Below are 120,322 nucleotides of genomic sequence, written 5' to 3' on the forward strand. Positions count from 1 at the left end.
AAATGGTGTGGCCCTGATCTCCCTGATGAGATGCTGAGGTGCGACACTGAGGGTTTGCTTTAGCTGGGGTGGATTGGGGGGGGGCAGTCCAGGGGAGCCCCTTTCACCAGAAGCCTTTAGGGTGCAATATTTGAGGAGTCCCTTTTGCTAGCTGCAGCTCCGGGTGCAGAACTGGGGGCTCCTTCCATAGATCTATTGAAGAGTACAGTATTAGGGGTTGCCAAGGGGGAGGGTTTTGGGGGTCTCTAGCTGGGAGGGTTTTGGGGGGACTGTAATGGGGTCCCTTTGGATAAGATGGATTATGGGGGAGCCAGTATTGAGGTACCATTTACATGGGTGGCTTGGGGGCAGTGTTGGGGAGAATGAAGGCATATTGGGAGGTCCCTTTAGCTGAATGGATTTGGGGGGCAATATGGGGGCCCATTTAACCAGGTGGATTTGGGGAGGCAATATTGGGGCTCCCCTTGGATGGGTGGACTTGGGGACAGTATTGGGAGGTCTATTAGTTTGGGTGCACTGGTGTGTCCTTGAGTTGTGTGAACTTGGGGGTAGTATTGGGGGTAGTCCCTTTCACCTGCTAGGCTGTATTAGGCCTTTAATTGGGCAGATTTGGGGGGCATGTTGGGAGGTCCCTATAACCTGGTGAATTCGGGAGGGGTCCCTTTAACCTGATGGATTTGGGGTGTGTGTTGGGGATCCCTTTAACGTGGTGGATTCGGGGGGCTGCGTTGGGGGTCCCTTTAACCCGGTGGATTGGGGGGCACATTGGGAGTCCCTTTAACGCGGTGGATTCAGGGTGTGTGTGTTGGGGATCCCTTTAACCCGGTGGATTTGGGGGGGGTGCGTTGGGGATCCCTTTAACCCGGTGGATTGGGGGGCGCGTTGGGGGTCCCTTTAACCCGGTGGATCGGGGGCATTGGGGGTCTCTTTAACCCGATGGATTCAGGGTGTGTGTGTTGGGGGTCCCTTTAACCCGGTGGATTGGGGGGTGCATTGGGGTCCCTTTAACCCGGTGGATCGGGGGGCGCGTTGGGGGTCCCTTTAACCCGGTGGATTGGGGGGCCGCATTGGGGTCCATTTAGCCCGGTGGATCGGGGGGCACGTTGGGGGTCCCTTTAGCCCGGTGGATCGGGGGCCGCGTTGGGGTCCCTTTAACCCGGTGGATCGGGGACCGCGTTGGGGGTCCCTTTAACCCGGTGGATTGGAGGGCGCGTTGGGGGTCCCTTTAACCCGGTGGATCGGGGGGCGCGTTGGGGGGCCCTTTAGCCCGGTGGATCGGGGGGCGCGTTGGGGGGCCCTTTAGCCCGGTGGATTGGGGGCCGCGTTGGGGGGCCCTATAACCCGGTGGATCGGGGGCCGCGTTGGGGGTCCCTTTAACCCGGTGGATCGGGGGGGCCGCATTGGGGTCCCTTTAGCCCGGTGGATCGGGGGGGCCGCATTGGGGTCCCTTTAGCCCGGTGGATCGGGGGGCGCGTTGGGGGTCCTTTTAACCCGGTGGATTTGGGGGATGTGTTGGGGAACCCTTTAACCCAGTGGATCAGGCGGGCGCGTTGGGGGTCCCTTTAACCCGGTGGATCGGGCGGGCGCGTTGGGGGTCCCTTTAGCCCGGTGGATTTGGGGGGGTGCGTTGGGGGTCCCTTTAACCCAGTGGATTTGGGGGGTGCGTTGGGGGTCCTTTTAACCTGGTGGATCGGGGGCGTTGGAGGTCTCTTTAACCCGATGGATTCAGGGTGTGTGTGTTGGGGATCCCTTTAACCCGGTGGATCCGGGGAGCGCGTTGGGGGTCCCTTTAGCCCGGTGGATCGGGGGGTGCGTTGGGGGTCCCTATAGCCGGTGGATCGGGGGGCGCGTTGGGGGTCCCTATAGCCGGTGGATCGGGGGCGCGTTGGGGGTCCCTTTAGCCCGGTGGATCGGGGGGCGCGTTGGGGGTCCCTTTAACCCGGTGGATCAAGGGGGCGCGTTGGGGGTCCCTTTAACCCGATGGATTTGGGGGGGCGCGTTGGGGGTCCCTTTAACCCGTGGATCGGGGGGCGCGTTGGGGTCCTTTTAACCCGGTGGATCGGGGGGCGCGTTGGGGGTCCCTTTAGCCCGGTGGATCGGGGGGCGCGTTGGGGGTCCCTATAGCCCGGTGGATCGGGGGGCGCGTTGGGGGGTCCCTTTAGCCCGGTGGATCGGGGGGCGCGTTGGGGGGTCCCTTTAGCCCGGTGGATCGGGGGGCGCGTTGGGGGGTCCCTTTAGCCCGGTGGATCGGGGGGGGCGCGTTGGGGGTCCCTTTAACGCGGTGGATCGGGGGGCGCGTTGGGGGTCCCTTTAGCCCGGTGGATCGGGGGGCGCGTTGGGGGTCCCTTTAGCCCGGTGGATCGGGGGGGGCGCGTTGGGGGTCCCTTTAACCCGGTGGATTTGGGGGGCGCGTTGGGGGTCCCTTTAGCCCGGTGGATCGGGGGGCGCGTTGGGGGTCCCTTTAACCCGGTGGATCGGGGGGCGCGTTGGGGGTCCCTTTAGCTCGGTGGATTTGGGGGGCGCGTTGGGGGTCCCTTTAACCCGGTGGATCGGGGGGCGCGTTGGGGGGCCCTTTAGCCCGGTGGATCGGGGGGCGCGTTGGGGGTCCCGCTCCCCGGGCGGGTCTCCGGGGCTGCTCCCTGCCCCGGCGCTGCCCCTCGCCCCCCGCCGCCGGCTCCTCCCCGGAATGATGTCAGCCTGCCCGGCTCCGGCCCCCGCCTCCCCCCGGCCGCCCTCCCCGGGGAGGAGGCGGCGGCATGGCCCGGGTCGGCCAGGCCGGCAGGGGACGGGGCCGCCCGCGGGCGCAGAGCGGCGGCTGCCCGGGGGCCGGGCCGGCGGCGGCGGCGGGGCGGCTGGTGCTGCTCCTGGTGCTGCTGCCCGGCGAGGGCCGGAGGAGCCGCAGCGGCAGGAGGCGGAGGGGAAGCGGCCGGCCCAGCGCTCCGGCCCCCCGGCTCCCCCGGGAGCGCCCGCCGCCGAGCGCCGAGCCCGCGGCCCCCGCCTGGATGGTAACCAGCGCCGGCCCCGCTCCGCGCCCGCATCCCGGCTCCCCCCATCCCTCCGCCTCCTCCCCCGGCCCCGCCGCTGGGATTTCCTGCCCTGCTCGGCTTCCCCCGCTGCGCAAACCCTGCCCCTCCCCGCCGCTGATTTGCACTTGGCGGCTGCTCCTCTCGCCAACTTCCCTGGACCTCCCGCCCCCCAGAACCAGCCCTCGCTCCGCTTGGAAACGACGCGCCCAGAGGCGGCTGCCCCGGCTGGAACTGGGTCGCCTGGGCTGTGGCTGGGGGGGGACACTGGCCTGAGCCTGCCCTGGACCCCGAGCCCTGGACCCAGACTCTGAGCTGGGCTCTGGGGAGTCGGACCCCCACCCCCTTCTATAGCCTTTTCTATAAGTTTGGCCAAACTTTTGGTGTCCATTGCTTCAGTGGAGCCTCCATCCCTCCTGTCTCCCCCCGGGAGGTGGCCTGGGGGCGCTGCGGGGCGAGCTGATCCCCCCCTTCCCCTTTCAAAGGCTGTTTTGATGTTCTCCATCCAGGAGGGTCTCCCCAGAGGAGGGCTGACCATGAAAGAAGAACCCTTGACCAGTGGACTGACATCCGTAAGGTCCTGGATGCAAAGCGCTGGGATCCTGGATGCCAACACAGCAGCCCAGAGGTAAGGGACCAGCCTGCCCCAGCCCTGACACTTCACAGCAAAGCAATCTGTCATCCCACTGCTCTGGGCGGGCACACATCTCCTCCCAGAGCCAGACCCCGACCCCCGGGAGCCCATCCTGGACCCGCCAGACCAGCACAAACCTGGCCCACCGCTTTATGCTAGAGGGGGAGTGTGTTTATGTAGGAAAGTTGGGAATTTTATTCTAATTGGCGTCTTTATTGTTTGAGCTGGTTGGTGAGGAAACCGCCAAAGAAGTAAATCCTGAGGCTTCCTAGAAGGAGAATTAACTCAGAGGAATTTCAGAGCCCAATTCTTATTGTTCTGCCTACATTTTATCCTTCTGTCTTCCCTCCCCCCTCAAGTTTGGGAGGTTTAAAATTACCAGCGTTTTGTCGAAGCGCCTTCTGCCTAGTGATGATAAACCATTTAAACCTGTTCTGATACCAAGGAGACCAGAGAGAGAAATGCACTTTTGGGGGTTGTTCTTAAAGCTGTGAAAAGCGTCAGAACTTGCAGAAATATAAATGCTTTCAGATGTATCTCTCAGCAGAATCATAAAGGATTTCGATTGGAAATGACAAGGGAGATCAGCTAACATTATTAAAAACAATCGGGGTTGTATTTCCTTTCCCCAGGCAGTTGGAAAGTGTTTTGAAATTAACACTTCTGGCTGAAATGGCAAAACTATGTTGCAAAGATAGCTGAGGATCTCCAAGATGCAGGAAAAATTGTTCCTTTTTCCCCCCACTCCTCCTTTGCCTAACACCCACAGTTTTGAAACTTCAGATCCATGACTCTAATTGTCAGGGAAAGTTCTCAGGACTGGTGGATGTGTGGGGACTGGTTTGGTTTGGTTTTTTAATTGGTGACTTTATTGATGTTCCATACCAGGATCGTGGATTTTAATGTGGAAATTTAGAAGCGTGGCAGGCGTTACTTTTCAGGTTTCTAATGCACAAATAGACACCTCTCTTTGTTGTGTAGGATGGCTACAGCTACCTACAGTGGACCTGACTTCATCCCCTTTAGATTGTTTCTGTACGTTGCTAAATAGGACTATGTGAATCCTATGTCTTTGTGCTTGGAGGACATAGATGTTTGCTTCTTTTGATTTAAATTGTTTTTTTTATTGATCCTTGAATGTTACCAAAGCTTTGATTTCTGCTCTCCTTTAACAATTACTTTAGTTCAGTTACGCAGAGGGGAAATTGAGATTATGAAAATAATGTGCATTAGATAATCTGTAAAGTGTGTGTGTGTGTATAGATAGATAGATAGATAGATGTAATATGATTTAGCATCTCGGTTGTCTTTCCAACTCACTGTCCAGCTGGGTTTTCACAGAAGGAGAGGTGCTGGAGCGCTTGATTTTAGGCAAAATTCCCTAGCCGGGTATTTTCCTAACAAGAGGCAGTGAACTTGACCAAACCTTGATGTAAGCCCTGATCTTAATGTAGCCTTCTTCCCTGCAGCGTGCCGCACAGCAGCTCCTTGGGTGTAGTGTATTTCCCTCTTGCTATTCTGGACTTGGAAACTCACCTCAAACTGTCAAACAAAACTGAAATATCCAGGGTAGAATTGCGGAGGAGACGGTACAAGACCTCTTAGTTCCTGTCTGGTCTATCCCCAAGCTGCCTGTTCCGTTTTCTCTGTTTCCTAATTCTGAGTCTAGGCGAGTTTTAAGCATCAGAAGCAAGCAGGCTGAGCAGGACTTTATTCAATGTATTTGGGACTGGTGTTTGTGTGGCGGTCCCTGAGAAATTGGAAAGGGTTATTTTAAAACCGTGTGATCGTAACCATACAAAAGTCATATCTATTTATCCATCCCCAAATACCCCTGTATCTATCGATCTATCTTATCATAGAATATCAGTGTTGGAACTGACCTCAGGAGGTATCTAGTCCAACCCCCTGCTCAAAGCAGGACCAATCCCCAACTAAATCATCCCAGCCAGGGCTTTGTCAAGCCTGACCTTAAAAACCTCCAAGGAAGGAGATTCCACCACCTCTCTAGGTAACCCATTCCAGTGCTCAACTTAACCTAGTACATTTTTCAGATCCACCTATCGTCTTCCATCCCCGAAGGTTACACTGAGGCACTCACCAGACAAAGCAGGGCAGATTGGCAGGAATTCTGCCCCGTCTCTCTGAAGCACCCCCCAGGTCAGGGCCGGCTCCAGGCACCAGCTTAACAAGCAGGTGCTTGGGGCGGCCAAGGGAGAGGGGCGGCACCTGCGGCAATTCGGGGGCGGCAGGTCCCTCACTCCCTCTAGGAGCGAAGGACCTGCTGCTGAACTGCCGCCGTCGATCGCAGCGTTTTTTTTTTTTCCCCAATTGCCGCCGCCGATCGCGATCGCGGCTTTTTTTTTCCTTCTTCCAATTGCTGCCGCAAATCGCGGCTTTTTTTTTTTTTTTTTTTTTCACTTGGGTCGGCAGAAAGGCTGGAGCCGGCCTTGCCCCAGGTTGTGCCTGGCACCCAGCCACGAGGGCTGTGTGCGGGGCACGGAGGAGAGGGGCGCTCACCGCTGACTCGGGCTACGTTTCTGTAGCTAGCGCCAGGCCCTGCCTCTCCTCAGTGCTATTGGTATTCTGCCCATAGGGATCAGCATCCCCGTCTTCCACTCCTGGGCTTGGTGGGGCCGGTCCCCAGAAACGTCTTTTAGGCCAGGCAGCCTTGATGGCTGAGGGAATAACCCCCTGCAACCAGGCACAGCAGCGGCCCTTGGAGCCCCACGCCCAGCTCGGAGGCTGGGCTCTGCCCCGTTAGCACTCAGACAGCGCTTTGCAAACACTGAGCAATTAACCCTCCCAGCCCCCTGCCAGGGAGGGGAGGGGCGAAACTTGGATTGAAAAATAAATACATAACGCAGGGCAGAACGGCGTAGGATGAAAGGGGAGATTTATTTCCCCCCTCACACTGGTTGCAATAACAGGCAGAACCAGACAGATGTTCACAGGGAAACTGACAAATTCCAAGATTCTTCCCCCCCTTTTCGGGGCGCCCATATTGCCTAACCCAACAAAAATTACGCTTAATAAAAGATTTCCAGCCTGGCCTTGTAGCCAAACCCTCCCGCGATCCTGCGAGAGCTCAGGTTGAATTCTGAGGTCAGAGTGGGGAGAAGGTTTGCACTTAGAGAGGTTTCCTGCAGTACCGAATGTGTGTTGGCTTTTGTTCCAGGGATTAACTCTGGTGTCCAAATTAACGCCCGTGGCTAATAATGCTGGTGGGCTCTGCTTGGGGGCTGGGGCTGGGACAATGGGTGCAGAAACACGCAGCAGTTCTTCAAACTGGCGCTGTTAGAAAGGCACCGAACCCCTTCGTGGGCGCAGGAGGCTGTCCTCAACTTCGCTGCCTTATCCTGATCCCCAGGCATCCTGGCCCAGATCTCCCTTTCAGCAAGGTCAGTGGAGGGACTAGATCAAAGGCAGGAACAATTTGAGCTCCTGGCTAATTGCACCTGATGGGGATTTTTTTCCCTTCCCCAAGTTGTTCACCTCCCCCCCCTCCGCCCCCTTAACTCCAAGGGCTGAGTGATTCCCTCTCCCTGACTGAAGAGCAATTTTACCAGGGCAAAACCACGGTTCCCCCGAGCTGGATTTTCAGCCGAGGGTTTGGATAGAGGCGCTAATTAATCCTTAGGGTTTGGAGGAGCACGCGTGGCCTTTCCAAATGCACCAGCGGGATCCCAGTGCAAGACAATAAGCCATGCACGGAGGGCTGGGGGGAGAGATGAAATGCCCTGGGCCAAACCCTCTGCTAGCGTAAATCAGCAAGGTTCTCTTGACTTCAGTGGAGCTGGTCTGGGTCCGTTCCCGTGGCGCGTTCTCCAGCGGGGACTCTTGGGCAGGTGGCGCTGGGAAGAGGAGGGCAGGGATGTGTCGGAGCCGTGCAGGGAGGGGGGCCGGTGTAGCAGGGGCACTGCGGGATGGGGAAGTGGGCACCGGGCAGGAGTGTGCCAGGAGAGGAGACGGGAGGGGCAGAGCAGGGCTGGGCTGTGCAGGGGAGGGGGAGACACCTGAATTTGTTGCAGTGGAAAAGAACAACATCGCTCTCGTATTAAACAGATTTAGGCCCTTTACTGATTTACACCCGGCGAGGATCTGGCCCTGTCGGGAGTGTTGTGTACCCGGGCGGCAGGGAGCAGCTCCCCCGAGCAGAGCGTCATAGAGCTGGGGGCTGGCTCTAGCCCCCCCCATTCTGCTGCCACCTCTGAGCTGTGCGCCAGGGGCCTGATCCTGCCTTCCTTGTGTGCCCCCAGCTCCCTGCAGCTCTGCTAGGACCCAGGTCAGCCCTCTGGAGAGGCGCCAAAGGCTTCCCGCTCAAGCCCTGGGCGCACGTCTGGGGTGCTGCGGGTTGAATTAACCCCTTGAGCGCTGAAGGAGGGCTGGAGAAAAGGGCCTGCCCTGCCGTTGCCAGGGCCCCCGTCCAGCGCTCTCGCTGGGCTGGTTAACCCGGGCTGGCCCCTGGGCCGACAGCTGAGAGCTGTGCGTGTTGAAAGCGAGGAGACGGCCAGCGCCGGGGAGCAACCGGGCCTGATCTCCAGGGGCAGACCCAGGCCCGCCCAGGAACTAGTCAGGCGGCAGCCCGGGAGCGTGTGTGTCTGGCTGGGCAGTGCCTATCCCAGCCCGCCCCGCGAGAGCCAGGGCAGCTGGGGGCCCGGGTTTCCCTGCGGTCCCCTGTTCCCATCCTCTTGTCTCCCAATGTCTGTACTGACCAGATCCACCCAGCGCCCGCCGCACAGGCATGGCAGGTGTGGCACACACAGGCGTGGCAGGTGTGGCACACACAGGCGTGGCAGGTGTGGCACACACCGGCAGACCCAGGCGGGAATGTGGGCTGCACGCACACACTCGCTCTCTGCCCTCAGACAGCTGCTGGGGGCTGCGGTTTGGGTTTGCTCGGGCGCGTCGCCCGGCTCTTTGTGGGAGTCGCTCCGCTCGGGGGCCGGTTATTAAAAGTAAAGTCACGCAAGTCGCCACCTGCAAAGACCCGTTAGATCCCGTCCCCCCCCCCACTCCCCGGGCCAATGCAGGATCATTCCCTCCCGCGGGCTCCCAGCAGGAGGATAAAATCAGTGGTGACCCGGTGACCCGGTGTGGCCATTTGCAGAGCCGAAGGGCCAGGGCCCAGCTGGTGTAAATCAGTGGATCCATCAACGTCTGCTGATTTGCGCTAGTGGGGGCTCTGGCCCCTCTCTGGAATTAACGAAGGACGAGTCTCGGCAGCGTAATTGCCTGGTGCCCCTTGTTCCTGGAGGGTCCAGGAGTGGAAGCTGATGCTTTCCTGTAACAGACATTCGCTGGGCTCGTTTGCTAGGAAATGCTCTGATTTCCTTTAATAATTAATGGCAGCCGGGCCCGGCACTCAGCGCACCGGGGTCTCCGCAGCGCCGAGACGAGAGAGGCAGCCATTAACCGCGGGGCGGCTGCCTCGGGCGCTCGAAGTTTGTCTGTTTGTTTGTTTCGCTCCTTCCCGGCCGTGGGGAAGGGGCGTGGAGTTAAAGGCGGTCGCGTGATCGCCCCGACGGGCAAGGGAAGGTGGCAGGCCTGGGTGCCAACTGCCGGGAGCTGGGTGCCTCTGCCAGGGGATCGTGACACTTTGCGTCAGACTGGACAGGGCCGGGACACCTCCCGGGGGAGCCGGATGGGGGAGAGCAGGGGGAATGGGCCAGCAGGTCACCGAATCGGCTCCACGGGATGACCTTCCCGAGCCGTCGCTGGGCCGTACACAGCACCGCGGCAGGCTGGGCGGGGTAGGCGTAGTGAGCCCTCCCTTTCCTGCCTTCTGCGCCCACTCGAGAGGGAAGTTCTAGCCCAGCCTTCGCCATGGAGCGGCTCCCCTGCCTTGCTAGCGTGGGCGAGGGGGTTTGTGTCTCCAGCCGCCTCTGCCCAAGCAAAGGGCCCATGGGGGTGGTTTCATTCCAGTCTCTCCTTGGTTAGCGTGGGGAGCGGGCAGCGAGGTGGCTCTGGGAATGGCCAGGAGCCCGGCTGGGCTGTCGAGGACTCTCTGGTTCATTGTGTGGCACGTGATCGGGTTTCTGCCGTGCCGTGGCCCGCTGCACACTCCCGGGCCCCACGGAAGGGTCTGGCTCGGGCAGCGTTTCCCTCCTGCTCCTGCGGCCCTGGCAGCTGCGTGCAGCCCTCGGCCAAACCGGTCCCACCCGGCTGCTAGGTCTAGCTTTTGGCCAGGGCCCTCGATGGATTGTCACCGACGCTCGCCGGGCTGCAGAGGCAGGGAAGGCCCCGATCCGGCAGAGTGACTCCTGCGAGTCACCATGTACGTGGAGCCTTCTGGACTAATGAGGCGGCTCCGGTGACTGTGTCACCCGTGGGCGAGAGCCTGTGCAGGGTCAGTGCTGGAGCCACCCAGTCCCAGCCCCTCTGGTCACGGCTGCCCTAGTTCAGGTGCAAAAGAAAAGGCGAGGCTGGGTTAAAATCCCCCCAAACCAAACAGCAGCACCCTGATCACTGTGCCTGAAACTTACCAGCCCTCCCCGGAGCTTTTGAGCAACTGGACGGAGAGGAGCAGTGGGAGGAAGGGAATCGCGGGGAACGTGGCGCTCGGCAGCGGGGGCTGCGTGGCTGGGGAAGGAGAGGGCTTTTTCAGACCTGTGTTCCCTGTGACTTATTCATGAGAAATGCTGCAGCGGGGTGGGGGGAGATCCAGCTGTCAGCTCCGTTCCGTCAGCCCCTGGCCGCTAAGAGCCGGGCTCGCTGGCTTCCCGGCAGGAACCCAAAAGCAAAGGGGAGGCGCAGCGGCAGCGCCAGCGCGGTTCGGTTACCGTGCGTCGGGCCCGCATGGCGGGTGGCTACGTCGGATTGTAGAGCGCCCGTCCTCGCCCACACGGTGCAGGCGCAGGGCGCGGGGCCGGAGGACAGAGGCTTGAGGCCGGCCACACTTTCCTCTCCGCTCTCTCTGCTCCCCCCGGCCTCTCTCCTGTGGGGAGCCGCAGCTCCCCAGGGTAACGCTCACCTCGTGCAAACGGCCTTGACCCCGAGCCGGGGCGGCCCCAGGGGCCTCGGCGCGTTTGCCGGCTCTCCTTAGCCATCAGGCCAATCGGCTTCCCCAGCTGGCCGGCGAGTGAGCTCGCCCGCTCCTGCCAACCCAGCGCATCCTTCAGTTATTTTCTTCTTCCAACCTGGAGCTTTTTAACCCTCCCCCGCCCAGGTTATAAACCAAGAAACCCAGCCAGGCTCTGAGGTTTCGAGGGGCCCCATATGAATATTGGGCTAATCAGAGGGTGACCAGACAGCAAGTATGAAAAATGGGGACGGGGGTGGGGGGTAATAGGCACCTGTATAACACAAAGCCCCAAATATCTGGACTGTCCCTATAAAATCAGGACATCTGGTCACCCCAGCTAACCGGGATGCTGCCCAGAAGACTCTGTAGTGAACACCCAGGATGCCCCCAGGGCTGGCTGCCCCATAGCACGATGCTGGAGCCCGTCCACACCCGCTGTCGGAGCTGGCCCGGGGGAGGGTTGTCCCAGGGGGGCCTCGCGCGACAAAGGCCGGGGGGATTTCTGAGCAGGGTTTGGCTGGCGGGTTTGCCGTCGGTACTCAGCACGTAGTGGAAAGGCTTTTCCTGGGACGGTTTGTGTGAATTGCTGTCGCTGGGGCTCTAGCTCGGGTACTGTCTGCCCCATCTCCATAGTATCATCCCTCTTTCCTGGCTTCATCCTCACGCACCCCTGGGAGGCAGGGCAGGGCCATTCTCCCCATCGCACCGAGGGGAAACTGAGGCACAGAGCGACTGGCCCACGTTACACAAGGACTCTGGCAGAGCAGGGAATTGAACTCAGGTCTCCCGGGTCCCCAGCCATGGCCATTGCCTCGTGGCTGCCCTCCTCCCCCTTCCTGGAGCCCACGTGCAGGAGACGCTCACACGGGCGTTCGCCAGGAGCACGTTCCCAGCCATGGAGCGCTCGCTTGGGAGCTGTTGCCTCCCCCCTGTGTTGTCAGGGGGCTGCCACGGGACCTACAGGCCTAACTTTGGGCAAAGGGGGACGATCGTTGGCCGAGAGCCGGTCGAGACTCTGCCGCGGAGGATTGGCGAGCGGGCGGGGGGCCGGCTGCCCTCTGCACAGCCAGGGACAGTCCCTAATGAGCCGGGGGCGGGGAGCGCTTGGCCCAGCTCTGGCTATTGGCAGGGGAGCCAGAGAATGACGGCTGGTCACTCCCTCTGGGGCACCTGGCATTGGCCACTGTCGGCAGACAGGATACTGGGCTAGATGGACCTTTGGGCTGAATGAAGCCGCGTCGGTCCCTTCCAGTCCTTGGACGTGGGCCCCTGGGGATCCGGGCCAACCGGGCACCGATGAACTCGGCGGAGTTTTGCCGTTGATTTGAGTGGGAGCAGAATCGGGTTCTCTTCTCCGCCAAGGCTTGAAACCAAAGCCCTGGGGACGGAACGGCTCTGTTCATGGATCCACCCGCCCGCTTGGCCACTTCGCTGCCCGGGTGCTCGTCTCGCCGCGTCCCCTCGAGTTCTAGTCTAGCGACATCCCGGCCCCCCCGGCTCCGGCCACCAGGGACGAGGTTACAAATGGATGCCTGGCCCTCAGCGGAGCCGCAGGCATGTCACCAGAAAGGGGCTTGGGGCGGCTCTGCTGGTGGGAAGGGGGCACGGAGGGGACCTTTGGCTGGGCCCTATGGCAGGAGCCAGGTTTCAGGTTTCCAGGGAGCTGCGTGCCGGGAGAATCAGAGAATATCAGGGTGGGAAGGGACCTCAGGAGGTATCTAGTCCAACCCCCTGCTCAAAGGAGGACCAAGCCCCAGACAGATTTTTGCCCCAGATCCCTAAATGGCCCCCTCAAGGATTGAACTCCCAACCCTGGGTTTAGCAGACCAATGCTCAAACCACTGAGCTATCCCTCCCGCGATGGCACGGCCCGGAGGCTGGAGACACGCACTGCCCCTGGGTGTCCGAGGGGCTCGCGCAGGAGCTGGCCCTGGCGGAGGGCCGGGTAGATGTGCCGAAAGAGACGGGCAGGGAGCTGGGTGCCCCTCCAGGAGGCAGTGGGGACGCCCTGTTGGCCCCGCCTGGAAATGCTGCTCGGTGGTCACGGGTGAGCTGAGTTTGGGGGGGCTCTGCCCAGCTCCTAGCGCCAGCAGCTCCACAGCAGGGGGGCGAGAGCTGCCTAGACCTTGGGGAGCGGCTCCCCCTGCCCCCCGAGGGGGCTCCCTCAGCGTGTCTGTGCCCCAGGGCTTTCCTGGCTCCATAGCCCCCCCAGCCCCCCGAATCGGTCTCCGAGGGGAGTGCTATGGAGCAGAGGAGAGGGGGCTGGGGGTAGAGAGGACGGCAGCCTTGGGTCCCGCCCAGCCCACCTCTGCATGGCCCCGGGCCTGGGACTAGACGCAGAGCTGCTGAGAGCACGCGGGACTGACAGACAGACACGGGGTGCCCGGCCCTCGGCGGGGAGGCGGGTGGCAGTCTGCTGACCCCTGGATGGGCAGGCGAGCCCGGGCATCGCAGGAGTGGGCTGACCGGGGGGAGGAGGCTGAGGTGAGCCTGGGTCCGGACGTGACCCCAGGGCTGGCTGCCCCATAGCACGATGTCCGCACCCCGCTGTTGGAGCTGGCCCGGGGGAGTGGAGGTGGAAGGTTTTCCCAGGGCGGCGTGGGGGTGTGTGTATACACACACGTCAGGTTGTGTAGCTCTTTGTGTGTGTTTTGGGGGGGGAAGGGGAGAGATCAGGACTCCTGGGTTCTGTTCCCAGTTCTGCCGCTGATTTGCTGTGGGGCCTCAGCTGAGTCCCGCCCCCTCGCCTTGCCTCAGTGTCCCTGTCTGTACAAGGGGGACGATGTGCCTGGCTGGGGGGACGGGGGAAGGGCTGTGCGAATTCACTCACGGCTGCCTGTAAAGCAGTCTAAGCCCCCCGGATGGAAGGAGCCGGAGGCGGGCACTGGACAGTCAATATGGCCCTCCTGCCAGCTCCGTATGGGGGAAATACCCCTGGCAGGGGGCAGAGGGGGCTGCCCGGGGGCAGGCTGTGCCCCTGAGAGACCCCACACCCCCCAGAGGGGGCCGGGGCAGCCGGAGCATGGAGCCCTGGGTGTCCAGGGGGCAGGCCCAGCGCTGGCAGCTTTCCCCCAGGCTGTGCGGTGCGTTCTGCCCCCAATGCCCCCCCAGCTCACTGCACACAGGGGCCCTGTGGGCTGGTTTCTGTCGCTGCTGAGCATGGCTGGATCGCAGCGGGTCCCCCTGGCCCCACGGCGCCCCACAAGCCAGGGGTTGGTTCTCAGTGGCTCCGTGCCGGGGCTATGGGGGCCATGCGCCTTCGCACTCCTCGCCCTCTGGTGATCGGGGGTCCCCCCACCTGTGCTCTGCCGCCCCCCCCACCCGCGGGGGAGTCTCTAGGGTCAGCTCCAGAGACGGTCTCTTGCCAGTGGGGCCGACAGGGGCTGGGCCTCCCTGGGGTGTGTAACATTCTCAGACCAGGCCCAACAGGCCGGGGCGCGAGGGGCCCAAGCCGTGGGCTCGATGAAACGGGGCGTGAGGAAGCCGCCTCCCTGGGGACCCCTGGGTCACGACGGTGCCTTTTTTCTAGATATATGTCGAAGGAGTCAAAACTGTGCGGGTTCCTCTTGGGAGGGCGAGGGTGGGTCTGTGGGGGGCAGCCCCAGAATCGCTCCAATTCCGGGGTCCGGGGGGCAGCTGCAGAGTGGGGTGGGGGGAGCCCGGGGCTGCGGGTCGGGATTGAGGAGCGTCAGCCGAGCAGTGCGGTAGCCCCCTCCCGTCCCTCCCGTGGGGCGCGGTCACGCCAAGGCTGGGGGCGTACCGCACTGCCGGGACTCGCCGGGCGTGCCGGGGCCAGGGCCGGTCACAGGCTCAGAGATCCCAGGGAGCGTGCGCCTTTGGCCCTTCGGTGAGCCGGGCTTCCCCGGCCGTCTCCGGGCAGCGTCAGCTCTCAGGGCCCTGGGCTGAGGCCTCGCGCGTGGGGGTGTTCACAGGCTGCCGCCAAAGGGCTTTTCAACATGGCCCGTTGTGTGGTGCTCTGTGGTGGAGAAAGGCAGCTGGGGGTCTCCTTGGTTTTTATCTGCGAGATATGAGGGATGTGGGCTGGGATGTGGGCTGGGCTGTCCCCGGGCTCGGGCGGAGGAGGAGCTCTCCGGGCAGTTCATGGCAAACCCGCGTCAAAGGGCTGCAGGGCGGGGTGTTTAGCAAAGAGGCTCTTTCTCCCCAGGGTGCGCCAAGCATTGGAGTTCAATAGGTGGGAACCAAACCCACCGGCCTCTTCAAGAGCCCGACTAGAATCCGCTTCCTCGGAACAACCCGGCCGACGTGCGCGTCATCCCCGGCTCGCCAGAGCGGAGCTCGTGCGAAACACAAGCTGGGGAAAGGGGCTGTTGGAAGAAACCTTCCAGCCTCTCTTCACCCATCACAAAGGAGCAAAACGAGACACAAACGCCCGCTCGTTGTTACTCGCTCTCCCAGGCGTGTGGTCGCAGACAGTGGGGGGGTGTTTGAGGGGGAGGGGGGCTAGCGATTTGGGACCTGCGTGTCCTTGCTCAGGTGTGCTGTGATCTGGTACATCACGGATTGCAGCGCGAGTCTCGTGGTATTTGGTGCGTTTCTCAGAGCCCCAGCTCCTGGAGTCACGTGATGGGTTTAGAGGAAAGCTCAGATTCACTTGCAAAGTCCGTTTCTGCCCTGCCTGGTTGTGGGGAGACTTGGAGACGTGACCCCACGCAGGCAGAGAGAGGTCAGGGGTGCGGGGGGGGCAGGTTTGATTTTTTTAAAATCACAAAACGTTTTGATTGTGACAACCTGTGGCCGCGCAGCTCTTACTTCTCTGCTCGCCAAGGCTGCCTGGAAACTGGTGGCAGCAGCTGGAGTAGGACTGGGCTCCTCCAGCTTTCAGAGGCACCGGAGCTGCAGGAGAATCTCCGTTACCAGTATAGGGCCCATGACACACAGCCAGCCGTTCTGATCCCATCCGGTGGAGGCAGGGGGGCCCACACCAGCCGGCTCATGACTAGTGTGTGCACCGTGGCAGCGTCCGGTCAGTGGTGTGGGTGTTTCAGGAAGTGCCCAGATGGAGGGCACAGACCCAGCCAAGGTGCGGGGGGTGGAGCTGTGACCTGATGGGCTGTCCGGAGATGGGCTCCTCCAGATGAATGGGGGGTTGATGGGTGGCGAGTCAGAGGGATCCCTAGGCTGGGGGTGCTGCATGGGAGCCCCAACATGGACGTTTAGGGGCTCTCACTGGTTCTCTAGCTTCCCCACCCGCAGGGGGGCCAGGGCAGCCCCAACCCTGCTGCGAAGGGTGATGGGCTGGTTCCTCCCCTGCCCTGTGTGCGCGGGGGCCAGGCCGGGATCCGTCGGGCCGGGGGGGATCTGGGCCAGGAATTGAATGTTGTGAAAGGGAGGGGTTGGGTAACGCTGGCTAGAGTCAGGGGTGAGTTGGGCAAGCTCCCCACACACAGTCCAGCCACTCCCGACCCGCAGTCCCCTGCTAGCCCAGCCCTGGGATCCCACCCCCCACCCCCAGCTCTGCTGGTGCCCCTCACTTCCGACCCGCAGCCCCCCCGGATTTCTGCAAAGTGTGTGTTGATTTTCTGATAGGTCTAAGCCACCGGAGTCGGTTGCATATGGTGAGCTGACCCAGAGATGTGCAGCAGGTGGGGCAGGGCGCATTCTCCTTGGGGAGCTGAGGCTGGCTGCAGAGGGGGAGCCCTGGGGCTGCCCCATTGACATCAATGGCAAACTCTCACTGGTGTCCAAGGGACGGGCTCTGCCCCTCGGTTATGCAGAGAGGGGTCCCTGGGGGAGCTGGGCACCCTCGCACCCAGGGCCCTGAGGGCTCCCCGCACCCTGTCTGTCCTTCTGTCCAGTCACCGGGGCATCTAGGCTCTGTGGACAGTGGGCTCTGCCCTAGAGGAGCGACACCCTCACCCGGGCACAGCCTGGCAGGCCCCTGCCCGGGGGGATTGCCAGGGTGTCAGCTTGGGCCGGCTGGGATCTGGCCTCGGGGAAGCAGGGGAGGGTGAAGGCGGGGGAGGATTCCTGGTGCACTTGGCAGAACAGCCAACAGGTGGCGATGTTTTATCGGCTGTGCTCGTGGGTGTTTGGGGCTGGCACGAGGGGCTGGCACGAGGGGCCTGGAGCCTGATGCCCCCTCGTTGTCCCCCCCCTCCCGCCTGGGTGATGGCCGGTCCAGCTGCCCCCCGGCTCTGCCCTGGGGGGACCCCGCTCTGGGGCGAGGGGAGTTCGGGTGGCCGCCCCCCCAGGCTGGGTCCGGTTGGTGCCGGCGCTCCCAGCGAGGAGCGCGGTTGAGACCCCCGAACTCATGGCACGTGGGGTCACCAGCAGCCATTAGCCAGGGGCGGCTCCCGGTCTCGAACCGGCAAATGCGGCACCGGCCGGGGCAACGGGACACAGCCCCCAGGGAGAGCAGGCGCCACTGCCCCAAACCGCCCAGGGAGCTCCCTGCTGTCGGCAGAGGGGCCAGGCCAGCCCCACTTCCCTGCAGTGTCCCCGGGCCTGGGCATCCCGGGTCTCTGCGCACGCGGGCCCAGCCGAGGCTGAATTGCCGGCTCCCTGCAGGGGGGCAGGTCTCTCCGACAGGCCTGTCCCTGCTGTGTGGGGCAGGGGGAGTTTGCCCCACGCCCACCCTCCCGCAGGCCGCACTATTGCAGCGGGGGAGGGGGGGGTGTCAGGAGACAGGGCCTGGCAGGCGGCCGCACGGGTAGGCCTGGGGGGCTCTGGATCTTTGTGTGCTGAGTTATCCGGGGGCGGGGCTGCTCTTTGGGGCAGAGACGGGGGAGGGGGGGAGCATCTCTCCAGAGCCAGCTGCACAGGGGTCTCCTCAGGCTGTGCCTTTAAACAACACCCGCCCCCGCCCCCCCCGGCCCGTGCACCACACGGGACAGTTACGGCTCTGTCGCTCGGGCTCCGAGCCGGCTGACATGAAACCGCCCCGCCTCACGGCCCTGTCCCCATCCCCGAATGGGAGACGGGGCCAGGAAAGCAAACGGCCGCGTAACTCCCCGGCCAGCTTGTGTGGGGGGGACTCGCTCACAGCCAGCACCCGTCCCGCAGCCTGAGGGCGGCCGCTCTTCGATCACGAGGCGGGAGGAATTATTCCTGATCTATTTATTTCCCTTGGCATCGTCCCCTGACCCGCTGTGTGCGCCGCAGGCCTAGATCCAGGGCCAGATCCTGCTCTCAGTCACACCCAGACCTAGCCCGGGTAACTGAGGGCAGTGTTTGCCCCGCTGTGTATGACGTGGGCACACAGGATCGCCGTAGGGTGACAGCCTGGGGGGCCCAGTCGTGGTTGGACGTATCCCTGGGGGGGTTCATCACATGACATCCTCTTTAAATCAAGATGAATCTTTCATCCCTGGAGACTCCCGGCCCGTCCTGGCGGTTGGGCCCCCTGGCAGAGCCGGCTCAGATGCAGGCCACGTGGGAACCCCTGGCCGGGGGCGAATGCAGCAGTCAGGGGGTTGTCGTGGGTCTGGCACTATTTGGGGGTTTGCTCGGAGCTCCTGCTCCCGGAGGCAGGGTTACCAGGGAACCCAGCTTCTGTTTTCCGAGCCCTCAGCGCTGTGTGACCCCAGCACGACCTCCAGCCTCCCAAACCGGAAGGCAGAGAAAACCGGCAGGGAGTTTTGAACACTGCGGGTTTCCCCCGTTCGTGCAGGTAGGCCAGGCCGACCCCTGTGCGCGCCGCCGGGAGGGACTGACGCCCAGGCCCCTCTGCTAGACGAATCTTCTCCGCTCCCTGCCCTAAGCTGTGTGCTGCTAAACAGCTGCCACGCCCTGTTTCAGAGGTGGCTGCATTTTGGTGGTGATTTGTGGGAGTTAAAGGCTGCAAAGCATTCTGGGATCTGCCGGGGTGTGAGGCGTTGTCTGACGGGCAGACGTGGTGGTGGCCAAGCAGCGGCTGAAAGCGTCGCGGTACCAGCCGGGGCTTGGTAAACGGCGTGGAATTACTCAGTCATTTCCAGCTGCCAGGTGTCTAGGCACAAACCAACCCCTTCATGCAGTTCACACCAAGGGACCCAGCCCCGCCCAGGGGCAAAGCCGTGCGGGCGTCTCCTCCCAGGGCCCGTTGGCCTGAGCCATGTTCCACTCAAGCGGTGCCGCGAAAGGGGAGAGCGGGGGGGGGGGGTCTGTGCAGCGCCCGGCGTGACGGGGGTCTGTGCAGTGCCTGTCAGTCTGCACCCACGTCTGCCTGGCCCAAGGTGTCCGTGCCACGACCAGGTGGCCACATGCCCTGCACCAGCTACCACAGAGCCACTCCGGTGCCCTCCCAGCCCTGTCTTTGGTGCTCTTGTGACGGGTTCCCCTGGGCTGCCACCTGGAACTGGGGTACCACTGAGCCTCCTGACCCACCAGCCTGGGCTCCCTTTACACTGTGCTGCTGTGACGAGGTGCCACACCCAGTCTGCACTTTCACCAGCATTCGCACAGGTAGGGACACGCCCAGCTGCAGTTACACGCAGGCTCTCTGACCGCCAGCCCCCCAGCCTAGGCCCCAGAGCAGCACCGTCCTGCCCCGGTCAAATGTGGCCAGTCTATGGGATTAATACCTGGTCCACCTCTCCCTCAATGTGAAGAGAACAACGCCCACTTGCGGTAACCACGCCGAGATTTTCCCCAAGCTCCTTAGTCAAATGCACACTGGTTCGGATTAAAACATAAAATAAGTTTCTTAACTACAAAAGGATGGATTTTAGGTGAGTAGAAGTGACAGCAAACAGAGCAGGTTACCAAGCAAACAAACAAAACTGCAAACTGAGCTTAACACACCAGACAGGTAGAGATGAATTCGCAGGTTCTCACCCTGAGTGATAGTTCTCACCCCACTCCCAGCCTGGCAGAGGCTTAAGACACAGGCTACCTTGGCTTTGGGGCGTGGGTTTCCCAGCTTTTCATACACAGGTTACAAATCCCTCTAGCCCGGGACCAGCACCTCCCCCAGTTCAGTCCTTGCCTCCGGGGGGTTTCCAGGTGTGTGGTTGTCGGGAGAGTGACGTCCCCTCATGTGCATTTCCTCAGTGGGCCATGAACATTGTTTGGCCTTTTTACGGTTGTACCTGAAAGGCGTTCCCGTAACACGTACGAAGCCAAACTCCGTAACCTCACACCCCACGAGAGCACAGCCCACCCAGCGAGATCTGTCTGTCTAGCAGAGCAAGACGTTTAGACCGACACCTCACACGGCAGACTTTGTACAACACATCTGAATTACATGGCAGTGGTGCCGGGTGTCACAGCTCTGGGGGTTGGTGCTCTCCTGGGAAAGCCAGGGCTGCCAAGCCGTGGGGCAGGATGTGCCGCGTCTAGCCGGGCAGGGGGAGCTCAGTCATCGTTCTGGCATTTTCGACGCACCTCAGCAGCGGCCACTGGGCTCTCCTGGGCTCTCCCCCACCCTGGTGCTGGACGCAGGCTTGTAGCAGGGGGCTATGGTGGTCTCTGGGGGCCCATTCACTCAGGGGTTGGGGGGGAGAAGCCTCTGTGACCACCAGAGCCTTGGCCCCGCTGCGTCATACTCACCAGCCGCGCATGGGTTAAGTCAGGCCTTGGCCGCACTAGGTGCTGCACAGAGCACGGGGCAGACCCAGCCCCTGCACCTCCCGCCTTGTGGCCAGGGTCTGTGTGGGCCCGATGGGCGCGGGGGGGTGTGACGTTATTGATATAATCTGGGACCATATAGATCATTGTTGCAACCAAGGTCCTGTGGTGGCACTCTCAGTTGGGTTCCGCCAGAACCACATTGTCACAGTGGCGTAGTCGTGCTTGGATCCACAGAACCAGGTCAATTAAGCTTTGGATCAGAACCCCACGTTATCCAAATTTGAATTTTGGGATTGAGAGTTTGGTTGGTTAAAGAGCAGTTGTAATGGGTGAGCAAAGAGCATATGAGAGCCTTGACAAAAAAGCCCTGAAAGATTTGTGTTCAGAAAAGGGGATAAGCTTTAGAAAGAAAGCTACAAATCAAGAACTGAGAGATCTGTTAATGGCCAGTGATCAGAAGGCAGAAGCAATTGAAAAGCAAAAGGCAGCAAGTAAACTTCAACTTGAACATGAACAAAGACTGGCAGAAATTCGATTGCAGGAACTAGAAGCTGAGGCAAAAGTGCAAAGATTTCAGCTCCAAGTCAGAAAAGCAAGGGAAGAAAAGCAGAAATTGTATCCTCTTGAAAGTCCGGTTTATAACAATGTTGGTATGTTGTATAACTCTGAGCAGTTGTCTGGGTGTAACCAAATGTACCCCAATTCTGCCACCTTTTATGTAAATGCTTTTACTGTGTGTTCAGTAAAGGGTGACTCCATAACTGGTGCCAATGCTCTGTATGGGAGTGGTAATGAAAGATTCACAGAGAATGTAAAAGTCAATGGTAAAAGCTGTGTAGGGCAAATTATGGCTTCTAACATCACTCTGGTTAAAGCAGATCTTGTCAAAGAGGAAGATTATTTACCAAATCAGAGTGTGAATGTTGTAGTCCTCTATGAGTTTACTGTCCGTGTGCCTTTAGCCAGAATCCACCTTGAATGGAATGGTGCTAAGCATGAGGTTATAGCTGGTGTAAGGAAGTTATTGCCTAAGGATCTTTTGATTGGGGAAAATGTTAAAGCTTTGTTCAGTCCAGGTGGTCAGTCACAGGACAGGAATGATCTTAAACCTGTGTCTATGGTGGGCAATGATTTGCCTGGGGAGGGTTGCTCCAAAGGTTTGTCTGAGAAGAGCTATTTGTCGGTAAATGAAGTTTCTGAATGTCGGTCTAGTGTCTCAGAAGTGAATCTGGAGTTAAATCAAGAGCAGCAAAATCTTATTGGGCAGGAAAATGTTTCTCTGGAGCAGACTAAAGAGGATGGTCAGGTGGAAGCCCTAACTGAGGAAGGAAAGGGTGAATTTTTGATGGGTGATGCATTGGTGGCTAGTACAGCTTGTAAAAGTGAACCTGAAAAGGGTAACTGTGATTTGCTGGCAGTGGCTCAGTGTAGTAAGAAGAGCAGTTTATCTGCTGGGAGTGGCAAGGTGCCTGGTAAGGAAGCTGTCCCACTCTCCCAGTCTTTGTCTGTAATCAGCCCTGTGTGCTGGGACAAAGGAGAGGAAGGCAGGAAAAGTTTGGAGGAGCCTGGGCAGCCTTGTGAGCTGGTGGCTTTGTCTAGTCAGCAGTTTGGGAAGGCAGGGATAGTGGAAGATGAATGTCCCTACACCTTACCTGTTTCCTGTGTGGAGAATAGTGACAGTGAAGGAAATGTGCCTGTGTCTGTCAGGGGTATTGACTTGCCTATGGAGGAAGCTACCTCAGTCTCCAAGCAGTTGTCTGTGAACAGCCCTGTGTGCTGGGACAAGGGAAATGAAATCCCGAGCTATGTGTCTGGTAAAGGTGTCTCCAGCTCTTCTTTGTCTGTGGAGCAGACAGAAGGTGCCTTTCGGCCTGTAATGGTTGAGGTTAGTGCAGTTGTCTCAAAGTTGGTTCTGAATTCAACTAAAGCCCAGGAAGGGAATGGTCCTAAGTCTGTGTCTGCTGGGGAGAATGGCACTGTAACTAAGTTGCATACAGTTAGTGTCTTAGCAAAATCCCAGAGACCAGACAATTCTGGTGCTTGTATTTTGCCTATTGCTGGTGTGTGGTTGGTAAAGGGTGTAGCAACACTGTCTAATCAGGGTAATACCCTAGCCGGGGAACGCGGAGAGCATGCAGGTGATTTGGTTGTGTTACCTACTGATGGTGTGGAAACTTGTAGCAAGAAGGAAAGGATTCCTAAACTTGTGTGTGGCAAAGGAAAGGAAAATGTTTCTAACCTTTCATCTAGGAAGTCTATGGGTTTGCCTGAAAGGGGATTGTGTAGAAATCTGCCTGATGGGCCAAAGGAGATCCTGGATGTAAGTAAGACCCAGAAAAAGTCTGTTGTTGCTCAGGAAAGTGTTCCTTTAGAGCAAGCCCTAGGTGAAGAGGGTAAGGGCAGAATTTCTGTGAGGGGTGATTTGCTGCTTAAAAAAGCTCCTGGGGAAAGGAATCCTCATGGTAATTTGTGCAAGCAGTTCCCTGCAAATGAAGGGTGTGAGAGTAATTTAATCAAGGAAGTTTCAGTTCCTAACAGCCAGAAATTTTCTGTTGTGAATGGATCCACTGACTTTCCTTTCGAAAGATCCAGTGTGGGTAGCTTTGAGAAGGTCTCAGATGGAGTAAGAGCTGTTAAGAAAGTTGAGCAGCCCTATAACCAAGTGGCTGTGTGTGGCCAGCTTGTTGGGAAGACAATGGTGTTGGAACAGGAATGTCTCCATTCTAATTCTTTAAGTGAGCAGTCTGTGCTTCAGGGTCTGAGGACAGATTTGGTTACTGGTGTTTCAAAGCAGAACAGTTTTATGGCTAAATGCTTGAGGATGCAGGGGAGAGCAAGCAAACTCTCACCCTCAGACTCTTTGGATTTGTGTGGTATCTCTTTAAGACAGAGTCCAGCCTTGGAAATGATAACAGTTAAGGATATGAAAACTGGTGGACTGGCTTCTGTCTGTGGTAATGCAAATTACTTGTCTGGCTGGGAGGGGAAGGACTTGCTAATAGCTGTTAGCACAGAGAGCCCACCCCATCAGCCAGTAAATTCTGTTAAGCAAGAAAAATCAGGGTGTGATCCTGCAGGACAAGGAGGAAAGAGAACACTGAATTTTGCAAAGGAAAGCCACAGGTTAACCCTAAGATGCCCAAACTCCAATGGTATTGAGCCAAAGGTGTGGCATGACAACCATGATTGTAGATGGACACTTGCAATGGATTTGTTGTTAATGCTAATGGTAATTTTGTAACTAATGTGTTGCTATTACCAAGAACTGTAAGAATGTACAATGTTCCTAATCTGTTGGAAAATCCCTTGAACATGTTAAAAGGAATACATGAGAACACACTTTATGTTAAAAGGCCTTGCTATACTAATGTTTCACAGTTGATGCCTGTAAACAGTATTGGAACTTTTCACAGGAGAAAAGACATTCCAGACCTAATGTACTGTATGAGAAGGGAAACTAAGGCACACTACCATAATGCCTTCATGGCTAAATGCCAAGATTCCTGTACTATGAACATCATTAATATCTGCATTTATTTGATGTTAATTGGGTTCCAAACATTTGCCCGAGCTTGTATGGATAAAGTAGCTGTTTTCTTTAGCTCTTGGCAAGGTCACATGAGACATACAGGAACCATGCTGCAAGAGCAGATCCAATCCACTATTGTTCTAACCAAGTTTTACCTTGTTTGTAAAGAGGTTCAATCATGTTGTTGAACACAATTTTGATAAACCATTTCTGTTGTTCTTTAGCCAGCTAAGCCGTAGTGCCTAACCCCGATACTAGACATAGTGAGATAAACCCAAGGATGGGGAGCTCTTGGGATGCAGTCAGTGATGTTTGTGTCATCCCTTCCTGCATCAATTTTGCGTTGGGGGTGTGACGTTATTGATATAATCTGGGACCATATAGATCATTGTTGCAACCAAGGTCCTGTGGTGGCACTCTCAGTTGGGTTCCGCCAGAACCACATTGTCACAGGGGGTGAGGCGGACGACGGAGCCTGGGCTGTGCGCGGGGGGAGGAGGGCCCAGCAGATGGGGAGACCCGCTCGGTGGGACTGTGGGTGTCTGGGAGTAGTGTGACACCGGCTGTAACATGGTGCCTGGGCACCCTGGGGAGGGGGCCGTCCAGGGTGTTTCTCTGCAGCCGGCGGGCCAAGGCAGAGCAGGGAGCTGGGGGACAGCCAGGGGGACGGGGTCTGGGCAGGTGGGGCCTGTGAGGGGCAGAGCAGGGAGCTGGGGGACAGCCAGGGGGACGGGGCCTGCGAGGGGGAGCCCAGGGGTCCCGGGGGGAGCCAGGCGGGAGAGACTGGCGGAGCCCATGGCAGGGACACCGGGCGCTGGGAGCGAGGGGTGGGCACGGCTGGGGGGCCCTGCGGGCGTCTGGCATTCAGCAGTCTGCGCTCTCCCTTGCAGTGGGGTGGGCCTGGCCCGCGCCCATTTCGAGAAGCAGCCGCCCTCCAACCTGCGGAAATCCAACTTCTTCCACTTCGTGCTGGCCATGTACGACCGGCAGGGGCAGCCCGTGGAGATCGAGCGCACCTCCTTCATCGACTTCGTGGAGAAGGACAGGGTGAGAGCCTGGCCCGCCCCGGGGACAGCCCCGCCCCCTCCCTGTGCCCACCCCCTTCTTCGTGGCCAGGTTCGCCTCCTCCCTGTGCCTCCCCCCCACCCAGTGGCCTGCCCCACCCCCATTAGGGTTGCCAGGCATCTGGTTTTTGACCGGAACGCCCGGTCGAAAAGGGACCCTGGCGACTCCGGTCAGCACTGCCGATCGGGCTGTTAAAAGTCCAGGCAGTGGGGCTAAGGCAGCTCCCTGGCTCCGCGTGGCTCCTGGAAGCAGCGACATGTCCCCCCTCCAGCTCCTAGGCGTAGGGACAGCTAGGGGGCTCCGTGCGCTGCCCCCACCCCAAGCGCCGGCTCTGCAGCTCCCATTGGAACTGCAGGCGGGGGCGGCGCCTGCAAACCTGGCAGCTCATGGAGCCGCCTGGCCGCGCCTCTGCGTAGGAGCTGGAGGGGGGACATGTCGCTGCTTCCGGGAGCTGCTTGAGGTAAGCGCCTCCCCTCCCCCTCCCCCTCCCCCTGCGTCCCAGCCCTGATCCACCTCCCACCCTCCGAACCCCTCGGTCCCAGCCTGGAGCCCCCTCCTGCAGCCCAAACCCCTCATCCCCAGCCCCACCCCTGAGCCTGCACCCCCAGCCGGAGCCCTCGCCCCCTCCTGCACCCCAAACCCCTGAGCCAGCCCAGTGAAAATGAGCAAATGAATTGGGGGGGGGGTAGAATGAGCGGGGGCGGGGCCTCAGTGGAGGGGCAGGACCCCAGAGGCGGGGCAGGAGGCGGGGCAAGGGTGTTTGGTTTTATGCGATCAGAAAGTTGGCAACCCTAGACCCCGCCCTGTGCCTCACTCCTGCCCCATGGCCCACCCCACTCCCACCCCTGCCTTATGCCCCGCCCCCTCCCCATGGCCAGCCTCGCCCCCTCCCTGCAACCTTGTCCCCTCCCTCCTGTGCTCCCCCCGTGGCCAGCCCCTCCCCCTCCCTGCCCCCTCCACATGGCCCTAGAGCGAGTGGGGACGTGGCACCAGGGGGGCGGGGGCTGCGGGTCGGGATTGAGGGGCATCGGCAGAGCCGTGGGTGGGGAGCGGTGCCTGGGCTGGAGCTGTTCTGTTCCCCGTCTGGCCAGGGCCCCTCAGCCCGGCCCCGCTCAGCCCGGCCCCGCTCGGGCCGAGACCCCCCCAAACTCACGTCCCGGGTGGGGGACCCCGGGCAGCCGGCAGATCCTCAGTCCATCCCACCCCGCCCGTCTGCGTGGTGGAGGAGACCGCCCCAGCTCGGCAGAGGGGGCAGAGTGCCGTGTCCCAGGTCTCCCGGGGGGCTCGGCTCCCAGCCACCGGCCACCGGCCGACCTGCTGTCTCCCTCCCCAGGAGCAGAACGGAGAGAAAACCAACAACGGCATTCACTACCGCCTGCAGCTGCTGTACAGCAACGGTAAGGGGGGGCCGGGGGGCCGGGGGGCCGGGGCCGGGGGGCCGGGGCCGGGGGGACAGGGGCCGGGGGGCCAGGGGCCGGGGCCGGGGGGCCGGGGGGCCGGGGGGCCGGGGCCGGGGGGCCGGGGGGCCGGGGGGCCGGGGCCGGGGGGCCGGGGGGCCGGGGGGCCAGGGGCCGGGGGGCCGGGGCCGGGGGGACAGGGGCCGGGGGGCCGGGGGGCCAGGGGCCGGGGGGACAGGGGCCGGGGGGCCGGGGCCGGGGGGACAGGGGCCGGGGGGCCGGGGCCGGGGGGACAGGGCTGCGTTGCAGGGGGCAGGGGCTATGGGTCAGGGGTCTGCTGGGGCAGGGGCTATACGGGCGGGGGCTGCAGGGCCAGGGGCAGGGGCCCGGTGGCTGGGGCCGGGGGGCTGCGGGGCTGGAGAGCAGGGGGGCTGCAGGGGCAGGGGGCCGGTGGCAGGGGCTGGGGGCCGGGGGGCTGCGGGGCTGGAGAGCAGGGGGGCTGCAGGGCCGGTGGCAGGGGCCGGGGGGCTGCCGGGCCAGGGGCTGGAGAGCAGGGGGCTGTGGGATCAGGAGGTTTGGGGGCTGGGGGCCGGGGCCTCAGCACCATGTATGGCCCCCAGGACTGACTCCCTGCCCCAGCCCAGCGCCTGCAGCCCTGTCACCCTCTCACGTCCATCCTGCGTCCAGCAGGGGCCGGGTGGGTCTCCTGCCTTCCCATCGATGTGCCGAGCTGCACGTTCTCAGGGGAGGGTCCTGGAGTACGTGGGGGCTGCGGGTCAGGAGTGAGGGGCACCGGCAGAGCTGGGGGAGCCCAGGGCAGGGCTAGCAGGGGCTGCGGGTCGGGAGTGAGGGGCACTGGCAGAGCTGGGGGAGCCCAGCACTGGGCTAACGGGGGGCTGTGGGTCGGGAGTGAGGGGATCGATGGAGCTTCACAGCCAGGTGAGACTGTCTCCTCTCCCCCCCGCAGGGCTGCGGACGGAGCAGGATCTCTACGTGCGGCTCATCGACTCCATGTCCAAGCAGGTAACACTGCCAGCTGGGGACAGTGCAGGGGGAGGCCTGGTCCGGGGCTGGGGGTTCAGACCGGGTCACCCCTCCACCACTCCCAGGAACTCCTGTGCCTCTGAGGTGCCCCCAGCCCCAGCCTGGCCTGGCCTGCATCTCAGGCCTTCTTCTGCCCCCAGGGCTTCCCCAGGAACACCCGTGTCCTTCCCCACGGCCCCCTGGGCGCGAGCGGCCCCATGGCTCCGGTGCACCCAGCCCTGCCCCCGTCCAGACCCGCCCAAAGGTGCCCCCTTCCCTGGCACCCTCCGTGCCACGCCCCTGGAGCAGACAACCCTGAGCCTGGGCTCTCCGCTGGGCTGCCTGCGGCTGGCCCTGCCCGTCAGTCGCCCTCCCTGGGCAGGGGCTGTCCGTGCCCTGTACAGCGCCGAGCGCGCTGCGGGCCCAGCACAGCCACTGGGGGTCATGGCAAAGTGAGCGAGGACAGGTCCAGGGGTTCCCTCACCCGTCCCCAGCTCGCGCCTCCCCTCAGCCTGGGGCTGGGTTGGCTTCACGCAGCCCTGCGTCCCTCCAGCGGTGCCACCCCGGCTCCCCATGGATAGGCCAGCTCTGCGCTGCCCCGAGGGGTGGGAAGGGCAGCGAGAGGGGGTGGGGGAGCAGAGCGAGGGGGAGCGAAGTCGCCTGGGGGTGAGAGGGCCCCACAGCCGGGCCGAGCATCGGGCAGGGAGCCGGGCTGGGCTCAGCACAGGAAGGACGCGGAGCTGGCGGGCAGCAGAGATCGCCCCCGGCGGGTGCCCAGGGCCTGTAGGGCTGCAGAGTGAGGGGAGGCCCTGGGGACGAGGTCCTGGAGCGACGGGCTCCAGCGGAGGATGGGCTGGCCGGCCCATGCAGCCCCGTGGCCGGGCAGCTCCCAGTTTGCTCCGTTCCCTCGGGGACTCTGAGACGTTCGGTCCCAGGTTCCCGGCCTGCGAGGGTCCAAGACGCCTGCCTGGCCGGTGCCCATTGTGATCAGAGACCCCCCCGGGCCGCGCGCTGGCAGATCCCCTCACCCAGCGCTCTCTCCCACCAGGCCATCATCTACGAGGGGCAGGACAAAAACCCCGAGATGTGCCGCGTGCTGCTGACCCACGAGATCATGTGCAGGTAGGTGCCGGGCTCTGCCTCGGGGCCGGCGGGGCAGCGAGAACGCGCAGGGGCCACGTCCCCGCCCGGCTCCCGTCCAGCCACCTGGCGGCTGCAGGAGTCGGCCTGCGGGCACGGCATGCACTGCGCACGCGGCCAGTGGGGGGCACTGCCAGCACGGCCGCCGATTCTGCCTGGGCTCTCACGCCTCGCCCAGCGTCAGCCGCCCTCCTCTCTCCGTGCCCCCGGGCCCCCGCAGCCAGGCTGGGCAGGAACGCAGGGCACTTTCCGAGGGCGGCGGAGGCAGAGCCGTGGCCGGGTTGTTTGGTGCATTGGTGGGAGGAAGGGGGCAACTGGGGGGCATCCGTGCCCGACACACGGACGGAGCCCGAGCTGGCCCGCCCGGAGCGCCGCCCTGGAGCGCCGGAGACCCGTGTCTCCCAGCCGGCTGCACACAGGTGGGCGGAGGGGGGGTGGGCAGCGAGCCAGCGGGGCCGGGAGCGTCTCCCCCCAGCTGCGTCTCCGCCGGGGTCCCTGGTGCCCCATTAGAGCTGCCTTGTTTATGAGCCTCGTGCTCGGTGTTTGTGGGAATTAGCGGCTGTGTCAGCGCCGGCTTTCCCGGCTAATTGATCTCCAGGCACCTCACTAATGATCTTGGGGCTCAGGGACTAGTGGGGTCCCGGGGGGGGGGGAGGGTGCGTACCCAGCCTCGGCTTTGTTTGTGTAACTGAGCCGCCCAGGGGCTCCCCTGCCTGCCCGGGGCCCGGCCTCAGCCAGCCTGACCATGGCCCAGCTGCGACTGGGGCCGGGCCGGGGGTGGGGGGCAGAGCCTCCCCGGCAGGGCCAGCGCTTCGAACCCACCTGGCTGGCAGCGAGCGAGCACCAGCGACCCCCCCCCCCACCTACCCAGGGCTCGGGGAGTGGAGCTAGAGGGGCGCAGGGGGAGCCGGGGGGCTGAGCGCCCCCAGCAGACGAGCCTCTCGATTGGTGCTTCGCCCCCAGGCTCACAGCAGGGCCTCGTCCCCTGTGTGATTAACCCCCAGCCCCAGAGCACCCCCAGAGCTGTGCGGGGGCCATGACAGCCGCTCCCACCCAGGGAACAGCACTCCCGGCCTCCAGGGCGCCCCCCAGCTCTCTGGGGCTTCCCACAGGGGTCTTGGGGGGCTCCTAGCCTGGGCCATCCTGTCCCCCTGTCCCCATCAGCCGTCCCTGGGGGTGGGAGGGGCGCCAGGCCGAGGGTGCTGGGTTCTCCTCCCCCACTTACCCTGACTTCTCTCCCCCTCGCCCGGCCCAGCCGCTGCTGTGACAAGAAGAGCTGCGGGAACCGCAACGAGACGCCCTCCGACCCCGTCATCATCGACAGGTGAGCGGGCCCCGCGCCCCGTCCCCTGCGCCAGGCCGTGGGACCCCCCCAGACTCTCCTGGAGTCCTGTCCCGCGCCCCGTCCCCTGCGCCAGGCCGTGGGACCCCCCCAGACTGTCCTGGGGTCCTGTCCCCGCGCCCCGTCCCCTGCGCCAGGCCGTGGGCCCCCCCCCAGACTGTCCTGGGGTCCTGTCCCGCACCCCGTCCCCTGTGCCAGGCCGTGGGACCCCCCCAGACTGTCCTGGGGTCCTGTCCCCGCGCCCCGTCCCCTGCGCCAGGCCGTGGGCCCCCCCCAGACTGTCCTGGGGTCCTGTCCCGCACCCCGTCCCCTGTGCCAGGCCGTGGGACCCCCCCCCGACTGTCCTGGGGTCCTGTCCTGTGCCCTGTCCCTGTGCCAGGCCGTGGGACCCCCCCCAGACAGTCCTGGAGTCCTGTCCCCACGCCTCATCCCCTGCGCCAGGCTGTGGGACCCCCCCAGACTGTCCTGGGGTCCTGTCCCCTGCGCCAGGCCGTGGGACCCCCACCCAGGCTGTCCTGGGGTCCTGTCCCGCGCCCCGTCCCCTATGCCAGGATGTGGGACCCCCCCCCGACCATCCTGGGGTCCTGTCCCCACGCCCCGTCCCCTGTGCCATGCTGTGGGACCCCCCCACCCCCGATCGTCGTGGGGTCCTGTCCCGCGCCCCATCCCCTGTGCCAGGCTGTGGGACCCCCCCAGACTGTCCTGGCCCTGTGGGCTGGATCCCCGTCAGGTGGGGCTCAGTGCCCGGGCCCAACCCCAGCAGCTGAGCACCCCCAGCACTGCCAGGGGAGCTGGGCACAGGGCTGGGCCCTGAGAGACTGACGGGCACCTGGCTTGGCTGAGGTGGGGGTGGTGCCCAGAGCCCCGTTATCTCCCTCCCCCGCTGCCCTGGGGTGCCCTCGGCTGCATCTCCCTGGTCCCTGGGCTGTGTGTCTGTCTCCTCCCTGGGCTGGGCACCGCGCTGCCTGGCTCCGTTCAGCCCCTCGTCTGCCCCTGCCTGCTGGCATCGTGGCTGGCCGGGTGCAGAAAGGGTGACCGCAGGATGGGGAAATCGGGGTTCCAGCCTGGCTAGCGCCCTGCTCCATGCCGCGGTCCCCCCAGCTGTGCGCTGGGGGTGCTGATGCAGTCCTACACGCCTGGGGCTGGGCAGTGAAAGACGTTAAAGCTGGCGAATGGCCCTTGGGCAGGACAGGCTGGACAGACAGCGCGTCCGTTCTCACCCAGCACACGGCTGGCCTGTGGAACTCACTGCCACAGGAGAGCTCTGCAGGATTCCAGTGGATCGGGCATTGGCATCGATAAGGAGAACACCAGTTACATTGTGGGGGCGGGGCAAGGGAAGGGGATATAACTCCCACTGCTGGGCATGAGCCACCCTCCCACCGCCGGGCCTGGGATGAAACCCCCCTGGGGCGGGTTATTCCCTAATTGGCCATTGTGGGTTTTCTTTGGGTGTCCGATGCTGGTGCTATCAGATAGGACACCGTACTGGACTAGCCAGACTCCGTGTGTGACTGCGCTCTGTTGGATGGAATCTGTGTCATAGGCCCTATACTGCCAATAGCAGCGATTCTCCATTAGCTGCAGTGGCAGGAGAAGCTGAGTTCTGTCCATGCTGTTGCTGTTCAGTGCCTCCAGCATGGGCATCGTGCCAGCTCTGGGGCTGAGTCCTTGGGGCCTGGCTTTGTGTCTCTGTTATTGCTATGTGCTGGGGACGGGGCTCCAGCGTGTGTGACGTGGGGAGGACATTCCCTGACAGCCAGTGCAGAGAGCAGGGGAGAGCTGGCCTGGGAGCACGAGCCAGATCTGTGTTCCCCCGTCCCGGTGTCCCCACTCCCCCGTGCACCGCGTCTCGTCCCCAGCGTGTTCCCCTGGCAGGGCCGGCTCCAGGGTTTTGGCCGCCCCAAGCAGCCAAACAAAACAAACCAAAAAAAGCCGCGATCGCGATCTGCGGCGACAATTCGGCGGGAGGTCCTTCGCTCCGAGTGGGAGTGAGGGACCGTCCGCGGAATTGCCGCCGAACAGCTGGACGTGCCGCCCCTCCCCGGAGTGGCCGCCCCAAGCACCTCCTTGGTAAGCTGGTGCCTGGAGCCGGCCCTGTCCCCTGGAGAAGAGCCGTCCCCTGCCAGCTCCGGTTTCCTGTGTGGGCGGCCGCAGGGCACAGAGCCACGCTGCAGTGATGCTGCATAACGGCCATTTCCCCCGTCCAGGCGGCGAGTCCTGGGGCTGGTGCCTCCTGGCAGCACCCAGATACCTGCGCGCCCCGACTGGGAGTGGGGCGGGGGCGGGAAGAGGTGGGGACACGGGGGAAGAGGCCCGGGTCACAGAGCCCCTTCCTGCATTCAGACCCCCGATGGCTCGGGGCACACAAACCGGACCTGGCGAACCTTACGCTGGGTTTGAACATTGACCAGGGCGCCAGTGACCAGAAGCTGTTCTCAGCCGGTGGCTGTGTTTGGCCCCAGTGCCAGACGAGTTCGGTGGGCCTCTGCCCTGGGGGTTGGTGCTTTCAACAGAATCCAAGGTCTCGCTCGGCCGCAGAGTGCCCTCTCTGATGGCATGTCCCAGAAAATCCCTCCACTCCCGCTTGTTGGGACGGTGCATTGGGGCTGAGGGGCACGGCCGAGCTGGGGGGTGCAGGGCAGGGCTGGGTCAGCAGGAAGGATTGAGGGGCAGTGGGGGAGCACTTGCCATCTGTCCCCCTCTGCTCCCTGCCTCCCCGGAATAAGCAGGGCTGTAAATTCCCCCATTCAAACCGTCTCACCGCAAAGCCCCCCCAAGCCTCAGGCTCCCCTGGGGATCCTGTAAGCGGGTCGGGAAACCTCGGGGATCTGGGGAGCGAACACCTCTTTTGTTGGTGGGCCGAGCTCTGCGGCGCCGGCGCCAGCCCCGGTTTGGAGGCTCCGGCCCGGGTTCTTTGTATGTGTCCCAGCGGGGCTGGGTCTGCGCACGCCCCGGCTCGGGGCCCGAAGCTGGTCCATAAATCAGGCAAACAAGGGAGCCTCTGTCCCCGTCACAAACTACTAGCATCAGCTGCCTCCGTGGTGGCTAACGGGCCGAATTCCCGGTCTCGTCGCTGCTGGTAGCAAATTAAGCCGTGCTTTGTAAATCGCCCTGGCCTCTCGCTGCCCCCACACAAGGCGATGGCTCCTGCCCGCGTCAGCGCCCGCGGGGGGCTGGCTGGCTGGTCGAGGGGTCCGTGGGCTAGGGATTGTGCTGGGGACCCCAGGAATCAGAGGTGGCCGGGGGTGTTTGGGCCAGGTGAGTTTGCTCAGTTCATGCACTAGATCGGCTCCTGGTCGGGGAGGTCCCTCGGACCCTGCATTGGACGAGATGCCGGGGTAGAGCGAGGTCCCTCCGACCCTGCGCTGACTCAGTTCCCTGCCTGTGTTGTGTCTCTCTCCCACGGGGGGTTTCCCTGGGGAGGTTTGGCTGATGAGGCCTCAGTCTCGTCGCCTGCTTGGAGCCCCTTCCGCAGGGACACAAGCTGCGTACTCGAAAGCAGATCCCCTCCTAACTGCCTCCCTCCCACTCGCTGCTGCGCGACAGCCAGGCAGCCAGACGCGGCAGATGGTGGAAGTGACATTTGCCGTCAGCGCAGCACTTTCACTGCAAATAAAACAAATAAATAATACAAACAACATGGAGCTGCTTCCCTTCGCCAAACGGGGAATGTGTGTCAGCGCCGCTCCCGCTGCTCCGGGACGCGACAGCCGCACCGAACGCGCGACACGCGCCGGGCACACGCCGGGCGGGGCTACGACACGCGTGGACACAGACACACCAATCCAGACACCCCTGTGTCCCTACCCCATCCAGACATAGCCAGGCCCTGCCCATACAAACGTCACACAAACACGCCATGCACACGCCCCGTATGGATACAGATACAGCTGGCACACAAACACACCAGGCCCACACAGATGCAGACATGCCTGGCACAGGCCATTTGCACACACGGCCTGTGCAGATCATACATGCACACATGAACATGTGAACATGCCATGTGCACAAGCTGTCCCTGTGCCGCTCAGCCATGCATGCTCACCACTCAGCTGCGCAGACACACGTGTGTCCATGCCATGAAGACGACGTGCCCACACACAACCATGCCATGCCCATGCAATGTGCCAAAAGCACCCCCACGGAGGTGCAGGCGTGCCATGCACCAGGACGCGCTCATGGAACACGCTATGAACACACAGGCGTGCTGAGATGCACAGGCCAGGCCGTGGTTTTCTGCCAAGGGGTCAGTTGTAGTGGCAGGTTTTGCAAAGCAGAGATTTGACCACTAGGAACGTGGCTGAGGCCCCCGGACTCTTTGCGCGTTAACACCTCCCCCCCCCCCCGCTGGAAGGGTTTGTAGCCGGCTCTGATTCCCTGAGACACCCAACACTCTGACTCCGACTTCTGAGATCTAGATGGTCTCTGGGCCTGAACCCCCCAGCTGCACTGAAGGGGGGTCCTTGGAATATTTAGTTTCTTTTGTATAACCCCAGCTGACCCCTGTCAAATGACTGACTGTGATCAAAGAGACTCAAATACGGAACCCCGGAGGAGACAACAGTGCCCGGGCAGCCCTGGCCCGACCGCCCTGGGAATTACTGAGAGTCCCTCAGACGCGCCTGGTTTCAGTCCACGTAACTTTCTGAAGAGTTGAACTTCCAGGCTGAAATTTCCCATGTTTGGATTCTGCCCAGGGGTGAATATTTCTGGAAAATTTGGGTACAAACAGTTTAGCTGTTTTTGAGTAAGAATAAAATAACCAAAAAACCCCACAGCAAACAAACCCAAAACACATGCACACTTTCCCCCTTGTCAGAAAACTCCTGCCCCCCCCCCTTTAAAGCCAAAGGGCAAAAGTTAAAAATTGGCTCCCTGGGGAGGAGCGTCCGTGAATGTCTGCTTGCACTGCTACAGACTAGGGACCGAATGGCTAGGTAGCAGTTCTGCTGAAAAGGACCTAGGGGTCACAGTGGACGAGAAGCTGGATATGAGTCAACAGTGTGCTCTTGTTGCCAAGAAGGCTAACGGCATTTTGGGCTGTATAAGTAGGGGCATTGCCAGCAGATCGAGGAACGTGATCGTTCCCCTTTATTCGACATTGGTGAGGCCTCATCTGGAATACTGTGTCCAGTTTTGGGCCCCACACTACAAGAAGGATGTGGAAAAATTGGAAAGAGTCCAGCGGAGGGCAACAAAAATGATTAGGGGTCTGGAGCACATGACTTATGAGGAGAGGCTGAGAGAACTGGGATTGTTTAGTCTCCAGAAGAGAAGAATGAGGGGGGATTTGATAGCAGCCTTCAACTACCTGAAGGGGGGTTCCAAAGAGGATGGAGCTTGGCTGTTCTCAGTGGTGGCAGATGACAGAACAAGGAGCAATGGTCTCAAGTTGCGGTGGGGGAGATCCAGGTTGGATATCAGGAAAAACTATTTCACTAGGAGGGTGGTGAAACACTGGAATGCGTTACCTAGGGAGGTGGTGGAGTCTCCTTCCTTGGAGGTTTTTAAGGCCCGGCTTGACAAAGCCCTGGCTGGGATGATTTAGCTGGGAATTGGTCCTGCTTTGAGCAGGGGGTTGGACTAGATGACCTCTTGAGGTCCCTTCCAACTCTGATATTCTATGATTCTATGTCTGGGTGAAAAGAGGTTTGGATTTACGGAATTAGGATCCATGCAGTGATCTGTTGCACAGCTGGTGATGCTCGTGCTAAAGGAGATTGTGTTGTGCATACATGCTTGGCTAGTTCAGCTGCTGTGGTGTGGGTGTGTAGTGACTGGGACAGGAACCCTGGGTCAGTGACTGTATCCTGGAAGACAAAATCTGCCTGGCTCCGAAGCGAGCCGTGGGAAAGCGATTGTTCCTGAGGACGTCCTAAGCTGCGTCGCTGTTTCGAGAGTGTCTAGCCAGTAGTGACGCGGTCTGGAGTGTTCCTTTTAAACAATCTAGGCAATTCCACCCAGACAAAAACTTTGTGAAGGGAATTTTAAGGATAAACAAGCCAAAGCGATGGGCCGGGTTCTTCCTGGGCTAAAAGAACACCTTACTCTGAGCACCTCCGTTCGCCTGCTGGTGGAGTACGTTGCTACTGAGCATGGGGAAGGGTGCTAGAAAGTTACCCGTGTTTCCTTACCCCTGCCTCTGCGCCCTTAGGTGTCTGCGTTCCAGTGCAGTCCGTAAGCACACGCTCGCTTGCTGGCTGGCAGACAGTACAATAGAACCACCTGCTGAGGGAGCTGCTGATAATCACGTGCAGCGTTTCTCCCGTCCTCTTCTCCTTCCTCGATTTCCCTTTTCGCCGTGGTCTGACCTGGCTTTTGCTTTGCGTTTTTCCCATGCGGCGGTTTCTCCGAGCCTGTATCTGCAGAGCCTGGCGTGACGCGGTTTCTTTTCAGGCAGTAGCAGGTTTTCCTGTGCGGTTCAAGGAGGAGAAGACTTGGCGGGGACGTGATAGGCAGCACGGCCCAGTGGGCAGGGCCGCAGGCGGGTGCCTGGAAGAGCTGGGCTCGGTTCCTGACTCTGCCGGCTGACACCCCTCCTATTGTTTCTGTGTCCTGTCGATGCCGATGGGGCACGGCTTAGGGCAGGGACGGTCTCCCTGCGTGTGCGGCGCCGCCGGGTGCTACTGTTCTGTAAAGACACTGACACGATCCTGGCGCGCAGAACGAGGGGTGAGCCGGGAGCGCTCGGAATACGAACGCCGTCAGTGGAGCCGAAAATCCGTAACTCTAAACTAGCCGCAGGGAAGTGCTCTTCTCCCCGGTGAGCCTGAGCTGGTACGGCTCTGCCCGGAGCGAGCGCTGAGGCCAAGAGTCCGTCAGCAGCCCCGGGTTCTGCGTGTCCCTCGCCTCTGTTTGCCGAAGCTGGGAATGGGCGACAGGGGCTGGATCACTTGATGATTCCCTGTTCTGTTCATTCCCTCTGGGGCACCTGGCACTGGCCACTGTCGGGAGACAGGACACTGGGCTAGATGGGCCATTGGTCTGACCCAGTCTGGCCGTTCTTATGTTCTGTGAGCAAGTGGTTCTGTAATTGTCACCGGTGGCATTTCTTCTGCTGACTCGTTGATCACTGGCCTCTGGTGGAGGCAGGAGACTAGATGGGCCAGTGCTAAGCCCCCAGCCGGCCCAGGCTAGCAGGGTGGGGCTCTCTGCCCCCTCTAGTGGTAGAGCGTGCAGAGAGGTTTGCCCAGCAGGGCTGGCCTGGCGCTCAGGTGGACTTGTAGATCCCTGCAAGCCGCTCACCCAGTCGTTACAGGTGATGGTCCATATGGGGAACTGACCTCTGAGGGACCGTTCCCAGTCTATAAGAGGTCTCTGACCCTCCTGCTGGCTAACGCACCCGGTCCCTTGTGCATCTGCTCCCGGAGCTCCTGGGTTCGATCCCCACAGCTGCCCCAGACGGGGTCACCATTGCATCCCCGCTTCCCCAGGTGCCGCGCGGGGGGCGAGGAGGCGGAGATCCCTGCAGGTAACAGCCGTGTGCTTTGCCTCCCGCTGAGGAGGGGGGACAGTTCCATCCCTGCAAGCTAGGGACTCGCTTTGGGAAGGGTAGAGGGGCCCACCCCCCACCAGAGTCCAGGGTGTCTTCGCAGCACCCTGACTCCCCGGTTCCGCAGCTCTGCGGTAGCCAGGGAATGTGTGCTGGGACCCGGGATGTGGGCACGGGAACTAGGGGTGCGGGGGGCTCTGCTCCCGGCCCTGCGTCTGGGGTCCCATCCGTGGCCCTGACCCCGGTCCCCTTACCCCCGTCTGGGGGGCAGGGGTGCAGACAGGGGTAAGAGGGGCACAAAGTAAAAAGTTTGGAGCCAGTTTCACTGGCTTTCAGCAGCCCCACTATAAAAAGTTTTCCAGTGTCCGTGACCAGGGACGCTCCTGGGACAGGGCCAGTTGGGGGAGAGATGGTCCTGCTGGCCCGTAGTTCCCTAAAACAATCCCGTTCTATGAGCACCGCACCTGTCACCCTGCAGGACCCAGTGAACTGACCTGAGCAGGAGTTATACACAGGCACCGTCACTGGCCTCCGCAATGCGGCCACCTCTGGGGTGGTGGCAGCTGCCGCCCGGCAGTGCCACTCAGCAGTGTCGGAGAGGCAGTGGGGAGGAATCGTGAGTCCAGCGCAGACAGTCGGGAAGTCTGAGGGCAGCAGGCTGCGATGGGCTGGACACCAGGGTTAACACTCCAGCTCTGGAAGGAACGTGCCAGGGGACCCCCGATGGCCCCCCAGTGGCCAGGGCCACACTACCTCTGGCTCCCAGCCGGGAAGAGCTCAAGGTGAGGGGGGAGCCGCGGGAGGGGGGGGAGGATGTGCCGAGCAGAAAAGGGAAGGCTGACAATTAATTTTGTGGGCGCCAGGGTGCATTGTGGGAGAGCGATAGGAGCCCAGCTGTCAGTTTGAGAAATGAGGTGTGATGTGGGGAGCCAGATGTGCCGATGAAGGGAAGGGAGCTCGTTAGCTAATTGCACATGCAAATCACCGCTCCCTGTCCCTTGGCACCAGGACCGATCCGCGCAGCTGGGACCGTGGTGGCCAGGTGAAGGGGAGGGAGCACCCCCATGATTCAGGCATCATGTTCCCAGTAGCTTTCCCCACGCTGGTCCGGCACAGGCAGCACAGGGGGGCACCCGCTGGGCTCACTGCACCCTGGGGTCTGCAGCCAGGGACGGTGCTGGAGCACCTTGCTGAGGGGGTTGGACTGTCAGCGGGCGGGCATTGTCGGGGCGAGGTGTCTCGGTGTGGCTGCAGGAGTCGGTGTATACGGGCGTGTCTGGGTGTGTGATGTTAGCAGGTGTGTGCGAGCGCACCTGGAATCCTCGACATGTGGGACCCTGAGAGATGCTCAGGTCCTGGGGCAGGACCGTGTGCGCCCAGCCCAGCCCCGGCAGGTGTCTGTCCAGCTGCTCTTACAAACCACCCATGCCGGGATTCCTCAGCCGCCCGTAGACACACGCCTGGGCCAGAGCTTAACGAGTTTTCCCAGTATCTGACCTAAAGCTCCCGGCTGCAGATTAAGCCCATTGCTTCCTGTCCTGCCTGCAGTGGACACAGAGAACAAATGATCCCCGTCCCCTTAGAACAGCCCTTAATATCCCCGAGACTGGGAGCAGGCCCCTGCTGGCTTTGCTCAAGACTAAACATCTAGGTCTTTTAACCTCAGAACGGCCAGACTGGGTCAGACCGAAGGTCCATCTTGCCCCGTATCCTGTCCTCTGACCCCGGCGATTCCAGGTGCCCCAGAGGGAATGGACAGAACAGGGCAATTAGCCAGTGATCTGTCCCGTTGCTCGGGCAGTCAGAGGGCGGCTTTTTGAAACCCTTCGCCATTTCGTTGCTCTCCTCTGGACTCTCTCCACTTTATCCACATCTTTCCTAAAGCGTGGCACTCAGACCTGCCACTGGACTCCAGCTGAGGCCCCCCCAGTGCCAAGCAGAGGGGGACACTGACCCCCTGGGGCTGCCGCACGGCACTCCTGGTAGTGCCCCCCAGAATATAGTCGCCGTCTTTGGAACTGCCTCGTGCTCCATGTGTGATGCCCTAGAGCCCCCGGCCCCTCTCCAGCGATACGGCCGCCTGGGCGCTTGGTTTTCCCTCCCCACGTGAAGTACTTCGCACTTGTCTTTCTTTGATTTTCATCCTGTTGATTTCAGACCAATTCCCATGGGGTGTGAGTGTGTTGTGTGGCTGGGTCATTGTGTGCATACGGGTTAGTGCGTGTGTGCTAGCGTCTGTGTGTGTGTCTGTGTGTCTCTGTGTGTGTGTGCAATAACAATCACCTGTCTGTCTCCTTCCCCCCTTTCTCCCTCCGAGGGCTGGAGAATGGGCTGGGAAGAAAGGCCCTTCCCGGCGGCGATGGGGGAGCGCTGATAGCGCGGTGACATTTCTCCGGGTTTTGTCTGCCTCGATAGCATCTGATGTGTCCTGTTGAGGCTGGAGCAGGAGGGACACAGCCTGTCACTCAGCCGGCAGCCAGGGAGCCGGCAGCCGGGAGGAGAGAAAAGGGGCTCCCAGGGCAGCAGACGAGATTAGAAGGAGAAGAATCAAACCCATTACAGCCAGTCCGCACACCCATTGTGTGCACGGCCTTTCATCCTCCCCTCCCCGACCGCCTTCCCCCCTGGAGCCCCAGTGCGGGGCCGCGGAGGGCTGGGGAGGGTGGTTTGGACAGGGAGGTTGTGGGCCCTCCTGGGAGGGCACTCTGGCTGGCTCTGTCGGTCCGTCTACCTGATCCTCTCCTTCCAGCCGCTCTCTGTTGCCCTGGTGTGAATCCAGGGGAGCTGGGTGGAAGCACCGGGGGTAACAGGGATTGGGTCTGAGCCCCCGTCAGCGCAGGTTTGTAGCACGTAGCTAAAGCCAGAAGAGCTGCCCGAGGCAGCAGGAGGACTCCCCTGCGCTGGCCACGGAGCCTGTCCAGGCGGCCTCTTCGGGCCGGCGTGGCCGGAGGGGTCAGTGCCGGGGCGGGGCTCCCGGAGAGGGGAGGGAACGGGCAGTGGCAGACAGGGCCCTGTGCGTTCAGAGCCTGCAGGAGCAGATCCGGCCCCTCTGGGTAGTGTCTGCCCGTCCCTTTAACGGCGAGCGAGGTGCCGGGCACCTTTAAGCCGAAGGCGCCAGCGAGGGGCCGGCTGGGAGCTGTTGTTCCTGCAGGGAGCATTGTGCTGAGAGTGCCAGGAGTCAAATTGGCTTTTCCCAGCCTGTGCAAACATCCCCCGCCTTCCCTGGCCAGGCATTTCATCCCTGCACAAAGGAGCCCAGCGGCTCAGGGCCCTCGCATGGAGGGGGGCCGGGCCGGGCTGTCTGGGGGAATAGGAGGCTGGAGTGACATTGACGGACGGGCCCATTAGATGGCGTGGACGGGGAGCGTGCTCCGGGGAGGCGGCTGGAGACAAGCGGTTAGGTCTGAGGCTGCGGCGGGATATGGCAGCTGCAGTGGCGGCTTGTGCAGGGGTCTCACCCCACGGAGCCGGCAGGTGATAGACCCTGGGTGTGCGACGGGCGGTGCCCGCACCCGGGACACCGCGTCCATCCCTGGGCTGTCCGGTGGGCGGCAGGGCAGAGGAGAGCAAGGCCGGCCTGTGGCCCGGTGCCTGCTCCATCGTTGCTGCCCCAGGGGCATGGTGCTGGGGCCGGTAGCGATGGTGCAGACACAGCCTTAGCCAGGGACAAGAGAGCTGCCCCCTCTGTCCTCTCCTGGCGGCTCCAGCCCACGTGGTGACTCGCGTGGGCACCGGCCCAGGGAGGGCGCTGGGCATGATGAAGTGGGGCCCGGCTCAGAGCGAGGCCAGGGACCCGAGGGCGCGGGTGAGAGTCCCATGAGCCGAGCCAAGCTGAGTTATGCTGCAGGGGCTGGAGTGGGGCGAGAGGCCCTGCCGTCTCCACGTGGGACGCTCGCTGTGACTCGCTATGGGAGTTGAAAAGCCGTCTCCGAGCGGCTGGTCGTGGACGGCGTTGTCGTAGGGGTACTTTGTATTGGGCACCCGCTGGGGCAGAGCCTGCGTCGTCCGCTGGGCTGGGAAATCACCCCATGCATTGTACGGGTTACTGCCATTTGAGTAACGCCAATGAGCAGTAGCTTGTGACTTCCTCCATTCGTGCCACAGATAACCCTCTACAGAGCTGCCCAGCTCCCTGGCCCCGTCACTGCAGGGTCTGAACCCCCCTAGCCTTCGAAATAACCACCTCTCTCTCCCTCCCGAGTGTGCAAGTGAAACAACTTGCTTAGTTCAGGGGGCATCTCTGGTTCATTTGGGTGGGGGTGTGAGAAGGGGGCCTGGGGGTGTGGCTGTGGGCAAGTGTCTGGGGGGATGGGTGTGGGGATGTGTCTGGGTGTGAAGAATTTATTGAAGAAATGAATGAGCCATTTGGGTCTTCACAGGCTGTGGCCTCTTCTCTCTAGTGGCAGGGAGTTCCACAGTCAAGGCCGATATGTCTTTTGCCTCCACTACTCCCCTTGGCAGACTGTTCCAGAACTCCACTCCTCTGATGGTTAGAAATCTTCGTCTAATTTCAAGTCTAAAATTCCTGATGGCCAGTTTATATCCATTTGTTCTTGTGTCCACATTGGTACTGAGCTTAAATAATTCCTCTCCTTCCCTGGTATTTATCCCTCTGATATATTTATAAAGAGCAATCATATCTCCCCTCAGCCTTCTTTTGGTTCGGCTAAACAAGCCAAACTCTTTGAGTCTCCTTTCGTAAGACAGGTTTTCCATTCCTCGGATCATCCTAGTAGCCCTTCTCTGTACCTGTTCCAGTTTGAAATCATCCTTCTTAAACATGGTAGACAGAACTGCACACAATATTCCAGATGAGGTCTCACCAGTGCCTTGTATAACGGTACTAACACCTCCTTATCTCTACTGGAAATACCTCGCCTGATGCATCCCAAGACCGCATTAGCTTTTTTAACGGCCATATCACATTAGCGGCTCATAGTCATCCTGTGATCAACCAGGACTCTGAGGTCCTTCTCCTCCTCTGTTACTTCCAACTGATGCGTCCCCAGCTTATAACAATAATTCTTGTTATTAATCCCTAAATGCATGACCTTGCACTTTTCACTATTAAATTTCATCCTATTACTATTACTCCAGTTTACAAGGTCATCCAGATCTTCCTGTATGATATCCCGGTCCTTCTCTGTATTGTCAATACCTCCCAGCTTCGTGTCATCCGCAAACTTTATTAGCACATTCCCACTTTTTGTGCCAAGGTCAGTAATGAAAAGATTAAATAAGATTGGTCCCAAAACCGATCCCTGAGGAACTCCACAAGTAACCTCCCTTCAGCCTGACAGTTCACCTTTCAGTATGACCTGTTGTAGTCGCCGCTTTAACCAGTTCCTTATCTACCTTTCAATTTTCATATTGATCCCCATCTTTTCCAATTTAGCTAATAAGTCCGCATGTGGAACCGTATCAAATGCCTTACTGAAATCGAGGTAAATTAGATCCACTGCGTTTCCTTTGTCTAAAAAATCTGTTACCTTCTCAAAGAAGGAGGTCAGGTTGGTTTGCACGATCTACCTTTTGAAAAAACATGTTGTATTTTGTCCCAATTACCATTGATCTCAATGTCCTGAACTACTTTCTCCTTCAAAATTTTTTCCAAGACCTTGCATACTACAGATATCAAACTAACAGGCCTGTAGTTACCCGGATCACTTTTTTTCCCTTTCTTAAAAATAGGAATTATGTTAGCAATTCTCCAGTTGTACGGTACAATCTCTGAGTTTACAGATTCATTAAAAATTCTTGCTAATGGGCTTGCAATTTCATGTGCCAGTTCCTTTAATATTCTTGGATGAAGATTATCTGGGCCCCCCGATTTAGTCCCATTAAGCTGTTCGAGTTTGGCTTCTACCTCGGATGTGGTAATAGCTACCTCCATAGCCTCATTCCCATTTGTCATCCTACCATTATCCCTAAGCTCCTCATTAGCCTCATTAAAGCCTGAAGCAAAGTATTTGTTTAGATATTGGGCCATGCCTAGATTATCCTTAACCTCCACTCCATCCTCAGTGTTTAGTGGTCCCACTTCTTCCTTCTTATTTATATGGCTATAGAACCTTTTACTATTGGTTTTAATTCCCTTTGCAAGGTCCAACTCTACATGGCTTTTGGCCTTTCTCACTTTATCCCTACATGTTCTGTAGAGACAGGTCCCTCTCTGGGCCCTCCCAGAGCTGCCTGCACAGACAGGAAAACACTCCGGCGTGGCAGTGGGGTGAAGCGATCCCAGGTGACGAGGAGAAAGGCAGTGGCGGTTACACGCATTGAAAACGTAACCTAGCAGATCCAGTCTTTGTCCACGACGGTTTCTCTCACCCCCAGGCTCCTTTCCAGCTTTCACCGGCCTGGCCAGGACCCGTCCCAGAGAACAAGTCGCTTAGTTCCAGTGTTGGCCAAGGTGGAGGGTAAAGACGGAGTCTCTCTGTCCCTCGTATCCCAGGGTCCAGGCACGGGACGTGGTGCTGGTGCTGTGGGTAGGGGTGAAGCGTCAGACACTCCGGAGTGGTGTCCTCGGTTCCTAGAACAGCTGCTCCTATGGCCTTTCCCAGGCTGGAAGATCAGAATGTCACGCTCCCGGCCCTGTCTGGTGTACGGCCCTCGGGTGCCAGGGCTCCCGGCCCTGTCTGGTGTACGGCCCTGGGGTGCCAGGGCCCCGTCCCCGTCTGGTGTACGGCCCTGGGGTGCCAGGGCTCCCGGCCCTGTCTGGTGTACGGCCCTGGGGTGCCAGGGCTCCCGGCCCTGTCTGGTGTACGGCCCTCGGGTGCCAGGGCCCCGTCCCCGTCTGGTGTACGGCCCTGGGGTGCCAGGGCTCCCGGCCCTGTCTGGTGTACGGCCCTGGGGTGCCAGGGCCCCGTCCCCGTCTGGTGTACGGCCCTCGGGTGCCAGGGCTCCCGGCCCTGTCTGGTGTACGGCCCTGGGGTGCCAGGGCCCTGTCCCCGTCTGGTGTACGGCCCTCGGGTGCCAGGGCCCCGTCCCCGTCTGGTGTACGGCCCTCGGGTGCCAGGGCCTCAGCCTGGGTCCCAGTGAGGCCCCGTGTGCCCAGGACAGGAAGCACCAGCCCTGGCACTGACGGGCCCCGTTGTCAGTAGCCGCGGCCTGAGGCCAAGGACTGAATGACCTGAGGAGACTGAGGCGCTCTCGTGCCCCTGCAGGGCAGGGCTGGTGGGTGGCTCGGGGCGTGGCTGGGCATGCGTCTCCCTGTCCCGCTCACCGTGCTGGCCTCCAGCCTCCAGCACTGTCCATCCTAAACCTCCCATCAGCCCAGCCTGGGGGCAGGCTGCCTGGGAGACCCTCTGAACACCGGCTAGCTTTATCCAGGCGATCCCCGCCCGGCGGCCCAGGGGAGCCGCCTCATGCCGCTGTCATTGCAGGTGGCTGCCGGGTGACCTGAGCCCCAGGTGAGCCATTGCTTTCCCGGCTTGGACCCGTGCAAACGAGACATGGGCCAGCTGGGGGAGGAGATGGAGTTGAGCGCCTGCCCACCACAGCCTCCATGGGAAGATGCTCCCAGCTGACCGGAACCAGATTTCCGACTCCCACCCCCCTTCCCTCTTTGTTCTGAGTCAAGTGGATGCTGGCGGGTCTCTGGACACCATGACACACAATAACAGCAGCAGCGTCTTCTGCGAAGGGGAGGTCCTGCAGGGGGACTCAGGAGTTCAGCGTTGGATTCCCAGTTCCCTTGTCACCATGCTGCAGTTCCCGGTGTCCGGCGGGGTCCTGGCCGCCCAGGACGCGGGAAGAGAAAAGTTCAAATGGCTCTGAAGTGCTTGGTACCATGGCAATGGGAGCCGTCGAAGCGCGGGATAGACGGATCTGCACCTTCATCCTGGAGGAAGGACGCTGGTGGTGGATGAGCCGCATCCATAAACCCTCTCCAGGAACGTCCACGCCGACAGCCAAGTTTCGTGTTCTCGGCCCGTGAGCCCTGGGGTGATGGCATCTGAACCTCACTGGTGTTCCTGGGACAAGAGCTACCGAGAGCCTGCTCACGCTGGCTGGGCTTGCACGCTGTAACCAGTCCGGGAGCAGAGACATGACCATGTGGTTGTCTGGCCAGTCACAAAGAACCGGTGCAACTCAGAGCTGGAAGACTAGACGTGCCCACGAGAATCCTTGTAGTGAAGAAAACCATTCGAAAAGATGAGTCTGATGAGGAATCAATGAGAGGGAATTGCACCTTGTCCATAGGCATAGCAGGACCGCAGGATCCTCAGGGATCACACCTCGCAGCCACCAGTGAAATGCAGCCACTGCTGGGCTGGAACGTGCTATGAAACCGCCTCGAACAGGAAAGGAAGAATCCCAAGAAGACAGGAGCTGGGTTTTGGCCAAGACATGGGTTGATATCCCTGCTCGTGGGATCTGTCAGGGCACAAAGTGGTTGGTGGGGTAGTCGTTTCCAGCACAACGTCCACCAAACCCCTTCCGGCCTTAGGGACATCACTGTGGCTGTATGCCACTGGTGGTCCCATGGGAGAGGCTCTGGGATCCCTGATGTATTCTCTTGGCCTTTCGCCTTCCCACCGGAGCAGAGACAAAACCCTCTGCTCTCCCTGGGGGACGCCATCCCATTTCCCCCCACGCGCCATCTCCCGCCCTCACTCCGCCATCACCACCTCTCCCTCTCCCTCCGGACACTGCTTCCAAGGCATTGTTGACTGGGGACATTTGGGTCTCTCCTGACAGACAAGAGACTCTGTATTGTCTCCTGCGTTGAAGATGCCGGGTTCCCTTCGGGGCAGGCCAGGGCAGGGGGAGCCGCCTGACCCATCTCTTGTTTTGCGTCAGACTCTCTCTTCCCGGGTCCAGATTTCTCGGCAATGTCACTGCATCATTACCAGTTCCTCCCCCCGCCCCCCATCTCCATCTGGCAGTTCTGGCTTCTCCCCCTTCTCCACCAGCTTCTTCATCTCTGCGCCATCCTCCTCCTCTTCCCCTCTCCTGGCGAAGGAGCGTTGGGTCTGGGGCCAGAGGGGCTCAGTGCATGGGGCCGGGGTTTCCTGGGGGAGACGGGCGCCTCTGGCAGATCTGTAGGGGTCAGGGTCTCGGACCTCTAGGAAGGCCTAACAGCGAAGCAAACTGCCCTTAGGGGTCGTCCCCCCAACACCCGCTGTGTAGCCTAAGGGGCCTTTCCTCCACCCTCACCAGGGCTGTTCCCCCCCAGCAACACTCCCTGTCCCCAGACCGCTGTGCCCAGAGCCCTGCTGGGGGGGGGGGGCAGCTGAAGGAGCCAAGGCCACGTGCCGCTGGGCTCGCCACGAGGGGGCTCCGACAGCAGCCAAGGCCAAGCCCTGGGTTCCAGGCGAGAGCCGGGAAGGGCCGAGTCTGGTTCAGTTCTGCTCTGCGGGCCCCACTCCGGCTGCACAGGCCCAGCCCAGCAGTAATGCCCCTGTAGGCGAGGGGCCCGGCGGTGATTCCCCCATAAGCGATGGGCCCGGCCCAGCAGCGATTCCCCCATAGTTCGAGGGGCCCGGCGGTGAATCCCCTGTAAGTGAGGGGCCCGGCCCGGCCCAGCGGTGATTCTCATGCGAACCAGATGGGGAAATGTTCCGGCTGCAAGGAGCTCTCCTGGCTCTGCCTGTGCCCACACGTATTCTTTGCCCGGCTCCAGCCCCTGCGGCCGGGCGGGAAGGACGCTCCATGGCCAAAGGGCTGGCGCAGCCCTCGGTCTCGCACTGCTAGGCCTTCCCCGGGAGGCTACGGCGTTCCCCAGCAGGGTAGGGCTCCGGGACTCCTCCGGCCACTGGCCCTTCCAGGGTGTCTGACTCGCTGCCCCTTGGGAGGCTGGGGCGTTTCAGTTCCTTGCTCCTCTTCCCGGCCGCATGCCTCCCTCTTTCATGCCCCTGGCGCCCCCACCGGTGCTCAGGGCCCTGTGGGGCAGGGATCCCTGTGGGGCCCCTCCTGTTGGGCAGACCCCCCGCCCCCTGTTTGGTGGTAACGCTGTGGAGAAGGACCATGTAAACCACTAACCTGGAGCTTGTGAGCGTGGGGCTGTATGCTTGGGGCAGCCGAAAGGTGAGATGCTGAGCGAAAGGGCGTTTCCCTAAAAGGTCCCTTCAAATAAAGCCAGGCCCCTTATTTTTCACGTGGGTCTCCCTTCCTTCCATCCAGCATCGGTGGTCATCTCTCCTTCCAGCCTCCTCTCTCTCCCCGCCCCTCTCCGTCCCTCCCCCTCCGAGAGCAACCTCGGCCTTGCTCAGGTCAGCTGGGGGGCAAGGATCTCCCCAGCCCCCCCCTTCCTCCAGCCTCCCTTCCCCTTTCCGCCCTGCTCCCGCGTTCCCTGATGCCCAGCCCCACTGGTTTAGAGAGCCCGATAAGTGCCCTATCAACATGTTAATCAAATTACTTAGGAGCTAAAATTGACGCTTTTCATTAATTATACAAGATTATTCTAATTGCAAATTCAAATTTATGCGCTCGGAACAGAAGGTGTTCGGCAGCGTTGCTGGGAATTTGCATATTAAATGGGGAGTGTTGTGCATTATAGATGCTAATGTATGCACATTGTCTTTATTTTTAACTCCCGGGCCCATATGCGCGGCTGCCGCTTAAGGAGGTGAAGAAGTCCGATGTGGTTTTATTATTATTTTTTCCCCCTCTCCTCTTAGTCAAAGTCGGCGGTGCCGGCGGGGGGTGGGAGCAGCCATGTGGGGGTTCACTGGGGGATCAGAGCTCACTTGCTTGCTGTCAATCTTGGATCCTTCCCGGGATAGGGAGGGGGAATAGTGTCCCCCTCACCGCATTTCCACGTTCCTTCCTTTCTTTGATTACCACCTGGGACGATGGCTGGGCCTCCTAGAAACGGGATCCTTACTTAGGTGCCCTTCTCCCTTTCTGTCGCTCTGTCTTCCACATTCTCGCGCTCTTGGAGGTTATCTCCTGGACCAATTAGCCTCAAAGACTGGGTTATTTCTTTAATTTGAACGGGAGACACAACGAGAGAGATTTTCTCTCTTTCGTTCTTTTGATTCCCCGAGACAGTTTTGTATTTTCAGTGCATTTAGTTGGACTGATGGACTTTTCCCGGGGAGGAATCGCCCGCTTGCCTGGACCCTGCCTCCCACTGGCGGGGGGAGAGCCACACACGCAGGGCGAGACAGTCCTGATTGAATGCAGGAGGGTGGTTGCAACTCGGGGAGATGCCATGTGTGTAAATGTTGAGACTGTCTTAGAGGTGCTGTCCAGGCCGGGGGCAGAGCTGAGCCGTTCTAGTGTGGGCACGGAGGAGCTCCAGCACATGTTTTCGTGTGGGTGCTACAGGTTCTGGAGCGTCTCCTATGGGGTTCTAGAGCAGCAGTGTGTGCTAAGGTCTCTAGATCATGGTTCTAAAGCTGCGGCATGCGGCAAGGGTTCTAGAGCATGGTTCTAGAACAGCGGTGCACCCTGCGGGGTCTGGAGATGGTTCTAGATCAGCAGCATGTGCTCAGGGTTCTAGACCACTCTCTCCAGGAGGCAGATTGCCATTCTCTGGGGCTGGAGGTGTAGGCCACCTGCTCTTTGCTCTGGGTTTGTCTGAGCTCAGTCTGCGAGGGAACGTTCTTTGGCACAATGTCCTGGCTCAGCAGATGGGGCAGTCCCTTGCTGTACAACTCTGCTGTGGCCGGGTCTGGATTAGTGCCTCCGGCCGGGTCAGGACGCCACTTGACCAGGGAGATATTGAGAAATGCTGGGGAGTTCTGAGAAGAGTCACGGACAAGCTCGGGGGGCTGGAGGGATGGAGTTGTTTGGCTAAGCAATGACTAAGGAGGGACTTGAGAATTGTCTGCCAGAGCCTAATGGGCGGTAGCCCCGGGGGAGAGCTCCGGGGGCAGCAAAGAGGCTCGGGCAGGTGTTCTTTGTATTGTGCTGGGTCCCATTGTGCTGAGCATGGCGCAGAGCTATGCAGAGACGTGGTCCGTGCCACGCAGCTCTCATGGGCTAATTAAAACCAGACCCAGTGGGCCAGCCCCTTAGCTGGTGTCGATGGGTGTGGCTGACGTTCCCACTTGCTGGCGGATCGGCCCAGCGGGGGGTGGGAGGGGCAGTGTCACAGACCGCAAAGGGATGGGGAAGGGAGGCTGGGTGGGGCATGCAGGTCTGTCTGCTGCTGATTAATTATTCTTTGTCCAGTGGTAGTGCCTAGGAGCCGGCATCCCAGAGCGGGGCCAGGCACCGGACAGACAGCGCAAAGAGAGAGTCCCTGCCCACAGGCCAGGAACCCACCGGAGGGTCCAGCTGGATGGGGGGATACGAGGGAAGGAGGAGCCGATGCTGGGCACCATGCGCACAGCTTGGTGGTTCCAAGGCATTTCAGAGTGGGGGCTTGGGGGTTTTAAACAGACTAGATAGGGACCGGCAGCCCCCGCCCAGGCTATGCTGCCCTGCCATTATCACAGCAGCTGGGGGGCTCAGCCCAGGGCTCCCCACACTGAGGGAGGTTGAGAACAGATGTTGGGGTCCTGGCCACCCTGCCCTTCCCAGCTGGCTAAATGGGGGGCTCGATCCTGGCTAACCAGGAGGGGTCACGGGGGGAAAGGGTGACACCCCAGACTTTGGGAGCGGTGTAGAGCAGCAGAGGGGAGTGGTGTGGTCAGAGTCGTGGGCCAGCAAGACGGCTGGAGCATGCTGAATGCCTGGAACCTCCTGCAGCCCCGAAGCCAGGTATGCGGAGGCCCCAAGTACCCCAGTGGTGAGAACCGAGCAGCTCTGCCAGCCCCCGCTGGATGGCCCTGTAGAGAGCGGCCGCGCCTGAGCGCTCCGGTGTGGGGGCACGCAGGGCATTGGTGGGACGCTGCTCACGGCAGAGTCTCCCTCTCTCCGCGCTCCGTCCAGCGCTGAGCACGCGCGACAAATAGTAACAACTGCGGGTGCCTGCAAGCGACGCCCTCCGCGTAGCGCCCCCAGGGAATCCGGCAGGCCCCGGGGTCGGGGTCGGGGACATGGCAGGGATGGGGTGCGCGCGATGGGGGTACGGGATCCTGGGTTTGTGGGGAGAGATGGATGTGGGGCGTGGGAGGGCGAGGGCCGTAGGGTGCAGTGTGTAGAGATGGGGACTGTAATTAAAGTGCTGGTGGTGGAGTCCTGCTCCTGGCTGCCTTCTGTTTCCTTTCCATCCCCAGCGAGCTCTGGGCCATGGGGCAAAGGGCAGGGAGGGCGGCTCTGGGACTTAAGCACACCCCTGTGTCTGGGGTCCTGGCAGACGTTGCCGGGGAAGGTGCGAGAGCCCCACAGGAGCAGATGTGGGATAATCTGCCCCCTGCATTCATAGACAGGCTGGGCTGGAAGGGATCTCGGGAGGTTTACTAGGCAGAGGCAGGGCCAGGCACACCTAGACCAGCCCTGACAAGTGTTTGTCCAACCTGTTCCTAAACAGCTCCCGTGACGGGGATCCCACAACCCCCCTTGGACGCCTGCTCCAGAGCTTCACTCCCCCGAGAGTCTGACGGCTTTTCCCAATCCCTGCCCGAAATCTCCCTGGCTGCAGGTTAAGCCCAATGGATCCCCGTCCCCGTCCCCTTTATCACAGCCCTGCACAGCTGTCATCAGGTCCCCTTTAGGTGTCTTTCCTCCAGACTAAACCTGCCCCGTGGTTTTAACTTTCCCTCTCCGGTCAGGTTTTCGGAATCTTTTCTCCGTTTTGTTGCTCTTCTCTGGACCCTCCGATTTATCCTCCTCTTTCCTAAGTGTGGGGCCCAGAACTGGCCGCCGTGCTCCAGCTGGGGCTCCACCAGTGCTGAGAAGGGCGGGACAGTCATCTTCCTGGAATATTAGCCCTTCTGGGGACTGCTTCCCCTTGGCTCTTATTCGGTTTGTGCTCCGCGGCAGCCCCCAGAGCCTTGTCAGCAGCGCTGCCGCTAGCCAGCGAGGCCCCAGTTTGTAGCCGGGCATTTGATTTTCCCTTCCCCACGGAAGTACCTGTGCACTTGTCTTGGTAGAATTTCACCTTGTTGATTTCAGACCAGTTCTCTAATTTGTCAGGGTCCTTTTGAATCCTCATCCTGTCCTCCAAAGTGCTTGTAACCCCTCCCAGCTTGGCGTCCGCCACAGATCTGATACACATCCCCTCTACTCCCTTGTCCAAGTCATTGCTGATCAGTACCAGGCGCGGGACTGAGCCCGGCAGGATCCCACCAGATGTGCCCTCCCAGTTTGACAGCAAACCGTTGACCGCTCCTCTTTCATCCACTTCACAGTCATTCAATCTAAAGCACGTTGCCCTAATTTCCTTAGGAGAATGTCCTGTGGGACTGTGCCAAGAGGGCTGAAATCAGGATGTATCATGTCTGCTGGTCCCCCCAGTCCACTGACCCAGTAACCTGCCAGAGAAGAAATTAGGCCGCTTTGGCGTGATTTGTTCTTGACAAAGCCGTACTAGCTCTTCCTGATTGCTCAATAATTTGTCCCAGTATCTTGCCAGGTATCAGAGTTAGTCTGTGACGTCCCGGTTCTCTTTTTCCCCTGTTGTAAAGATGGTTTGCCCATCTCCAGTTCTCTGGGACCTCACCCGTCCTGCCTGAGTTCTCGAAGACCATCTCCAACGCTTCCGAGATGGCTTCACCTAGTTCCCGAAGCACCCTTGGGTGGCTTTCCGCAGGCCCTGCCGACGTGACTCCATCACACTTGAGCACATGCAGAGCTCGGGTAGCTAAGGTTGGCCGAGGCCCTGAAGCAGGAGGTGTAATATCCCTTCCGGAACTTGGGGGGCTAGTTGAGATCACCCGGGATGTTCTTGTCATCCACGGGAAAGTCCAGCCCCTCTTTGGCTCTTGTCTCCCGAGAGGAGAGTGGGGAAAGCTGGAGGCCGGCGGACGACCTGGAGTCGTTCCTGTGGGGCAGGCTCCTTCCTTTCCCGTCGTCGTTCACATGAGCGGTGATCCCTTGGGGTGTCCCTCGGCCCCAGCCCCCCTGCGATCCTTCGGGGGAGCGTCGCCATCCCAGGGGGCTGCGGGGCCTTGGCACAGACGGGGAGAGGAGTGGGGGTAGTGAGGCCTTGGAGAACCGGCTGCGTTTGCTTTGGGAGCGGGGGGCAGGGGGGGGGAGCTGGCAGAATGACGGGGAATAGGGCTGGGAAAGGCCCGTGTGGTCCCATCTCCTTCAGCTCCTGGGGCCACTGCAGGTGGGTTCATTCTCCCGGGCTGCGTCCTGTCTACTCTGCCATGTCCCAGGGGCCGTCGTCCATTCACAGCCCGACAGACCCCCCTCCTGCGGCCACCGGCCAGCTCTCCCAGAGCACCCCGGCCTGCTCGCTGTGCGCCCAGGCCTGCCAGGAACGGCTACGGTGAGGTGGGTGGACCGGACACTGCCCAGGGAGGGTCGGGCACCCAGGGGAGCAGCCTGCCAGCGAGGGCTCCTGGGCAAGCACCCACAGCAAGCGGGGAACGTGCTGGGGGCAGTTACCTGTGTGGGGGGGTTACTTTACTGAGAGCCTTTCCCTGTGTCCAGCCCTGGCTGCCAGGACAGGGGTGGGGCCAGCTCCCCCCACATGCCCTGGCAACGGGCCCCTAGGACAGGGGCTGCATCCCCAGGGCCTGTCCCGCTGATGGGGGGCGGGGGCAGGAGGTACCCGTGGTCTTTGAGGTGCAGCCACCCGTCCCATTGGGAGCCAAACTGAGACCCCCCACTCGTCCCCTCAGGTGAGAGGCCCCGTCCCCTGAGCCATCCAGTCCCCCCGACCTCTGCTAAGGCGAGCCTGGTGCAGCCAGCATGGGGCGCTCGCGGGGCCCAGGGGTCCCTGTACCTGGGGGGGGGCTCAGTACAGGGCTGGCACCGGGCCAGGGAACAGCTGTGACCTGGCCCCCACTGCCCCTCTGATGCCGCCTGGCTCCTGCGAGTGCCCCAGAGACGCCCCGCGTCTCCGGCTCGCCGCAGTGACCCCAGCTCCTCTCTGCCCCCCCGCTGCACTCCACTCTCGCTGCTCAATCAGCAGCTAATGGGGCTGCTGCTAAGTGGGTTCCTTCCCGCTGCGGCTCCTCTCGGCTGAGCCAACCCCCCCGCCCCTATCAGCTGCCTTCCCCTCACCTCCTTCCCCCATCTGCCCCTCCGCCAGCCCCCTTCCTGCACCGTCCTTCACGGCCCCCTGGCCGCATCCCCCTTCCTCTCCTCAACCCCCTTCCCCCATCTGCCCCTCCGCCAGCCCCCCTTCCTGCACCGTCCTTCACGGCCCCCTGGCCGCATCCCCCTTCCCCTCCTCAACCCCCTTCCCCCATCTGCCCCTCCGCCAGCCCCCCTTCCTGCACCGTCCTTCACGGCCCCCTGGCCGCATCCCCCTTCCCCTCCTCAACCCCCTTCCCCCATCTGCCCCTCCGCCAGCCCCCCTTCCTGCACCGTCCTTCACGGCCCCCTGGCCGCATCCCCCTTCCTCTCCTCAACCCCCTTCCCCCATCTGCCCCTCCGCCAGCCCCCCTTCGTGCACCGTCCTTCACGGCCCCCTGGCCGCATCCCCGTTCCTCTCCTCAACCCCCTTCCCCCATCTGCCCCTCCGCCAGCCCCCCTTCCTGCACCGTCCTTCACGGCCCCCTGGCCGCATCCCCGTTCCTCTCCTCAACCCCCTTCCCCCATCTGCCCCTCCGCCAGCCCCCTTCCTGCACCGTCCTTCACGGCCCCCTGGCCGCATCCCCCTTCCTCTCCTCAACCCCCTTCCCCCATCTGCCCCTCCGCCAGCCCCCCTTCCTGCACCGTCCTTCACGGCCCCCTGGCCGCATCCCCGTTCCTCTCCTCAACCCCCTTCCCCCATCTGCCCCTCCGCCAGCCCCCTTCCTGCACCGTCCTTCACGGCCCCCTGGCCGCATCCCCGTTCCTCTCCTCAACCCCCTTCCCCCATCTGCCCCTCCGCCAGCCCCCTTTCCTGCACCGTCCTTCATGGCCCCCTGGCCGCATCCCCCTTCCTCTCCTCAACCCCCTTCCCCCATCTGCCCCTCCGCCAGCCCCCCTTCCTGCACCGTCCTTCACGGCCCCCTGGCCGCATCCCCCTTCCTCTCCTCACCTCCTTTCCCCACAGTCTGCTCTGCCCCCTTCCCGGCAGTGGGGCAGGAGCAGGAGGAGGGCTGGGACGGGGGTGGGGGAACAGCTAGGGTTGGAGCAAGGTGGGATTGAGGAGCATTAGCAGAGCTGGGGGGGCAGATGGGCTGGGATAGCAGGGGCTGCGGGTCGGGATTGGGGGGGATTGGTCCCGGGGCGTCCGGCTGTGCGTTGCGGTAGGTCCCGAGGTGTCCGGCTGTGCGTTGCGGTAGGTCCCGGGCATCCGGCTGTGCATGTGGGTAGGTCCCGGGGCGTCCGGCTGTGCATGGCGGTAGGTCCCGGGCATCCGGCTGTGCGTGGCAGTAGGTCCCGGGGCGTCCGGCTGTGCGTGGAGGTAGGTCCCGGGCATCCGGCTGTGCGTGGCAGTAGGTCCCGGGGCGTCCGGCTGTGCATGGCGGTAGGTCCCGGGCATCCGGCTGTGCGTGGCGGTAGGTCCCGGGGCGTCCGGCTGTGCGTGGAGGTAGGTCCCGGGCATCCGGCTGTGCATGTGGGTAGGTCCCGGGGCGTCCGGCTGTGCGTTGCGGTAGGTCCCAGGGTGTCCGGCTGTGCGTGGCAGTAGGTCCCGGGGCGTCCGGCTGTGCGTAGCGGTAGGTCCCGAGGTGTCCGGCTGTGCATGGCGGTAGGTCCCGGGGCGTCCGGCTGTGTGTGGCGGTAGGTCCCGGGCATCCGGCTGTGCGTGGCAGTAGGTCCCGGGGCGTCCGGCTGTGCGTGGCGGTAGGTCCCGGGGCGTCCGGCTGTGTGTGGCGGTAGGTCCCGGGGCATCCGGCTGTGCATGTGGGTAGGTCCCGGGGCGTCCAGCTGTGCATGTGGGTAGGTCCCGGGGCGTCCGACTGTGTGTGGCGGTAGGTCCCGGGCATCCGGCTGTGCATGTGGGTAGGTCCCGGGGCGTCCGGCTGTGCGTGGCAGTAGGTCCCGGGGCGTCCGGCTGTGCATGTGGGTAGGTCCCGGGGCGTCCGGCTGTGCGTGGCGGTAGGTCCCAGGGCGTCCGGCTGTGCATGTGGGTAGGTCCCGGGGCGTCCGGCTGTGCGTGGCGGTAGGTCCCGGGGCGTCTGGCTGTGCGTGTGGGTAGGTCCCGGGGCGTCCGGCTGTGCGTGGCGGTAGGTGCCAGGGCGTCCGGCTGTGCGTGGCGGTAGGTCCCGGGGCGTCCGGCTGTGCGTGGCGGTAGGTGCCAGGGTGTTCCCCTCCTATGCCAGCCCCTGCACGTTCACTGCTGCAGCCCATTAATAATTGACGCGTGATGGCGATTACGGGGCCTGTACAAGTGCCCTGAATATCTCCTCAGGCCGCGATGCTGCTGGGAATGGACGGGGCTCCCTCCTCATCCAGCTTCTGCAGGTGGCTCAACGCAGGCTCTTCCCTGCTGCTGCCTTGACTTCTCCCTGGGGGGCCGGGCTGGGCTGCCCCACACTCCTGGACTCCTCTCCCCTTCTCTGGCCCCCCCCAGCCCCTCTCACCCCCTGCTCTCCAGGCTGCTCCTTCGGGGGGCATCCGACAGCAGCCAAGGGAAATGGCTGGGCCCCCACAGCCCTCGGCAGCGCACCCCCGCTCTCCCCTCCCCCCTGGGCTCCTGGGTCCCCCGGCTCGGGTTCCCTGATCGATCGGCTCTGCAGCAATCAAACCCATTAGCTGCCTGCCGCCAGGGAGGGCTCAGGTGGTGATCGATACCCAGCGCGGCCGGGGAGAAGCCGCTGGCAGGGCCAGCCCGGCGCTCGCCGGCAGAGATGGCTGGAGATGTGTTCGTGGGGGACCGACGGGCCGCGGGCGGGCGCGGCTGCACACGGGAGTTGGGGCGGGGGCGCTGCTGTGGGAGGGGAGTATGTGGTGGTTCGTGCAGCCAGCCGCGGGTTTGCCAGCCCTCGCCACCCCCCCACCGCCATCTGACCAGCCGCCCGAGCTTGCTACCCCCCGGGGGGCGGAGGAGAGACCTGGCCTGGCATCCCGCCTGGCTTGCACGGCCCCCACCAGGAAGCCAGGGCCCTGGGAATGGGGCTGGTTCCCCATGTCACCCCAAGGGCGCTGGCCTGGTCCCAGTCATCTCCCCGGGACATCCCCACCCCACGGCCCAGGGGGAGAGACACCCAGGGCTTGTTGGGGGGGGAGTGGGCTCTGCCCCTGCTCGGTGGGCACGGATCTCCCTAGGGGCCATGTGGGATGGGGCAGGCAGAGTGGGATGGGAGGAGATGTGTTGGGGAGGTGGGATGGGGAGGAAGGGGGGTGAAGCCATAGGCTGGGGGACCAGTAGGACAGCCCCCTCCACACACACACATTAAATATCTGGATTTCTCCTCTTTTCTCTCAGGTTTTTCCTCAAGTTCTTCCTCAAGTGCAACCAGAACTGCCTGAAGAACGCGGGGAACCCCCGGGACATGCGCCGCTTCCAGGTGAACCCCCTTCCCCCGGGACAGGGGCCCCGGCCCAGCAGCTCGGCACTGTATCTCAGGTGCCGGGGCTGGGGCTGGATAGCGGGGGCTTGGTCAGTGTGACAATGCGGTTCTGGGGGAACCCAACTGAGAGTGCCAACTCAGGACAAATTGCTCAAATAGGGCAGTTACAGCCCAAGGCTGGGGTTTTTTCCACCTCTAAGGCAAACCAAACCAGCCAGACTAAGAGGACTTCAGTCTCACCCCACTGGCTAACTGCAAGTCTCACAAGCAATCTCCTTAGACACTCCAGTTTCCCAGTATTACCACCAGTACCACTCGTTATGGGGACAAATGGTTATGAAAACCAATACCCCAGTAAAAGAAAAAGGTTCTCCTGATCCCAAAGGACCAAGCCCCAGACCCAGGTCAATATACAAATCAGATCTTACCCACAAATCACGCTGTTGCCAATCCTTTAGAATCTAAATCTAAAGGTTTATTCATAAAAGGAAAAAGATAGAGATGAGAGTTAGAATTGGTTAAATGGAATCAATTACATACAGTAACGGCAAAGTTCTTGGTTCAGGCTTGCAGCAGCGATGGAATAAACTGCAGGTTCAAATCAAGTCTCTGGAATACATCCCCCGCTGGGATGGGTCCTCAGTCCTTTGTTCAAAGCTTCAGCTTGTAGCAAAGTTCCTCCAGAGGTGTGAAGCAGGATTGAAGACAAGATGGAGATGAGGCATCAGCCTTATATAGTCTTTTCCAGGTGTAAGAACACCTTTGTTCTTACCGTGGAAAATTACAGCAACATGGAGTCTGGAGTCCATGGGCCAGTCCCTGCATACTTTGCTGAGTTACAAGGCGTATCTGCCTTTTCTCAATGGGTCCATTGTATAGCTGATGGTCCTTAATGGGCCATCAAGCAGGCTAGGCAGAGCTAATCTCAGCTTGTCTGGGATGTCACCCAGAAGCATAGCATAAGTTTGCCATACAGACAGTACAGAGCCAATATTCATAACTTCGACTACAAAAGTGATACACACATATAGACAGCATAATCATAACCAGTAAACCATAACCTTGTCCTAGACACCCCATTTGACCCCCTTTATACAAGATTTGGGTGCCACTACAGGACCTTGGTTGCAACAATGATCTATATGGTCCCAGATTATATCAATAACGTCACACCCCCAACGCAAAATTGATGCAGGAAGGGATGTCACAAACATCGCCGACTGCATCCTAAGAGCTCTCCACTCTGGACAATGCATCAGCTACAATATTTTCCTTTCCCCTTATGTGGACTATATCCATTTCATACTCCTGAAGGGCTAAACTCCAACGCAGCAATCTGGAGTTGTTGCCTTTGGCCCTGTGCAGCCAGACCAGAGGGGCATGATCACTCAACACAGTGAATTTTTTATTGTACAAATAGGGCTTAAGTTGCTTGACAGCCCAGACAATGGCATAACATTCCTTTTCAATGGTAGCGTAATTTTGCTCAGTGAGGGACAATTTCTTACTTAGATATGCCACGGGATGTCTCTTCCCTCCTTCCCCCTCTTGCATCAGCACTGCCCCCAGCCCAATATTGGAAGCGTCTGTACATAGTAAAAAAGGCTTTTCAAAATCTGGGCTGGCCAAAATAGGCTCTTTGGCCAAAGCGCTCTTTATGCTTTGAAAACCCTGCTCACAGGCCTCCGTCCACAGCACCCGGTCTGGTTTTTCCTTTTTCGTCAGGTCTGTGATGGGAGCAACAATGTCGCTGAATCCCTGCACAAATCTCCTGTAATAGTTGGCCAGACCAATGAAGGATTGGACCTGCTTTTTAGTTCTAGGGGTTGGCCAGTTTTTAATGGCCTCTACCTTTACAGGCTCTGGGCGCAGTTGCCCATTGCCCACCCTGTGCCCCAGGTAGGTCACCTCAGCAGCTCCCATTCTGCATTTAGAAACCTTAACCGTTAGATTGGCCTCCCTGAGCCGGTGCAGCACAATCCCTATGTGGTTCAGGTGATCTTGCCACGAACTGCTGAATACGGCCAGGTCATCTATATAGGCCCTCGCGAAAGATTCTAATCCCCGTAGGACCTCATTTATAAGTCTCATGAACGTAGCCCCTGAATTTCGCATCCCAAAGGGCAGCACTTTGAACTCATATAAGCCCGATTCCACTATGAAAGCGGATTTTCCTTGTGCCTCGGCATCTAGGGGTATTTGCCAGTACCCCTTAGTCAGGTCCAGGGTGCTTATAAACCTTGCCCCTCCCAGTGTATCCAATAGATCCTCTATTCTGGGTGTGGGGTAAGGGTCAGGCTGGGTGATAGCATTTAGCTTCCTGTAATCCACACAAAACCTCATGGTCTTATCCTTTTTTGGCACCATCACAATGGGAGAGGCCCAGGGGCTCTGGGATCTGGTGATTATTCCCATTGTCAACATGCTCTCCACCTCTTCCTGGATCTGTCTTTGCATCTCTCCCTTGGCCCTGTAAGCTCTGCTAGGGGCTGGGCGGGGACCCACCGTCTGAATGGAGTGTGTCATCCTATCTGTGAGCCCTGGCCTATTGGAGAAAGTTCGCTTATGGTGTTTTAACAGCATCAGCAATTCCTTTCTTTGAGGGGGGGTTAAATCCTCCCCCATCTCAATGCTCTCGAGAGGCGTCTCCTCCTGGCTTTCAGCAACCATGTCAATTAAAGGGGCGGACCCTGCCTCTTCCTCAGCATAACAGATTGTGTTCACATTTACCTCCCTTGCATGGTAGGCCTTCATTCTGTTCACATGTACTGTCTGCACACTTCCCTGGACCTGGGGCTTCCTCACATCATAGGTAACCTCATTAATCCTTTCCACTACCTCCATGGGTCCAGACCAAACATCTTTCATTTTGTTCTTCCTGACAGGATCTAGCACCAACACCATGTCCCCTATTTCAAACGCTCTCTCTTTAGCATCTCTGTCATACCAGGCTTTCTGCGTATCCTGGCTCTCTTTCAGATTCTGCTCAACCAACTTCATCATCTCCTGCAAACTCTCCTTGAATTGAGCCACATACTCGGCCACCGGCTGCTCTGCCTCCTCCACATTACCTTCCCACGAGTCACGAACCAAATCTAGGGGCCCCCGGACCTGCCTCCCATAGAGCAGTTCAAATGGAGCAAATCCTGTAGACTCTTGGGGCACACTCCTGTATGCATACAATAGATATGGCAGCATAACATCCCAGTCATTCTGGCGTCTATCCACATACATCTTCAACATAGATTTCAGGGTTCCATTGAACCTCTCCACTAGACCATTAGTCTGGGGGTGGTAGGGAGCGGCTTTCAGGTGCTTCACCCCACATAACTCCCACAACTGTTTGAAAACCACAGACATAAAGTTAGACCCACGGTCCGACAATATTTCCTTGGGAAAACCCACTCTGCTAAAAATAGAGAACAAGGCCACTGCCACCGTCTCTGCCTCGATATTAGCCAAGGCTACAGCCTCCGGATATCTGGTAGCAAAATCTACCAACACCAGGATGTATTTCTTCCCATTTCTGGAAGGTTTTGGGAGTGGCCCCACAATATCCACAGCTACTCTGGCAAAAGCCTCCCCAATAATGGGCAGAGGCTGGAGGGGCACCTTGCTAGGCCCCCTTAACCCCTTACGCTTCTGGCACAGCTCACAGCTCCTGCAGTAATCTCTCACTGACCCCGAAAGGTGAGGCCAGTAGAAATTCTGCTCTAGCCTGTCACACGTTTTGCCTATACCCAGATGACCTGCAAAGGGACTATCATGAGCCAACTTCAACAAATCATTGCGGTAACTCTCAGGTACCACAAGCTGTTTGTGAGCTGCTGCTTGGGAATTCTTCTTTCCCCTAGGTGGTTCCCTATACAACAGCCCATCCTGCATAAAAAACCTGCCTCTCTCTTCACAGGCTGGGACCTGACTCTGAGCATCATTCCTGGCCCTCTCTAGAGATACATCACTCTGCTGAGCCACAATGAATTCACTCTGGGTTTTGTTTGGATTCAGAGTCATCTCTGATATTTCAGACAAACCCTCACCTGATCCATCTTGAGAGGCACTCTCTGTCTGTTTGCTGCCCCCCTCACTGCCATCGGGCAGGGTATCCGCCCCAGCCCCAAATTCTTTCTGTGACCTGGTCACTACATTCACTTGGCCCGGCGCCCCCAATATGTTATTTCCTACCAACACATCAGCCGGAATCAAATCCCGGACAGCAGCCTTCACATCCCCTTTAAAGCCATCCCACTCCAGGTGGATTCTAGCCATCGGCAGGTCCACAGAGTACTCGGATAACGCCACTACCGTCACATACTCCCCCGGCAGCATGTCCTCCGGCTTCACCAGATGTCCCTTGACTATAGTTACATCCGAGCCAGTGTCTCGCCATCCCGTGCATTCAACATCATTGACCTTTGCCTCCATGATAAACCTCTCACTCCCCTGCCACGCCTCAGTCCTGACATAACTGGTGAGCTTATCACCTCCTCCCATGCCACTGGAGACGATGGGGTTAACATTAGCTACTGCTGTGCTTGCACCTGAACTTAAGGTGGAGCTGTTGTGGCTTGGTTCAGCCTGAGTGCTCAGGGTAATGGAATTGGCATTTATCATGGCATTTGGGGTTGCTGGCTTTGGGCTGCCCTTCAGGGTGGGGCAATCTGGTCTCATGTGGCCCAGCATACCACAGTGATAGCATGTAACCTGTTCCGTCTTGGGATGAGAGTTCCTACCCTCCGGGCCCCCTTGAACTCCTCTAGAAGAGTCAGGGACAGATTTACTTTTAAACCCTTCCCTCCTCTTGAACTGGGGAGAATGGTGATTAGTTTTCCCCGGGATTTTACACCCTTCTCGAGCCCTGTTTTGGGTATGGGCATCCGCAATCTCTGCTGCCCGTAGGACTGACTCAGGGTCCCTGTCACACACAGCTGCTCTCACATGGTCAGGCACAATATCTAAGAACTGTTCCAAAGTTATTAAATCCAGCAATTTTTCAAAACTCCCATGCGCCTTGGCTCCCACAACCCACTTTTTAACAAAACCCATCAGCTTATGAGCACATTCGACAAAAGTACAATCCTTAGGCATTTTAAACTCTCTAAACTTAACTCTGTAAGATTCAGGAGTAACCTTGAATCGCCTTAACACAGAATCTTTAAACCGCCCATAATCTAAGGCTTCTTGTTCCCCCAAGTCATTAAATACCTCCCTGGCTTTTCCAGTCAGTCTGGTCAGCAGGACAGGCATTCGCTGACCCTCAGGGATCTGGTACAGATTGCAGAGGCGTTCAAAGGTAGACAAAAACTCCTCTATATCCTCAGTATCATTGTAAATGGGACACATCCTTTCCCAGTTTTTCTCATGGCGGGGGGGAAGTGGAGTACCAGGTGGGGATGACTTTCTCCGCTCTTCCATTACTTGGAGCTGAAGTCTGGCCGTCTCCTGTTCCATCTTGTGAGTCTCCTGCTCAGCAGCGAGCAGCTCTAGACGTCCCTTACGAGCTCTCTCTTCTCTCTCATCAGCCTCCTTCTTTCTTTGATCGGCTTCTTTCTCTCTCTCAGCAGCCTCTTTCTCTAACTCTGCTATTTTTTGCTTCTCCAGCAATCGAAGATCTGCTAGCTTCTGTTCATGCTCAAATTGCAGTTTACTTGTCGCCCTTTGCACTCTAATTTTTTCTGCCTCTTCTGCAGCCTCAGGTAAGGGCTGTGCTCTTGCCCCCTGATCACTGGCTATTAACAGATTTCTCAGTTCTTGATTTGTAGCTTTCTTTCTAAAGCTTATCCTCTTTTCTGAACACAAATTTTCCAGGGCTTTTTTGCCAAGTCCCTCATATGCTCTTTGCTCAGCCATTGCAGCAGCTCTTTAACCAACCAAAACTCTCAATCCCAAAATTCAAATTTGGATAGCGTGGGGTTCTGACCCAAAGCTTGATTGACCTGGTTCTGTGGATCCAAGCACGACTACGCCACTGTGACAATGCGGTTCTGGGGGAACCCAACTGAGAGTGCCAACTCAGGACAAATTGCTCAAATAGGGCAGTTACAGCCCAAGGCTGGGGTTTTTTCCACCTCTAAGGCAAACCAAACCAGCCAGACTAAGAGGACTTCAGTCTCACCCCACTGGCTAACTGCAAGTCTCACAAGCAATCTCCTAAGACACTCCAGTTTCCCAGTATTACCACCAGTACCACTCGTTATGGGGACAAATGGTTATGAAAACCAATACCCCAGTAAAAGAAAAAGGTTCTCCTGATCCCAAAGGACCAAGCCCCAGACCCAGGTCAATATACAAATCAGATCTTACCCACAAATCACGCTGTTGCCAATCCTTTAGAATCTAAATCTAAAGGTTTATTCATAAAAGGAAAAAGATAGAGATGAGAGTTAGAATTGGTTAAATGGAATCAATTACATACAGTAACGGCAAAGTTCTTGGTTCAGGCTTGCAGCAGCGATGGAATAAACTGCAGGTTCAAATCAAGTCTCTGGAATACATCCCCCGCTGGGATGGGTCCTCAGTCCTTTGTTCAAAGCTTCAGCTTGTAGCAAAGTTCCTCCAGAGGTGTGAAGCAGAATTGAAGACAAGATGGAGATGAGGCATCAGCCTTATATAGTCTTTTCCAGGTGTAAGAACACCTTTGTTCTTACCGTGGAAAATTACAGCAACATGGAGTCTGGAGTCCATGGGCCAGTCCCTGCATACTTTGCTGAGTTACAAGGCGTATCTGCCTTTTCTCAATGGGTCCATTGTATAGCTGATGGTCCTTAATGGGCCATCAAGCAGGCTAGGCAGAGCTAATCTCAGCTTGTCTGGGATGTCACCCAGAAGCATAGCATAAGTTTGCCATACAGACAGTACAGAGCCAATATTCATAACTTCGACTACAAAAGTGATACACACATATAGACAGCATAATCATAACCAGTAAACCATAACCTTGTCCTAGACACCCCATTTGACCCCCTTTATACAAGATTTGGGTGCCACTACAGGACCTTGGTTGCAACAATGATCTATATGGTCCCAGATTATATCAATAACGTCACAGTCAGGCCTCCAGCCAGGCCCCCGCTGCCCGCCCCCTGGGTGGGGGGAAAGGGGGCATCGGGCTGAGAACCCTGCTCCCCCAGGGGATCCCCGCGGTCTGACGTGGCCAGGCCTGTGTCCTCGCTCATTGCAGAGACTGCAGCCAGGCCTGCTCTGGGGATCCCCAGAGAACCAGCATATGTGGGGCTGGGAATGATGGGTCCTCTGCTCTCCGGGCCATAGCCGGCTCCTCTCACCAGCACCAAACCCACCAATAGATCCACGCAGCGACGGCTCCCAGCCTGCACGCGGCCCGGCGGCAGGGAGGGGGTTAAAACCCACCGCCGGACCAGCTGACAAACCCCATCCGGGCCATTCCCTCGTTCCCCGGGCCAGCTGGGACGCTGCGGCCCCGTTACCCCCTGGCCAAGGTGGAGTCCTGGGGTTTGGGGGGCAGGACTTCGGCTCTGATTCTAACCAGGCTCGGAGCAAAGCGAAGCGAGATACAGCGCCCTCTCGCTGGGTCTCCCCCATTGCTGGCTGTGTGCACCGGGCGCAGCCCCAGGGAATGGGCTGGCCGGCTGAGAGCCCCACCGGAGCGGGATTTGGTTCTCCGCTCTCGGGGGGGGGGGGGGGGGGTGTCACCGCCACCTCTGAGCGCCTGAGAGCTGTAGGAGTTTCTGAAGGGCCTAGGGGAGTTGGGAGCGCCCCCCGGAGTGACTCCACTGTCTGATCTCGCTGGATTCTGGCACCGTTGCTCTCCTTGGAGCTGCTTACCTGCCCCCTCGCCCCAGCCCAGACGGAAGCAGCGAAAAGCGGCACCTTCCCCCTTCCATTAGCCCCTCGGCTGGCTCAGTGCAGCAGCTGGTGGGGTGCCCAGCTGCCTGGGGGAGGGGTGGTTTGGGGACGTCTCTGTCTCTGCTGCTCGTGGCGTTACATGGGGTCGGAGGGCAGCACTGCAGTGTTGGAGGCAGAGGCAGTCTCTGCTGTGCCCGGCGGGCCGTCCTCCGGGGTGGGGAGGGGGTTTGTCTGTCTGCCTGTCCCCTCTGAGCCGTGCCAGGGTGATTCTGACATTGGAGACCATGTGAATACCCAGCCTGGCACCATCGCCAGCTCCTGGGGGCATCGGCGGGCCTGCCAGCCCAGGGCACCGCAGAGTCTTGGGAGCCGTGTGTCCGAGGCCCCAGCTGTGCTCCCAAGCTCACCGGACTGAGCTGCGTTGGGCCGGGTGGCTGTGCCCCTCTCCCCCCCCCCCCTCCCCGCAGGAATGGGGCAGTCGGGAAGCTGGATTCTGGAGGGACCAGGGCTTTGGCCAAGGCGTGCTGTGGTTCGTTGGGTAGGATGGGGGCAGTCAATTGTATTGGACACCCTGGGGCAGCTGTTCCTGTTCTACCATCCGCACTGTGTCAGACTGCCAGGGAGCTGTAACCCCAAAGTGTTCGCTGGTATCTCTCGTCCTCCATTCTTCTGCAGTTCTCACATTTCACAGATGGGGAAACTGAGGCATGAACAGTTAAGTGACTTACAGTCACCCACAGTGCAGTGGCAGAGCCAGGGCCCACTGTGCGTAGCGTCACCGTTCCCTGTTGGCTCTCCCAGCCAGAGGGGTACATACCCTCATCACAGCACCCCCCGTTGTATCACAGGGCGAGGGCTCGTTAGCAGGAGAACAGCCCCGCATCTCTCCCAGGTACGCCAGCCCTGCCCCTGCATCGCTTCGCAAGCCCCCTCTGGCCTGCCATGCCCAGCTCCCCCATGGTGCCCGGCGGGTGCAGCTCGGCAGGCGGAGACGGCGGCTCTGGCCCGTCTCCCCAGCTCACACCCAGCGCGGCGCCTTCATTAGGGCCTCTCGGAAAGATATGATAATTGTGACATTTTTACATGATTAACAACCCATCCAATTTGCATAGCGCCGCGGCTCCTGGGAGAGCAGCCAAGCCCGCCACCCCGACGAGCCAGCGAGTAGGTGGGGGCAGGGAGGAGAGCTGGCAGCCAGGCTGGGGGCTGGAGCTGGCCCGGCCCCCTCGGCCCCTGGAACGCTGACCCTGGTGTAACGAAGCGGCCTTCGGCCGGACACTCCTGAGAGTATCAATTCAGGACAAATTGCTTAGAGCAGGGCAGTTACAGCCCAAAGCTGGGGGTCCTTTGCACACCAAACCAGCCAGCCAGAGAGGACTTCGGTCTCACCCACTGGCTAACCACAAGTCTCACAAGCAATTCCCTTAGACACTCCAGTTTCCCAGTATCAGCACCAGTGTCACTCGTTGTGGGGACGAATGGTTATGAAAACCAATACCCCAGTAAAAGAAAAAAGGTTCTGCTGATCCCAAAGGACCAAGCCCCAGACCCAGGTCAATATACAAATCAGATCTTACCCACAAATCACGCTGCTGCCAATCCTTTAGAATCTAAAATCTAAAGGTTTATTCATAAAAGGAAAAGATAGAGATGAGAGCTAGAATCGGTTAAATGGAATCAATTACATACAGTAATGGCAAAAAGCAACAGAGGGTCCTGTGGCACCTTTGAGACTAACAGAAGTACTGGGAGCATAAGCTTGCAGACTTGCATCTGAAGAAGTGAGGTTCTTACCCACGAAAAGCTTATGCTCCCAGTACTTCTGTTAGTCTCAAAGGTGCCACAGGACCCTCTGTTGCTTTTTACAGATTCAGACTAACACAGCTACCCCTCTGAGTAATGGCAAAGTTCTTGGTTCAGGCTTGTAGCAGTGATGGAATAAACTGCAGGTTCAAATCAAGTCTCTGGAACATCCCCAGCTGGGATGGGTCATTAAGTCCTTTGTGTAGAGCTTCTGTTTGTAGCAAAGTCCCTCCAGAGGTAAGAAGCAGGATTGAAGACAAAATGGAGGATCTTCCCAGGGCCTTTTATATTCTCTGCCATGTGGAAGGACCCCTTTGTTTTTACTGTGGAAAATCACAGCAGCAAGGTGGAGTTTGCAGTCACCTGAGCAAGTCACATGTCCATGCATGACTCAGTTCTTTACAGGTAGAGCAGCCACTGCTCACATGCTGCCTTGAAAGTTCCCAGGAAAGCTCCTCGGATGTGGATTGGAGTCTGCCAAGGTCTATTGTCAATTAAGAGTTTCATAATTGGGCACTTATTCTGAAAATTCCTTCCTCAAGAAGCTGACCAAATGCTTCACTGGAGCTACTTAGAATCAAACACATTGAGATACAAGTACATAGATAATATTCATACTTCAAATACAGAAATGATACACACATACAGACAGCATCATCCTAACCAGCAAACTACAACCTTTTCAAAGACACCTCACTTGACCTCCCTTGTACAAGATTTGGTGCCACTGGAGGACTTTGGTTGTAACAGTGATCTATACGGTCCCAGTTCATGTCCATAACGTCCAGGCTGGCTCCGCAGGGCGCATGGCAGCAGGGGGTTGCCGCGGCTCAGGGTTCAGGCCTGAGAAGCTCCCGTTCCCCAGAACCCCAGAACCTCCCTTCTCAGCTTTCCCACAATGCACCAGTGGGTGACATGGGCCATCGCCTAAGTAGCGTCAGACCCTGGTACTTAGCCCCCAGTAATGGCACACCTCCCCCCCTCCCCGCCCGAGAGGGCTGGGCCACGGCTGGCATTCAGGGGCCGTGCAGTGCCTGGGACTGCCCCATTGGGGGGCGGGTTCGACCGACGCTGCGATGCAATGGGCTGCCCCATTGGGGGGCGGTTCTAAGGACTGTGGTGGGATGGGCTGTCCCGTTTGGGGGGGTTTCCAAGGACAATATGGTGCAATGGGCTGTCCCGTTTGGGGGGGGGTTCCAAGGACAATATGGTGAGATGGGCTGTCCCATTTTGGGGGGTTTCCAAGGACTCTGTGGTGGGATGGGCTGTCCCGTTTGGGGGGGTTTCCAAGGACAATATGGTGAGATGGGCTGTCCCATTTGGGGGGGTTTCCAAGGCCAATATGGTGAGATGGGCTTTCCCGTTTGGGGGGGTTTCCAAGGACTCTGTGGTGGGATGGGCTGTCCCGTTTGGGGGGGTTTCCAAGGACAATATGGTGAGATGGGCTGTCCCGTTTGGGGGGTTTCCAAGGACTCTGTGGTGGGATGGGCTGTCCCGTTTGGGGGGGTTTCCAAGGACAATATGGTGAGATGGACTGCCCCGTTTAGGGGGTTTCCAAGGACTCTGTGGTGGGATGGGCTGTCCCATTTTGGGGGGGACTCTACCCCTGCCCTGATCAGCCTGTGCCCTGTAGTTTGTACTCTCGGGGTACAGGCAATGTACCAAACTGGGGATGGGTCCCTGAGAGCTGCCGCGGGGGCCCCGTGCCGCCCAGTGCACCAGGATGCCGGGGTCTCTGTCTGGCCTGGCTCTCCTGCCGCGCGGCTGGCGTAACGCTGAGATGTTCTTGGCTCCCAGGTGGTGGTGTCAACGACGGTGAACGTGGACGGGCATGTCCTGGCGGTGTCCGATAACATGTTCGTCCACAACAACTCGAAGCACGGGCGCCGGGCGCGACGGCTGGACCCCTCCGAAGGTGAGCGCCCCCCGAGCTCTGCCGGAGCATCCAGCTGTAATGATGCGGTTCTGGCGGGACCCAACTGAGAGTGCCAACTCAGGACAAATTGCTCAAACAGGGCAGTTACAGCCCAAGGCTGGGGTTTCTCCACCTCTAAGGCAAACCAAACCAGCCAGAATAGGAGGACTTCGGTCTCACCCCACTGGCTAACCGCAAGTCACACCAGCAATTCCCTTAGACGCTCCAGTTTCCCAGTATCACCACCAGTGCCACTTGTTATGGGGATGAATAGTTATGAAAACCAATACCCCAGTAAAAGAGAAAAGGTTCTCCCGATCTCAAAGGACCAAGCCCCAGACCCAGGTCAATATACAAATCAGATCTTACCCACAAATCACGCTGCTGCCAATCCTTTAGAATCTAAAATCTAAAGGTTTATTCATAAAAGGAAAAAGATAGAGATGAGAGTTAGAATTGGTTAAATGGAATCAATTACATACAGTAATGGCAAAGTTCTTGGTTCAGGCTTGCAGCGGCGATGGAATAAACTGCAGGTTCAAATCAAGTCTCTGGAATACATCCCCCGCTGGGATGGGTCCTCAGTCCTTTGTTCAAAGCTTCAGTTTGTAGCAAAGTCCCTCCAGAGGTAAGAAGCAGGATTGAAGACAAGATGGAGGAGCTGCAGCAGCTTTTTATATTCTCTTGCCATGTGGTCTTTCTTTGCTCCAAAGACAAGCTGTCCAGCACACGGCCTGGAAAAACCTTCTGTCCATGGGCCAGTCCCTGCCTTGCTAGTTACAAGGCATATCTGCCTTCTCTCCATGGGTCCATTGTATAGCTGATGGTCCTTAATAGGCCATCAAGCAGGCTAGGCAGAGCTCACACCAACTTGTCTAGGATGTTTCCAGAAGTATAGCACAAGTTTGAAATACCGACAGTCTAGAGCCAATACTTATAGCTTCAAATACAAAAATGCTCTATGCACCCAGATAGCGTAATCATAACCAGCCAACCATCACCTTGTCTTAAAAAGTGACAGAGTCCTGTGGCACCTTATAGACTAACAGACGTATTGAAGCACAAGCTTAGACATCTTATTTGGCGCCCTTTATACAAGATCTGGTGCCACTAAAGGGCCTTGGTTGCAACAATGATCTATATGGTCCCAGTTCATGTCCATAACGTCACACCAGCCCTCTGCTGCACACCGGGAGCGGGGGGCTCAGAACGAGCAGCCGCTTTGGGACATTGCAGGGGGTGGCCCCAGCTAAGCGTGCAGGGGGTCTCCGGGCATGGAGTGGCGGAGCCCTGAAACGGCCTCAGAGAGCAGCTCCAAGCGCACCCCATGGGCAATGGAGCAGCCATGCCAGAGCACGTGGGGTCCCGCCCTGCCCAGCCCAGGCCCCGAGAGACACAACCCGCCCAGCAGTCCCGTGAATGCTCCCCTCGCACGGGCCTCCTCAGCATTGCACAGCCGTGAGCTCCATTTCCCCTTGTGATCACAAGGCCTGAGCCAGAAACCAGCACCCCACCCCAAAATAAAAGCAACGCGAGCCCTCCCCAAGACCCGGCCCCTGCACACTCCCCATGGGCGGCTGGGCCCGGGCAAGGCCCGTCCCCCGGAAGCAGCCAGCCGGCTCTGCGGGCACGATGCCCTGCATTGCAGAGGATCCGACAGACGCCATGCGCCCTAGAAACGGCCTGGCACCAAATCCCACAGCGCTGCCCTGTGAACGACCCTGTCAGCTCCCTGAGGGCTTGCTGCTCCCTGCCCCAAACCTGCCACGGCCCAGCTGCCCACAGGCGCGATGCCGAAAACGGGGCAGCCCCAAGTTCCCGGCTAGCGGCCAGCACGTCTCACCGCGGGCTCCGCTGGAGCAGGGCAACGTGCCCTGTTGATGGCAGTTGCCCAGCGCAGGCTGCTCTGGGACAGATGGGGGGGACCTGTACATCACCCCAAACACACCGCTCCCTGTACAGCACTCACTGTCAGCGCTGCTGGCCCCGGGGGGGTGCTCTGGGCACCTGGTAACACTGAGTGCCCCCAGAACCCCAGGCCCAGACCCACAGGACACCCCAAGCCCAGGACACCCCAGGCGCAGGCCTGCAGGACACCCTCGCACCCTCCCTCCCAGCCTGCCAGGGCTGGTACCAGGAGCCCAGCGCATGCTCCCTGACGCTGGCCCTTGCACAGGTCCCTGGGGAAGTGTGTGTCCGTCCCCGTCCCACCACCGAACCTCCACTCGCCCGCCGGGCCCTGGGACCTCTCCCCGCTGCAGCTGCTGTGACACCCCACAAGTCCACCCTCTGTTCATTCCCCACCCTACCCCCACTGGCATTTGGGGGCCAGGCCCCCCAGCCGGGCTACATTACGGCCTCTGTGGAACTGCAGGTCCCAGCTGGCAAACCCCCGGCCTCGGCGTCTGTGTCTCCCCCAGCGCTGACCCCCCGGGCCCGGCAGGCGAGACCCTCTCTGGGGCCGGGAGTGCCCAGCGGCCCCGCGCAGAGCCCCACTCTAGAGCTCCCCCCAGCCCCAGCCCCGGGGGAAGCTTTGCCGTTCCCACAGGGAACTGGTGTCCCAGCCCTGCTGCCCTCAGGAAGTCCATCTGCCCCCCTCCCTCCCTCCATCCCCCTACACACCCTCCATCCTTCCACCCCCATCACACCCCTTCCTCCATCCCTCCATCCATCCCTCCCCATACACTCCCCTCCCTCCATCCATCCCTCCCCATACACACCCCTCCATCCGTCTTTCCATCCACCCCTCCCTCCATCCGTCCCACTACACACTCTCCATCCTTCCACCCCCATATACACCCCTCCATCCATCCATCCATCCATCTCTCCCCATTCTCATCCCTCCATCACACCCCTCTGTCCATCCAGCCCCATACACACCCTTCCTCCGTCCTTCCGTCCCTCCATCCATCTGCCCCCATACACACCCCTCCGCCTGTCCTTCCACCTCTGCATCCATCCGTCCCCATTCTCCCCCCTCCCTCTGTCCTTCGATCCCCATTCACACCCCTCCTATCTATCTATCTATCTATCTATCTATCTATCTATCTATCTATCTATCTCCCATCCTATCCCTGCTCTCTCCTCACTTGCTTTCTCCTCCTCCACGTCCCGGCTCTCCCCGTGATGACGCCCTGTCTCTCCCTCCCCGCCTGCAGCAGCCACCCCCTGCATCAAGGCCATCAGCCCCAGCGAAGGGTGGACGACGGGCGGCGCCACTGTCATCGTCATCGGCGACAACTTCTTTGACGGGCTGCAGGTCGTCTTTGGCACCATGCTGGTGTGGAGCGAGGTGGGCGAGCGCGGGGCCCCCTTCCCCCGGTGCCTCTCCGCCCCCCGCGCCTCTGTCCAGCCTGAGGCCTCCCACCACTGCGCCAGGCAGGGCCCCTTCGGGCTGGGCCAGGGGTAGCTGTGGGTCAAGGCCAAGGGGCCCGGCCTTGTGTTGTGCAGCACCCTGAGGTGTGGAGCCAGGCTCCCTTCAGAGCTCCGGCCCCACCCGATCCCTCCCGCCCATCTCCCAGCGCCAGGCCACTCCTGGCCCAGGGCTCAGCCCCTGCCCCGGCGGGAGCCCCGGCCCAGCCTGGCCTTGGGAGCTGGGTGAGGGCAGAGGGCCTGGCGATGGGCTCCCCATGACGGGGGGCTGTGATGGGGCCTCCTCGTGCCCCTGGCTGGCCAGCGACGGGTCCTTGCACTGGCTAGTCTGTGAGCTTGAGAGGCCGGGGGAGCCGGCTGGGCTCAGCCCTGGGGGCGCAGGGTGAGAAGAGTGACTCTGCACCTGAATCAGGGCCTTAATCACCCCCCCATTGCCCCCCGGTCATCATCTGCCCCCCCCCACTGCCCATGGGCTCATCCCCCCTCTCTCCTGCCCCTTGCAGCTAATCACCCCTCACGCCATCCGGGTGCAGACGCCGCCCCGCCACATCCCCGGCGTGGTGGAGGTGACGCTCTCCTACAAGTCGAAGCAGTTCTGCAAGGGAGCGCCTGGCCGATTCGTCTACACAGGTGAGGGGCACGGCCGGGCCGGGCAGGGCACTCCCAGCCACGCTCACCTGCTCCGCCATCGCTCGGCCACGGTGGCGGGAGGGACGAGTGACGTGCCCAGGGCCAGAGAGCGAGTGGGTGGCAGAGGTGGGAGTGGAACCTGCTGGTGTAACTGCTAGGCAGCACTGCCTCTCCCCGCCCTGGGGGATTCTGGGAGTTACTGGGGGTCTGGGTGGCCAGGGACTGGTGGGTGATCAGTCTCCCCCGAGGCCTCGAGCCCATTGGATGGCCAGGAAATCATCCTTGGTGGCCGTTGTTTCATTGGCCTGCTCTTGGGATGCCATTTCCTCCTCCCCCATGGTGGGAGGCCTGTGGGGGGCAGCTCTGGGCTGGCATGCTGTGTCCTGCCCAGACTGTTCCCCGCCAATGGCCCACAGACCGGGCCCCTGCTCTGACGGGCGCCCCAGCCTGGGCATGGAGGGGCGGGACAGCAAGGACCTGCCTCCCCTGAGCCCGTGGGAATGCAGGAGTGGGAGGGGGGCCGCCGTCCGGGCCCTGGTGAGCTCTGAATCACCCCCCATCCCAGGCTAGGCCCAGAGGGGCTTGGGGGGGACAGTGAGGGGGCAGATTCATAGATTCATAGATTCTAGGACTGGAAGGGACCTCGAGAGGTCATCAAATCCAGTCCCCTGCCCGCATGGCAGGACCAAATACTGTCTAGACCATCCCTGTTAGACATTTATCTAACCTACTCTTAAATATCTCCAGAGATGGAGATTCCACAACCTCCCTAGGCAATTTATTCCAGTGTTTAACCACCCTGACAGTTAGGAACTTTTTCCTAATGTCCAACCTAGACCTCCCTTGCTGCAGTTTAAACCCATTGCTTCTGGTTCTATCCTTAGAGGCTAAGGTGAACAAGTTTTCTCCCTCCTCCTTATGACACCCTTTTAGATACCTGACTCATATTTAGCTTGTGGTCCACTATAACCCCTAGTTCCCTTTCTGCCGTACTCCTTCCTAGACAGTCTCTTCCCATTCTGTATGTGTGAAACTGATTTTTCCTTCCTAAGTGGAGCACTTTGCATTTGTCTTTGTTAAACTTCATCCTGTTTACCTCAGACCATTTCTCCAATTTGTCCAGATCATTTTGAATTATGACCCTGTCCTCCAAAGCAGTTGCAATCCCTCCCAGTTTGGTATCATCTGCAAACTTAATAAGCGTACTTTCTATGCCAATATCTAAGTCGTTGATTGAAGATATTGAACAGAGCCGGTCCCAAAACAGACCCCTGCGGTACCCCACTCGTTATGCCTTTCCAGCAGGATTGGGAACCATTAATAACAACTCTCTGAGTACAGTTATCCAGCCAGTTATGCACCCACCTTATAGTAGCCCCATCTAAATTGTATTTGCCTAGTTTATCGATAAGAATATCATGCGAGACCGTATCAAATGCCTTACTAAAGTCTAGGTATACCACATCCACAGCTTCACCCTTATCCACAAGACTCGTTATCCTATCAAAGAAAGCTATCAGATTGGTTTGACATGATTTGTTCTTCACAAATCCATGCTGGCTATTCCCTATCACCTTACCACCTTCCAAGTGTTTGCAGATGATTTCCTTAATTACTTGCTCCATTATCTTCCCTGGCACAAAAGTTAAACTAACTGGTCTGTAGTTTCCTGGGTTGTTTTTATTTCCCTTTTTATAGATGGGCACTATATTTGCCCTTTTCCAGTCTTCTGGAATCTCTCCCGTCTCCCATGATTTTCCAAAGATAATAGCTAGAGGCTCAGATACCTCCTCTATTAGCTCCTTGAGTATTCTAGGATGCATTTCATCAGGCCCGGGTGACTTGCAGGCATCTAACTTTTCTAAGTGATTTTTAACTTGTTCTTTTTTTATTTTATCTGCTAAACCTACCCCCTTCCCATTAGCATTCACTAGGTTAGGCATTCCTTCAGACTTCTCGGTGAAGACCGAAACAAAGAAGTCATTAAACATCTCTGCCATTTCCAAGTTTCCCGTTACTGTTTCTCCCTCTTCACTAAGCAGTGGGCCTACCCTGTCTTTGGTCTTCCTCTTGCTTCTAATGTATTGATAAAAAGTCTTCTTGTTTCCCTTTATTCCCGTAGCTAGTTTGAGCTCATTTTGTGCCTTTGCCTTTCTAATCTTGCCCCTGCATTCCTGTGTTGTTTGCCTATATTCATTCTTTGTAATCTGTCCTAGTTTCCATTTTTTATATGACTCCTTTTTATATTTAGATGGCTAGAGGGTTGTGTGTATGGGGCGAGGCGGAGGGGTAAATGGAGGTAGGTAGGTAGGGGTACATGGGGGTAGATTATAGAGGGTTGGTTTGGTGATAGGATGGGTAGGTAGGTCGGAGGGTAGATGGATGGAGGGAGGGGAGGAGGGTCGGTGGTGCGGGAGATGCAGGCGGGGGACGGGTAGGTGCGGGGGTAGATGGATGGAGGGAGGGTCGGAGGGTCGGTGGGGGTGAGATGCAGGCGGGGGACGGGTAGGTGGGAGGTAGATGGATGGAGGGAGGGTCGGTGGGGGGGGGGATGCAGGCGGGGGACGGGTAGGTGGGGGGTAGATGGATGGAGGGAGGGGAGGAGGGTTGGTGGGGGGTAGATGCAGGCGGGGGACGGATAGGTGGGGGGTAGATGGATGGAGGGAGGGGAGGAGGGTCGGTGGCGGGGAGATGCAGGCGGGGGATGGGTAGGTGGGGGGTAGATGGATGGAGGGAGGGGAGGAGGGTCGGTGGCGGGGAGATGCAGGCGGGGGACGGATAGGTGGAGGGTAGATGGATGGAGGGAGGGGAGGAGGGTCGGTGGGGGGGAGATGCAGGGGGGGGACGGGTGGGGGGGTAGATGGATGGAGGGAGGGTCAGAGGGTCGGTGGGGGGAGATGCAGGCGGGGGACGGGTAGGTGGGGGGTAGATGGATGGAGGAAGGGGAGGAGGGTCGGTGGGGGGAGATGCAGGCGGGGGACGGGTAGGTGGGGGGTAGATGGATGGAGGGAGGGTCGGAGGGTCGGTGGGGGGGAGATGCAGGCAGGGGATGGGTAGGTGGGGGGTAGATGGATGGGGGGAGTGTCGGAGGGTCGGTGGGGGGGAGATGCAGGTGGGGGACGGGTAGGTGGGGGGTAGATGGAGGGAGGGTCGGAGGGTCGGTGGGGGGGAGATGCAGGCGGGGGACGGGTAGGTGGGGGGTAGATGGATGGAGGGAGGGTTGGTGGGGGGGAGATGCAGGCGGGGGACGGGTAGGTGGGGGGGTAGATGGATGGAGGGAGGGGAAGAGGGTCGGTGGGGGGGAGATGCAGGCGGGGGACGGGTAGGTGGGGGGTAGATGGATGGAGGGAGGGTTGGTGGGGGGGAGATGCAGGCGGGGGACGGGTAGGTGGGGGGGTAGATGGATGGAGGGAGGGGAGGAGGGTCGGTGGGGGGGAGATGCAGGTGGGGGACGGGTAGGTGGGGGGTAGATGGATGGAGGGAGGGTCGGTGGGGGGGGGATGCAGGTGGGGTACGGGTAGTAGGGGGGGTAGATGGATGGAGGGAGGGGAGGAGGGTCAGTGGCGGGGAGATGCAGGCGGGGGACGGGTAGGTGGGGGGTAGATGGATGGAGGGAGGGTTGGTGGGGGGGATGCAGGCGGGGGACGGGTAGGTGGGGGGTAGATGGATGGAGGGAGGGTCGGAGGGTCGGTGGGGGGGAGATGCAGGCGGGGGACGGGTAGGTGGGGGGTAGATGGATGGAGGGAGGGTTGGTGGGGGGGAGATGCAGGCGGGGGACATGCAGGCGGGGGACGGGTAGGTGGGGGGAAGATGGATGGAGGGGGGGAGGAGGGTTGGTGGGGGGGAGATGCAGGCGGGGGACGGGTAGGTGGGGGTAGATGGATGGAGGGAGGGTCGTGGGGGGGGATGCAGGCGGGGGACGGGTAGGTGGGGGAGTAGATGGATGGAGGGAGGGTCGAAGGGTCGGTGGGGGGGAGATGCAGGCGGGGGATGGGTAGGTGGGGGGGTAGATGGATGGAGGGAGGGTCGGAGGGTCGGTGGGGGGGAGATGCAGGTGGGGGACGGGTAGGTGGGGGGTAGATGGATGGAGGGAGGGTCGGTGGGGGGGAGATGCAGGCGGGGGACGGGTAGGTGGGGGGGTAAATGGATGGAGGGGGGGAGGAGGGTCGGTGGCGGGGAGATGCAGGCGGGGGACGGGTAGGTGGGGGGTAGATGGATGGAGGGAGGGTCGCTGGGGGGGAGATGCAGGCGGGGGATGGGTAGGTGGGGGGTAGATGGATGGAGGGAGGGTCGGAGGGTCGGTGGCGGGGAGATGCAGGCGGGGGACGGGTAGGTGGGGGGGGTAGATGGATGGAGGGAGGGTCGGAGGGTCGGTGGCGGGGAGATGCAGGCGGGGGACGGGTAGGTGGGGGGTAGATGGATGGAGGGAGGGTCGGAGGGTCGGTGGGGGGGAGATGCAGGCGGGGGACGGGTAGGTGGGGGGTAGATGGATGGAGGGAGGGTTGGTGGGGGGGAGATGCAGGCGGGGGACGGGTAGGTGGGGGGGTAGATGGATGGAGGGGGGGAGGAGGGTCGGTGGGGGGGAGATGCAGGCGGGGGATGGGTAGGTGGGGGGGTAGATGGATGGAGGGAGGGGAGGAGGGTCGGTGGCGGGGAGATGCAGGCGGGGGACGGGTAGGTGGGGGGTAGATGGATGGAGGGAGGGTCGCTGGGGGGGAGATGCAGGCGGGGGATGGGTAGGTGGGGGGTAGATGGATGGAGGGAGGGTCGGAGGGTCGGTGGCGGGGAGATGCAGGCGGGGGACGGGTAGGTGGGGGGGTAGATGGATGGAGGGAGGGTCGGAGGGTCGGTGGCGGGGAGATGCAGGCGGGGGACGGGTAGGTGGGGGGTAGATGGATGGAGGGAGGGTCGGAGGGTCGGTGGGGGGGAGATGCAGGCGGGGGACGGGTAGGTGGGGGGTAGATGGATGGAGGGAGGGTTGGTGGGGGGGAGATGCAGGCGGGGGACGGGTAGGTGGGGGGGTAGATGGATGGAGGGGGGGAGGAGGGTCGGTGGGGGGGAGATGCAGGCGGGGGATGGGTAGGTGGGGGGGTAGATGGATGGAGGGAGGGGAGGAGGGTCGGTGGCGGGGAGATGCAGGCGGGGGACGGGTAGGTGGGGGGTAGATGGATGGAGGGAGGGTCGCTGGGGGGGAGATGTAGGCGGGGGATGGGTAGGTGGGGGGGTAGATGGATGGAGGGAGGGTCGGAGGGTCGGTGGCGGGGAGATGCAGGCGGGGGACGGGTAGGTGGGGGGTAGATGGATGGAGGGAGGGGAGGAGGGTCGGTGGCGGGGAGATGCAGGCGGGGGACGGGTAGATGGGGGGTAGATGGATGGAGGGAGGGTCGCTGGGGGGGAGATGCAGGCGGGGGACGGGTAGGTGGGGGGTAGATGGATGGAGGGAGGGGAGGAGGGTTGGTGGGGGGTAGATGCAGGCGGGGGACGGATAGGTGGGGGGTAGATGGATGGAGGGAGGGGAGGAGGGTCGGTGGCGGGGAGATGCAGGCGGGGGATGGGTAGGTGGGGGGTAGATGGATGGAGGGAGGGGAGGAGGGTCGGTGGCGGGGAGATGCAGGCGGGGGACGGATAGGTGGAGGGTAGATGGATGGAGGGAGGGGAGGAGGGTCGGTGGGGGGGAGATGCAGGGGGGGGACGGGTGGGGGGGTAGATGGATGGAGGGAGGGTCAGAGGGTCGGTGGGGGGAGATGCAGGCGGGGGACGGGTAGGTGGGGGGTAGATGGATGGAGGAAGGGGAGGAGGGTCGGTGGGGGGAGATGCAGGCGGGGGACGGGTAGGTGGGGGGTAGATGGATGGAGGGAGGGTCGGAGGGTCGGTGGGGGGGAGATGCAGGCAGGGGATGGGTAGGTGGGGGGTAGATGGATGGGGGGAGTGTCGGAGGGTCGGTGGGGGGGAGATGCAGGTGGGGGACGGGTAGGTGGGGGGTAGATGGAGGGAGGGTCGGAGGGTCGGTGGGGGGGAGATGCAGGCGGGGGACGGGTAGGTGGGGGGTAGATGGATGGAGGGAGGGTTGGTGGGGGGGAGATGCAGGCGGGGGACGGGTAGGTGGGGGGGGTAGATGGATGGAGGGAGGGGAAGAGGGTCGGTGGGGGGGAGATGCAGGCGGGGGACGGGTAGGTGGGGGGTAGATGGATGGAGGGAGGGTTGGTGGGGGGGAGATGCAGGCGGGGGACGGGTAGGTGGGGGGGTAGATGGATGGAGGGAGGGGAGGAGGGTCGGTGGGGGGGAGATGCAGGTGGGGGACGGGTAGGTGGGGGGTAGATGGATGGAGGGAGGGTCGGTGGGGGGGGGATGCAGGTGGGGTACGGGTAGTAGGGGGGGTAGATGGATGGAGGGAGGGGAGGAGGGTCAGTGGCGGGGAGATGCAGGCGGGGGACGGGTAGGTGGGGGGTAGATGGATGGAGGGAGGGTTGGTGGGGGGGATGCAGGCGGGGGACGGGTAGGTGGGGGGTAGATGGATGGAGGGAGGGTCGGAGGGTCGGTGGGGGGGAGATGCAGGCGGGGGACGGGTAGGTGGGGGGTAGATGGATGGAGGGAGGGTTGGTGGGGGGAGATGCAGGCGGGGGACATGCAGGCGGGGGACGGGTAGGTGGGGGGAAGATGGATGGAGGGGGGGAGGAGGGTTGGTGGGGGGGAGATGCAGGCGGGGGACGGGTAGGTGGGGGTAGATGGATGGAGGGAGGGTCGTGGGGGGGGATGCAGGCGGGGGACGGGTAGGTGGGGGAGTAGATGGATGGAGGGAGGGTCGAAGGGTCGGTGGGGGGGAGATGCAGGCGGGGGATGGGTAGGTGGGGGGGTAGATGGATGGAGGGAGGGTCGGAGGGTCGGTGGGGGGGAGATGCAGGTGGGGGACGGGTAGGTGGGGGGTAGATGGATGGAGGGAGGGTCGGTGGGGGGGAGATGCAGGCGGGGGACGGGTAGGTGGGGGGGTAAATGGATGGAGGGGGGGAGGAGGGTCGGTGGCGGGGAGATGCAGGCGGGGGACGGGTAGGTGGGGGGTAGATGGATGGAGGGAGGGTCGCTGGGGGGGAGATGCAGGCGGGGGATGGGTAGGTGGGGGGTAGATGGATGGAGGGAGGGTCGGAGGGTCGGTGGCGGGGAGATGCAGGCGGGGGACGGGTAGGTGGGGGGGGTAGATGGATGGAGGGAGGGTCGGAGGGTCGGTGGCGGGAGATGCAGGCGGGGGACGGGTAGGTGGGGGGTAGATGGATGGAGGGGAGGTCGGAGGGTCGGTGGGGGGGAGATGCAGGCGGGCGGACGGGTAGGTGGGGGGTAGATGGATGGAGGGAGGGTTTGGTGGGGGGGAGATGCAGGCGGGGGACGGGTAGGTGGGGGGGTAGATGGATGGGAGGGGGGGAGGAGGGTCGGTGGGGGGGAGATGCAGGCGGGGGATGGGTAGGTGGGGGGGTAGATGGATGGAGGGAGGGGAGGAGGGTCGGTGGCGGGGAGATGCAGGCGGGGGACGGGTAGGTGGGGGGTAGATGGATGGAGGGAGGGTCGCTGGGGGGGGAGATGCAGGCGGGGGATGGGTAGGTGGGGGGGTAGATGGATGGAGGGAGGGGTCGGAGGGTCGGTGGCGGGGAGATGCAGGCGGGGGACGGGTAGGTGGGGGGGGTAGATTGGAGGGAGGGTCGGAGGGTCGGTGGCGGGGAGATGCAGGCGGGGGACGGGTAGGTGGGGGGTAGATGGATGGAGGGAGGGACGGAGGGTCGGTGGGGGGGAGATGCAGGCGGGGGACGGGTAGGTGGGGGGTAGATGGATGGAGGGAGGGTTGGTGGGGGGGAGATGCAGGCGGGGGACGGGTAGGTGGGGGGGTAGATGGATGGAGGGGGGGAGGAGGGTCGGTGGGGGGGAGATGCAGGCGGGGGATGGGTAGGTGGGGGGGTAGATGGATGGAGGGAGGGGAGGAGGGTCGGTGGCGGGGAGATGCAGGCGGGGGACGGGTAGGTGGGGGGTAGATGGATGGAGGGAGGGTCGCTGGGGGGGAGATATAGGCGGGGGATGGGTAGGTGGGGGGGGTAGATGGATGGAGGGAGGGTCGGAGGGTCGGTGGCGGGGAGATGCAGGCGGGGGACGGGTAGGTGGGGGGTAGATGGATGGAGGGAGGGGAGGAGGGTCGGTGGCGGGGAGATGCAGGCGGGGGACGGGTAGATGGGGGGTAGATGGATGGAGGGAGGGTCGCTGGGGGGGAGATGCAGGCGGGGGACGGGTAGGTGGGGGGTAGATGGATGGAGGGAGGGGAGGAGGGTTGGTGGGGGGTAGATGCAGGCGGGGGACGGATAGGTGGGGGGTAGATGGATGGAGGGAGGGGAGGAGGGTCGGTGGCGGGGAGATGCAGGCGGGGGATGGGTAGGTGGGGGGTAGATGGATGGAGGGAGGGGAGGAGGGTCGGTGGCGGGGAGATGCAGGCGGGGGACGGATAGGTGGAGGGTAGATGGATGGAGGGAGGGGGAGGAGGGTCGGTGGGGGGGAGATGCAGGGGGGGGACGGGTGGGGGGGTAGATGGATGGAGGGAGGGTCAGAGGGTCGGTGGGGGGAGATGCAGGCGGGGGACGGGTAGGTGGGGGGTAGATGGATGGAGGAAGGGGAGGAGGGTCGGTGGGGGGAGATGCAGGCGGGGGACGGGTAGGTGGGGGGTAGATGGATGGAGGGAGGGTCGGAGGGTCGGTGGGGGGAGATGCAGGCCGGGGAACGGATAGGTGGGGGGTAGATGGATGGAGGGAGGGTCGGAGGGTCGGTGGGGGGAGATGCAGGCCGGGGACGGATAGGTGGGGGGGTAGATGGATGGAGGGAGGGGAGGAGGGTCGGTGGGGGGGAGATGCAGGGGGGGGATGGGTGGGGGGGTAGATGGATGGAGGGAGGGTCGGAGGGTCGGTGGGGGGAGATGCAGGCCGGGAACGGATAGGTGGGGGGTAGATGGATGGAGGGAGGGGAGGAGGGTCGGTGGGGGGTAGATGCAGGAGGGGGACAGATGGGGAGAGACAGGAGGGCAGAGAGCCGATGCTCCGGGTTGCTCCCTTTCGTAGGTCACTAGTCTGGGCTCCCCGACTCCCCCTCCCGCTCCCCCTGCCTGCTGTGCGGGGGTCCGAGGGGACCGGGGGGGGTGCCCGGCGCTCAGCCTCCCTTTCCAGATCAGGCCTGTTGTGTGCGTGTTGATCCGGCTGAGGCGCTGGGAGGGGGGCGGGGGGGGTTGGTGATTGATTTGGCCCCTGCTCCGCTGGCCAGGTCCCAATTTCCAGCATCTCTGGCTTTGCCCAGCCATGAAAGATTGAGATGGTGTGTGTGTGGAGGGGGGGATCAATACATGTGTGTTCCTGGGAGGGGCATTGCTGTGTGTGACACCTCGTCTGTGTGAGACCCTGTGTGTGTGACATGACACTGCGTGTGTGTTAGACCTGTGTGTGTAGCACCCCGTGTCTGAGACCCTGCGTGTGTGACATGACACCGTGTGTGTGTTAGACCTGTGTGTGTAGCACCGTGTCTGAGACACTGCGTGTGTGACATGACACCGTGGGTGTAATACCTCGGGTGACCAGACAGCAAGTGTGAAAAATCGGGACGGGGTGGGGGGTAATAGGAGCCTATAGAAGATAAAGCCCTGAATATAGGGACTGTCACTATAAAATCGGGACATCTGCTCATCCTGGTAATACTGCATGTGTGTGAGACCCTGTGTGTGATGCTGTGTGTGAGGCAGTGTGTGTATGTCACACCGTGTGTGTGTGTCAGTGATTCTCCCTCCATCCCCATCAGCCCCCCGCTGGCATGTGCTCTGGGGGAGGCCTGGCTGCTGAGCGGTGGCTCCCCCGTCAGGCGGTTTGGGCCCTGGCTGGCCCGGTGCCATGCTCCCCGCTGCGGGGTGGAGCCGCTGGCGGGCGCCCCCAGCACACAGCTCAGAGCGTGGGGTGACGGGGGCGGAGACGGCCTGTCTGGGCCATTGCTGTGGGGCCGGGGCAAGCCTGCCCGTCCCCAAGCCTTCCCCGGGAACCAGCCCGTCCCACCTGGAGTGGCCAGGGGCTCCTACTGCCAGCCTGACCTCCGCACCCAGCCGCCCGCTGTCTGTCTGTCTGTCCCATTGTCCAGCCAGGCTCTGCCCTGGGCCCTGGGCCCTGGGTCTCTGGCCATGCAGCTGCGGGGGTTGGGGGAGAGGCAGGGACATCCTGGCCCCTGGATAGACTCCATGTCATGAACGCGAGGAGGTGGGAGCGGAGCATGTGGCTGGGCCCAGGGGTCACGGACCCATGGGATCGGGGCAATGCCCCACCTTTTAAACAGTCCCGGGGAGCCCCCCTCAGTATGCCAGGCCCCCACTGGGTCCCACTCTTCCTCGCCTGGGCCCCACTTCCTAGATGGAGCCTCCGGGCTCCAGCCCCGTTTCCCGCAGGGAGCTGTGCCCAGCGAGTGGCATGGGGCCAGCCCCCGGGAGAGCCTCGCCCCCTGCACAGAGCAGTGCACCCCCAAGGTTATGCAGTGACACCCGGCTGCATTCGCAGACCGAGCCCGGTTTGTCGGGCACCTGGACGCAGCCCTGAGACGTAGGGGTGAAAGCACCATCTGTCTGTCCTGCCCCCAGCAAAGCACCAGTCGGGGGCAGCGGGTTCACCTCTGGCTCTGGCTCTCTCTGGCCTGTGCCAAGAGCCGGCCCCTTATCCCTGCCGGTCCCCTCCCAGATCGCAGTCCCAGGGCCACTGGGGTCAGCGTTCTGGCCTCGGGGATTGTCCATCGTCATCTCGGGTCCTTGTGGCTTTGGGTCAGACTCGGCCGCTCTTTAGCCTGACAGCTCAGTGACACGCACGCCGCCCTGAGAGCGAATGTCGTCCTTTCCTCCCTCTGGGAGCCAGGCAAGGCTGGGGGGAAACTGAGGCGCACACCGGGGTCATAGAATCATTACAAAACATACCCACTTTGTCACCCCAGGACTCCTGGGTTCTGTGGCCTGGCTCTGTGCCCATGGGTAGGTCAGCCCCCTGTGCCATGCCTCAGTTTCCCCCACGAGGACAGCGCCAGCCCCTCCCCTCAGGCAGGTGGGGTTTAGAGGGAGCCCTGACCTATGGCACCTGACCCTTGCTGTCTCCCTCCCTCCCCAGCACTGAACGAGCCGACCATCGACTACGGGTTCCAGCGGCTGCAGAAGGTGATCCCCCGGCACCCCGGAGACCCCGAGCGCTTACCCAAGGTAGGGCTGCTCCCCCGCAGGGCACGGAGGGTGGACAGCCCCACGGCGGTCAGGTTCCCGTGCCACCAGCCCAGCCGGGTGACTAGTGGGTGGCTCCACAGCACTGCCAGTGAACGGCTGCACGGCTCTGGCCCCATGCTCCCCGTGCCCGGACAGCACGCTGGCACCTGGGCTGAGGCGGCAGGGGAGGGGAATGGCGCGCCATGGCTGAACATCTTCCCTCCTGCTGTCATCCTGCCCTGCCCCCGCCTCCCGAGGGGGAAACTGAGGCGCAAGTGGCAGGGAGGTCCCCACTGCCAGGGCCGCCCGGCTGAGTCTGCTCGCGGGATCGAGGCCACCATCATCAATGGGAATCTGGGTTTTGTTTCCCAAGGTGCTTTCCAAACATACAGACACCCCAGCGCTGCCCGGGAGAGCACAGCCTGACCGACCGGCCCAGGGGGCGCTGTCAGGCTGGCTGGGATCTACAGGCCTGGCACGCCGCACCCCTGAGAGAGCGGGTGCCTTTGGCACCCCTCCTTCCCTGTGCCCCCCTTGGCACCCCTTGCCCCGGACGGGGACAGCGGTTTGCTGGTGCCAGGCCAGGCAGCCGGGATGGGGGCACAGCCAGTGTTGGGCTGCGTGAGAGGTGGGGGCCTTGGGGCGCTGCAGAGAGCCGGGCCCAGACGGGCCTGTGTTCCCCCCACCCGCGCAGTGACACTAATGGCTCCACGCTGGGCCAGGGCCGCCTGATGAAAAGTGACAGGCCGAAGCTGCTGACAAATTGGAGCCATTCATCATGTGGTGACAGGGCCCAGCCGCCCACGCTGCGCTGCGCTCGCTGCTGCCCCTGCGGGGATGGGGGCAGGGACCCCCCGTCCCAGCATACACATGGGGGCCGCAAGGGGGAACCACCTGCCCCAGGGCCCAGACGCAGGATTAGAACCCGAGTCCTCTGCCAGGAGTGGGGGAACAGCACGGCATCCTTTGTCAGATAGAGGCGGGCTCCGCTGGGCAGAGCAGGGGGTGGGCCTCAGGACTCCTGGGTTCCATTCCTGGCTTTGGGAAGGGAGTGGGGTCTAGTGGGTGAGAGCCAGGACTTCTCCCCCAGGCCTGCACTGCTCCCCAGTTTCTCCCCCCAGCTGTGACAGGCGTGCGCGTGTGGGGCATGGGGGAGGGTGCTGATGGGGCGTCCAGGCGTCCAGGGCTGTACCAGGACCACCCACCCCTCCCCGGGTCCCGGCTTAGCACTGGCGGGGGCTGCTGTTCGAAGGGCACTGTGTCCGGGCTGCGGGCCAGATGAGGCCCCCCCACCCCCCCGTGGCTGGGAGGTTTGCTGCCCCCAGCCCGTGCCCATAGCTGAAACACGTGGTGGGCGCGGAGGGGTTGGCTGCATTAGGCCCCGGTGTAGCCAGAGTAGCCAGCCCAGGCCGGGGGCCCGGTGTGCCAGGGGAAGGGCAGTCACAGCCCACTCGCCTGCCCGCACCCCAGCAATCCCAGTGTCAGTGCCGCCCGCGCTGGTGATCAGCCTGAGCGAGCGGGCGGCGGGCGCGGGGCTGCAGCCGGGCCTTCTCCATGGCGGCATTGATCGGACCGAGGTTACAGACGGCCGGCGAGCGCGTAGCTGCGATTGCCCCTGACAACAAGTCAATACTGCGGATCTCGGGGGGGGGGGGGCTGGACGGACGGGCGCTGCCCGCCTCGCCCCCACGCACGCCATTGCCACAGACCGGGGGGGCCCTGGGCGAACAGCTGGGAACCAGGCAGGGGGCCAAGGCCTGGCAGACTCCTTCTCAGTGCCTTTCCCTCCACACACCGGGCTTCTGGGCTGGGGGGTGTATCTGTGTGTGTGTTTGTGCATTGTGTATTGGGGGAGTGTATCGGGGGTGCTGTGTGTGTTGTATATCAGGGGATGTGTGTGTGTGTATGTTGTATACCAGTGTGGGTGAGTGTGTGTTGTATATCGGAGGGTGTCTGTGTATTAGGGGAGGGTGTGTTGTATATCGGTGTGTGTGGTGTGTATCTGAGGGTGTACTGTGTATTGGGGTGTGGGTGTTGCATATCGGGGGTGGGGGGATGTGTGAGTGTGTTGTGTATCGTGATGTGAGTGGGTGTGTTTGTGTTGTGTATCGGGGCAGGTGTGTTGTTGTCACGGAGTATTGGGGAACTCAGGGCCCTGCACCCCCGGCTTCCTGCGATTCACCATGACTCTCAGCCAGCCAGTAAAGCAGAAGGTTTATTTGGATGACAGGAATACAGTCCAAGACAGGTCTTGCAGGCACAGACAACAGGGCCCCCCTCAGTTAGGTCCAGCTTGGGGTCCCAGGGCATGCCAGCCCACCCCCTTGGGGGGTCAGAGCCATCTCTGCCTCCCAGCCATCTCTCCAGCCTCCTTCCAGCCTGCTTCCAGCACTCTGCCTTCAGCCACCCCTCCCACAGCCTTTGTTCAGTTTCCCGGGCCCCGGAGTCATCTGACCTCCAACCCCCTCCTGGGTTCTCATGTTACAAGCTCAGGTATGTTCCCTTGGGCCGGCTCCCATCCCCCGATGCAGACCATCCTAGTCACACTCCCCTGTCAGCATTCCCACACCCCAGCAAGAACAGTCCCAGTTCGTCACATCTCTCCCCCCTTCGAGACCGAACTGAGCAGGGTCACTTTAGCCAGTGACCCGGGGAAGTTCGAACCTACCCCCGTTCCCATGGATGCCCCCGCATCCCTCCAGTTCCTTGGTGAGAATTACACCAGGCCCCTTCCGTTCCACGCCCCCCCTTAGGTCGGGGGTGCTTGATGGCACTCGCAGTTCGCATGTGGGAAGGTTTATGCGGCCTGTGCCCTTTTCCCACCCCCATACCTCTGGGGTTCCAACTGGGCTGTGGTCTTCTCCCAGCGCTCCAGTCTGGAGGTCTGTGCTTTGGGCTCTCTTGGTTTAGAGCCGCCCTTTTAACCTTGGCCACCCTCTGGAAAGGATCCTTTATGCTGGGCAAGGGTCCTAAAGCTCTTTTCCCCTTGTCCCAGGCCTTCCTCCCCCTCTGACAGGGGTCACAGGATCCGCAGTACTGTCGGACAGTAACAAAGACCCCAGGCCAGTAAAAGCTCCGTAGCAGCCTCTGCTGGGTACGCCAGGTTCCCTGGTGCCCTGAGAGGGGAATGTCATGGGCCCGGCACAGCAGCTGGCGGCGATACTTCTGGGGTACCACCAGCTGCCTCCTGATCCCCCCTGACTCCATTTTCCCTGGGGGAGCCCATTCTCGGTACAGGAACCCCTTCTCCCACAGGAACCTTTTCCGGCCACCTCGTTCCATGGTCTGTACCGCATTGAGGTCGGCCAGGTCCCTTATCTTCCGCAAGGAGGGGTCTCTCTGTAACTCGGCCTGGAACTCAGCAGCTGGGACAGGGATGGCCACCTGCTCTTTCTCGCCCGCTGGGTCCGAAGCTGCAGCCTCCCTGAGCCGCGTCCCTGGGCGTTCCCTCCCCACCAGGTTAGGGTCCTGCGCCTCAGGCAAGGCACCCCCCCCAAGGCCAGGGCGCAGGGCCCCTCGCCGGCTCTGACTGCGGGTCACAACCAGTGCCTTTTGGGGGTTGCTTGGCCAGTTCTCCAGGTCCCCCCCCATCAATACCTCAGTGGGCAGATACGGGTGTACCCCCACATCCTTGGGGCCCTCCTTGGCCCCCCACTTCAGGTGTACCCTTGCCACGGGCACTTTGACTGGTGTTCCGCCCACCCCCGTCAGGGTCAGGTAGGAGTTGGGCACCACCTGATCTGGGGCCACCACCTCGGGCCGGGCCAGCGTCACCTCTGCGCCCGTATCCCAGTATCCATTGACCTTCCTCCCATCCACCTCCAGGGGAACAAGGTACTCTCTCCGGAGGGACAGCCCCGCGCCCACCGTATAAACCAAAAACCCTGAGTCTGGGGCATCCAGCCCCCTAGAGGAGCTGGCCTGGGGCCCTTCTCTCTCTTGAGCAGTTGATAAGCTGCCAGCCCCTCTTGCGTGAGAAGCCTGCCCCTCGTCCGTCTGGGCCTCTACCAAGTTAACCCTATGCGGGTTCGGTCTGCTCAGTCTGTCCTTGAGCTTGGGGCACTGGGCCCGAACGTGGCCTCTTCGGCCGCAGTAATAGCAGCTCATGTCCTGTGGGTCCCCTCGAGCCGGTCGGTTGTCCCTGATGCTGGGCATTCCCCGTGGGAGGGGATTCCCCATATTCCCCCTTTGGGAGGTCCCAGGGTGACTCTCTCTCTGCATCACGGCGGGCCTGTTCCTTTGGGGCTCCTCCCTGCCACCCCCTGACCGGCTCTTTACAAACTCATCAGCCAGCTGCCCGGCGTGTCGCGGGTTCTCTGGCTTTCTGTCCACCAACCACAGCCTCAGGTCGGATGGGCACCGCTCATACAGTTGCTCCAGTACCAGCAGTTTAATCAGGTCCTCCTTCGTCTGGGCCCCACCAGCCCACTTGCTGGCGTATCTTTCCATGCGGACGGCTAGTTGCAGATATGAGATCTCAGGGGTTTTATCTTGACTCCGGAACCTTCCCCGGTACATCTCAGGAGTCAGCCCAAACTCACGTAGCAGGGCCTTTTTGAATAGTTCGTAGTCCCCTTTCTCTGCCTCTCCCAGTTGGCGGTACAATGCCACGGATTTGGGGTCCAGTAAGGGGGTAAGGACCCGGAGTCTGTCCGCGGGATCAACCCGGTGCAGCTCGCAGGCCGTCTCAAAGGCCTCCAGGAAGTCATCCATGTCCTCCCCCTCCTTGTATGGGGCCATGATGCACTTATCAAAGCTCCGTGCAGTCCTGGGTTCCCCCTCACTCACCGCAGCCGGGGGTTCGCTGCCCTTCAATCTCGCCAGTTCCAGGTCATGCTGACGCTGTCTCTCATTCTCCTGTCTCTGTCTCTCATTCTCCTCCCGTTCCTGCTGACGCTGTCTCTCTTCACGCTGATGCTGTCTCTCTTCATGCTGTCTCTGTTGTTCACGATCCTCCAGCTCTCTCAGTTTTAGCTCTTTCTCCCATTCCAGCCAATTCCGCTCCCCGGATGCCGAACGTCGCCGGGAGGATCCTCTGCTGGCCGGCGAGCTTCGCCGGGAGGGTCCCCTGCTGGCCGGGGGGGCCACGGTGCCTTCGGTATTTGCTGGGCTCCTCCCCACCCTTCCCCTAGGCATAGGAAGGAGGGGTCTCGGGAAGCCCTCAGCAGCCGGCTGACCACTCCCAGCTGGGACAGACACTGGTGCCTGCGCTGCATTTGCCAGGCTGCTTCCCTGAGACACAGGGATCAGTTCATTCGCGCGATCTTCCGCCTCCAGCTGGGCAATGAGCTGTTCTTTGGTGAGCCTCCCAATGCACAGCCGCCTCTGCTTGCACAGCTCCACCAGGTCGCTCTTAAGCCGCTTGGCATACATCTTCCTGCTGGCCACTCACCGGCCTGTGTGCTCACAGCTCCCCACAGTTCCCAGGGGGACCCCTAGTGTGCCAGCCCTTCTCGAGGTCACCACCTCTCTGCCAGGGTCGAGCTGCAGACTCCTCCGCCCCTGGGACCACTCGCTGCGATCCCCCCGGGGGACCCTGTTACTGCAAAAGTCCTTCTCGCTGGTCACACACTCCCAGGGGTAATAACCGTCTCTCTCCCACTCTTCAGCAGGCCTGGTCCCCGTCAATCCCCCTTCGTTTTACTGCTCCCCAGTCACTTACTGCAGGAAGCGCCGTCCACGGGGTGCAGTAGATCCCACCGCTGCCACCAGTTGTCACGGAGTATTGGGGAACTCAGGGCCCTGCACCCCCGGCTTCCTGCGATTCACCATGACTCTCAGCCAGCCAGTAAAGCAGAAGGTTTATTTGGATGACAGGAATACAGTCCAAGACAGGTCTTGCAGGCACAGACAACAGGGCCCCCCTCAGTTAGGTCCAGCTTGGGGTCCCAGGGCATGCCAGCCCACCCCCTTGGGGGGTCAGAGCCATCTCTGCCTCCCAGCCATCTCTCCAGCCTCCTTCCAGCCTGCTTCCAGCACTCTGCCTTCAGCCACCCCTCCCACAGCCTTTGTTCAGTTTCCCGGGCCCCGGAGTCATCTGACCTCCAACCCCCTCCTGGGTTCTCATGTTACAAGCTCAGGTATGTTCCCTTGGGCCGGCTCCCATCCCCCGATGCAGACCATCCTAGTCACACTCCCCTGTCAGCATTCCCACACCCCAGCAAGAACAGTCCCAGTTCGTCACAGTTGTGTATCGGGATGTGAGTGTGTGTGTTGTGTACCAATGTGAGTGGGTGTGTTGTGTGTCGGGGAAGGGGTGTATCGAGGGTGCTGTGTATTGGGGGGGGTTGTATATCGGGGCACATGTGTTGTGTATCGGGATGTGAGTGGGTGTGTTGTGTACCAGTGTGTGTGTGTGTGTGTGTGTGTGTTGTATATCGGGGATCTTGGGGGGATGTGTGACTGTGTTGTGTATCGGGATGTGAGTGTGTGTGTTGTGTACCAGTGTGTGTGTTGTATATCGGGGATCTTGGGGGGATGTGTGATTGTGTTGTGTATCGGGATGTGAGTGTGTGTGTTGTGTATCAGTGTGGGTGGGTGTGTTGTGTGTATCGGGGGTAAGTGTGTTGTGTCTATGTGTGTGTTGTGTATTGGGGTGTGGGTGCCGTATATCGGGTGGGTGGGTGTGTATCGGGGCACGTGTGTTGTGTATCGGGATGTGAGTGTGTGTGTCGTGTACCAGTGCGTGTGTGTGTGTTGTGTATTGGGGTGTGTGGTGTATCCAGGGGAGGGTGCACCCTCTAGTGGCTGACCCCAGTTATGCCACGGCCCAGGGTCAGGTTGCTGTCCGGTGTCTGCCTTGGCAGAGGCCTGTGGGGCGGGGGTGACGGCAGGCGAGGGGGGGCAGGGACTGGAGAGAGGAGAAAAGGGCCCCCATACCTCCAGCTGTGGCTTTATGGTTGACCCCTGGGGGTAAAATCGCGCCGGATGTGCCCTCTCCTGATCTCCGTCCTCCTCCTCCGGCTCCAGAGAGCGCCCCCAGTGCCCCGCCCTGCCCGTCCCTCACATCACCCCGCCTGTCACCCCCCTTGCGGCCCTGGGACTGGGGAGCCCGGGTGCGTCCGGCTGCCCACTCTGGGCCCGAGGGACCCACGGGTCTGCGCTGCACCTGACACGGGGCTTGTCCCCCCGGGATCGAGTACAAGTGTCCACGCCTGGCGCTCCTCAGGACCGGCTGCTGCACCACCAGCTCCGCCCCGCCCGCCGGGCTACCGCTCGGTGCAGACAGGGCTGCAGGGCTGAGCCGGAAGTGGTGCCGTGGCCCCCGGGCCATGTGGACGCTCGGACTCTAGGGGGAACATGGCCTGTACCGATTGCCCTGGCGTAGGGGAGGAGTGTCCCCACACTGGCTCTGCACCACTCTCACTGAACTAGTCTGAACCTGATTTAAATTAAACCGGTTTGACTTGGGGGTGTAGCCAGGGATCGCCCCCTCTTCAGTGCTTTCAACACCCTGGCGGGGTGATGCCTCGGGCCAAAGGAATTGCGGCGGGGCGGGTGCGGGTCTCTGGCCTGTTCTCCCGGGGGTCAGACTAGGTGAGCACAGTGGGCCCGTCTGGCCCTGGCATTTATGAATCTACGGCTCCGTGGGCCACAGGCCCCCCTGCGCCGGGCACGGCCCAGACACGAAGCGCTGGTCCCTGCCCGAGCTGCTGGCAGTCCGAGGGCCTGATCCCAGCTCCTGGAGCCAGCCGGAGTCTCCCGGGGCCGTTCGGGAAAGCTGCGCCTTGGGCAGTCACCGTGCGGGCGCTGTGATTGGCCCGTGATGGCTGGCTGGCGGGTTGATGACAGGGCGCGCAGCCCATTGGAAGGAGCCGCCCGGAGCAGGGGCCTTGGCTGGCATTTCCTCACTTCAGAGTCTGCAGGCGCTTCGGGGTTCTGCTAACGTCCTCTCGCGAAAACCTGCACTCGCCCAAAGGCGGGCAAGGGGTCCTGATCCAGCCACGGCGAATCAACCAGGGCTGGCCCCGATGCCCCAGTACAGCACTAGGGGGCGCTGTGCTGCAGGGAGGGGCTCAGTAGGGGGCGCTCTCCCCAGTGCCCAGCATGGTGCTAGGGGGCGCTGTGCTGCAGGGAGCCGGGGGGGGGGCTCAGTAGGGGGCGCTCTCCCCAGTGCCCAGCATGGTGCTAGGGGGCGCAGTGCTGCAGGGAGCCGGGGGGGGGCTCAGTAGGGGGCGCTCTCCCCAGTGCCCAGCATGGTGCTAGGGAGCGCTGTGCTGCAGGGAGCGGGGAGGGGCTCAGTAGGGGGCGCTCTCCCCAGTGCCCAGCATGGTGCTAGGGGGCGCTGTGCTGCAGGGAGCAGGGAGGGGCTCAGTAGGGGGCGCTCTCCCCAGTGCCCAGCATGGTGCTAGGGGGCGCAGTGCTGCAGGGAGCGGGGGGGGCTCAGTAGGGGGCGCTCTCCCCAGTGCCCAGCATGGTGCTAGGGGGCGCAGTGCTGCAGGGAGCGGGGGGGGGGCTCAGTAGGGGGCACTCTCCCCTGGCTCGCTGTGCGCCAGAGCCTCTGGTGGTAGCAGGAGAGGGCCACTCACCTGTGGCTTGTCGTTGTCTCCCCGCACACCTCCTTGCTGGGGGCACCCTGGGCACAGCCCTGCCTCTGACCCGCCTGGCTAGGCCCCTGCTGGATGTAGAGCGCCGCTGTGCCCGCTTGCACTCACCTACCCAAGCGGGGCACGGTCACAGGGCTCCTCCAGTCTATGGGCAGCCGGGCTCCTGGCCATGCCCTGATGGGCCCCCTGGCACCGGGAGCCCCGTGTCTCTGGCGGGTGGTTGCCAGGTTCCCTGCAGTGGGGCCAGCTGGTTCTCCTCCTTCTCGGGGTGTGTATTGCTCCAACCAGGGATGCTCTTTGGGCCCCCCCATCCTGGGACCCCTCCCCTTACTCAGGCCTCCTGGGCATGGCCAGTGCCTTAGCCTCACCCCCAGAGATGGGGAGCCGAGCCCAGGAGACAGGGCCCAGCCAGCGCACCGGCAGTGCCCGCTGCAATCCAGTGTACGCCAATGGCTCCCAGGGGCTCACTCCGCCCTCGCCCTAGTGGGACAGCGCAACGTCCCAGCGGGCTGGGGCGCAGGCAGGGAACAAGGGGCAGGCAGCCCCAGCTGTAACCCGGACACCCCCCTCCCTGGGGGAACAGCCCCTTCTTCAACTCTAACGCAGCCTCGAGGAGCGAGAGTCCCCTCCAGGAGCCGCAAGCCCCCACCCCACGTCCAGCCCACACCCCAATCCCTGAGCCCCAGCCACAAGCCAGCGCCCAGGGCAAACAGGGTGTCTTGGATCCATGGAGAGCTCCCCATGCCAGAAGGAGCAGGGGGACAAGAAGCTAGTGTTGGGTTTTGGGGTGAGGTTGTTGATGGGCCCCTTGGGGGGCACGCTAACGCTCTGGGCACTGCGCTGCGGGTCCGGGAGGTGCATGGAGTGGGTGCGACACAGGCAGACCCGCTGCCAGCTCATGCCAAGGTCCCCATGTCTCAACTGAATGCTGACAAATACGTAGCGGGGATCCGCCCGCCCCCCTGTTAGTGCTGGTAAAATAGGATATGGGTGATAAGAATGTTTTTGGTGTTTAGACTTTACTGAACTCTTGTGAGTTGCTGCCTGCGTTAATCTCACGCACTGCATCTGTGGCCCATACTGTCAGGTGCTATTTGAGCGGTTGTATTGTGAGCCTGTCTGACATTGTAACTCACCAGAGAGGAGAGAGACAGTAACTGGTGTGAAGTGCTGGTTTCCAACAGGTGTTACGTCCTGGCCCACAGGGAAGGGCCGGCAACACCAGACGGACTATTGTGGGACATTAACCAGGACAAAAGACATTGGTTGTTCCGCCCTCCTCCCCCCCCCCCCCCCCGAAGATGTGGATTTCTCCCATCAGCTGAGTTTGCAGCTCAGAGCACATGGGGTGGGGGGAGGAATAGAAACCCCTAGCAAGAAGGAACGGGATCTTTATGATGCTTGGACTCTGGGGGTCGAGGTTTCTCGGCATAAGCAAAAGATCCCCAGTGCTTAGCCCGGGTTAGCCCTAAAGGACATAAGGAGCTTGTTTATTATAGAAGATTGTGTTACCTTTTGAAGCTTAAGATTGGCACTTGTGTGTGTGTGTGTTTACCTGCTTTAACCTTGTAAATAATTCTCATTTCCTTTTCCTAGTTCATCGTTAGATAGTTTATTGTGTCTCTGTGTAAGATCTAAGGTGCAACTGACCTGGGGTAAGTGACTGGTCCTTTGGGACGGGAAGTAAGCTGAATAGTGCTGTGATGCTTGGTGAGAGGGACCAGAGATCGGAGCACCCAAGGGACTGGCTGTGACTCCGTGTTGAAGCTGTTATGGTGCCTGAGGAGTTTGCCCTTGATGATTAGTTGGTGAAATCGAAGTACAGAACTCACAGCCCGTGTGGGCTCTGTGCCCTGGCTCCTGGCAACCTGCCCTGAGGTTGGTTCTCACGCTCTGGAACCCTGTAGGGCCGCCTGACCCCCGCGTAGCTGTGGCAGGCGTCACATCCCCCAGATGAGTGACGTTTACAGAGCAGGACCCCAGCGCTGTTAAAAGTGTAAACTTGGTATTGAGAATTGCCCAGGTCACAGAATAGACACAATGAGCGACCCATGGGGGGGGAAAGACCTGGAACAGATCCGTTTGCAGAGGGGAATATCCCATAACAGGAAAACCACAGATCAGGCGCTGAGAGCTTGGACCAGGCCCCCGGGGAAGAAGAGATGGTGAAGCCCAAGGACCCTCCAGCCCCAGATGCGACCGAGGAGCCCCCCACAGGGGAACTGGCCCGACTGCACCCCCCAAGAGCCCAGGAAGAACACGAGCACCAGAGACTGATGGGGGAACTGCGGGTCAGGGAGACCGAAGCAGCCCAGACAGTGGCAGACCCCACCAGAGGCAGACGGGAGCTCCAGCAGTGAACGGAGTTTCTCTAACCAGTGATCACACACACACCCCCAGCACCAGGGAGTGGGAGAAGGTCTGCCTGACTGCACAGAAGAGAGACTGTGTGGGGCACGCAGTGTCCCAGAGGACAAGCACATGCCTGTCCTCTTAACCAGATCATCTGGGAAAGCCAGACAAGCTTGTAACGATCTGGAGCAGGGCGATGCTGAGGTGGACAAGATTTGTAAAGAAAATGTGTTGGAAAGATTGGAGCTCACCCCTGAGCCCTCTTCAGTGACGTATCGAAACACCGGAGTGTTTGACAGGGTCACTCACCTGAATATGTGCACACAATGGGTGATTCTGTGAGACAGTGGATAATGGGGGCAGGGGCCGATGGTGATCATGAAAAATATCATTCTGGGATGTATTAGCGGGACACAAGAAGTCGTTCTTCCGCTCTGCTCTGCGCTGATACGGCCTCAGCTGGAGTATTGTATCCAGTTCTGGGCACCGCATTTCAGGAAGGATGTGGACAAATCAGAGAGTCTAGAGAAGAGCAACAAAAATGATGCAAGGTCTAGAAAACATGAGCTATGAGGGAAGATTGAAAAAATTGGGTTGGTTTAGTCTGGAAAAGAGAAGACTGAGAGGGGACATGATAACTGTTTTCAAATACATAAAGCGTTACAAGGAGGAGGGAGAAACATTGTTCTCATTAACCTCGGAGGACAGGACAAGAAGCAATGGGCTTAAATTGCAGCAAGGGAGGTTTAGGTTGGGCATCAGGAAAAAATTCCTAACTGTCAGGGTGGTTAAGCACTGGAATAAATTGCCTAGAGAGGTTGTGGAATCTCCGTCATTGGTGATTTCTAAGAGCAGGTTGGACAAACCCCTGTCAGGGATGGTCTAGATAATTAGTCCTGCCCTGAGTGCAGGGGACTGGACTAGGTGACCTCTCGAGGTTCCTTCTAGTCCTATGATTCTAGGATTCTATATTCATCAGCAACTTCTGCAGCCTCTAAAACTGGATGGTTTTTGTCGCACATGGCTGCCTTCACCTCCTCCGTAACTACCCCAACAATGGCTCCTTGGCCACCAGATCAAACAGTTTCTCATGATCACCTTCAGCCCTTGCTCCCATTACCCAAGAGTCTATGGGGTTTGCCCCTTTCAATCTCCTTTGGGGAGACAGGTGTGGGGACCCCGGTCTTGGGAGGGTGGTACAGAGGAGACAGGACAGTAGGGGAGTGTGATAGCGAATGTAAAGGCTGTGATGGCCCCGTGCGTCAGAACCTTGAAGGAGGCTCGGGCTGGAGAGGCGTCTTTGGGCACAGGTGACGCCGTGGGGCCAGCACTGATTCCAGTGAGGAAGGACAAGATGCAGGATTGTTGGAGGCACTTTGGGGGCGCCGGAGAGCGTGAATGCGGGCAGGGGATGTAGGGGAGCCCCGTGGCCAGGCAAACGGGACATGTTAGCAGATGGAGAGCATACCCCGAAAGGACAATGAGGGGAACGTGGGAACATTTCCTGCCCCGTGAATAGATTTGATCAGGGAGGGTAAGGGAGAGATGCCTCTGGAGAGCACAGAGATGTGGCAGGGTCTGAGCCCACCCCAAAAGCAGGAGACGTTGCTGGCAGGTATTTTCCAAGCGGCCAGGTTTAACTAACAGAACAGCGCATGCCACTGACACTGCAGGGCCCCCGCTGCCCCTCGAGGAGCGTGCCGGGCCATCGGAGAAATCCGACAGATTCAGGACGAGGTGGAGCATGAAGCCCCTGGGCATCTCCTGTCGGGATGGTTCCTCACAGGGATAAAACCAGGAGATGGGTTTTAGAAGGGTAAAGGCCGGCCTGGCCCTTACCCCACACCGCGGAGAGAGGCCCTGCTAATGCGTGCGCAGTTCATAAGCACTCTGGATTTGACTCGTGGCTATTGGCAAATTCCCTTGAATGCTGTGGCCAGGAAAGGTCAGTTTTCCCAGTGGAATCTGGTCTCTCGGGGGTGGAGGTTCATTAATGCAGGGGGGGGGGGACTGTCCTGCGGGGATCACAGACCTTCTCCAGGGCCTCTGCAGACGGCTTAGCTGTTCTTAACCACCTGAGCCATGTGGGAACTGTATTGCAGAGGGGTAGAGAAGCCAACCTCACTGGCAAGGTGTCTCAATGCAAGCTGCGGGCCACAGAGGTACCTTGCCTAGGACGCAGGATGGGCAGTGGGTTGGTTCACCCCGACCCTTTGAAGGTGGAAGCCATGCGGAGCTGGCCTGCCCCACAAACCAAGCAGCAGGTCTGGCCAGCTATCACCGGAGGTTTGTAAAGGGGTTTAGTGACATTGTGACCCCAGAACAGACCCTACAACAAAGGGGAACCGGAGCAGGAGGCCTGAACCCAGGCCTGGGAGAAAGGTTTTGTCTAAAGAGCCAGTTTCAGCCGGCCCTGATCTCAGCAAACCCTTTGATTCATGCCCCGATGCTGCTAACACTGGGCTTGGCGCAGTGCAGGTGCAGGCTGTGAAAACCTGACCTGCACTGCGCAGAGCTAGGCTGGCATGGAGCGGGGGCGCTGTGCCATCGCTGGAGACGGAAAGCCGCTTCTCTGTCACACAGAAGATGTAAGGTCTGACCAGACCTCTCCCCATTGGGGCCCATTGGAGGCTGCCCTGCTGGAGTGTGGCGCGGCAGGAGTGGCAGAGAGAAATAGCCGTAAGGAGGGGAAAGACGGCGTAGAATAGGGGAACCTCAAAGCCCTGGCTGGGATGATTTAGTTGGGAATTGGTCCTGTTTTGAGCAGGGGGTTGGACTAGATACCTCCTGAGGTCCCTTCCACCCCTGATACTCTATGAACCCTGGGGCACGTTCAGGAGCATCTGTGACACCTGGATGTTGGGGGTCGCGTCAGGCTGCCCTGCCGGGGCTCAGAAGCATGAGAACCAATCTCAGGGCAGGCTGCCAGGAACCAGGGCACAAGCCCCACATTGGTTGGGAGATCTGTGCTCCGATTTCACCAACCAATTACCAAGTGCAAACTCCTCAGGGCCCGTAACAGCCTGACCACGGACGTCCAGCAGACATCCCCTTGGGCGCTCTGGTCTCTCGCCCCCAAAGTCCAAGCCGCATAGAGATACAATTCCCTCTTGTTAGGGGGTTTTATCCCCCTTTCCCCACGTGCTCTGAGCTGCCAACTCAGCCAACTGGAGGAATCCACTTGCACGACTCGTGTTGGGCAGGACACGGCACCTGTTGGAGACCAGCACTTCCCACACTCCTGTCTCTCTCCCGGCTGGTGAGTTACACACTCGCAGTACAAATGCTCACACGGGACTACCTGGGATACAGCTGGGATCAGTGAGATTAATGCAGGCAGCAGCTCATAAACATTCCCTAAAACACCAAACACATTCTCCTCCCCCTCGTGCCCGTTTTCACAACACGAGCACCCAGGGCAGCCAGACTGGTTCCAGCCGGGAATTGGTCACTGTTCAGCTGAGACACGGGGACCTTGGCAGGAGCTGGCACCCGCTCTGCAGCGTCAGAGTGGGGTGATGCTGTCCCAGAGTCCCCGGGCGATGCTCTGGAACTGCTCCCCACAAAGCCAGGCAGGACTTTGGGGAGCCTCCTCTCCCTCGGAGCAGACTGTCCTCAGGGCAAGGAGCTCACACAGCTTCACCTCCTGGGTCTCTCCTGGGAGCATTCAGCATCTGCCCCGCCGTGTGCTTCCCACAGCGAGTCCGCCCAGGCGGGGTCCTGGGGCAGCCAGAGGGTCCTGCACCCCCACTTCGCAGTCAGACGTGACTCTCAGCCAGCCAGTAACACAGAGGTTTATTCGATGACAGGAACATGGTCTAAAACAGAGCTTGTAGGTACAGAGAACGGGACCCCTCGGCCGGGTCCATTATGGGGTTCAGAGAGACAGACACCCCCGTCTGCCCTCACTCCTAGTCCCCAGGTAGCTCCAACTCTCCAGCCCCTTCCAGCCCCTCCTGTCTCTTTCCTGGGCCAGGAGGTCACCTGATCTCTTTGTTCACCTTTAGCTATTTCCTTGCAGGAGGGGAAGGGCCCCGGCCATTTGTTGCCAGGGAGACAGAGTGTCAGTGATTTATGCACACTGGCCTTTCCCCACCACCTAGAGACTTAAGAAATGCATAGGGGAAACTGAGGCACCCACACAGTATTCAGAGGCAACATTAAGAACAGTCCCACTTCGTCACAGATGCCCAGAGGCAAGTGGGGCTGTGGAGGTGGGAATGGGCACGCGCGTGGATTTGGGCAGAGGCAGGGCATGGCTGGGCCATCCGGTCCCAGTGGTGATGGGCACCGTGCACTGCGGAGGTGGGGGTGAGCGGGTGAGGGCCCTGCCAAGCATCTGGCTTTGGGGGTGGCGCTGTGAAGAGGCCGTGGATTAACGCGCCAGGCATGCTGCGGGGGTGACTGGAGAGCTGTCCTGCTGAGTGTTACCAGCCTGCGGAGCCCCTGCTGGCCCCCTCTGAGCCCCCTTTCTCCCCCCAGGAAGTCCTGCTGAAGAGGGCGGCAGACCTGGTGGAGGCCCTGTACGGGATGCCGCACAATAACCAGGTACTGCAGGACTGGCGCCCAGCTGGACTGGCTGGGATGAGGGGGTGGGAGAATGCCCCATCGGCCTGCCCGTCACCAGGGCATCTGACCCCCCTTCCTGGGCATTGCCCAGCCTGTGCTGCCTGACGTGGCCTGGGGACCAAAGCCTGTGACAGCCCCGCGCCGGCACCCAGGCAGGAGACAGGACACGGGTCCTGCCACCGCCCGGCCAGAGCCTGGTGCCTGGGGAGGCTGTGAGCAGTGACAGTCTCCTGCCAGAGGGACGTGTCCTGTCCCCCCTGTGCCCCTCACTCTGCGACTGGCTCCTGCCCCAGAGCGCGAGCTAGGACCCAGAGGGGCCATCTGGCATCAGCGCCTACCTCCCAGACCCCAGGAGTGGGGGTGGGCACCGTCTGGCACCCTGACCCGTGCACAGCCCCACCCCCTCCATGCTCTCCCACCCCCACCCCTTCATTGCCCCGTCCATCCCCCTCCAATCCCTGCCCCTCCCCCCACGCCCCCTCCATGCCCTCCCACCCCTTCACTGCCCCATCCATCCCCCTTAGCTCCCTGCCCCCCACACCTCCTCCATGCCCTCCCACTCCCACCCCTTCACTGCCCGATCAATCCGCCTCTGCTCCCTGCCCCCCACTACCCCTCCATGCCCTCCCACCCCTTCACTGCCCCGTCCATCCCTCTTAGCTCCCGGCCCCCCCACTACCCCTCCATGCCCTCCCACCCCTTCACCGCCCCGTCCACCCCCTCCACTCTCTCCCCCCTCCCTCTCCCCCTACACCCCCTATGCCCTCCCATCCCCCCATTCACTGCCCCATCCATCCCCCTCCACTGTGTGCCCCCCATCTCCCTGCCCCCTCTGTTCCCTGCCCCCCATTCCCCCTCCCCCCATTGGGGAAGGCAGGGGCGGTGGAGCGGGCTGGGCCCAGCCCCACATCTGCTTCACATCAGGAATTCCAGGGCCATTGAGTAAGGAGCTCGGGGAGCTGCCTCCGCCCGCGTGCAGGGGCTGCCACTTCCCCTGGCCCCCGCCCAGCCTCTGCTGCCTGACCCTGGGCGGACGTTGCTCCAGCCCAGACGACCGAACCCCCAGGAGCCCCCGCGGGTCTCAGCTCCCTGCGCCTGGGCTCTGGCTCTGTTAAGCCCCTTTGGTTCCACGCCCGTCCCAGGCCTGCATGACACAAGTTTGGAAGGCCTCAGCCCCCATCCCCCTCTGCCCGGCAGCCGGGGTCACCCGTGCCCCCGGCCAGCAGGAAGGGTCTGACGGGCTGTGGGGGGTGGGCCCCTCAGGCCTGGCTGCCTTGCCCTGGTCACGCCAGGCTTGCCAGGTAGATGCTCCGGGGGTAACGGGCAGTCCCTGTCTCTGCAGGACATCATCCTGAAGCGAGCAGCAGACATCGCCGAGGCCCTGTACAGCGTCCCGCGCACCCCCAGCCAGCTGTCCTCGTTGGCCGGGAACCACGCCCACGCGGGCATGATGGGCGTCAACTCCTTCGGGAGCCAGCTGGCCATCAACATCAGCGACTCGGGCCCGGGCACCGAGCAAGGTGTGTGTGTGTGTGGGGGGGGGGGGGGCAGCGCTCCCCCTGCGGCAAAGCCCCAAGCCGCGGGGCCCCAGTGCTGTGAGTGCCAGGGCAGGGGGCGGGGCAGGTCGGTACCCTCCAAGCGAAGATGTGGAGCAGGCGAATCAGCTTCCTGGGGCATGCGAGCGCCCAGGGGAGAGAGGAGTCTGGCAGCCTGGGGCACCGTGCCGGCAGAGGAGAATGCGCCTGAGTGGCTGTTAAACAGCTGCCGCGCCCTCCCCAGAGGTGGCTGCACTGCAGTGCTGAGGCGCGTGGCCCCTGGGGCTGATGCTTTGTGCAAAGGGCTGTTTGTGTCACACGGGGGGGGGGGCCGGCAGACCAGGCAGCGAGGGGGCAGGTTCTGTGCCGAGTCCGTGGGTGGCCGAGAGCTGCGCGGTGATTCGGGCAGACCGGCCGGTTGTGCTGCTGCTTGGAGCCTGTTAGACTGAGCGGCGCCCGCAGCGAGGCCAGCCCCCGGGAACGGAGGGCACGGTCCAGCCCCCAGGCCATGACGCTGCCTGTTCGGACCAGCCCAGCCCTCGGGGCCACCGGCTGGTCCTGGGGAGCGGGTGGATCCTGCGCTGTGTCCCCCCGGCCCTGCCAGGTGCCCTCGGGGCGGGGGCTCTGGTGCAGGGGGGTGGTCTGACTCTGTGGTGAGCCCGGGTCAGGGAGGGGAGAGGACTGGGCGTGGTCTCAGATGGGCCAGGGGGTCTGGTGCCGTGTCCTGCCCAGGGAGTCCACTCCCATAATGCACCTGGTTGAGGTGGGGGGGGCGTTCCTTCCTCCTCTGTGACCAGGTAGCAGGGTCAGCGGGTGGTGGGGAGCAGCCCCTCCCCCCCCAATCATCCCGCCAACACTGCCCCTTGTCGCCCGCAGGCTACGTCCGCAACACGAGCAGCGTCTCGCCGCGGGGCTACGTGCCCAGCTCCACCCCGCAGCAAAGCGGCTACAACACCATCACATCCAGCATGACCGGCTACGGGGGGGCGGCCATGACCGGCCTCGGGGTGCCCGGCTCCCCCAGCTTCCTCAACGGCTCCACCGCCAACTCCCCCTACGCCAGTGAGTCGCAGAGGGGCCCAGGCGGGCACTGCCACCCTGTGCAGGGGGCACCTCCTGCCGTGCATCCATAGAGGGCTGCATGGGGGGCTCCCTGGGCAAGGGTGACTCCACCAGCGCCCCTTACCCCCCCCCCCGGCTCCGCCCCCGGAGAGTGCAGACGGGCACTGGACCCCCAGGTTGTTCTGTAACCCCATTGGAATGGCTCCCTTCTAGGGGGGGTCCCACGTCTCCAGGGCCCCTTGCCCGATACAGCCCTGCCCCACAGCATCACGGAGCCCCCAGCCCTGCCCCCTGCTGTGCACATGCTCTCAGGGTCTTCCTCGCATGCCGCCACCATGTATCCTGTGCTGGGTGGGGCAGGGTGTGCCCCCCATGACCCCCAGCATTGGGTGGGGCAGGGTGTGTCCCCCCCCCTTGGAGCTTCTGGTGCTGGGTGGGGCAGGGGGCACCCCCCAGAGTCCCCTGCCCTGCCCCCCCAGACCACGTCCTGAACCCGACTGCTCCCCAGGCCCCTGCCAGCCTGTCTGTCTCCTCTGCCCGCTGCAGTCATGCCCTCCAGCCCCCCGCTGGGCGCCTCCTCCATCACCCTCCCGTCCGGCGCCAGCTCCTCCACCCCCGCCGGCGTCTTCTCCTTCTCCCCGGTCAACATGATCTCCGCCGTCAAGCAGAAGAGCGCCTTCGCCCCCGTGGTGCGGCCGCCCACCTCCCCCACCCCCACCTGCACCAGCACCAACGGGAACAGCCTGCAGGGTGAGTCGGCTGCATCCGTGGGCAGCGGGGGCCCGACAGGGCCTTGGCCTGGATTCCCACAGGGGGCTGGGATACCAACGCCCTGGATGGGTGGGCACAGCTAGAAATTCACCGGGGGGCCGCCCCGCCTGCCAACGTGCCGAGCTCCTCTCCCTCCCACTCTGCTCCCAGCCCTGGAGCCAAGCAGGGAGCCAGGCCAGGCCTGGGTCCATCTCTCCCCCTCGCTTTTTGCCTGTGCTTTTTTTGGAAGCATCGAAGTCATTCCCCACTCTCCCGCCCTGCGGCAGCCAGTCCCGCAGGTTAACAGTGGACCGCTCCTGCCTGCTCTAGCATGCATTCCCTTCGGCTCACATGGCGTTCCCGCTGCTCCTGCCTTGGGGCACCTCCTCGCAAGCCCCGGCGCCTTCTCTGGACCAAGGTGTGAGGCCTAACTCTGGCCAGAGATGGGGTGGAGCAGACCCCGCTATGGCTGGGCAGGATCCCAGCAGTGTCCAGGCGGAGTGGATCCCAGCTTGGCCAGGCGGGATCCCTGCAGAGACAGGACGGAGTGGACCCCGCTATGGCTGGGCGGGATCCCAGCAGTGTCCAGGCGGAGTGGATCCCAGCTTGGCCAGGCGGGATCCCTGCAGAGACAGGACGGAGTGGACCCCGCTATGGCTGGGCGGGATCCCAGCAGTGTCCAGGCGGAGTGGATCCCAGCTTGGCCAGGCGGGATCCCAGCAGAGACAGGGCGGAGCGGAGCAGACCCCGCTGTGGCTGGGCAGGGATCTCACGCTGGGCGTGTAATTCCTGGGGGCCGGGCGCAGATTGGCTGGTGGACTGGGGGGGTAAAGTGGCCGTACTGGCTCCAGCTCCCCGCCCTTGGTTGTCTCTCGCCCTTCCTCCCACGTTGACACTTTCCCTCTCTTCTTCCCTCCCTGCTGCGCTGTGCTCGGCTGCCCAGACCAGTCTTTTGAGGACTCCGACAAGTTTCACCCCCCTGCTCGGTCGCTCCAAGGACTGGCCTATTCCTAGACACAGTACGTCTCTCCACTGGCTCCCCTGCCCCTGTGTGAGGAGGGGGGCCGCCCCCCAGGGCTCTGGGTGGGTCCCCTGCTCCTTGTGGGGACGGGAAGCCTTCGCGTTGCAAGCCGGGCTGGGGGGGACCCTCTCCCCATCGCTGGTGGGAGCGGGCCCGGCCCGGTGACTAGGGCATTGGCCTGGGGAGACTCAGAGCCTGTGACTGCCCCACCCCGCCGGCCGGCACTGCCTGGGCATCCCCTGAGCTGGGCCGGACACGCCGGGCTGTGACGGTGGCAGGACGTTCCCAGGCAGCGGGGCCGGGCCCCAGCGAGTTGTTGGTTCGTGGCCCTGCCCAGCGCTCTGAAGGGGTGAGAGGCTGAGGATGGCTGCTGGGGATCCTGGCGCTCCTACCCGCCTCTCTCCATGCGCTGGCATCTGCAGCGCTGAGCTACAGGCCCCCTGGGCAGGAGAGGGCAGCGGGACGCTGTTGTGGGAGGTTCCCAGGTGCCCGGCTTTGCCACCGCCCCCCCCCCCCAGCTCTGTTCTGCTCCCCGCACGACGCCCTGCTGGTGGGGCTGGCGCTTCCCGCTCTCCTCGGCTGCATGAGGCACCCGAACGGCCCCCCCCCCCCCCCCCCCGTGGCCCCCGCGCCAGGGATGCCGGCCAACACCTTCTCCTTCTCTTGCAGCTATGTCAGGTCTCCTTGTGCCGCCCATGTGACCCGGGACTGGACCGGGACCCCGGAGGGAGCGGACCACACACAGGGACCGAAGCTCACCATTGACTCTGGGCCCCCAGGGGCTGCGGGGGGCTCGTGCCCACAGCCCCCCTCCCCCAAAGGACGCGGCTCGGTGGGAAGCCAGGCTGCAGCCGGAGGGGAAGCCGTACCCTCTAGCCAGGGGCAGTTCTCCTGCCAAGCTCCCCCCGGGGCCTGGCTGCACAGACCGCAGGCTGGGTCCCTCCACGGGGCAGTGCAAAGGGGTGGGGGCTGGTTGGGGGCAGGGGGTCTCTCACTCTGACTGCATCTCGCCCTCCTTCCTTCAGGGGGCTCCCCCAGGCTGCCCCAGGTGGAGAGCTCCCGGTAACCCCCCCAGCGGCGCTAGGCGAGATGAGGGGCTCTGCTGTGGGGGGAAGGGCCCCTGCTGGGGAGCTCTGCCCCATGGCTGCCCCAGGTGGAGAGCTCCCGGTACCCCCCCCCCAGCGGCGCTAGGCGAGATGAGGGGCTCTGCTGCGGGGGGAAGGGCCCCTGCTGGGGAGCTCTGCCCCATGGCTCTGCTCTGGGGCTTGAGACGGGAGCTCAGAGAGGGTAGCAGCCTGAGCACAGGTTCTGGGGCCAGGACTCTCGGGTTCTGATCCCGGCTCCGCCCGACTCCCTCTGCAGCCTTGCCGACCTGCTGCCCCTTTTCGGCCCTGTCTGGAAAGGGGGCTGGCAGGGGGCCGAGGCTGGGCCGGATTCGGGTCCCTGGAGCACTGGCACCACCAGGGGCCAGGCCACGGGCTGACCGGAGCCTGGCCCAGCTCGGGGGGCACTGGGCTGACAGCCCCCTGCAGGCGCTGCCGACATGTCCTGCGCCCCACAACGTCCAAACTAGCCGCCCAGGGTCCGGGGAAGCCCAGAGACCTGGGGGTGGGAACTGACCATTCCCACATTAACCAAACTTTGTTATTTTAACGTCAAAACCCCAAAGCCCAGCTCAGGGGCTGGGCTGGAGTTTGGGGGCAGAGGCTCAGGGCAATTCGTGCCTTTTCCAACCCCCCCTGGCCGTGCCCCGTCCCCTACGTGCTGGGCAAACCTGGGGGGAGTCTCTCCCGGCTCGCCCGCTTTGTTTCCCTCCTGTCTGGCCACGCAGCTCTGGAAGGGTCACCTGAGCGGGGGCAGGAGCTGGGATGCCAGGGGCCACGCGGGATGGGCTCCCGGCGCCAGACCCCAGCACAGCCCAGAGCCCGGGCCTAGAACCGCAGCGCAGGCCCCAGCCCCTCACGCCTCCCTTCCCAGCTCTGCTCGTGGGCTGGACGCTCAGCCCCGGGACGTTCCCAGCCAGCGGTGGAGCTGCCCACCCACCGATCCCCACGGCAGCCGGCCCCGGATGCTGCAGTCCCAGGCCTCTGCGCTGGGTGGGGTAGTTTGGGTTGGAGCTCGGCCAAGCCTGGCCGGACCAAGCAGAGGAGGAACCGGAGCCCAGGCCAGCTGCTGGTTGCGCTCCCAGGGCCGCCTCTAACGCCCACTGGAGGCCTTGGGCTGGGGTCCGGCCTCTGCCCTTCCCCTGGCCCGGGGCAGGAATTAACAACGCGGGAGAGGCCCAGGCCGGCTCCAGCGAAAGGCAATGCCCGAGGCCGAGCGCACGGCCCTGCCGCGCTAGGAGAAACGCTGTGTAAAAACCCACCCGGCGTTGGCCTGTTCCTTTCGGCTCCGTTTTAACCCCGCGGAGCCGGGCCTGAGCTGCCGGCTTTGAGATGTACTAAATCCCGCCAGCCCCAGCCCCGGTCGTTAGTGCCGATAAACGGGGGCAGGATGGGTTTCGGGCGGCAGCGAGGGGCCCAGATGGTGTAAATAAGGAAAGGGGAACGCCCTGGTGCTGGCTGGGCCCCCGGCTTCTCCATGTGTCTCTGGTTGCCGGGCGGGCGCCTCCCCCACGCTGACTTTTTTACTCTGTCCGTCGTGTGTCTGTGAAGCCTGTACAGTAGCCCTGGCGCTACCTTCATGCACTGTGTAAATGTAAGCACATGTAAAGCGAATATTAGCCTCGGGATCCACCCGCTAGGCGCTGGGGCCTAGAATATACTGCCTGGCGCTGCCTTCCCAGCGTGGCCGTGTGCTCGTCTCTGCCCCGCGCCGAGCCACGAATCCCCAAAGACCCAGCTTTGCCCGGCTTCCCTACCTGGTTACGCGGGTGACAATCCAGAGCAAGGCCATGGATGGTGGTGGATTTGCACTCACGTAGCTCCCCTGTTCCTGTGGGGCAGAGAGCTGCTATGGGGGGGGGGGGTTATGGCCATGGACTCCCAGCAGCAAAACTTGTCCGAGGGGCAGAGATGCGAAGGCCAGAAAGGTCACCCAGCCAGGCTGCCCTCCTAGCCCTGGGCAGAGACCCTGGCCAGCACCTCCTGACCCGCCCAGAACGGCTGGGGGAGCCCGCGGCATTTTGTAGCCAGACTTCCCATATCGAGCCTGGACACCAACCCCGGGAGACTCCCTGCGCCCCTTGGCGAGCACTCCCAGGGCCAGCGCCCCCCGCCACTACCTGCCCGCGCCGGCACCCCGCGGCAGCGCCCCCCACCACCACCTGCCCGCACCACCTCATGCTGGCTCCCCGCGGCAGCGCCCCCCGCCACCACCTGCCCGCGCCGGCTCCCCGCGGCAGCGCCCCCCGCCACCACCTGCCCGCACCACCTCGCGCCGGCTCCCCGCGGCAGCGCCCCCCGCCACCACCTGCCCACACCACCTCGCGCTGGCTCCCCGCGGCAGCGCCCCCCCCACCACCTGCCCGCACCACCTCACACCGGCTCCCTGCGGCAGCGCCCCCCGCCACCACCTGCCCGCAGCACCTCGCACCAGCTCCCCGCGGAAGCGCCCCCCGCCACCACCTGCCCGCACCACCTCACGCCGGCTCCCCGTGGCAGTGCCCCCTGCCACCACCTGCCCGCAGCACTTTGTGCCGGTGCTCCGCGGCAGCGCCCCCCGCCACCACCTGCCTGCACCACCTCACGCCAGCTCCCCGCGGAAGCGCCCCCCGCCACCACCTGCCCGCAGCACCTCGCACCAGCTCCCCGCGGAAGCGCCCCCCGCCACCACCATGCACCGGCTCCCCGCGGAGGCAGCTGAGGGTCAGCGTGGCCGAGCCACGCTCTGGGGAAAGCCCCTTGGGGCGACTAGCCCGGCCGTTCCCCCGCCCTGGCCAATGCGGGCTGGGCCCCCCCCAGTCCATGCTCCAGGGCCGGGGCCAATCTAGTCCCAAGCGCTGGGCTCCCAGCCCTGCCCTCGGAGACTCGGCCACACCCAGGCCGGGCACCATTCCCCAGCCTGCAACCCACCCCGTCACTCTCCGGCCTTGTGCCCCACTGGGGAGACCAGCCCTGGGCCTGGCTCCCCACAGGACCCAGGCTGAAGGCAACTGTAGGGGGTCAGGGAGCCACCCACGTGGCGAGGAGACAAAGGGGCCAGTGGGGTTTCGCAGGCTTGGCGCAGGAAGGGGGCACCATGCAGCCCATGACGGGGTTGGCTCAGGCTGGCAGGCAGCAGTTGGGGCAAAGCCCCTTGGCTGCCCAGCCGGGCACCCGCAGCCCTGGCACAGCCGACACCCGGTTCTGGGAGGAGCGATGCCCAGAAACACCTGGGCCTGCTTGGCACCAGCAGGAGGGAGGCAGAGAGCCAGAAAGACCCTCCCCCCCCTTCCCCGTGCGCCTCACTGAGGCTGCAGTCAGAGCCCTGTTTCGGGGCGGGGGGAGTCCAGCCCCCCAGAATCTGATCCACGCTGGGGGACAGAGTAACAAGGTGACACACACACCCCGGCCAGGGGACTCGGGGGCCGGGCCTGTGCCGCATACAGGCCTCCAGCTCGGGATGAAGGGGGTGACGCCAGCCTACAGAGACGCCGGGCACACAGGGCTAGCGGGAGGGCCAGGCTGGTGGGCCACGAGGGGGGCAAGGTACGAGGCCAGGCTAGCGGGGGTTGTCACGGAGTGTGGGGGGACACAAGGCCCTGCACCCCCGGCTTCCTGCGATTCACCAGGACTCTCAGCCAGCCAGGAAAGCAGAAGGTTTATTTAGACGACAGGAACACAGTCCAAGACAGGTCTTGCAGGCACAGACAACAGGATCCCCCCCAGTTAGGTCCATCTTGGGGTCCCAGGGGCACCACAGCCCCGTTGGAGGGTCAGAGCCCCACCTGGGCTCCCCTCCATTACACCAGCCAGCTCCTGAAACTCCAACTCCCTCCAGCGTCTCTCACCCAGCCTCCCGCCGGCTCCTCCCCCAGCCTTTGTCCAGTTTCCCGGCAGAGGTGTCACCTGGCCCCAGCCCCCGCCTGGGTTCTCATGTTACCTGCTCAGGTATCTTCCCTTGAGGCCAGTCTCCCATCCCCAATGCAGACCGTCCCAGCCACACTCCCCTGCAACCTTCCCAGGCCAACACTCCCCACTCAGCATTCAAAGACCGTATTAAGAACAGTCCCAGTTCGTCACAGGGGCGGGACGGGGTACGAGGCCAGGTTACCGGGGGCAGGGTGGGGTACAAAGCCAGGCTAGCGGGGGCGGGACGGGGTACGAGGCCAGGCTGGGGGGGGGGCAAGATGGGATACGAGGCCAGGTTACCGGGGGCAGGGTGGGGTACAAGGCCAGGCTAGCGGGGGCGGGACGGGGTACGAGGCCAGGCTGGGGGGGGGGCAAGATGGGATACGAGGCCAGGTTACCGGGGGCAGGGTGGGGTACAAGGCCAGGCTAGCGGGGGCGGGACGGGGTACGAGGCCAGGCTGGGGGGGGGGCAAGATGGGATACGAGGCCAGGTTACCGGGGGCAGGGTGGGGTACAAGGCCAGGCTAGTGGGGGCGGGACGGGGTACGAGGCCAGGCTAGGGGGGGGCGGGACAGGATACGAGGCCAGCCTAGGGGGGGGCGGGATGGGGTACGAGGCCAGGCTGGAGGGGGCGGGACGGGGTACGAGGCCAGGCTGGAGGGGGCGGGGTGGGGTACGAGGCCAGCCTGGGGGGGAGGCGGGACAGAGTACGAGGCCATGCTATGGGATGGGGACACAGGTTGGATCAAAGGGGACCCCCCCCACACACCCCGGCACTGTGTCCCTCCTCCCTGGCTCATGGCCCCGTTCGAAGCCCCCGCCAATGAGCCCGAGGCCGTCCACGTGCCCTGATGTCACCCCTGGGGGAAGGGGCACCCACTGGCCGCAGGGCTCCCCAGGAACACCCTCCCCTCCCAGTGCCAGGGACACCGACCCCCCTCCCCCCAGGCCAGCTCAGCCCCCGGCTCCTTCTCCAGCACTGGTTATACCCCACGGCATGGGGGCGGGGGGCTTTTAACCCTGCTGTGTACACAGGTGTCTATGGGGGCTAGGCAGTAGGGAGGGGAGAGCCTGTCAGAGCTGAGGGGGGTCAGGGCAGCAGGGGAATTTGTCGGCACAGGGGAGCTGGGGTCAGGGAAGGGGGTGCTCTGTCAGAGTGGAGGAGCTGGGGGGCCGGGGGGCTTTGCAGCACAGTGGGGCTGGGGGCAGGGAAGGGGGTGCTCTGTCAGAGTGGAGGAGCTGGGGGGCAGGGGGGCTTTGCAGCACAGGGGGGCTGGGGGCAGGGAAGGGGGTGCTCTGTCAGAGCGGAGGAGCTGGGGGGCAGGGGGCTTTGCAGCACAGGGGAGCTGGGGGGGGCATGTGGGACCAGCGATGCAGTGAGCTCGCACCAGCCTTGCCCTGCTGTGCCTCCCACTGTTGGTCAGCCGGGAGCCGGGCAGCACGAAGAAAGAGGTGATGATACCAAGTGCTGTCATGGGATGAGCTGGACACTAGACAACATGGCCCAACAAGCCAGCGTGGAAGGGGGCGGATTCGGGCAGTACGGCCGGGGGTAGATCCGGTGTGGAAGGGGGTGCACAGACACACACGCACACACACACGTATGTGCACACATACATGCACACGTACACATGGAAGCACACACACACACACACACACACATACATGCATGCACAAACACATGCACTAGCCCCGGGACGCACTGCAGGACTCAGGCTACCTCCCCCCCATCCATCCCCGGTGCCACTCGCCAAGCCCTGCCCCGCCCCAGAGCTCCCAGCCTGTGAGGTATTGGGGGGAGGGACAGCTCAGTGGTTTGAGCATTGGCCTGCTAAACCCAGGGTTGTGAGTTCAATCCTTGAGGGGGCCACAATCAGTACTTGGTCCTGCTAGTGAAGGCAGGGGGCTGGACTCAACGACCTTTCAAGGTCCCGTCCAGTTCTAGGCAATAGGATATCTCCATTAATTTATTTATTTCCCCTGCTCTGGCCTGGGCATGGGAAGCCCCTGGATCAAAGGGCTGGTGCCCGCGCCCCACTCAGCCGCTGTCAATTCGCACTGCGGTCCCCGGCACAGCCTCTCGGGTGCTGGTGGGCCCCTGCCTGGCTCTGGGTCTGCTCCGAAGCCCTCGGGCTGGTGCTGCTTTCTCTGCGCTGAGCGGCGCCGGGGGGGCCCGAGCCAAGGCAAATATCCTGCCTCCGCAAACCGCAGCGCGGCCCAGAGGAAGCAGGTGCAAGCCCCACAGCCTCCGGTGCGGGCGGCAGGGCCAGATCAGCTCCCCCCCCCCCCCGGCACCAGAGCAGCCCCCACCGTGCCGTCCTGCAGCCGCTGCGCCCGCTCGCCAAGGGCTTCGGGGTCCCCGCTCTGGCTCAGCGCCCTGGGACTGTGGCCCCTTGGAGGGTCTGAGCCTGCCTTTAAACCCAATCCACACGCGGGGAGACACGGGCGCTGCCCCCATAGAAGCCGGGCGCTGCCCCCCAGAGCAATGGGCACTGGCTGCCCCCTGGCTAGCAGCCGCAGCAGGGGGCCGTGGCAGAGGCTGGAGCCCAGCGTCCACTTCCCTGCACACGGGCCGAGGCGCCCAGCACCGAGCACAGCCGGGCGTCCCTGGGCCCTGCCGCTGGCGGGTGGAGTGAGCCAGGCCAGGCGGCTGCTGCTGGGCGTTACAGGCCAGCTGGTCTCTACATTGGCCAGGCCCCTCGCTCACCTCCCGCGGGGCCCAGACGCCAAGCAAGGAAAAGGCAGTGCCCCATCGCGGCCCAGCAGCTCCGTGCGATGGCCCAGCCTGGAGCTGGCCTGGCCGAACCCGCCTGGCATGGAGAGCCCAAGGATGAGCTGAGACGGCAGGAGGGGCCCTGCTCCAAGAATGGGGCCCCTAGGTGCTGCTGTAACAACCCCCCCCCCCCCAACACACACACACACACACACATGCACGCACAAACACACATGCCCATGCTCACGCACAGCCGTGCATGCACTCACACCCATGCTCTCACACACGTGCACACACACAGAGGCAGATAGTTGTGCACACTCACACACACATGCACACGCGCACGCACACACACAAGTATGCACCAGCCCGGGGCAGGCTGGCGGACTCAGGCTACCCACCAGCTCACCCCGCAGGGGGGCAGGGCCAAGCCCAGGCAGGTGGGGGAGATGCTGGGCTCTGGTGTTCCTCTCTGGGTCTCCCTCTCATCGTTACAGAGCACAAAGGGTCAGGACACTTAGGGTACATCCCCAGCTCTGCCACTGACAGCCTGGGTGGCCTTGGGCAAGTTGCTGCCCACCTATGTGCCTCAGTTTCCCCATCTGGCAAACAGGGCTAATCCACCTTCCTTTGTCTGTGGCGACTGTGCCAGGACTGGGACTGGCCCCCACCCCGTTCAGCCCCCACTGGGACAGGGGCCCACATGACTCAAGCCCTGGCCCGGGGAGGATGGGGCTGAAAGCGCTGTGGGGCTGCAGCCCCCGAGGCTGGGGGGGGGGAGGAAGCAGTGGGACAATGAATAGGAGCACTGGTGAGCCCCGCCCCAGCTGCATGTGCTGGGCCCCGGGGAGCCGTTCCCCGGCCAGCGCTGAGAGCCGGGCCCTTTGCCAGGGGGCTAATCGAAGCCAGATCCATCCCGCCCAGCCTCCTGGCTCATGTGTGTGTGTGGGGGGGGTGGAGGGGGGGAGCATCACGTGCTGCCTGCCAGGGGGCGAGAGCTGTGGCTGGGCCCCGTGGACGGGTGGTGGGAGTGGGGGGATGGGGCAGGGGGACTGGGCAGCCTGAGCGCCGCCCGCCATGCCAAGGGGCAGCCTGCGTCAACAGCTGAGCGCGACTGCCGCACCGCAGCTTGGAGCGGGGTGAAGGGGACCCGCACCCGGCCCCTGCTGCAGCTTTCCCCGGCAAATTCCAGAGCAGCCCACCTTTGCCCAGCGCGCGCCCGGCTGTGGGGCTGCCGAGGGGGGATGGCGGCTGCCATGGGAAGGAAGCTTCCTTCTCCCCCAGCTCTCCGTCCCTTCGACACTAGCCGGCCCCGGAGCTGGTCTGGGGCAAAGGGGGCACTGGGGGCTTGCAGGGGGCACTGGCCGGGCTCAGTTACGGGGCACGCGGCCCGATACTCGAGTGCACACACACAGGCCCGAACCCGGTGCCGGCAGGGCGGGGCGGGGTGGGGCGGGGCGCGGGAGCTGGGCGAGGCGGGGCGAGGCGTGGGAGCTGGGCAAGGCGGGGCGAGGCGCGGGAGCTGGGCGAGGCGGGGCTAGGCGCGGGAGCTGGGCGGGGCGGGGCGGGGCGAGGCGCGGGAGCTGGGCGAGGCGCAGGAGCTGGGCGAGGCGGGGCGAGGCGCGGGAGCTGGGCGGGGCGGGGCGAGGCGCGGGAGCTGGGCGAGGCGGGGCGAGGCGCGGGAGCTGGGCGGGGCGGGGCGAGGCGCGGGAGCTGGGCGAGGCGGGGCGAGGCGCGGGAGCTGGGTGAGGCAGGGCGGGGCGTGGGAGCTGGGCAAGGCGGGGCGAGGCGCGGGAGCTGGGCGAGGCGGGGCGAGGCGCAGGAGCTGGGCGAGGCGGGGCGAGGCGCGGGAGCTGGGCGGGGCGGGGCGAGGCGCGGGAGCTGGGTGAGGCGGGGCGAGGTGCGGGAGCTGGGCGGGGCGGGGCGAGGCGCGGGAGCTGGGCGAGGCGGGGCGAGGCGCGGGAGCTGGGCTTGGCCAACGGGCTGGCAGCCGGGGCCCTGGCAGTGGCGGGTCTCTGATGGCCAAGCAGCGGGGGAGTGGAGCCGGCAGGCAGTGCCCGGCCTGGAGGGGCCGCCCCAGTTCTCACTGGGTGATGGGATGCGCCATCCTCCGCCACCCCACTCAGCAGGGGCCTGAGAGGCGGGAGAGGCCCAAGCCAGGCGCTCGCCCCAACACGCCTCAGGCCTGGCAGGGTTTGACAGGTGAAAAGCGCAGGGCCTCCCCAAGGGCTGGGGGGAAGGGGGTGCAGGCCGGGCTGCAGGAGAAGGAGCTGGTGGAGGCTGCGGGGGGAGGGGCTGCAGGAGAAGGAGATGGTGCAGGCTGCGGGGGGAGGGGCTGCAGGCTGGGCTGTCAGACAGGAGGGGAAGGAAGAGGGGGTGCAGGCTGGGGGGGGAGGGGCTGAAGGGGGAAGAGGGGGTGCAGGCTGGTGGGGAGAGGGGCTGCAGGAGGAGGAGGGAGAGGAGGGGGTGCAGGCTGGGGGAGGGGGCTGCAGGAGAAGGAGGGGGAGGAGGGGGTGCAGGCTGGGGGAAGGGGCTGCAGGCCAGGCTGTCAGACAGGAGGGGAAGGAAGAGGGGGTGCAGGCTGGGGGAGGGGCTGCAGGAGGAGGAGGGAGAGGAGGGGGTGCAGGCTGGGGGAAGGGGCTGCAGGAGGAGGAGGGGGAGGAGGGGGTGCAGGCTGGGGGAAGGGGCTGCAGGAGGAGGAGGGGGAGGAGGGGGTGCAGGCTGGGGGAAGGGGCTGCAGGAGGAGGAGGGGGAGGAGGGGGTGCAGGCTGGGGGAAGGGGCTGCAGGCCGGGCTGTCAGACAGGAGGGGAAGGAAGAGGGGGTGCAGGCTGGGGGAAGGAGCTGCAGGAGGAGGAGGGGGAGGAGGGGGTGCAGGCTGGGGGAAGGGGCTGCAGGAGGAGGAGGGAGAGGAGGGGGTGCAGGCTGGGGGAGGGGCTGCAGGAGGAGGAGGGAGAGGAGGGGGTGCAGGCTGGGGGGGAGGGGCTGCAGGAGGAGGAGGGAGAGGAGGGGGTGCAGGCTGGGGGGGAGAGGGGCTGCAGGAGGAGGAGGGAGAGGAGGGGGTGCAGGCTGGGGGGAGGGGCTGAGGGAGGAGGAGGGGGTGCAGGCTGGGGGAAGGGGCTGCAGGCCGGGCTGTCAGACAGGAGGGGAAGGAAGAGGGGGTGCAGGCTGGGGGGGAGAGATGCTGCAGGAGGAGGAGGAAGAGGAGGGGCTGCAGGCCGGGCTGTCAGACAGGAGGGGAAGGAAGAGGGGGTGCAGGCTGGGGGGGAGGGGCTGCAGGAGGAGGGGGTGCAGGCTGGGGGAAGGGGCTGCAGGCCGGGCTGTCAGACAGGAGGGGAAGGAAGAGGGGGTGCAGGCGAGGCTGCGGGGAGCAGCGGGGGGGGGGCAGGCTGAGCCGGGGAGCAGGGGTTTGGCTGGGGGAAGGTTGCCCAGCTGTCCCAATGCAGCCAAGCGGGGAGGGCAGGCGGGCGCTAGGGGAGGCCAGGTGGCCGCAGCTGTAAGACTGTTTTCACAGCTGGCCTGGCTGTCGTCCCATCGCCCCCCTAACCCTCCCCAAGAGGGAGCTGCTCAACCGGCAGCCCCGGCTCGGCCTAGAAACACCATGGGTAGGCGGAGGGGGGGGAGGGGATGTGTGCACCAGCTGGGCGGGGGGCAGGGACGGATGGGGGCCTGGGGGTGTCAGGCCCTGAGCCACGTCCCAGCGAAACCAGGGCTGCCCGTGCTCGTGACCAGGGCATGAAACCGGGCGTTGCCCTGCGGGCGGGTCTCTGCCTGTGTCTCGCCCTCAGCGTGACCCCGGCCCATGGGGTATGTGAGCCTGGCCGGTGCCCGCCTCTGTGCCCTTGTGTCCAGCTCCGCCTGCACCTCCACGCGGGTGAGATGCTGCCTGCACGTGGGCCGGTGGCACGGCCAGAGCCCGGCTCGTGCTGCGTGTGCAGCTGCCCTCGTGCCGGGGTGTGCAGAGGGGAGGGGAGGGGATGCCCATGGCAGAGGAGGGGGCTGTGCACATGGGATGGAAAGAGAGGGGAGGGGGCACGCGCCTGGGCGGGGACAGGAGGGGGCACATGGGAAGGGAGGGGAGGATTTCAGACCCAGCGGGTTCTCTAGGGCCGGGTCTCCAGCACCCTGAGGCCCGTGCCGGGTTTGCACATGGCGCATACGTTGCCATGATACAGAACCCGCCCCCGTGATGCCATCGTCCAGCGTGTTTGTTGCTGTCCCAGGTCCTCAGCTTCGCCCTCCAGCAGCCGTGGCAAGGGGCTGATGTCTGAGCCCCTCAGTCTCAGGGCACCCGTACTGTAAGGACCGGGCTGGCGTGAGCTTGGCACCGCTGCCCTCTGCTGGATGGAATCAGAACTGCTCGATTGCGTGCCAGAGACCCTACACTGCTCATGGAGATTCTCCTTTAGTTCGAGGGGAGTCACTGCGTCCTGGGAGAAGGGGGAGCTGAGTTCTGTGTCCCCCCTGCCACCCTGGGGTCCTGCACAGTGACAGACGGTGAGTCTCACAAGCGGTGGGTCTGTTCCGGTGCCAGTCAGCGAGGCGGTTGGATCCCAGCACCCCGAACCAGGAGGCGGGTTGCAGAACCGAAATTAGAGTGCGTGGCCTGGTGGCAGCCCCCGGAGTCACATTCCCCCCAGCTCTTTGCACAAGCTACAGTGAAAATCTCTGCCCCTGCTGGCCCCCGGGGTGGCCCATGTGCAGTGAGCGTGCAAGGTCTCAGTCCGGCGCCCAGCGGCACGAGGCTCGCGCGGACTGGGCCATCTGCTGCGTGGCTGAGCTGTGCTGGGAGGGGACGTGGCCCAAGTCTGTGGGGCTCAAAGGGCCGCAGCAGGCCGGGCAGCCAAATAAAGCTAACGCACTGCCGGCTCTCTGGCCGGGTGAGCACAAGGCTGTTCAGGAAGGCGGCTGGGCCCCTAAAACCGGGTCCACGTGGGAAATAAAGGGGGGCGGGTGCCCAGAAACCAGCCCATGTGACAGGGCGGGGGAGACAGCGGCCCCCACAAGCAGGTGGAGTGGGGGGATGTCTAGACTGTGAGCTTGTGGGGCAGGGACTCCTGCTCCCTGTGGGTCTGGGCAGCACCCGGTACCGCTGCGCCAGGCGCTACCGTAACACCAATCGGAAAATCACTCACTAGCCCTGAAATGAGTCATTGCAGCTGGATCAGTAGCCGCAGCCCAGATCGGATAAGAGCCTCCTACTGCTAGCAGCTAACGGAGCGACTCCTTTAGCTCAACTGAGCAACACACGTGCTGCAAAGCCAAAGATTTGGGGGTCCTTGGCTCTTAGCCTGAGTCTGGCGTCAGACCCTTCTGGGACTCCCCCAGCAGAGCCCAGAGGCGCCAGGGAGCTCAGATTCGCCCCCCCCTCCCCCAGGACAGGGGCTCTCACGCTGGGGGGCCCGACCTCCTGGCCATTCCCGTGCTGCTCACTGCGGGGGAGGTGCAGCCTGCGTGGAGGGAAGGGGATGGAAGAGGCTGCGAAGCCCAATTCCAGCAGCACCAGGCTTTGGGGAAACCGGCTCCCCGCAGGAGAAGGAAACACACAGCCACCTTGGGACGTGCCGGAGACCTGAGTCTCCTCCCTTGGGAGCCCCTGGGAAAAGACCCTGAAGGGGAGCAGGATTGGGCCCTCAGAGCACTAGCCCCTGCCCATGTCCGGTTCCCAGTCCTGCCCCAAGGGACACGGCTCGGGACCCGCCCCAGGGACCCAGCAGGACCAGCCGTCACCGCAGCGTGGGGCCCGGTGCTCCCGGCTCACCGGGGTGGGCTGCGGCCCAACCAGGGAAGAGCAGGCAGCCTGCTGGGGGTCCGGGAGGCAACTGCTCCCCTGGTGCTGGCCTCCGCTGCTCCACCAGCCTCGAGAACTGAAACAGCAGCAGCACCACGTTCCCTCTGGGGCTTCCCCCCAGCCTGCGCCGTGCTGCCCGGGCCCTGCCTGATGGCACCCAGGGGGCGGGGGCCCAGACACAGCCTCTCGGCAGGGTGCTGGTTGTGTGCACGGAAGGAGCCTGAGGAACTCTGCTCTATGGCACCCAGCGCAGAGCCCCTGTAGGCCTGGCCCAGGCTGTGGAGGGAAGGGTGGCCCCATGGAACGGGCACTTGTGGGGAACTCGTGAGAGCTGGAGTCAAGTCCCTGCTCTGCCACTGACTCCCTGTGTGACCTTGGGCCAGTCCCTTAGCCTCCCTGTGCCACAGCTCCTCTCTGAACCACCCTGCCGCCCAGACTGCAGCAATGGGGCCAGATGAGAACAAGGATCATTGCTGAGGTTCAGCATGGACACCAGGGTCTAGCCATACAAAATGAGGGGGTCTAAACGAGCGGTTCCCACTCAAGAGTGGGATCTTGGGGTCATTGTGAATAGTTCTCTGAAAACATCCACTCAATGTGCAGGGGCGTCAAAAAAGCCAACAGAATGTTGGGAATCATTAGGGAAGGGACAGATATAGGACAGAAAAGATCATGTTGTCTCTATATAAATCCATGGTACACCCACACCTTGAATACTGTGTGCAGATGTGATCGCCCCATCTCAAAAAAGATATATTGGAATTGGAAAAGGTTCAGAAAAGGACAACACAAATGATTAGGGGGATGGACCGGCTTCTGTATGAAGATTAGTAAGACTGGGACTTTTCAGCTTGGAAAAGAGACGACTAAGGGGGGCTATGATTGAGGACATAAGAACGGCCAGACTGGGTCAGACCAGAGTCCATCTAGCCCAGTGTCCTGTCTGCCGACAGTGGCCAATGCCAGGTGCCCCAGAGGGAATGAACAGACCAGGGAATCATCAAGTGATCCAGCCCCTGTCGCCCATTCCCAGCTTCTGGCAAACAGGTCTATAAAATCATGACGGGTGTGGAGAACATAAATAAGGAAGTGTTATTTACTCCTTCACATAGCACAAGAACTAGGGGGTCATTAATAGGCAGCCGGTTTAAAACATACAAAAGGAAGCGTTTCTTCACACAATGCACAGTCAACCTGTGGAACTCCTTGCCAGAGGATGTTGTGAAGGCCAAGACGATAGCAGGATTTTAAAAATTGCTAGATAAGTTTCTGGAGGATGGTCCATCACTGGCTCTTGGCCAGGAAGGGCCGGACACAAACCCATGCTCTGGTGTCCCTAAGCCCCTGACTGCCAGACGCTGGGACTGGACGACAGTCGATAACTGTCTGTTCTGTTCATTCCCTCTGGGGCACCTGGCCGTCGCTGACAGACAGGACCATTGGTCGGACGGACCATTGGTCTGGCCGTTCTCAGGTGCTGGCCCCCCGGCGTCTCCGCAGATGTTCCAAAGATGGGCCCACATTTGACAGTGGGGGGAAGCGACTTGCCCAAGTTCCAGTGAGTCAATGACAAGATGCCAAGAGCCCCGCGAGAGGCTGGAAAAGGACGTGAACTCCAGGAACTGCCGGCCACTCCCGGCAGCCGGCCTTGGCTGGCCGTGCTCCGCAGCGGAGTGCAGGGCCCCAGCGTGGTCACGCCGCTCCAGAACCGACGCCGAGCTCAGGCAGCGGCGTGGGCTCAGCAGAGGGACTGTGCGGCCGACCCCCACGCTGAGCGAGCCAGGCAGCCGTTAGCAGGCAGAAGAGAGAAACGCGGCTGCGTGAGCCACGACCCCCATGGCATGGGCACGTTCTACCACCCCAGAGGCTGACGTGCACCGGGAGCTTTGCCTCTGAACATCCCGGACCCCAAAACACCCCGTGCGAGACTTAGGAGTAACCATGCGGATGGTCCCGGAGAGCCTGGCTCCTCCAGCACAACTCCCCAGGCACGGCCCTCGCACGGAAATGCACTCTATTGAGTGAGAGCTGGCGAGCCAGAGCCTGGTGGCAGTGTGACCAGGAATGACCTGACCCCAGGCAAACGCCTGGCACAGGACCCCCGCCAACAGTCTGCCCCCCCAAGTGACCCCCCCAGGCTGTAGCCGTGGTTTTGGAGTCAGGAGACAGGCTATGATGGTGACCAAACAGGGTCTCCCTAAGCCCCACCAGGAGCAAGCGCCCTTCGAAGAGACGACTGACTGTGCGCTGCGGGTAGGACAGGAGAACAGAATTTCAGCCTGATTGGAAAGTGTCCCTTCGTGCAAATGCGCCCGCTCTGGAGAGGAACACAACAGCTCTATAACAGCACTTGGGGTTCAACAGCACCCACAGAAATCATGAAACAAAGGGTGCAAAACCAGACATCTGCTTCTTCCAGGCCGGTGCGGAGAGGAGGCCCCGGGGAGATGGGGGAAGTGGGGGGGACATGACAGAGGAGCAGCTGACAGCTCTGTGACCCCGTGCAGCAGGGCACAATGCCCGGAGTGGGGAGCCGGGTCCAGCCCCGTGGGACAGAAGCCACCGCTGAGCGAGGGGCAGGGTCGCTCTCCAGCCTGCGACCTCCCCTCCACACCGGGCCGGGATTAGGCTTGCATAGCCGGGGTGGACGCTGTGGCTTCACGTGTCCCCTCAGCTGCTTAGCACCCTGCCCCCACTGCATGGGGGCCACGTCGCCCCCAACTCTGCCCCACACAAAGGAGCACCTCAGCCTCGTGACTCCAAAGTGTGGAGCTCTCCGGGGTGGGGCGGGAGATTTAGACAGGATTTTCAACAGCCCCTAAACTTGCCCTGGAAACAAATCTCTCCGTCCCTGTGGATTTCGAAGGGAACTTTCCAAACGTCAGCTGCTGCAACGAGTCAGTTTATTGAATCTCCTGTAACCTAACCCGGCCCAAAGCGTGCGGGAAACCTGCGTTTTACACTGTGCAGAAAAGACAAGATTCCATATATGCCGTCGTCAGGGCTTTCCTGGGTAAGTCTTGGAAAAATAACAAATCTTTGGCAAACTTAACCCGCCCTCCCCTCCTGCCCCCCTTCCAAACACTCGGCTCCAATACCTTCGCACGTTTAAGTACAGAGTTTATACTTAGTTTAACTGTTGACCATAATTCTAGCTCTTTTACACTTGTGTTCTTCATGGTTTTAAAAATCACACATATAAATACCACGTGGCTGTTTGGTCGTATTATTTCTTTTTAGTGCTTGTACTTATGAAACCGACCTAACGGCAACCACGTGACCACACTCACCACCCAGCCAGTCGTAGGTTCTGAGGCCAGAGAGGAACACTCTGATTATCTAACAAATTTATTAGAGCATAAGCTTTCGTGGACTACAGCCCACTTCTTCGGATGCATATAGAATGGAACATATATTGAGGAGATATATATACACACATACAGAGAGCATAAACAGGTGGGAGTTGTCTTACCACCTCTGAGAGGCCAATTAATTAAGAGAAAAAAAACTTTTGAAGTGATAATCAAGCTAGCCGAGTACAGACAGACAGTTAGATAACAAGTGTGAGAGATTCAATGTTTGTAATGGCTCAACCATTCCCAGTCCTTATTCAAACCGGAGTTGATTGTGTCTAGTTT

The 120,322-nt window shown here is 61.7% G+C and overlaps 1 protein-coding gene across 2 annotated transcripts; it reads left to right on the forward strand.

The window, feature by feature from the left end:
* Window positions 1-2,701: 2,701 nt before the first annotated feature.
* On the forward strand, window positions 2,702-105,969 carry LOC101937655 (EBF family member 4). Of its 2 annotated transcripts, XM_065598421.1 has the most exons (18): window positions 2,702-3,005; window positions 3,533-3,651; window positions 24,611-24,767; window positions 26,119-26,182; window positions 27,150-27,205; window positions 28,254-28,327; window positions 29,601-29,669; window positions 56,495-56,576; window positions 68,004-68,121; window positions 71,280-71,413; window positions 71,997-72,123; window positions 83,268-83,356; window positions 98,737-98,802; window positions 100,166-100,343; window positions 101,235-101,420; window positions 101,967-102,170; window positions 103,114-103,189; window positions 103,861-105,969. In XM_065598421.1, exons 1-17 carry the CDS (start codon window positions 2,757-2,759, stop codon window positions 103,182-103,184), a joined length of 2,043 nt encoding a protein of 680 aa, XP_065454493.1. In that variant the 5' UTR covers window positions 2,702-2,756; the 3' UTR covers window positions 103,185-103,189; window positions 103,861-105,969. The 2 variants fall into 2 exon arrangements, 1 of the variants encoding a protein (XP_065454493.1); XR_010601976.1 differs by lacking the exon at window positions 103,861-105,969 and having other exon boundaries at window positions 101,929-102,170.
* Window positions 105,970-120,322: the final 14,353 nt, after the last annotated feature.

Source organism: Chrysemys picta, chromosome 5 (assembly GCF_011386835.1).
Source record: "Chrysemys picta bellii isolate R12L10 chromosome 5, ASM1138683v2, whole genome shotgun sequence".
Lineage (NCBI taxonomy): Eukaryota > Metazoa > Chordata > Testudines > Emydidae > Chrysemys > Chrysemys picta.

What these genes read in the sequence shown, in the direction of transcription:
- LOC101937655 (XM_065598421.1), top strand. Translation starts at nt 2,757, where the DNA reads ATGGCCCGGGTCGGCCAGGCCGGCAGGGGACGGGGCCGCCCGCGGGCG. An exon ending in CCGCGGCCCCCGCCTGGATG is followed by an intron (nt 3,006 to 3,532) that starts GTAACCAGCGCC and finishes TTCTCCATCCAG; the next exon opens with GAGGGTCTCCCCAGAGGAGG. An exon ending in GGGCCCGGGCACCGAGCAAG is followed by an intron (nt 100,344 to 101,234) that starts GTGTGTGTGTGT and finishes TGTCGCCCGCAG; the next exon opens with GCTACGTCCGCAACACGAGC.